Source organism: Lygodium microphyllum, chromosome 7 (assembly GCF_053477565.2).
Source record: "Lygodium microphyllum isolate KBCC chromosome 7, Lygodium_microphyllum_v1.1.10, whole genome shotgun sequence".
NCBI classification, from domain to species: domain Eukaryota; kingdom Viridiplantae; phylum Streptophyta; class Polypodiopsida; order Schizaeales; family Lygodiaceae; genus Lygodium; species Lygodium microphyllum.
Genome location: NC_141141.1, coordinates 67,377,592 through 67,521,770, shown reverse-complemented (window position 1 = coordinate 67,521,770; position 144,179 = coordinate 67,377,592). Strand labels below are relative to the sequence as shown.

At 40.5% G+C, this 144,179-nt stretch overlaps 1 protein-coding gene across 1 annotated transcript; it reads right to left on the bottom strand.

Moving 5' to 3' along the window:
* Positions 1 to 72,609: 72,609 nt before the first annotated feature.
* LOC148033549 (phosphoinositide phospholipase C 2-like) lies at positions 72,610 to 111,220 on the bottom strand. The gene is made up of 10 exons (XM_087681495.1): positions 111,140 to 111,220; positions 109,615 to 110,912; positions 109,032 to 109,228; positions 108,788 to 108,923; positions 108,334 to 108,594; positions 107,704 to 107,942; positions 107,473 to 107,590; positions 107,222 to 107,380; positions 74,277 to 74,363; positions 72,610 to 73,167 (listed from the first exon to the last, which is right to left on the bottom strand). Exons 2-10 carry the CDS (start codon positions 109,909 to 109,911, stop codon positions 72,880 to 72,882), a joined length of 1,782 nt encoding a protein of 593 aa, XP_087537621.1. The 5' UTR covers positions 109,912 to 110,912; positions 111,140 to 111,220; the 3' UTR covers positions 72,610 to 72,879.
* Between the last annotated feature and the right edge of the window lie 32,959 nt (positions 111,221 to 144,179).

Here is a 144,179-nt window from a genome sequence, read left to right as displayed (position 1 = left end):
GATTTGATTCTTGATTTTTGCACATATTTTTATGTGACTCCTCATAAGGAGTGGTTTTTGTTATTAGTCCATCTTGGTAATGATTATATATGTGATATAGTTGGTACAAGTGATATGTAGTTTGCTTTTCAAAATGGATCTACCTTTACTCTTTAGAATGTATATGATGTACCTAAGCTAGAGGTTGCTTGTTTTCTCTTGATTTTTTTAATCTTTTTTTGACTTAGTGCATAGAGATATATGTGTGCCTTTGCCTATAAAGTTTATAGAGGGGGCATCCTAGTTTGAATATGCATTGATGATGCAACTTAGAAAGTATGGACTTTCACTATGGATAGGAAAGATGAGGCTTTGTTTTTAAAAAAAATTAAACATTGCATAAAACGAGTCTTGTAAGAGACTTAAGTGTCTCAAACTTGATAATGGTGGAGAATATCTCTTTCATGAGTTCATAAATTTTTGTGAAGCATGTAGGATAAAAAGTAATAAATGCAAAACCAAGGCCCGAGATGAGTATATGTAGCAAATTAGAGATTCCATGATTGAAAACACACCCCAAGGAACCTCCAAGATGTCCAAATGCAAGGAAAATTTAAAACACTTAAAAATACCATGTGTGAACATGAGACAAGACATGCTCACATGGGCATGTTGAACTATCATTAAGAATTGAGTAGATGGTATTATGTAGTAGTCAAAACCAAGTCATCCATAGATTTACTTGTTGATTCCAATGCCCAAACCAAATATTATATTGATAAAATTGTTGAGTCCAACTCTCTTATCTCAATTAGCTCAAAGATTGTAATTCTAAATGGGAAAAAAGGAGAATGAATAAAGATAATATATGTCAATCCAACTATAGGGAAAAAAATAACTAAGAAAGAAAGCTTCCATTGCTATGGATATCCGAGCTTCAACTGGGATACAACGAATGCATATTGGCCCTTTGATGGTCCCTTTCGGGAAGATATTAGGGAAGAGACCAGCAAACATGGTTAATCCTTGATGGTTCCCCCAAGTATTAATTAAAATGGATTTGATTAATAAGCTCCTGACTTTCTTCTCATGTCTAATTTCAAGGGGAATCTGATCAAGAAACAACCCCTATCTTACATGAATTTTCTTAATGCATGCTTCAAATGCATGAAGGTGGGATATTTTGTTAGGGATTGTCTTGTTTAAAATCAAAGAAGTCTATAGAAACTAAAGAAAAAATGTTACTTGCATATGGTAGTTTTCATTAAGTAAATAGGAAAGGGAAGAAAGGAAACAATCAAGCTAATCTTAATCAAAATTCCAATAAAAAGAAGACTAATAACAATCAAGCTAATCTTAATAAAAAGGGCATTAACTTACTAATTGATTGACTAATAAGTTAATTACTTACTAATTGGTTCAATAACTATTAAGTCACTTAATTAAGGAATAAAATTAACTAATTGGTTTAATAACTATTAAGACAACTAATTAACTAATTAATTAATTGATTAATTAATCTTACTAATTAATGTAACTATTCAATCTACTAATTAACTTAACTTATCAATTAATTATATTAAATAAATAATTGGTTTAATAACTATTAAATCAATTAATTAGCAAACAAAAGTAACTATTATCTAATTAATTAACTTATTAATCAATCTTATTATTTAATCTTACTAATTAATCTAACTAATTAACTTATTAATTAATTGATTAACTAATTAGTTTAATAACTATTAAGTCAATTAATTAGAGAACAAAATTAACTATTAACTAATTAATTAATTATTAACAAAATTAACTTACTAATCAATCTATTGTGGAGTAAGTTGCCAACTCACAAGCCAAGTTAGTATAGTAACAACCTTGTAACAGAAGGCCGCTCCAAGCAATTCTTGTTAGTGTATTCTCAACAGCTTATTAAAGAGAACGCATCCTATCGGTGCATGAAGAGAGAGTTAATCCAATATACTCTACACTGGTGGAGACGGCGGGCAAGGTAGCCCTTTTCCTCATTGAGCCTCCATCTCCGCCCAGTCACTAGTTTTTGAGCTATCAACTATCACGATCATGTGCCATCCACTCTCCCCACGACACCAGCCTTCCTCTCCACAATATGAGGATGCACACTCTATGAACCCTGAGTTTTCTACACAGGTTTTTCCTCTAAAGTTAATGTTCCAAACCATTTCAAGCCTACTGGTTCAAGTTAATCACACGAACCAAAATTTGATGAGCTACCTAGCTAATACTCAGCCCATATGCAGCGCGCACAAATCCCAAATTTAGGCCCAAACCTTTCTTTGGTTTGCCTACAGAGGACATCCTCACATGGTTGGACCACCTTGGCAATGTAGTTGGTTATCACCAGTGGGACAATCAATGCACCATGAAAGCTCGTACTCTCCTTGAAGGCGTTGCTGCTATTCCATGCTACTATTCAAATTGCTCAGTTGTGAAGAGTTATTGTGTGGTGTAAAGCTTAGGGTGATAGGACATCCAAGCAAGCCTCTGATATCTTGTCCTTGATATGCCCTAAGAGTGTATAGTAAGGGAAGGGTCAGGGGATTAGAGACGGAGCCAGTCGACTAAAGCCACTAGACACACCTCACTTGAGGACCCCTAGGTGTAGTGAAATGTGAGTATACCTAAGTAATCATGGAGCTTTTTCTCTCCTTTTTTTCTTTTCTTTTCATTTGGATAAATGTATTAATGATACAAGTGATTCACACTTTAGGGATTGGCTACAGGGTGCAAGAAAGTCGAATCGAGGGTACCTTCGAAGCCAGACACAATCAGGTATCATCGTCCTTCAATCAACCTTTAGAATATAGGCCATCTTCTGATCAAGTTCCTACCCCAATGGACATAGATGTCCAAAATGCACAAATTAATAACCGCAGGTCTCTACCAGATCGAGATGCTCAAGGGCGTCCCAAATGTTTTTATTGTAACAATTATGGCCACATCAAGAAGCATTCTAGGAGATTAAGAGCAAACCAACAAATTCAGCAACCACAAAATCAGGTGGACAATGCTGCTACACTTGCTACTCTTCCGAAAAACATTTAAGCAGGTGGTTGATGGAAGGGCACTCCCCGCATTTTCAAGCTGCCACCTCTTCCAATCGCATGGTGTGTTCGACTTTAGTTCACATTGGAGCCACATCTCATGAAGCACTCCTTCCTAAACAGTTGTTTCCTCTTACTTTTGGTTGTGATTGGTTTGCTAAGACCCAAGCATGTCTGCACTTTGATACAAATCACCTGGTCCTTTCAAACACTTTGCCCATTCCATTCCTTTACACTAGCCAAGGACCCAATTTAAGGTGGTTTTAAAATATTGAAAGGGGTAAAGTTAGTGAATATTAATTTTGAAGCACTTTTGGAGTCCTTTCAAGCATTTTCATAGTCATGCTAATAAATAATACTTTGCATAAGAATCCTAAACCAACTCCATATGAGTCTTTAAAAAATTTTTAAATACCAACAACTACATGAAAACATGTAGGAGCTTGAATCACACTTTTTTAAAGTTGGAACAACGTGTTGAGAAAGAAATCTCTCAATATTTTCAATAAAGGTAATACTTCATGCTACTAACAAGAAGTTGAAACGGCACAATCCTAGTCTAATTTTGTAAATAAAACATCAAGAATTAATAATTATGAAAATTTCCTCTTTGTAAGAAAATTGACCTCATCAACAATGGAAATACTTTGTAATTTTAAGAAAACTTGTTGTCAAGTGTTTTTTTAAAAAACTGGAAACCTCTAGTCAAATTTTAGTTAGGTTTGGTTTTTGTTAGCTTAGTTGCTTGTTGTGACAGTTTGTTTTGTCATTTCGTAATTGGATTTCTTGTGTTTGTTTAGCTTAGGATTTGTTTCTGTCATTTTGTTTGATTTGTTGAGTGTGAAACTTGATAGCCTTGGTCAAGCTTGGTATTTTTTTGGACAAGTTGGAGCTGGAGTTTGTTAGTAGCTGCCGAGAACATTGTGGAACAAGGTTTGTTTTCTTACTGAGACTCTTGTACATCACGAGGACTGGGTTTACGAGCACTTCACGATGCACTTGTTGATGCACTGCACTCAGGGGTCATCTCCTGTTCTTATCAAATACTTCCATGCCATGGGTTGGATTTATGCACATTTTGCACCATCGTTGAGCACTTGCACGGCATAAGGCCTACTGTGGCTATATGTAGTAAATTTTAGTTGCACATGCACTTGAGAGAGCACATGTCATTGAGCACGCACATTTCTTGCACGCACAATATTTGGGATATTCATCACAAAGTTAGGAACCTCTGATTGAGTGGGTAAGGTGGTTGGGTGAGTCAGAGAGTCGTGAAGGACGCCGCCAATTGTGAAATGGGTTGTTCATATTTGGTCAACATCTTGAGGACCATCATTTCCAGAGCGATTGTGAGATTTTGGATGGGTGGAGCAGAGTATAACATATTTTCTTGCTGAGAGTTGAGAGGTGAGGCTAAGGATTAAAATAATCAAGGAACTATTGTTTGCATTTTGCATGGCATATGATCACATGTAGATGGGCTAGGCACAATTTCTTCAATGCATACATTATTTTTGTGTGTAGCATCAATTGATTGGTTGCATACCACGATCCAACATTGCATATTTTTTCAAATCGTGAATGATTGGGCATGAAGTTCATTTCAAAAAACCATATTCCTGCTAGGGCACACTGCACAAAAAACAGGTTCATATCCAGAGAATGTTTATTTTGAAGACTCAAGGATCAAAGGAAAATGTCATAAGTTTTACAACGTCAATGAGTATTTCTTGAAGAAAAAGAGGACATGTGTGCTGAAAGTATGTGCAATTACAAGAACAATAGGCCAAGGAAGGGAATAAGTCATCCAAATACAATTGTATCATTTGAGTGAGGAGAGAGGAGGGTCGCATGCAAGAGAAAACTCTTGTTATGCTAACTTGTGATGTCGGAGAACTTGGAAGTTGAAGCCCTGAGTGTCGACCAAAGGTTATCAAGGTACAAAATTTTCATGTTGTTGGATTTATCTTCGAGGATTGTTTTGAATGTTGTGTTGTGTTTGTGTGATGCTCTACCCACATTCGGGCTTTTAGTCGTTTTGAGCTACGAGAGGCACTATGTGTTGTTTTGTTTTCGTGTGTGGTTCTTGAGGTGTTTGTCGAAGTATTCAAATTTTTTTGTGTTGTGTTGTCCATTCGACAAAGTCAATTCCCCCAACTGGCACTCCTTAACATCTCGTTATCGGGTTGTGAGTGAGGCTTGCACTCGATCACCACTCGCATAACACAGTCTTATGTCTTCTCACATCATGTTATAGGCTAGTGTTGGTGTTAGATATACTCCCTTAGCCCTAATCAACCTCTCATTTGCCACATCCATAGTACCCTTAGTCTCTTTCTCTCTTTTTTGAACTTCCTTATTACAAGTGTATCCCTTCTTGGCCTTGCATATGTAAACGCCCCGAACAACGTAGTATGCTTAACAATTATGATATTCGCTTGTTTTCGAGATTTAATATAAAAGAGAATGAACACTTAAAGCTGAAAATGAAAATTACTCACAAAATTACAGCCATGAAAAAGTAATGGAGACAAGATTGAGGGTTGAAGATGGGCAACCCCCCCCCCCCCCCCCCCCCCGAAGGAATGTATTTCTGCTCAACCCAAGTCCCTTAGGGAAGAGCTCAGTTACAATCAACCTGAGAGTGAGAAGAAGTAATTCTCACTCTCACAAGATCATGCAAAGATGTACAAACACACATGCATTATCTATTATGCAATGATAAGAACTGATTTCTTTACAATATGAGAGAAGAAAAAGGGAAATTCAGCATTTCTCCATCGTTGATCAGCAGTACATGGATAGGGCTTGCTTCTTGTAGCTAAAATGGAAGAAAGAGCTCGAGAAGGAGGTGCTGTAATGAATTTACAGGCTGGCTGTCTTGTAAAAAAAACAGTGATAGAAGAGGGAATATGGAGGAATTTGATAATGGAGAAGTGGGGGATGATGATGGGGATGGATGGGGCCAGTTTCTGGCTATCTGTGGGTGTTGTACATGAGTTTACAGCAAAGAAAAATGATGATGAATGAAGAAAAACGAGCTCTTATTTATAGGAGAGGGGAGAGCTAGTACAAAAGGGAAAAGTGGAGTAGCACAAGACAAGTGTCCAGCCACATGTCATGAGATGTGACAAGTGGTGGGACACTTGGAAACTTGTGTGACAAGTGTCTTGACACTTGTCTCTTCTCTATGGCCTTCCTTTTTGGGTTGAATACTGTCAAGAATAGAAACAACCAAATTTAGTAAGCACAGTCAGAGTACAGAACTTACTATTTTTAGAATGACATCCCTATTTTTTAGGACTAGCATTTTTAGGCTAATTCGAGGCTCCTACATTTTAGGGACCTCCTAAAATTTAGGGATCTCCTAAAATTTAGGGACCCCCCAATATGGGTGTCATATGAAAGCTTTTTCCATGTACATCGCAAAAATGGTATCTGAATCTTCATGTGACTTTCCTATGCAAAGAAATGTGCATTTCAAGCTTTCAGCCCACACATGCACATTATACAAGCATTTCATGATCATACCATCTTGTTGATTGTAATTGTTTGTTCTGGTGGATCTAGCCCATACTTCAAGGCATCAATCCTTTCTGTGTGCGAGTCTAACCCTGATATGCGTGAGTTCTAGTCACAGGCACCCAATCGGGTCATATAGGTGGAAGTGTGAACTATCTTTTCTCTAACCCACCGTGTGGGTCCACCATAACCTGTGACCACTCATCAGTGGCCAGCTCCAATGCACTTTTCTTTATATCTAATTAGTGCAAAGGAAATAAATTTAATAAATCATTATATAGACAAATTAATGAAAAATGATACAAATTCTGTTTCTATAGAGTTGTGACAGCCCTCTGGCTTTTATTCAGCTGTCCTCAGCTGAAAAGCTTCTTGATATTGCTGTAGAATATTTGGGTAATCCTTCATGAATTTTTCATCTACCCACTGTGCATCTGTTGTGGGTAGATTCTTGAATTTTAGTAAGAATTTTCGTGTCACAAGGCCACTTCTCGTGGTTCGATCCTTGAGAAACAAAATCTTTTCAGGTTCCAAGAGTTGCTCTGTTTCTTCAACTTCTGGGGGATCTTCAGTAATGGGTTCCTTTGGTTCTGGTCCTATGTAAGGTTTTAGCAAACTTACATGAAAAGCATTGTGTATTTTCCAATGAGTAGGAAGCTCAAGTCGATAAGAAACTTCATTTATTTTCTCAATCACTTTGAAGGGTACAAAGTATCTACTGGAGAGCTTTGGAAAAGATGAATTTTGACCAGAACCTTGTTTGAGCCTGCTTTTATCAAACTTTAGCAAGACATATTGACCTTTTTCAAAAGCCAAAGGTCTTCTTCGTTTATCTGCTTGCTTCTTTTGTCGCTCTTGGGTAACTTTGATAGTGGCTCGAACTTGATCCATTGCGGTTTTTAAATCTGAAGCAAACTCATCAGCAGCAAAAATCTTATCTTTAGTGCGAATAATTGGAGGAGGAATCACTTTACCCTGTACTACTTCATTTGGAGCTTTCCCTGTGGATGAGTGCACTGTATTGTTGTAAGCAAACTCCAATAATGGAAGATATTTCTCCCATTGTGACTTATGTTCACTAACATAAGCTTTCAACATATCCAAAAGAGTGAGATTCATCACCTCTGTTTGGTCGTCAGTTTGAGGATGAAAAGCTGAGGAGAACTTTAAAGTGGTTCCCAAATTCTCAAATAAAGCACGCCAAAAGTTACTTGTGAATTTGGAGTCTCTATCTGAAATGATCTCAGAAGGCATACCATGTAATCTGAAGATATGTTGAATGAAAAGTCTTGCAGCTTGTGCGGATTTCAATGTTTTATGACATGGAATAAAATGTGATTGTTTGCTGAATCTATCAATTATGACCCAAATCATATCATGACCTTGAGGTGTTCTTGGAATACCTGAGATGAAATCCATTGTGATAGATTCCCATGGATCTTTGGGCACTGGTAGAGGTTGCAACAATCCTGGAATCTTCTGCCTATCATATTTGGATTTTTGGCATACCAGACAAGCCTCAATGAAGTTATGTGTATCTTTTCGTAATGTTGGCCAATAAAAGTAGCGCTCAATTGCACTTAGAGTGGCTGCCCTCCCTCTATGCCCTGCATAAGGGGGTTCATGACTTTCTTTAAGCACCTTTTGTCGAACAGGAAGAGTGACACAAAGGCGATTGTTCATGAGAAGGTAACCGTCTTTGATGGAATAATCTGGATGAGAACCTCCTTGTTGTAAATTTGACCAAATTGCTGCAAAATCAGTATCTTCATCATAAGTATTCTTCATCGTTTGAAAATCTTCATGATGAGCCACTGTAATAGTTGCAATGCGAGGCACTCTAGAAAGTGCATCAGCAACTACATTTTGTTTCCCTGGAGTGTACATAATTTGAAAATGAAACATAGACAAGAAATTTTCCCATCTTGCATGTTTCTCCTGCAAATGCTTTTGAGTCTTGAAATACTTCAAGCTTTGATGATCGGTTTTAATAAGGAATTCATTGCCTAAAAGATAATGTTTCCATATCTTTAAAGCATGAACCACTGCTAAGAGCTCATTTTCATAAATGTCATACATTTTCTCCACATCATTTAGACGGCGGCTTTCAAAGGCTATGGCATGGCCTTCTTGATTTAGCACTGCACCAATACAATCATCGCAAGCATCTCCTTCCACCACAAATGGTTTTACCAGATCTGGAATGATAAGAACAGGTCCAGAAGTAAGAGCTGTTTTCAGCCTTGTGAAGGTTGCATTCCCTTTTTCCTTCCATTGGAAAGAGATCTTCTTCTTTGTAAGGTCATGAAGTGGAGAAGCCATATGTGCAAAATGCTTGATGAAGCAGCGGTAATAAGAACATAAGCCAAGAAACGATCGCACCTCATGTACATCACGAAGAGGAGGCCATTCTTGGATTATCCTGATCTTTTCAGGATCCATCTGAATCCCTTCAGAAGAGATGACATGCCCATGGTAATTTATTTTATGCATGAAAAAATCACTCTTTTTACCATTTACCAAGAGTTGATTTTGTTGTAGTAATTGTAGAACAATTTCCAAGTGTTGATGATGCTCCTCTTCATTCTTGCTAAAGACAAGAATATCATCAAAGAAAGTACCGACATATTGTCGATGCTCTCTAAAGATGCGCTCCATCATTCGATTAAAGGTGGCTGGTGCATTGGTTAATCCGAAAGGAACCACCAAGAATTCATAAAGACCGTATGATGTGCGGAAAGCAGTTTTGTGTACATCTTGTGGTATTACCCTAATTTGATGATAACCACTCTTTAGATCAATGCGGCTGAAAACCTTTGAGCCTCCTAGACGATCCAAAATGTCATCAATTCTGGGAATAGGAAACCGATTCTTCACAGTGATTTTGTTGAGGGCTCGATAATCAATGCACATCCTGAATGTGCCATCTTTCTTTTGAACAAGAAGAACCGGTGAACAAAATGGTGAGCTACTTGGCCTAATTAGCCCACGGTTGAGTAGGTCTTCGACTTGCTTTCTGATTTCTTCTTGTTGAGGACAGCTCACACGGTATGGTGCTATATTAGGAGGAGAACTGGCCAGGATAATATCAATATGATGGTCTTCTGGCCTTTCTGGGGGAAGCTGATAAGGAAGATCTTTCGAAAAACAACCTTTATACTTTTCCAAGAGCTGATGTTGCTCTTGGTTTTCAGCATTCATATTATCTTTTACATCAGTGACATAAAGCAGACAACATTGAACACAATCCTTAATTGCTCTAGAGACTTGCATATGGCTTACCATAGGTATGGTGTCTCCAGAAACTCCAGCTTGGATCTCGTACTTCTTGCCTTTGTTGGTGAGTTCTACCTTCTTTTTCTAAGAGAAGATGGTTGAATCTACTCTATGATTCCAGGGCATGCCAAGAATCACATCGCAACCATCAAGGTCTCCGATACAGAAGGTATCTTCGTCACTATAGCCTTGAATTTGAAACTTGAGCTTGCCAATGTAGGGTATCACAGTCTTCACTGTGTCACCTTCATCAGCATTTAAAGCTTGGCGAACTTCTGCCGGAGTGTCCATCTCTTCATTCTTTAATCCAAGCTCTTTAGCTAATTGCAAGGAAATGATATTTTCATTTGCCCCAAGATCTATCAAGAATAGTGCTTGCTTACCTTGCAACTGTCCCCAAGCTTTTAATAATTTGCGCGTCTCTGGAGTGTGAGTTGTGTTTGCAACTACATCACTGATAGCATTGATTTTCACTGGCGACTTAGGCTTGTTGTCAGAAACCTTGCTTTGTCCTTTGTTTGGACATTGCTTCGCTATGTGGCCTGTTTGTCCACATTTAAAGCACTTCCCCGGAAAATTGCTTTGCTTGTGGGTATAGATTTGAGCGAAATTGAGGAGCATTAGGAGGTGCATAGGGCTTCATCTTCTTTTGATTTGATGGCTGCTTTTGCCACTGTTTTTGTCCTTCATTTGGGGCTGAATACTCCTCATCATCAACTACTCTCTTCTTATCATTCTTTTGGAATGATTTGTTGCCATTGTGCTCCATTTCCCATGTCTCAGCATGGTCAATGAGTTCCCTGAGACTAGAACAATGACAATGATTAAGAGCAGTACGATGTTTAAAATGCAAACCTCCTTGAAACTTCCTAAGCTTTTCCGAACTGATGATCTTCTTGAAATGTTGGACCTTCAAAAGTAGCTCCCAAAAGCTCTTGGTATAGTCACCAAGGGACTCATTTTTCCTTTGCCAAAGCCGATCCCATTCCATTTTTACATCTCTTTTGAAATGAACAGGAAGAAATTGGCTTTGTATCAGGCGAACAAAGGACCGCCATGATTTTGGGGCAGCATGATCATATTCCAACCCCGTCCACCAAGTATGGGCTAAGTCGGTTAAATGTAAAGCTGCAAACTTAATCTTTTCTTTTTCTTTATACTTGTCACGACCATACAAAATTTGAAATTGACGAATAAACTTCAGAAGAAGATCAGGATTTCGGGAACCATCATACATACTGAACTTGATCTTCTTTTCAAGTTGAGATAGTGACTTAGTCTTCTTCTTCTTCTTATGCCTTCGTCCATGCTCGGATCTTGAGGTTGAAGATGATGAAGTGCTTGATGGGGATGAAGATGGAGACGAGGGTGAAGAATGTCGACGCCTTTGACGATGATGAGGTCTTCCACGAGAAGCGTGTGACTCTTCATTACTAGAAGAGGATCCATCAGAATAGGCGCCAGATGACTTTGAAGAAGAGGATGAGCTTCGACGCGATCTCTTTCTTTGTCTTGAAGTAGAATGGGACTGCCTCTTAGAAGTAGTTGGACTTCTTGATCGGCTCCTTTCATTGGTATGGCTTTGTCTCCTTGAAGTAGATGGGCTTCTTTCCTTGAATTCTTTGGAATTCTTAACTTTTTCTAGTTTGAGAAGTTGCTCACGAATTTGCTGATTCTCCTCTCTAAGACTTTGAATGGCTTGAAGGATAGCACTCGATTGATCCATTGAGACTAAAGAAAAGAAAATATGCTCAAGCACTCAATGCAAGGGCTGGAAACAAACAAACTTATAGTTGTAAGCACTACCAATGTTGGGGGTGAGGACCAAGCCAAAGCTCTGATACCACTGTAAACGCCCCGAACAACGTAGTATGCTTAACAATTATGATATTCGCTTGTTTTCGAGATTTAATATAAAAGAGAATGAACACTTAAAGCTGAAAATGAAAATTACTCACAAAATTACGCCATGAAAAAGTAATGGAGACAAGATTGAGGGTTGAAGATGGGCAACCCCCCCCCCCCTCCCCCGAAGGAATGTATTTCTGCTCAACCCAAGTCCCTTAGGGAAGAGCTCAGTTACAATCAACCTGAGAGTGAGAAGAAGTAATTCTCACTCTCACAAGATCATGCAAAGATGTACAAACACACATGCATTATCTATTATGCAATGATAAGAACTGATTTCTTTACAATATGAGAGAAGAAAAAGGGGAATTCAGCCTTTCTCCATCGTTGATCAGCAGTACATGGATAGGGCTTGCTTCTTGTAGCTAAAATGGAAGAAATAGCTCGAGAAGGAGGTGCTGTAATGAATTTACAGGCTGGCTGTCTTGTAAAAAAAACAGTGATAGAAGAGGGAATATGGAGGAATTTGATAATGGAGAAGTGGGGGATGATGATGGGGATGGATGGGGCCAGTTTCTGGCTATCTGTGGGTGCTGTACATGAGTTTACAGCAAAGAAAAATGATGATGAATGAAGAAAAACGAGCTCTTATTTATAGGAGAGGGGAGAGCTAGTACAAAAGGGAAAAGTGGAGTAGCACAAGACAAGTGTCCAGCCACATGTCATGAGATGTGACAAGTGGTGGGACACTTGAAAACTTGTGTGACAAGTGTCTTGACACTTGTCTCTTCTCTATGGCCTTCCTTTTTGGGTTGAATACTGTCAAGAATAGAAACAACCAAATTTAGTAAGCACAGTCAGAGTACAAAACTTACTATTTTTAGAATGACATCCCTATTTTTTAGGACTAGCATTTTTAGGCTAATTCGAGGCTCCTAAATTTTAGGGACCTCCTAAAATTTAGGAATCTCCTAAAATTTAGGGACCCCCCCCAATATGGGTGTCATATGAAAGCTTTTTCCGTGTACATCACAAAAATGGTATCTGAATCTTCATGTGACTTTCCTATGCAAAGAAATGTGCATTTCAAGCTTTCAACCCACACATGCACATTATACAAGCATTTCATGATCATGCCATCTTGTTGATTGTAATTGTTTGTTCTGGTGGATCTAGCCCACACTTCAAGGCATCAATCCTTTCTGTGTGCGAGTCTAACCCTGATATGCGTGAGTTCTAGTCACAGGCGCCCAATCGGGTCATATAGGTGGAAGTGTGAACTATCTTTTCTCTAACCCACCGCGTGGGTCCACCATAACCTGTGACCACTCATCAGTGGCCAGCTCCAATGCACTTTTCTTTATATCTAATTAGTGCAAAGGAAATAAATTTAATAAATCATTATATAGACAAATTAATGAAAAATGATACAAATTCTGTTTCTATAGAGTTGTGACAGCATACCATATTTGTTGGTGTCTTGATCTGCTCTTATGTGACTTTAACCTTGCCCTATACTTGAATTATTGCATTTTTTTTATAATTCTAAATGCCTCGCATTTAATACTACTATAGGTCTCTCATCTAGACGTGTCTATAGACCATGGTACATATGCATTGTCTATGCACCCATCATGAATTCTCCATCATTTTATCCTACTCTTTAATTTTCTAGGGTTGTTTTGAATGCCATATATCACTCATTTTGCAAACCCATCCCATTTCATTGTGTGTGTTGTCCCTTTGTCTATGTTACCTAATTTCATACAAACAACTACAAGAACAAAACACAAGTCTCACTTTTGGATTTTCCAGAGACTCCATAAACTAAATATTAAACACATGTTCTTCATGTCACTCAAATTCCATGACATCTAAGGCCATTTGACTAGAACGAACAAGATCATCAATGCCATTTCCTGGACTAGCATACTTTCAACCCTTGGGTTGAGCCATGTGTTAATGTCAAAGGTTGTGGTAAGGATGCACGAATCAAGTTTTACAAAATTGTAGACATAAAGCCAAAAATCAAGAGTTAAAATTAAAGGTAGACACTATGGACTTAAGCGCATGAATTTTAGGAATCCTTGAGCAAGCATACTAATAATATAAGGAGTACAATCAGATAGTATGGTGGAATAGATGCAAAATCCTTGGAAAGGATGTATCCATAATGTTGATTGTTAGTGCTTCAAAAGATTATGCTTGTACAAAAGATACACTCACAAATAGGAAAGAAGTAGCCTTACAGCATTATGTTTTAGCTTTGCAATTGGAAGTGAAATTTTTCAAAGACTAAGAGAACTCACATGTAATGAAGGCAAGAAATTTCCCTCTCTATTCATGACACACACTACTGCGTCACAGATAAATTTGCCAGTCTGTCACTCAATCCACACGGGAGATGCTCCTCCAGTGCACATGGCGTCTCGTCGTCGCCATGCGCACTCGTCGTCGCTCCCCTGCCGCTAATGAACAGATCACCAAAGCTGTTCAAGACATGCTCCAAAAAGGTGTCATCGTCTCCTCTAGGAGTGATTGGACATCTGAACCCCACCTCGTGAGGAAGGACGATGTTAGCTATCGATTTTCGACCTCTGAACAAAATCACAATACATGACCTTTATCCTCTACCTAGGGTGGATGATCTATTAGATAGGCTAGGAAAGTCAAGATACTCACCTCTCTTGATCTTGCATCTGGCTATTTGCAAAGTCCCCTGAGCCTAGCTGATGCTCATCACAAGACACCTTGCCGTACACGTACGGGCCTCTATGAGTTCACTTGAATGCCCTTTGGTGTCTCTGATGCAGCTAGTATCTTTCAAAGAACAGCCCATTCCATTTTTTCTGACCTCATTCAGCAGGGAGTCGTCCTGGTGTATCTATCTTGATGATATTCTGATTCATACACCTGCTTGGGAACAGCATTTACAAGTTTTACATGAAGTCCTGACACGAATCAAGCACTACGATCTACAGCTTCAATTCCGAAAATGCAAGTGGGGAGCAACCAAGCTGAAGTTTCTCGGTTTCATCATCTCCATTGAAGGTATACAAATGGATCCCAGCAAGGTACTAGCTCTACAAGATTACCTGTAACCTACTAATGTCAAAAGTCTGCAAACCTTTTTAGCCATGGCTAATTTCTCCTTACGGTTCATTCCTAATATGGCAGCTATCACCTACCCGCTTCGACAACTTCTGAAAAAGGGACATAAGTTCGAATGGACATAAAATTGCCAGCAAAGTTTTGAGAAACTCAAAAAGATCATCATTCAAGCTGCAGTGCTTGCACACCCAGATTTCAACCAACCTTTTCTTTTGCAAACAGATGCCTCTAATACAGTCCTAGGTGCAATCATTCTCCAGCAAGATGAAACACAAGCTTGGCGACCAGTACGCTTCGTTAGCAGGGCTCTTATTCTAGCAGAGTCTAACCATTCCACCACAGAAAAAGAGTTACTAGTTATTGTCTGGGCTTTCACTCGGCTTCATCCATACCTTCAAGGCTCAGATGTCCGGGTTGAAACAGATCATCAGCCCCTCATACCTCTACTACAAAAGAAACACCCCCCTAGTCGGCTGCTTATATGGGTGTTGGCTTTACAGGAGTATTCGTTTGAGCTCTCCTACAGGCGCGGTGCTACTAACTACATAGCGGACTGTCTTTCAAGGGCTGAACTCCAAGCCATACAGTTCTTGCCGCCTCCGTCGGATCTGCCAGTGGCTATGCATCAAATGGCACAATGTCAGGAATACGACCCTGAAATACATTCCATAATTCACAAGCTCCGATCTCTCACTCTTTCTCCCCAGCACAAAAACTTTGTAATCATCAACAATGTGTTGTTTTACACAAATCACACACATGAACCACGAATCTATGCTCCTATAGCCCTCATGTCCCTCTATTTGACTTACTTTCACAACCATGCTCTATCAGGTTTCCACAAGGTCGTAGAAAAGATGCGCAGCTCATACTACTAGCCCCACATGCGTAGCTCAGTCTCACAGCACATCCAACAACGTCTCACATGTCAAGCAATCAAATCCCCATCCACTCAAGTAGCCCACTTAGATCCAATCACAGTCCATGAGCCTTTCGAACTGGTAGGGTGGGATATCATGGGTCCTTTCCAACTTCCGCCCAAGGCAATAGATACATTTCATTCGCAACTGATTACCTCACCCCATGGTGTATAGCAATTGCCTTGCCCAATGTCACGACATCCACAGTAGCAGCAGCTCTTTTGCAAACAGTCGTTTTCAGCCATGGCTGCCCTTTCGAGCTGTTGTTTGATCGAGGCACTCAGTTCAAGAGCGAAGCTCTAGCAGTCCTGACCAAGGCTTTGGGGATTACGCAGTTGTTCACCTCTCCCTATCATCCCTAGACTAACGGACTTACAGAAAGGATGAACCGGACTATTAAGCAGGTGTTAGCAGAGCATTTGTCGATCCCCTTCACCAAAATTGGGACGAAGTTCTCCCCTTTGCAGTCTTTGCATACAACACCTCTGTTCAAGCTTCTACCAAACTTCGAGCCTTATATGGTCGGGATCCACGGTTACCTCCAGATTTGCACACCACCCAAGTTAAAGCTGCGAAGGCAGAGGCAATCGAGTACCTCCAAGAACTTGAACCCCTCCTATGCACAGCTCTCATCACGAATAATCTCCTCCAAGCTCAGGCACGACAAAAACGTAGCTATGATGACGATCGCAAGCAAGTCAGATATGCTGAAGGCTCCAAGATCATGCTCTACTACCCCTTACGAAAACCAGGCTTGACACAGTCCTCAAACACCTCAGAACCAATACTTATCATCTCCAACGCGATTCAAATGGCGCCACCACATGTGCGCATGCGATTCGCATGAAGCCCTATTTCGCTCCCTCTAGCATGCCAGCTCACCATTGATTTCCCGCCGGGGGGGGTGTGGCATAAGTTGCCAGCTCACAAGCCAAGTCATCATAGTAACAATCTTGTAACAGAAGGCCGCTCCTCCAGGCAATTCTTGATAGTGTATTCTCAACAGCTTATTAAAGACAACGTAGCCTGCCTATGCATGAAGAAAGAGTTAATCCAATATACTCTACACTATTGATTAATTAAGTTACTAATTAACCAATAAGTTAATAACCAATTAATTAATTAATTAGTTATTAATTTCAACTAATCAATCAATATATAATTTAATTTTAAGCACTTAATTATTAATTTTAACCAATTAATTAATATATAAGTTTATTAGTAATTTCAACTAATCAATCAACATATAATTTAATTTTAAGCCCTTAATTATTAATTTTAACTAATTAATTAATATATAAGTTTATTAGTTAATAATTAATTACTTAAAATTAATAAATAATAATTAAAAACCAATTAGTAATAATCAATAACTAGTTCTTAAAATTAATAACTAATAACTAATAATTTATTATTTATTAATTAGTTATTAAATTCTTAAATTAAAATCAATTGAAATAACAATTAACAACCAATAAATATCATTAATTCAAGTATTAATTGCTAATTTTAATTTTATGTATTTATTTTATTTAAAAAATATTGAATAATCTTATCACATAGTTATTTAGTAGTTAGAACTATTTATTGCTCAACTGATTAATATTAAATTATTAATGATTACTTTTATTAGTATAAAACTTATTTAACACATATATAAATCAAATAATATTTATTAAGATGGTATCAACTAGTTCATTGATTAGTTATCTATTATATCGATCAAATTATATCAATTAAATTATTAATTATTTTTTTAATTGATGTTAGTTAGCTTGGTTATTAGTTCATGCATATCAACTAGTTTATTAATTAATTAGTTATTATAGTGATCAATTAGTATGAAGTGAATCATTAGTATATCAATATTACTTAACTTGTTTATTAATTTATATATTAGTATTAATCATTTCATATAAATCAATGTATAAGTATAGTAATACTAATTAATTAGTTAATATGATTATGCATTAATATGTTAGTTGTATGGGATTTTTTTTAAAGGGAATGAAGAGAGAATGCAAGTGCATGTGGATTAGGATAGTTGTGCCCGCCAAGAAAGGGGTCGCCAGTGCTGCCCACGTATCTTAGTTATTTGGATTTAGGATCTAGGTATGAGAGAGTGTGTGCGTGTGAGCTAGGATGGTTCATGAGAGAGAGTGCGTGTGGACTAGGATCATTTTGTCGCCAAAGAAGGGGTTGTCGGCGCTCTAATATTTGGTGTAGAAAAATATGACTAGCACCCCTCTCCCCCCCATCTCACATCTCTCTCTTCGTACAACGCATGTCTCCCAGTCTCTCTCTCTCTCTCTCTCTCTCTCTCTCTCTCTCTCTCTCTCTCTCTCTCTCTCTTATGCATTTAATGCCCCACTATCTTAAATTGGTTATATAAGGCCACACACCCCTATGACACAACGCCTCCCCCTCCCTCAAGTTGTGGAATATTTTCTTAATCTTGTAGGTACATACATACATACATACATACATACATACATACATATATGTGTATGCGCAGGCGTGTGTGTGTGTGTGTGTGTGTGTGTATAGTATGTATATATATCTCATGCCAAATACTTTATATATCTAGCACTCGCATACATACACACACACAAAAATGCCAGGAGGCATATTCCATGGTGGATTTCGTAAGACCACAGTGGATTCCGTGAGGTTTTTCGACGGATTCCATAAAACTATATTTATTTGCTAGAGCTCGTACACAAGATGGATTCCTTGTGCGAGAAGTTGATGGGGACGCCTGCCCTTTTTGGATGTCATGTTAATTTAATGTGCACGTGGGTGATTCCATGGCAGGTGATTTTATAAAATACATATTAAATTAATGGACATTTATGAGTTTAGAGTGCACTCGTATTAAATTAAGGTTAGGACATAGTTCTAACCTATTTATTTATTTTGTAGCTGAAGACTGCTAGGTACTCACTTTTGTCAGTTTAATTTTATTATTTTCTATCAATTGTGAATGTTTCAATTGATGTGTAGAGCAGGCAGCGGTGGCATTAGGAAGCACCCAGCGATGGCGTGTATTTACATTATCTAGAAAATTTATTTTTTTGATGGGTGCATGCCTTATCATTAAAGGCCTGACGTTAATATTTATTTAGGCACGTTTACTAATTGAAGCACTTGACAAACATTTATTAATTTGTATGCGCATAGGAGCTCGATTTAAATATTCCATTATTGGACATTGTATTTGGACACAACTCAATTTTTGGGATGCCCAACTGCTTTATTCTTTATTTGGACAAAAGCAAACACAAAAGCCAAAGCATGCTAATTGTAAATTGGGCTATTTTTTAGCTTGGAGATTGATAAATTTATAAATACATGCCTTGTGGAGCGCTCATACAAGGCATCGGGGGGAGATTGTACCCAATTTATCTTTTTGTCTCATGTCGTGCAAGTCTTTCTTCTTGCTTTATGAGCTTTTGTAGAGTTCTTTGTTCTTGGGGATCTTTCGGAGTTCACTACACGTGCATATAACATCCGATTTGTGCACTAATGGTATCAGAGCAAAGTTGAGGATCAAGGGCTTCCAATCGCTTACCATCTCGTGCGAAGGTGAAGCTCTTGGAATGAACAGGCTCTAGAGGCAGTCTCGTGATGAACCATCAATACTAGCATGTTCCTGGCGGTGAAGAACCCTCTATTGTGCTATTGGATCGTGAAGGACCGCTTCCAGGTGATGGAGGACCACTCGGGAAGCTCCTTCATAAAGACGTTTTTTTTCCCCCCTCTCTCTTAGACAAAAACTAAGCCTTATATCAATTGTCAAAGCTTAGGCTTTAAGCTTAAAAAGCTTAATCTCTCCAAAATTCAATCGTGAGGGCCAGCAGTATGTACTTGATGGTGCCGAATCTGACGACGACATTCTCTTGTCTTGCGCACTACCAAAAGAATTATGAAAGCTTTTTCTTTAAAAGCTTAAGGTTCTTAAGCTTTACTAAAGCTTCAAAATTTCAACTTTAAACCTTCCCATAGTGGGTGTTCACACCGAGCTAATCCCGAACCCATTTCGAACCTTCACCAAGTCTCTGTTCCTACCTGCACTTTAACAGAGTTGATTTCCAGCAAGCAAACTGACACATACAAACTATACGAAAGATGTATTCGCTTGGAAGAAGACCATCATCAATTGTCATACCTGCAAAAGAAGCAAGATCTCAAAAAAAAGTCATATTAAAAAAAAAAGCAAGGCTTGTAAACCCAAAATTTAAGCTACACTCATCCCTCTAACAAGATTTCGAGTGTGTAACGTTGTTTGAGATTTTGCAGGATGTCCGATTAAAACATTGAAGATTTTATGGGTGAAGGTGATTTACCGGAACCAACCATAGAGCAAAAATTGGACCTAATCATGATGCAACTTCAATAAGAGCGAAGAGCATCTCAAAATTTGCAAGCACAATTGGCTACACGTCAACAATCCATTGTCGATCAAGAGGGAGTGCAACTCGAATATGTTATTCGACATACGATTGACACGACACTCGAAGCATAGTCTCTTAGGAAAGAAGCCAAGATAAGTAAGAGAAATTTCAAATTCAATACTTTTAATGGGTAACATTACGGAAAATCTGTTCTTGCTTTTATCAATCAATTTGATGATTATTTCCATGAAGAAGCAGTATGCTGAAAAATATAAACTCAAATGCATCACTAACTATCTAGTAGACAGAGCATCATTATGGTGGACTGTTGTTCGCAAGAGCATTGATTGTCCTACTACTTGGGAGGCCTTTCAAAAGAAATTTTTGCAGAATTTTCTTCCACCTCAATTCCATGAAAAAGCAATCAATTAGTGGGATCTTCTGCAGCAAATAGATCGTGAATCCATTCCGCAATACACTAAGCATTTCTGGAGTGTCTTATTACAACTTTGAATGCTTCAAGTTGTTCTTGAGGCGATCCACAAGCGCTAGTATATGTTTGGTTTGATTGCTCACTTCTATGCGGAAGTGAACATGTTCAAGCCAAAGACTTTGAAGGATGCGATTTCTTTAGCGCATGATGTTGAAGATAAAATTCGTGGAAAAGAAAAGCGACCACAACAATTTTCAACTGACGGTAACTTTGGTACAAAGCAATTCTATTCTAACTTCTGAAGATTCAATCAAAATCGCTTTGTTCCTTTTTCGACGGTGGATTTCGTAAGACCACAGTGGATTCTGTAAGACCACAGTGGATTCCGTGAGGTTTTTCGACGGATTCCATAAAACTATATTTATTTGCTAGAGCTCGTACACAAGATGGATTCCTTGTGCGAGAAGTTGATGGGGACGCCTGCCCTTTTTGGGTGTCATGTTAATTTAATGTGCACCTGGGTGATTCCATGGCGCGTGATTTTACAAAATACATATTAAATTAATGGATATTTATGAGTTTAGAGTGCACTCGTATTAAATTAGGGTTAGGACATAGTTCTAACCTATTTATTTATTTTGTAGGGCTGAAGACTGCTAGGTATTCACTTTTGTCGATTTTATTTTATTATTTTCTATCAATTGTGAATGTTTCAATTGATGTGTAGAGCAGGTAGCGGTGGCGTTGGGAAGCACCCTGCGATGGCGTGTATTTACATTATCTAGAAAATTTATTTTTTTGATGGGTGCATACCTTATCATTAAAGGCGTGATGTTAATATTTATTTAGGCACGTTTATTTATTGAAGCACTTGACAAACATTTATTAATTTGTATGTGCATATGTGCTCGATTTAAATATTCCATTATTGGACATTGTGTTTGGACACAACTCGATTTTTGGGATGCCCAACTGCTTTATTCTTTATTTGGACAAAAGCAAACACAAAAGCCAAAGCATGCTAATTGTAAATTGGGCTATTTTTTAGCTTGGAGATTAATAAATTTATAAATACATGCCTTGTGGAGCGCTCATACAAGGCATCCGGGGGAGATTGTACCCAATTTATCTTTTTATCTCATGTTGTACAAGTCTTTCTTCTTGCTTTATGAGCTTTTGTAGAGTTCTTTGTTCTCGGGCACCTTTCAGAGTTCACTGCACGTACATACAACATCCGATTTGTGTACTAATGGTATCAGAGCAAAGTTGAGGATCAAGGGCTTCCAATCGCTTACCATCTCGTGCGAAGATGAAGCTCTTGGAATGAACAGGCTCTAAAGGCAGTCTCGTGACGAACCATCAATACTAGCATGTTCATGGCGGTGAAGAACCCTCTATTGTGCTATTGGATCGTGAAGGACCACTTCTAGGTGATGGAGGACCACTCGGGAAGCTCCTTCATAAAGACGTTTTTTTTTCCCTCTCTCTTAGACAAAAACTAAGTCTTATATCAATTGTCAAAGCTTAGGCTTTAAGCTTAAAAAGCTTAATCTCTCCAAAATTCAATCGTGAGGGCTAGCAGTATGTACTTGATGGTGCCGAATCTGACGACGACATTCTCTTGTCTTGCGCACTACCAAAAGAATTATGAAAGCTTTTTCTTTAAAAGCTTAAGGTTCTTAAGCTTTACTAAAGCTTCAAAATTTCAACTTTAAACCTTCCCATAGTGGGTGTTCACACCGAGCTTATCCCGAACCCATTTCGAACCTTCACCAAGTCTCTGTTCCTACCTGCACTTTAACAGAGTTGATTTCCAGCAAGCAAACTGACACACACAAACTATACGAAAGATGTATTCGCTTGGAAGAAGATCATCATCAATTGTCATACCTGCAAAAGAAGCAAGATCTCAAAAAAAAAGTCATATTAAAAAAAAAAACCAAGGCTTGTAAACCCAAAATTTAAGCTACACTCATCCCTCTAACAAGATTTCGAGTGTGTAAGGTTGTTTGAGATTTTGCAGGATGTCTGATTAAAACATTGAAGATTTTATGGGTGAAGGTGATTTACCGGAACCAACCATAGAGCAAAAATTGGACCTAATCATGATGCAACTTCAATAAGAGCGAAGAGCATCTCAAAATTTGCAAGCACAACTGGCTACACGTCAACAATCCACTGTCGATCAAGAGGGAGTGCAACCTGAATATGTTATTCGACATACGATTGACACGACACTCGAAGCATAGTCTCTTAGGAAAGAAGCCAAGATAAGTAAAAGAAATTTCAAATTCAATACTTTTAATGGGTAATATTACGGAAAATTTGTTCTTGCTTTTATCAATCAATTTGATGATTATTTCCATGAAGAGCAGTATGCTGAAAAATGTAAACTCAAATGCATCACTAACTATCTAGTAGACAGAGCATCGTTATGGTGGACTGTTGTTCGCAAGAGTATTGATTGTCCTACTACTTGGGAGGCCTTTCAAAAAAATTTTTTGTAGAATTTTCTTCCACCTCAATTCCATAAAAAAGCAATCAAATAGTGGGATCTTCTGCAACAAATAGATCGTGAATCCATTCCGCAATACACTAAGCATTTCTGGAGTGCCTTATTACAACTTTGAATGCTTCAAGTTGTTCTTAAGGCAATCCACAAGCGCAAGTATATGTCTGGTTTGCTTGCTCACTTCTATGCGGAAGTGAACATGTTCAAGCCAAAGACTTTGGAGGATGCGATTTCTTTAGCACATGATGTTGAAGATAAAATTCGTGGAAAAGAAAAGCGACCACAACAATTTTCAACTAACGGTAACTTTGGTACAAAGCAATTCTATTCTAACTTCTGAAGATTCAATCAAAATATCTTTGTTCCTTTTTCTTTTCGTAAACCCTAGACTCGACCCTCTACTTTACCATCAAACACAAATTCAAACCCTAAGCCATCTCTCCAACCAAAGGCCAACATACCCAAATTTCCAGCCGTTACCAATAACATTTCCAAAGCAAAGCCTATAGTTTACTACAAGTGCCATAAACTTGGACACTTAGCAGTGAACTGTCAATCCAAGAAGCCAGCTGTTCAAATCAACTACTTGGGAGCGACGGAAGACGAAGACCATCAAGAGATGCCAGACTTCACGGAAGATGATGATGATGATATCAGCGATGCTTCAGATATTTTACCAGGTATGCCAAATCCTCATACATTATTAACAACGAAATATTTTATGCATGGTTAAGAAAAGATTGTTTTGCATGATGATGGAAGCACACATGATTTTATTTCTACAGAGTTGGTAAAAGAATTGAATTTACCTATTGTTCCAACTCATTATCGCATAAAGGCTGCATTCTTAGGCACTAGATACAATGGTACACAAAAAGTTCATGATTTAGAAATTAAAATTCGTGATTATGTTGAGCGTAGAAATTTCTTGGTTGTGCCAAGCTAGTGATATCATTTTAGGAATGTCTCTTGGTGTCACAAATATAATCCCAACATAGATTAGTCTGCACATTCCATGAAAATTCATTCTAAGGAGATAATTTTCCATTGCTTAGTTACACACAGACTAAACGTTCATTGAGAAAAGGTAGCAAATCATATTTAGTATGGGTGAATGAAATTGAAGCTAAGAAAAATTAGATGCATCCTAGGCATGCACAATTTCTTTCACAATTTAAAGATTGTTTTATTGCTAATTTACCCCTTGGTTTACCACTTATATGTCCTGAAGACCATAAAATAGACTTAATCCTAGGTTCTCAACTACCATGTAAAACACCATATAGACACAATCAGATTGAACAGAAATAAATCTAAGCACAAGTTGAAAAACTATTAACCCGAGGACTTATTAGGCCCACTAGTTCTCCTTTTGGTGCACATGTCCTATTAGTTAAGAAGAAAAATAATACCTATAGGATGTGCATTGGCTATCATGCCCTAAACAAGATCACTGTTAAGAATAGATATCCAATCCCAAGGGTAGACGACCTCATGGATAAACTACAAGGAGCCACTATTTTTAGCAAGATAGATCTCAAATCTAGATATCATCAAGTACGATTGGCTATACCTGACATTTTTAAAACTGCATTTAGAACTCAGTTTGGTCATTATGAATTTCTTATTATGTCATTCGGTTTAATCAATGCACCAGCTACATTTAGTCGTATGATGAATCATATATTTTTGAAGTATTAGAATTGTGTAATTGTTTTCTTTTTTGATGACATATTGGTTTTCAGTAAGAATGAGAATAAGCATTATGTACATTTATCTTTGGTTTTCAAATTGTTGAAAGAGAATCAATTATATGCTAACCGTGACAACAGTGGATTTTTTCAAACCCAAATTGAATACTTAGGTCATTGTTTCTTTTAATGGTATTCAAGTTTATCCTAAAAAGATAGAAGCAATTTTGAATTGGCCAATCCTTAAAAATATGAATGAGTTACGTTCTTTCTTAGATATTGCCAGCTTTTATAAAAAATTTGTAAGAAAATTTTCATTGTTTGCATTGCCTTTAACAAAATTATTAAAGAAATGTGTTGTATATCATTGGTATGATAATCAACAAAAGTTTTATGATTTATTGAAACATGCTTTAACACATGCACCTGTCTTGCAATTACCTGATTTTAATCGACCATTCTTTCTAATTGTCATTGATGCTAGCGGATCAGGAATAGGAGCTGTCCTTATGCAAGATTCACATCCTATAGCCTATTCAAGTTGCAAACTTAAACCCTCTGAATTGAAGTATTCCACATATGATAAAGAATTGTTAGTTGTAGTTCAAGCCTTACGTTAATGGAAAAATTATCTAATGGGATCCGAATTTATGATCAAAACTGACCAACAAAGTATCAAACATCTTCTCAGTCAATCACAAATTTCTAATCGTCATATCAAATGGGATGCTTTCATTCAAAGTTTTTATCCACTTATCCAATATCAATCCATAAGACCGAATGTTGTTGCTGATGCATTAAGTAGTAGACTAAGTATCTATAATATTTTCATTTTATCTTTTGATTCTCTTATTCCTATGAAGGATACTTATGACCATGACCTCAGTTTTCAAGCTTATTGGAACAAATTAGTTACTAATAACTGGATTCCAATTAATTCTTTGTCTTATTCTGATGGATTTATGTTTAATGAGAGGATTGTGTGTCACTGTTTCATTTAGATCATTTGTGTTGCACGAAATTTATTATCCCCCATATCAAGTCCATAGAGGTATTATTTCTACTTTAAGAACATTGGTTGAAGATTTTTACTAGCCACAAATGGAATTTGATGTTTCTAACATTGTTTTTGAGTGTTTAATTTATCAAAGCGTCAAACGACACCATGGTAAGCAATATGGGTTGTTAATATCTTTACCAATTCCTGAACGACCATGGGAACATATTTCAATGGATTTTATAACTTGTTTTGCCTAATACACAAGCTAATCATGATATGATTTGGACTATAGTAGATCGATTTAGCAAACAAGCATATTTTCTACCATGCAAGAAAACATTAACTGTATCTCAAGCTACATAATTGTTTTTTAAGATTGTTTTCACTAACCATGGTTTGCCAAAAGTTATTATTTTTTATTATGATTCTAGATTTTGCAATAATTTTTGGACTACTTTGTTTGCTAATTTGGGTACTAAGATTGATTTCTCATCTGCATTCCATCCTGAAATCAATGGGCAAACAGAAGCTACTAACATTACAATTCAAGATCTCTTACGTGTTTACACAACTTCAAAACCACAAACATGAGATACACACTTGCATCTACTTCAATTTTGCATACAATAATACACCACACACAGCTACACATAAAGCACCTTTTGAAATCATTTATGGACATAGATTGCCTACACCTATTACATCATTGTCAAACAAAGCTAAAGCTGCTGATGATATTGCCAATACACACGCTTCTATTTTTGTTGAAGTTAAAGATATGATTGCGAAAGCCCAGCAATCATACACTAAACAAGCTAATAATAAAAGAAAAACCATGAGTTTCAATGTTGATGATTATGTTTGGTTACACATTGAAAAGAGAAGATTGCAAAGTGTTGAGAATCACCCTGTTGTTAAATTAGCACCTAGATTTTATGGACCTTTTAAAATAATTCACAAGATCAATGACAATGCATTTAAATTAGAACTACCCCAACATTGGAAAATACATAATACTTTTCATATCAGTTTTTTACGACCTTTTAGAGGCCAATTACTTGTCCACCCTGTCTATGAAAACCCTCCTTTGTTAAAAGAAGAAACTGAAATCCTTGAACCTGAAACTATTCTAGATACTAACTTCATGACCACTAGAACTGGCCGTAGATATTCTAGATATTTGGTTAATTTTAAAAATCATCCGGTTGAAGAGGCAGAATAGATGCATGCCCGCGACCTAAGTGCTTACCCCTCACTGCTTGCTCCACATTGAGCTAATAGCAATTGAGGACAATTGCTCTCCCACCCCGAGTGTATGATACCAGGAGGCATATTCCACGGTGGATTCCGTGGGGTTTTTCAGTGGATTCCATGAGACCACAATGGATTCCATGAGGTTTTTAGGTGGATTCTGTAAAACTATATTTATTTACTGGGACTCGTACACAAGGTTGATTCCTTATGAGAGAAGTTGACGAGGACGTCTGTCCTTTTCAAGTGTCATGTTAATTTAATGTGCACATGGGTAATTCCATGGCGGGTGATTCGGCAAAATATATATTAAATTAATGGAGGTTTATGAGTTTATAGTGCACTTGTATTAAATTAAGGTTAGGACAGAGTTTCAACCTATTTATTTATTTTGTAGCTGAAGACTGCTAGATATTCACCTTTGTCAGTTTAATTTTATTATTTTTTAACAATTGTGAATGCTTCAATTGATGTGTAGAGCAGGGAGCAATGGGGTTGGGAAGCACTAGGCAATGGCATGTATTCAAATTACCTAGAAGAATTATTATTTTTGATGGGCGCACGTCTTATCATTAAAGGCATGGCGCTAATATTTATTTAGATGTGCTTATTTATTGAAGCGCTTGACAAACATTTATTATTTTGTATGCGTATAGCCGCTCGGTTTAAATATTTCATTATTGGACATTGTATTTGGGCACATCCCTATTTTTGGGATGCCCAACGGCTTTATTCTTTATTTGAATAAAAGTAAACACAAAATCCAAAGCATGCTAATTGTAAATTGGGCTATTTTTGAGTTTGGAGATTAATAAATTTATAAATACATGCCTTGTGGAGCACTCACAAAAGGCAAGGGGGGGCGAGATTGTGCCCAATTTGTCTTGTTTTCTCATGTGGTGCAAATTTTTATTCTTGTTATATAAGCTTTTGTAGAGTTCTTTGTTCTTGGGGACCTTTCGGAGTTCACTACGCATACATACAACAATCGATTTGCGCACCACACACACACACACACACTCTCTCTCTCTCTCTCTCTCTCTCTCTCTCTCTCTCTCTTATGCACACGCTTTATATATCGCTTTATATATCCTCCTCTCTCTATCTCCCTCTCTTGTATATGACATACACCCCCACACTAAGTCTTTCAATGGCACCCATATCTGACATGCGTATTCGTACATGTGTAGATAGCTTTGAAAATAGATCTAATATCGAGCGCTACAGAAAATACTAAGGTCCGCATATATGTATCCTCCCTCTCTGCCAAACCTATTATACACTACACAAGTAGTCGGTTCTTGATGTTGAAGAAGGAGGACATTTACAATGGCAATGGCTACCATGTTCTTGCTATCATCCATGCAAATGGCCAAATACAAAGCACACCGATCCATTGTAACAATGACCATGAGGCTGTCCAGGTATATGTTCTGGATACCTTGGTCTCCCAAGACTATCTTTTCGAACAAGAAGATGGGCCTACATTGTAGCCTTCCCCCACCATAGACCTCACCCAGAGCCCTTGAAATGTTGAGAAAACAACAATCACAGTGGAAGCCTCACCACCCCCCTTGGACATTGAGAAAAACAAAACCATCCCTATCACACGATGTGGAAGAGGAGGGAATGCGACAATCCTCTTATGCTATAAGTGTGGTTGAGTACATAATATCTTTGGGGGGCCAACACCGAGTGTTTGTTGAGATATTAGCAATCACACCTAATGTAGCCTCTTTGTATGAGGAAGTTTGGGATGAAGACATGCAGGCTGCAGGAATCCCATATGCATAGAAAGGAAAAAATGTACCCATCCAACAACTATAAAGCATTATACTTGACTACCACCTTTGATAGATGAATGAATACATAATGATGCTTTTCTTTATCAATTAGTGTCAGTCTTGTACTTGTCAGTCCTACACAAGATTGTGTTTATGAGTCCAAGCTTCCATCTTGGAACCTAATTCACTTGTGTAACAATTGTGGTCTTCAGTCAATGTCATCATGAGTTTAGTCTATGCTTACAAGCCGCCATAGCCATGCTCTAGATCCCACGTATTTTAACATGGTATCAGAGCTTAGCCGAGCATAGCCAACTCTCCTTTCACTCCTCTCAGCTCCTTTCCATCCCTGCTCAACTCAATTTGAGTAATGGACCCTATCTCCAACTTCATTTGCATTCCTACTGTCAATGAAGCTTCCATGGCAGCCATAGCCAGCAACACCCTATCAGCTTGAAGCTTTCATATCTCTCTCTCTCCACATGCCAAATCTCTCGGAACTTTCTTTTGGAGAAGTGTTTCTCTACTTCCAGAGCTCCTCCTTAGTACCTCAATCATTGAGATTGGGCAACTATAGCTTTAGCATTGCCTCTTTTCAGAGTTGTTGCCATAACTATGTCTGTGGACAACACCTACCTACCTCTGTTGGAGCAGCCATATCTCATCAACCAGGCCATATCTCTTCAAGATTTCTTCTCGACAATTGTTCTTCAGATCAAGCTGCAACTTGTTGGCACAAAAATCAAGGAGATTGATGCACAGCATGCCTGGAATTTGTATTTTTCCAAATTTGGGCACAGTTTTGACAATGGCTACTTTGAAGGCTTAGATCTCTCAACTCGGGAAAAATGAGTACAAACCCTCTTAGGGAGAGTTAGACCCATTAGTCAGGGTTTTCCTTTTTAAAGAGTTTGAGTAAATTCGACCTGTGGAGCTCGTGGGAGGTCATTTACCTCACTGGTCCCTGTTTTGACAGGATAGCCATAGCCACTTACCTTCAAGCTTATTTTTCCTTCATTTTCTCTCTCCTGCCACTTAAACCAAGCCAAGGCCACTCTAATATGAAGTTTCAGCAAGTATTCAACCATCAAATTAGCAAGGAGGGGAAGCTATGAAGAGTTTTTTAAGATCATCAAGTCAAACTCAAGCAACAAACATCAAATTTCAAACTAGTATCTTTTGATACTTCACTGCCATTGCTTGTGTCTTTTGACACATACAAAGATCAACTCATTGCTGGTTATTCTCAATCAATTGAAGCTAATTTCCATCATGGGAATGACCAAAATCAAGTCTTTTATGAAGATGCTTCTCATGAAGAGTAACATTACTCTTGTTGCTCAATTCAACTACATGGATGACTTGTTATTTCGCTTGCAGGGATGGATGGATTTACTTGTTTTGAAGAGCAATCGATGAATTTATTTGAAGATTTTGAAGACAATTATGCTGCCTCTAAAACAACGATACCTTTGCTTGAGGGGGACATGGATATAAAGATTGATGCAACTATTGCAAGCAAAGTCAATGAAGAAGCAGATCAAGAGGACCAAAAGAACAAGAATAAGAAGAAGAAGCGGAAAAATCATGAAGACTTTGAAGTGACAAACAAAGTGAAGTACAAGTACAGGAAGCTAGACAAGAAGAACTGTAATGAATCGAAGATCTATGTCAAAAGAAATGCTAAAAACCGCAAGGGCCTCACGGTCCTTGATCCTATTTTTTACTGGCTTTTTTAGCCTTGTAATGTCTAGCCCAAATGTCTTTATCATAAGCTTGTAAAACTCCTCATGTAGCCTTGTACTACATCCTCTGTAAATCCCCTACTGTAGCCTCTGGATGTCCATCATGTTTGTGGTATCCACACTTAGCCTTTTCTGCGACAGCCTGTGGTGTTTTGCCATGGTTATGGTATGCCCACACTTTGCAAGTGTTACTTTCACTAAAGACTCTACACACTTTGTACTTTCTGGATGTGATTAAGGAGGGGTGTTGAGATATTAGCAATCACACCTAATGTAGCCTCTTTGTATGAGGCACTTTGGGATGAAGACATGCAAGCTGCAGAAATCCCATATGCACAGAAAGGGAAAACTGTACCCATTCAACAACTATAAAGCATTGTACTTGACTACCACTTTTGATAGATAAATGAATACATGATGATGCTTTTCTTTATCAATGGATATTTGGGAACCCCATTGATGAGACCCAAGAAAGCTTGGGGTTGGAAGAGACAAGAACAAAGGAGTTCCACTCAAGTTTGTTGCCTTATGAGAAGAATCCTAATAGAGATGTGTTTGAGATCGAGCCTCGCACTATAAAAGTCAATGGAGGGTGTGTCAATGAAAGCAATGCTCACTATTTTTGTGAGTTTGAGAGTGATAAAGAGTTGGTGAACTCTTTTCAGAGTAGTCATGATGTGAGATATGATTTGGGTAGTGATGAGAGTCAATGTGTGACTCATGTCTCAAGAATAGTATGATAAGTAATCTCCAAGACTTGAGAGACTAGAATGAGCCCATTGACATTGAGGTGGATCATGTGGGTGGAACAAATGAGCTCTCAATGTCGAAGGATGAGATAGATAGTGAGAAGGAAGATGGAGAAAAGGGTACTCTTAGTAGTGAGGGAAATCAAGAGAGAATTGAGATGCTTCCATAGATGCCCATTTTTAAGAAAGAAGCCATAATCTTTCCTCTTAATATGCTTGAACTCATCATAAGTCCAAGTCTCTTCTCCACTAGCCAAGCTTCTGTATAAATGTGTTTAAATATCTTTGATCCATTCTGAGAGAGAGAGAGAGAGAGAGAGAGAGAGAGAGAGAGAGAGAGAGAGAGAGAGAGAGAGAGAGAGAGAATATTTTGGATAGAACAGAAGATAAGATTGGATGCTGATTAGAGGTAGATTAAAAGCTAAGATTACAAGTAGATTAGGGGTTGATTAGGGTCTATCATGATTGAAATCAAAAGAAAGAGACAAGATCCAATTGGGTAAAAAAGAACACAGATATAGTGAATCAAAGAGGTGTAATTGTGTGATTTGAGCCAATCTAGAATTAGTTGCATGCTACTGGATTAATGTTGACCTGCTGCTCCCAGATATTTAGACGTTCTTGCTATTGATTAAAAAATTGTCATTGACTCCTTATCTTACTATTAATCAAATGGGTGTAATTGTGTAATGTTAAAATTGGTATATATTTTTCTTTACAGGATGCAAGTGCAGGATGTACCAAGAGAAAGAGAGATATTCACTTTCAATTGGAGGATGAATATGCACCAATGTTCAAAAGAACTGCAGAAAGGGATGATGCAATAAGATACAGGATGCAACAAGAAAGAAATGCAGGGAAAAAAAAACGTGGACCTTTGGGTTGATTGGTGCATTTATCCACCCGATCCAGTCACTCAAAGGCCACCTCAATTTGAAGGGCTTACATCATTTGTAAAGTTTGTTTGTGAAGGCAATGAAGGATTGTATGGATACACATGCAGACTTGTCACACAAGGATTAGCAAGGGTTCATCAAGCCTTGACAAATATGCAGACAAGATTACAAGGGAATATGCAGTCTTTGATGGAAAAGGATAGATTATTGGCTAAGAAGGATAGGAAGAACCAGAGCCTACAACAAGCAATGTTTGTCATTGAAGATGCTATGCAGGCTACACACGTGCAAAATATGGAGTTACAGTCTAAAGTTATGGACTTGGAGAAGAAGAATCGAAACATAAAGAGGAAGCTCACAAAAACTTTGGAGATTGGGCCTACTTTAAAAACCAAAGAAGCACATTGGTGATTAGTTAAACCAATTCACCAATTAACCAAAGGAAGTGGACAATATCATAGACAGATATATGCTCAATCTGCTGCAATGAGAAATATGTTCCCTCCTGCAGAGAATGATATGATTGCCAAAGTCCTAAGCAAGGATATGGTAAAAAATGCATTGGAAAATCGTAAATTCAGGGACATTGTAGATGGTGTCACAAGTGAACATCTTAGGGATGTGAGCAACTTGTTTACTGCTACAGATGCTCAGGGGTTATGTAACAAGGTGGGAATGATTTCTAAGTCATATAGTATGCTCTGTCAACAATTGGATACAGGATTTAAGCAAGTCTTCAAAACTAAGCGAGTAATGCCTTTGCCAAAACCATTTCACGTGAAGAAGGCTCGAAAAAAACTAAATGAGAAAGTTTTAGAACTAATTGGTGAGCCAACACATCTGGAAAATACACACATATTGAAGTATGGTTCCAAAGAAGTTGCATTTGTATTGAATGCATCCAACAACTTTGTATTGGATATATGTAGGGTTCAGATTGCTACGGTCAAGTTCTACAATATATCTATGAAAGAATGTAGAGGCAAGCTTAAGTTTGTCCTCAAACTTGATGAGAGTGAGATTATTAAGGGGCAAAAACTTGAACGTGTGAGTATAGCACTTATGAATCGAGCATTGGATCCCAACATCAATGAAAACCATCCTTTATACTTCAGTGTACAGTCAGAGAATGAAATATGGTGGCTTGCAGCATTTGAAGTACCAAAGGAGGACCATGAAGTACTTGAAGTTTTCTTTAACCTCACTAATATACCCAGTGCTATTCAACAGCAAAATAATGGAGCAATTTTATACATCTAGGGGTTTGGGGACTATAAAGTTGAATGGCATCTTGCAGATGATTTAAAAACATTGAAGTGTATGTTTGGTTTATCAAATGCAGCGAATGCAAAATTTCTATGCATATACTGCATGCAAACTAGGAAGAAAGGGAAAGATGGAAAGAAAGAATGGCTTGCCAAGGCAGGACAACAAGGTGTTCCAACACGTGATCAAAAAGTCATAAGAAATGGAATGCTAGTTCCAGTGAATCCAAACTGGCACCCTATTTTGGAAATACCACTAACAAGGGTTTACTTTTGCACATTGCATTGTTTGGTTAGAATAATTGAGAAGCTAGTATATGAATATATATGCTTTACATACAAGATGCAGCCTGTGTTAGAAGCTGATGCTACCTGCAAGAAGGTAAAACAAGTCCTCTTTGAAGTTGGACTGCACAGGGGCCAAGTAGAAATAAAAAAGGACGAGAAAAATTTAGAAAAGAGTGGAAATATCCCTTGTAAACCATGCTTTGGTGGACCCAAGGCTAGGAAGTTTATATCTCCACCTCGAGTTGAGGAAGGAAATATACTTGTAAAACAACCAGAGAAGTATGAAGCATGGAAAAAGTTGCACCTTGTTCCAGATTGGAGCAATGGGGGACGAACAAGGATTTCTAAGGCAGAAGTGTGGATACACCTAGATAGATTAGAATCTCTCTTACAAAAGTTGAGGTTTAGGGATGGTGATGCCAATACATTTAAAGAGACAGTTGCTAAATTTCATAAGTCCATAGTGGAGGCATGGACTACAAATAGTATAACACACTACATGGTCAGTATTGTCACCATTACAAAAAAAGATCATTGTTTGGAATTATTTTGTGTTTCTAATCTCTCTTCTTGTGCAGCATATACTTGAAGCACATGGTCCATACTTTGCAGATCAAGGAAGTTTGGCAGTATGGTCAACTGAAGGCATGGAACGATCTCATGGGCAAGCTCACTGTGCTTTTCAAAAGGCAACTGATCATGGAGGTGGTATCAATGATTCCAATTCTATGAGGCAATTATTACAATGGTGGTATAGGAGACTAGAGATACGATATGAGGGAAAAAAGAAGAAGTACAAAACCTCTCAAGCAGAATTTATAAGTAGGATAATATATGAAGTAAGAAAAGCAAGATATGAAAATAGCACAGCTAGACAATGCCACGTAGAATGGTTGGCAACCCAAGAGAAAGATGACAAGAAATGGAGACCTAGATAAAGATAATACTTTTGATGCATTTAGAGTCCATGAGAGAGCATAGGTACCCCGGATATGACACATCAATACTCCTATCTTTAACATGAGATGTCTTGCAAATTTTGTTTAAAATTTCGAAGGTTTGTCACTATGTTTTTCAAAGTCGATTTCAAACTATGTCTTTTAATTTTAAAGTTCATTTACACATTAGTGGAGTTTTGAGGTCTCGAAAATGCCTTTTAGGATGTGGAGAGAGAGTGCTCTAGACTAATAAAAGCAAAGCCTCTGTAACGGAACTTCTATTTTAAAAATTTTAAAAAATCATTTTACAAAAACATATAAATATAATAATATTACGAATTTGTATTTTTATTATCTATTTTTAATCTCTTATATTCATGATTATGACATCTTTTGCATTAATGGCATAGAGTCTCAGCTACTTTTATTGAATGATATATCTAGATTAATGATAATGACTGATGTAATCGAAATTCAAATTAGTGAAAAGCATGGCGCTCAGTTTTTTCCCTCCTTTCTTTTATTCCTCTATTGTTTTTCCCTCCGTTATGGTAGCCTAGTCCTCTCTCTCTCTCTCTCTCTCTCTCTCTCTCTCTCTCTCTCTCTCTCTCTCTCTCTCTCTCTCTCTCTTACCATGGATATAGAAATTCGACCTTCAATAAGGCGTCCAAGCTCCCAAATCACATCCATATCAGTGTTTAACTCATTCCAAATTGATGGAAGATGGATTCCTACTATCATTAGCAAAGGTAGTTGGATCACCATGCAACAAGCAAAACGTGGAAAAAGGCAAAGACATGAGAGCTCATTTATTTCTGCTTGAAAGGGCAGAATCCGAGATTTTAAGCTTGGAGCAAATAAGAATAGCATCAAAGAGGTACTAGTGCAACATGTGTTCATGCATAGAGAGATGTGTTTGGAACCTGGATCTTCAAAGCTTCCAATGCATAGACCAAATTGTAAGAATTTGATTCTTAAAGTTTTTCCTTTCTTAAACATGGTTTAGGTTTTTTCATTATAATATTTGTTTGTCTTGTAGATGTCTATCTCTCTAATCTTGAGGAATGGCAACTAGTGGAGTCTATTATTGGTGTTATTGATGTTATACATGGTTAAATTGGAGAAGAAATGTATAGAGGCATAAAGAAGACAAAGCTTGCAGAGAATGGAATATTCTTTTATGACCATTCTTATGTTATTCCTATGCGGCGTTGCTAATGGGGATCAATAAACCTCATTCCTTTGCCAGATTTTTCAAGCTTTGAGTGGCCTTTGCCAAGTCCAGCTACTACTAGTGAGGGCTATAGATGTAAGATATTTTCTGAGATCCAGAAAGCACTAAAATCTAATATCTCAAGTAGGCTAAGCAAAGTTACTTTGTTTATGCTATTAATATATTTATTGATTTCTTCTCTAATATGGAGATAAGAATAACAAAAACCATGCTTTCAGTGAAGAGACTAACATATGATCATATCATACAATTTGTTGATGAAGGATGGGATACAAGGACAGAAGGAAAAATTATATGTAAGATAGATCAAGACTCTATAGCTTGTAAATATATGATTGCTACTCAAAATTTTATCCTTAACTTTTACTATAGTCGATGGCATTTTGTTGGTAGTAGTCTAGTTGCTTTAGACCAGAATCTTGATGATTTCAGCAAAGATCCTATAGTGGATCTTGATATTTGGTTCAACAAGGATATTATTGCAATCTTAAAGATAAGAAAATCATGTATGCTACATCAAGTGAGGATGGATTTACAAAATGAAGACATTGAACTACCATACTTCTTTGTATTCCAACTTGACAAGAAACAAGTAAGTTTTCACATCATATTATATCTACTTAGATGTATATCAAGACCTCACTTTCTAACTAACAAACATTTGTAATTTATTTTTTGCAGATATCGAAAAGGAGAGAAAAGAATATACACTGCAAGGACATTCCAGAAAATATATATTTACTATCAATATAAAATATATGTACAAATTTTATAGCAGATGTCTATCTACCATCTCTATGAGATATACAAGGGCTGAAGGAAAAATTTCTATATATGAAGGCTTACAAGGCAATATGGCAAAGCTATTTCTTTTTTTGAGAACTATCCTTTCTAGGAGTCCTTTTGCCTTTCTTTGATGTCTTGGGTATAGAAGGTGTGGGTAAAGGTGTTGAAGTTGTGGCTTCACCTTCCGTGGTTATAGGCATTGCATCTCCTTCATTGTGTAAATCCCCACCAATCTCTGTTGTTGGTTGTATACAATTGACCATTATATACTTCAAGAGCTTTGCTCTGACGTACCAAACATGCTCAGATGCATAGCAATCCTTCGAAAACTGTCACACATTTATAGAAAAAGAGTTTTAGTTCATTATTATTCTTACAATACACTATATTTTTATCATCAATGGACTATTTGCAATGAATATCTATCTTAAAGTTTAGCATCTTTCATATTACCTTTACATGTTTATCATCATTAAGATAAACAAAGTTAACCATTCTTCTAGCGTTTGCAATCACCCTCCAGCCAAGAATGGCTATTATCCTGATGAGGACACTGCAACCACCAACACAAAGTAAAACTATGAAATTTACGGATGGTAGTTCATAGAATAAACTTATGTTTCAATTATTTTAGTCAATAACTTACCACAACTTGTCTATATTGCATTGTTTCAAGCAAATCAGATGGCATAGGGGGCCTTTTCTCTAGCTCTTCAATTAAACCTCTATATATAAAATATATTGAAATTTAGAGTACTTACAAAAAAAAGAATTGAAAATATCAAGGAGCCCTTAGATAATATAACTTATAATTTAGCATTTCCATGGCTTCCTTTCCTAGAGTTTATTAAAAAACATTGCTTATCCACACAGTCTATTGAATCAAGCTCCAATGAAAACTAAAAGCAATCATATCTCAACAAATTAGTAGGATAAAATCTCAAAAACTCTAATAGAATATTGAATCACTTACTTTTCATTATATGCAATTATAAGGAGCTCCAAAGTATCGAAGTCAATCAGATTAAACCACTGCTCAACAAAACTTGTATCAAGCTCGTTCCTCATAAAGAATGAGATAGATGGATCAAGAACCTCAATTTTTTGTTGCATATTCAAAGGAAACTCATGCATTACACACCTAGAAAAGGCATAGAAATAGTGAGTATAAACAAGAAAAATCTTATTGTTAAAAAAATATCAAAAAGTAGAAGTAATTATGGGTGGATATACCTTAGGCTAGCAAGAATAATACTGTCATTTATTTCTATTCTTTTATCCTTAAGAATCTGAACACATGCAGCATTAAAGGAGATAATCTCAGTTCTTTTGCCTAAGTCACCAAGTAAGAAACAAAACACATTGAATCCTTTTGGATTAGCTACTTCAAGAAGGGTGGCCAGCTCATTTTCAAAGGACTCTAGTTGCTCTGCTTCCCTTTCTTCAGCCCTTTGCCTCCTATACTCTCTCCATTTATCTGCCTATTCCTCTTTAGCTTTCTCCTCTTTTTCATGCTGCCTTGTATCCCTCTCATGGGTGACATCCTCAACCTTGGGACCATAATCATCTTTCTTTCTCTTAGCTGGGGGCACATTAAGGATATTAAATGTCTTCTCATCAGTGAGGGGAATTGGCTCAAGGACCTTTGAAAATCTATATCTTAGCCTCCTAAGAATTACCATGTCCTTGTCCATGAGTGTGAGCCTATGAGTATGAGCAACACAAATATAGGCATCTTGAAAAAGCTCAACTAAAAAAATCCTCTGTGGCTTCTTGTATACAATTAAGGGCTGTTCTTGTTCATCTGAAACTATCCAAACTGTATTTGTCATAAATCTCCCTGACAAGCCTTTGAAAAGACAGCTTTGGAATTGCATTGTTAAGAGCCTTTATTGCCTTCCTAATCTCCCTTAGGCACCTGACATTTTGAGAAAACTTTCTCTTTGGCTTTGACTTTCTAGAGAGCTTCTAAGGCTTTGAAGATTGATGAAACTTTGATGTTAAACCCCTAGGATCAATCTTCTCCTTCCTTGTTGTTGCCTTAGTCCTAGCCATCTACCAAAAAAAGACATGTTACTTCTTGTCCCAGTGTGTCCAGTGAAACACGAGTTTCAGATATAAGAGACCTCCTTGTAGCATATTGTTTTCGCGTTTCACCAGACAACACATAAATAGCAAAACAATCAACAAAATGAAGTAAAACAAAACATTAATATAAGGAATGCCATTACAATTACCTAAAATCTCCACACCATTAAAGCCATAGAAGTAATGTTATAAAACATTAGGGAAAGTTCTTTATAGTGCTCATAGGCTCACACTAGGAAAAAAGTTCGTTTATAGTGCTCATAGGCTCATAATTTTATAAAACATTAAGGAAAAGTATTTAAAAAAATGCATTGAATGAATGCCTGGGCATTGAGAAGGACGGATGCAAAAAACCATACCTTCTTTGGCGTTTTCCTGGGAAAAATCCGTTTAGAACCAATTTTGTCAATAGCTCTAGTGAAACGCGAATACGTTCTTCACAACCACAGCTCGAAGACCCTACTGCATGACCACGAAAATGTGCTCCATGACCATAAAAATATGAAACGAATTTGGCCGTTGTTTCCCTTTATTGGGGGATTTTTTTAATATCGATGGTACATGCATTACTTGGCGAAGTGTTAAGTAAAATATGTACGACGTATTCTCGAAAAAAGAGAGTGCGCACATCTTCTGAGAAATTTGATACAGTGTGTTAAGTGAGACACGTGCGCACGTATTCTGAGGTATTTCGTGCAAAAATATTAGAAATTTCGTCCAAATTTGCGGTCGCATTTATTTTGCTATCATTACGTAAACTTTTTCGTTGGAACTATCAACACATGTTTGACAATCAATATAAAAGCTTTTTGAAGTCATCCTCTCCAATATTGTCTTTCTTTCTCCCGAAATTTTGTTTCGATTTCCCTTCAAGGTCCTTGCTTCCTATTTGAATAGCAGTTCAACAATTTCTGATAGGTAACAAAATTTTGTTATTACAAGTATTTGAACAAAATCTCATTGATTAGTATAGAAAGAATTTTTAATAACACTTGAAAAATTACAGATGTCATGTGCTTTGTGTCTTTTAAAAGAAGCATGGCACTTCCAGAAAGGATTTTATCATAAATTTATGTGTTTTAATAGAATTAATTCATAGTTCATGTTTCTCTTCTTGTTCTACATCTTTTGACCGATGAAACGCGAAATAATGTCTCTGATTAGTGGTATGTTGCTAACTATCGCGCTTCATCGGTGAAATTTTGAAATAACTTTCGTTTTCAAGTAGTGTCCGGTGAAACGTGATTTCTTCACCGGCTTTTGCCTCTGGATACCTTGTTTTCGCGTTTCACCAATGACTTTAAAAAAAATCTCATTTTTTTATTTTTTGTCTTGAAAAACGCAATTTTGGGACATCTTTCCATGGTTCTATCGTGTTTTATTGGACATTGTTGCCATTCTTCTTTGTTTTCACAGATAAATCTTTTGTTGGTCAAGATGACAAAGAGAAAGCTATCTTTGGAAGGAATGGATGAGGAGGAGCTAATGGAAACTTCTAATGATAGGCTCTTTGATTTCTTACACACAACTGGAAATTCTTCCAAGTTTAGCTATATCAGGGAAATTTCCAATGTTCCTTTTGATTTGAAGGAGTTATTGGAGGATCTTGAAGATAAACTTAAGGAGTACATATATTTTTATGATAGACATATGCAAGGTTTAGAAGTCAATGGATTTGTTCATTATAGTGATATCATGGGAGCCACCAGTACAGCCAGGTCAACTTTGCTAGGCAAGTTCAACCTCATTGATGAGGAATTCAGGAAGAGAGAAACATGTTGACCTTTCCACAGGTATCAACACCAATGCCTTCTGATCCACAAGGATGTTGGATTTATTGTGTATCTTCAGTACATGGAAAATTCTTCTCTAGATATAGACCAACAGGGAAAGCTAGATGATATTGCAAGTATGGATAAGGAGGTCGAAGAGAAGGAGGAGATGTTCCAATAAGATATTGAGAATCAACTTGTCCAAGGTTTTGATGTAGGTTTGTTTAAGAGTACCAATATCACAATGGTACAAGAAAAGGAGATCGAGCCAAGTGCACAGGTTGATGAAGAATTTCCTCTTGCATGTGTTCCAACATTTTCCACTTATCTTATCAACAAGAAGAGATATGTGTTGCTAAATGATATTCAAAATCGTTTTGATCTTAGAGAAGATTATTGCTTAGCAATCCTTGTAGGTTGGAGCCAAAATGACATGAATTTTATAGGTTATGAAAGAGAACCACTAGCAAGTTTTGATGTTGAGGGAGAGAATTTCCAAGACAACTCTATAGCCTTACATATATGTATTAATCAGATTGTAGAATACGAAAAGGGGGGGGCTACCTACAGAAGAAGAGTTCTTGCAGGTCCAGAAGAAACTTTGTATTGATGATGTAGGGTATGAAGAGAGATTGAAGTCTCCATCAGATGAGAAACCCAAGAGTTCAATAAATCTTTATGATGATAGTCTTCTCGAAGAAGACGAACACCCTAAGGTATGAAATATAATTCGAAGTTACTCATTAAGTTTATGTTAGACTTTATTATGCATGATAGATAAATATCTTATATCTTATACTGTTGTGGTTTGTTGTGTAGATTGAGATTGAAGATCTGGACAACTTTCTTGGAAGGGCCAAGGGCTCTAGGCCAATGAAGCTTGGGAAAAATCAAAGCCTTGACCATTATATTGGAAACTTAAACAATCAAACAATTGTAATATATCATAGTAGATTGTCAAGCTCTCCAAGTCTACCAATGATGGCTTTGAGAGCTATCTCAAAGGTAATTGGATCTCAAGTTTTCAGCAGAGGTTTGGACAAGATCATTTTAGTGGAGAAGGAAGAAGCCATAAGAGTTTTTGCCTTCATGCATGGATACAGTGGATCTAGAGCTGGATATTTTGGAGTTCTTGGCTCCTATTTGCTCTCTTATGTAGGAGATAGTAAGAATTTGAAGCTTCTTCCAGGCTATCGAAAATAGGAGTTTTTGAAATACAGAGGTCTTATTGAGTGGGATGAAACAAAAGATTCCTCTAGAGGCCCTGTCGAGCTACCTGAAACCAAGGACTCCTCTGAAGGCCCTGTTGAGGTGCCTGAAACTAAGGACTCCTCTGGAGGCCTTGTCGAGGTGCCTGAAACTAAGGACTCTTCTGCAACACAATCAGACTAGAAGATGCCAAAGATCAAGGGTTTCTTAAAACCCATATTTTCCCAACTCTTTGTTTGGTTTGTAACCATTTTGTAAAACTTTGCTTTGTGCAAGAATTTAAATATCTATATTTTCTTTGTTGGGTAACAATTTGTATAGTCCTTGCTAAAGATGATGTATTGCTTGATGTGGTTGTATCTTTAAGCTTGAATGTATGCTAGATTTGTCGATAGAACCATTGAAATACCTCTAATAAACTGTTGGCTTTGTGTCTTCCACCTCCATATCTTGTGTGTCTGAAATATTTTGTTCTTGCTTGATAATGTGATTTTTCCATACCTTGGGTTGACCAGATAGATAGAGATCCATATTGTTTAATAAAGTATGGAGCATGGTTGTATAAAATATGCTGCATAGTCAAATAAAGAAAGTTATTAAAAAACATTATATGAGTTCGACAATGAAGAAACAGACATATACAAACTTCTTACCATATAGTGAGTAAAGTGTTGATCACCCCAAGCTTCTGTCATCGCCTTTTTGAAAAGGTTTAATTGGTTTTTAAAGTCTTTGAGATCATCATCATTCCATTCAGTCTTATCACAATAAAAAAACACTTTGTCTAGTGTTTCCCAAACTTTCGCTTTTCTATTCCGAGCTTGTCCATTATCAGTGTGATCCTTAATTGCATTATGTAGGGATTTTCACTGATTAAATTTAATAGTTGAGCCACCATTTCTCGAGTTTATCTTGCCAAGTCTCCTATGAAAGCTTAGAAATATTCTAGCGTTCACTCCACCAATAGATGGTTTTTTTGAGACACAATTACCATCCTTAGACTTCTGAAGATCTGGTTCAATAACAACATTGCCACCATGCAAACCAATTGCAGAGAGAACTTTTTCAACCTTTGTTATAGCATCTGTTCTAGTTGATAATGGCTTCAACTTCCATGCAAATCCTATATAGAGATAAACAAGATTTTCAATTATCCTGCAAAGTGCATGAAGTGTACAAATATGGGCATTCGCTAAAGGAATGTCCAAGACTGGTTTAAACTGTGGATCCTTATTGTGCCTAGAGGGAGCTCTATTCCAATTGCTTGAGTTTAACTCTATAATTGGCGACATGTAGTATAAGCAAGGAGATCTCGAGTTGGCTCCCTTTGATACATTATACATACATTTGAGTGTCTTTAGGTCACCATCTATGTGCCACTCAATCCTATAGTTCCCAAATCCTTCAACAAATAGCTCTTCTCCTGCTTATTGCCTTTGAATAACAAGTATTGATGTTTGATGAAAGACCCAATATAATATATCAAAATTCTCAGTATCTACCTCAAATGCTCCTAGCCACTAGATGTTATATTCAGATTAAACACTAAATGGTGTTGAGTGATTGCAATGACCTGACAAAAGTGCTCTATTCATCAAGGTGATAGAGATTCTCTCCAATTTTTTACATTTCAAAATCTCACTTTCATCAAGTTTAATCACAAATCTAGCTACTCCCTGTGCCTCTGCTATTGACAAGTCATAAAATTTGATCATTAAGCATTGTAGGGTGGGCAAGTCAAGGAAAATATTGTTAAATTCATTGAATATAACCTCCTTTTTCTTGCCCTTGAAGGTAGCCTTGATATGAAAAGGCTCACCTAGAATCCCCATCACTTTGTTATTAACTCTCTATCTGATAGTCCTAACCACAAATGGCTTCGGAAGTATGCAATTGCATACCTATCCTTGCTTCATATTTGATTGTAAAAACTGGAAAAGTTGCATATAAGCATCTCGACTGATACCAATACTATCCAGTGTCTTCTGTACTAACTCAGAATCCAAAGAATGATCCTTTACAAATGACTCCAAGCATTGTTTCTTTACCTTTTTAAATTTCTTCTTCTCCAAAATATCCTTTGAAACTACTGAAGGAAGAAGATGATAATAAAACTGAGCTGCTTTTAAAGAATCTCTTTCACTTGCATTTGGTTGTAGAAGAGATCTAAGCAAAATTAACATCACAAATCAATGCAAGTAATTTAAATAAAGCCATATTTAAGAGTTTTCAAGTGAAAACAAATTTACCTTGCTGCTTGGATTCTTTCACCACAGCCTCCTCCTCCTCGTTTGAGATTCTCAATATTTTTAAGAGCTTTTTGTCGATTTTTAAGGCCTAATAAAGTTTGCTTTCGTTGAAAAGCTTTGATACGCTTTTCCAATGAATGAATTTTTTGTTGACAATCCTCTAGCTTCTGCAACAACTCTATATTGTGTTTCATCAAAAGATGATTCTCTAGTCCAAGGATATCCTTTTCTACAACAAGGTTAAGTGTATAACCTAAAAAATCCATTGTAGCCATCACCAATAAACCTCATTAATGATGAGCTATTATAGAAAGGAGGAGTGCTATTTCTGCTAGGATCTTTGGGATATAGCTTTCCATCTAACCAAATATCAATATTCTTCTTTCCTTCAAACCTCAGTATATATTTCATAGACTCTGTAACCGTGATAGATTTTGTTCTCTTTCTTATTGGTTCATACTCACTATCCAACTCAATATGAAGATGATAGAGAGGTCTTTTATGAGAGCTACAGAGATCATTGGATGATTGATCCATAGCTGAGTTACAGAGATCATTGGGTGATTGATCCATAGCTAAGGATATGATTAGAAGCAAGAACGAAAACAAAGAAGAGACTACTAAGGAGAAAAAAAAAAGAAGAGAGAAACGATGGAGGGAGGCAATCGAGTATCCACCAAAATTCAAATTGAACATTACTTTTCACTTTAATGAGGAGAGGTAAGATCTTCATTATGACAACCTTTGCCAACTTTATGGCGACCTAGATTTCTAGTTTTGATGTGACCACGAGAATATCACGACAATGACTTATTAACAAATTTTGATATTTTAACTTACCAAAATATAAACCTTTTAAAAATTCTATAAAATGATTTTATTTCTTAAATTGTATTCTCTCTCTAGGATCTCTTACAGGGCATTTTCGAGACATCAAAACTCCCCTAATGCTACATTAAGTTTAAAAGTTTCGTACTTAAGTCAAGTCTCTCCTTTCATTTTTTCCCATTACTCTTCACTCTACCCTCCACCTTTCTATCCTTCATTATCACAACCATGGCACGTTCCAAGCTTTCTATCCAGAAGGCACCTACAAGAGCAAGAGCTTAACACTCTTCTAAATCTAGTGAGTGTACTGTGAGTGACAAAGGTCCCTTGGTGGCCGACAATGATGGCCCTACTGCAGCTACTAATGGTGGCACTACTATGTCCAACAATGGTGGCCCTAGTGTGGTCAATAATGATGGTTTGCCATTGTCCAAAAATGGCGGTCCACGTGCTCCAATTGCTCCACCTCCCACTACTGCTCCAGCTGGTAATACATGTCCTTCAACACATAAGAAACGAAGATGGAGACTAGGCACAGCTGCGCTACGTGAGATAATGAAATTCTAAAAGAGTGCCAACTTGATTATTCCTAAGGCACCATTCTCTAGGTTGGTGCGAGAAATACTGCAAGATCTGCAGTTAGGGCAATATCACAAGTTCTTTTCAAGGAACCAGGCAAGGAATGTGGAGCGATGGTCAAGCCAAGCCTTGCTTGCTCTCCAAGAAGCAGCTAAAAGTTACTTGATTGATCTAATGGGTGATTCTCAAGTTTTAGCCATTCATGCCCGACATATCACTATTAAGCCCATAGATATGGTTCTTGTTCGTAGGATCCGCAACAACAAGGATGCATTTAATCTTAATGTCAATAATATGCTTTGAGAAGCTACCTTGTAATTGGATCTATGTTTTTAGCTTAGGTTTGGTTGTAGATTGTAAGGAGCTTAGTTTTGGTTTATCTTTCCAATAGAACTTCAAGTATTTGATAGTAGTGGTCTACAAAATGGAGCTAAATTTTGCCTAGCTCTAGTTGTACTTTGTGTAATACACTATCTACCGTGTATTTCATGGTTTCGTAATGCCAAATCTAATATTTGTTATTCTATTTTGCCATGATTTGCATTGTGCATATTTCCAAGTTTCTAATTTTGAAAGTAGTTTTGTTAAGGATAAGTTCAATGTGCAATCATCCACATATCAGTGATCAATTGTACATGGGCCGATGCACTATATCTTTACTGTATTTAGCAATTTGGCAATACTATATCCGATATGCGATATTCCATTTGATCCATGACTTATTTTTTGTGAATTTTTAAGTTTCTAATATTTCTCGTAGTTTGGTTGACAACACATTTAGTAGGCAATTGCATACACTCGGTGCGGTGGTAAGTTTTTCTATTATCAGTGAGGTATAATCCAGTTAATGCATTTTCAAAAAATGATTGAACTGTCAATTTTATAAATCGAAATCTGGTGAAACTTAACCCATATGCCGGACATCATAAAAACTCATGGATATTTAAAAATTGGCCCCATCAAAAGTCTCTAGGACACCAGACCCCAGCCTCTGGACAGATGTCCTAGAGACTTCTGATGAGGCTTTTTTTTTTGTAGTTGATGTACCCTAGAGGAGTCCACATGTAAAATTTCATGTCAATCGAATCACTCGTTATATTTTTCCAAAGCCTGGATACATTAATTCAGATTTAAGGGTTTTTTGAAAGTTCTACTATAAGTTTAAAGTTTCACCTCATTTTACGCATTTCACTTTTGAGTTTTGGGTTTTCTCTCCTAGAAGACATGGCATGCACCAAGCAAGCGGCCCAGAGACATCCCCCTACAAATCCTATGCAGAGGCCACCTTCCCCAGCTCCACCACCACCATGCCAGCATCGCAAGCGTCGATGGAAGCCAAGCACAGTGGCTCTTCGTGAGATCCGCCATTACCAAAAGATCACGCACCTCCTGATACCAAAGGCTCCATTCCTGAAGCTAGTGCATGAGATTATGGATGGCATACTCATTAAGAACAGTAGGAGGCATTTCCCAAATGGAACACGCTTGCAACAACCCGATTGTTGGACTGCCCAAGCCCTCCTTGCACTACAAGAAGCTGCCAAAGTTTACATCATCGACTTGTTCGGAGACTCGGTCTATGCAGCAGTACATGCAAGGAGAGTCACCGTCACTGATAGGGATTTGCGGATAGTGAGGTTCTTTCGGCGATGGAAGGATAGTCCTCACGAAGATCAACAACAATAGGGGTGTACCACCAAAACATATAGGGAATGTAGCTTTCAAAGAGATTTTATAAAACCCTAGTTGTAATGGATCCCATGTAAAATGTTATGAATATGAATACAATTTTTTTGGCGCGTCTTATTTTTGTTTATTCACTTGTTATTTGTTTTATTTATGTCTTTGAGTTATCATTACATGCGTTCGAACGAATACATATTGAGCACTACATATTAAATTTAGGGTATGAATCATTGTTGCGTAGTAATATTCAAGTTAAAAACAATAATAAACGACGCATATGACAAACTACATTGCACGCAAATCCAACAAATATCGATTTTCATTACTTCAAGAGAAGATTACAAATTACATTACATTGATGATGAGATATCATTCAGCGCTAAGTACATCTACTCTCTCCTAGGCTTCTTTAAGCAAGACTCCCCATGGAAGCTATTCTTGATCATAGGCAACAACACATTTTGCCCTAGTAGTTCCTGCCTAATGACATTGGGGTCTTCAACACCAGCAACCATGCCACGGGCCACCATGGAAAAAAGTAACCCAGACCTAGTACTAGAGAATAAGTAGAGGCGCTTCGAACGTTGAAGCAATACTACTTTCTCCAAGCTAGAGTTCGTTGGGATGTGTTGGGGGTAAAGGCACCTCCGCCTAGCTGCCCGTGTATTACTACACTAACAGTCACCGCCACTGCACACTGCAGGTGGCGAGTGCCCATCATCGTCACTTTATTCTTTATTCTTTTAGTGACAGTTTGAATAAAGGAAGGCCCAGTCACACATTATGACTGTTGGAGTTTCCATTTCTTGTCTCTCTCTTTCTTGCTCTTGCTCTCCCACCATAGCTCTTGAGTGCAAGCTTCGATCCTTCTCACCTTTCAATTGGTACCAGAGCACGGCTTCCCGACTCTTGAGCTTGGCTCATGGCATTCTCAGTTTCCCATCGACTCCCCATTCGCATCGGGTCTCCTTCCCGACAACCATAGCTCATTCTCTTGAGCTCTCATCACTCCCTGGCTTCCCGAGCTTCTTCCCGACCTATTGAGGCACTATCAGGGCATTGATATTGAGGTATTGCTTCATTATTTCAGAGATTTATCTCAGTCCACAAGTCTAGGTAAATAGGGTTTTCACAAGTTATGGGCAGCCATAGCTCACACCTCTTGGAGCTTTCTTCACCTGGATCTTCCTTCCAGCCTATCAAGGCTTGCTGAGGCTTGATGTAGGCCTTCTTTTGCCCCCATTTGTGTCCCCTTTGGGCCCCATTGTTGACACGTGGGACAATAGACCCCCCCCCCCCCCGCCAGCTCACTTTTTTTTTTCGCCTGTTTTAAAATCTAGCCCAAAAATTACTCTTTTTGTCATATCTCGGGCATTTGGAACCCGATTTAGGCAAGGTAAGAGTCTAAGTTAGGGTTTTGGCATGCTACAGGCACGATGGTGATGTCAGATTTGCCAAATCTTGATGACAAAATATTCTACAATAAATTTCAGGTTTGAGACAGTATGTATTTGTATGTCTATGGCTTATGTGATGCTTCTACTGATGTTTATTAATACCGGATCACTTGTAGATGTTATGCCTCTTATGTGAGATGCATTTGGAGCTGATTTAGCTCAGCCATTGACTGTTTTGAATGATCCGAGATTTGTCCAAAATAGGGCAGACACCTGTTACTTCAATTTTATGCTTACAGGTCTTGGCATTTGATGCCCGATTATGCCCGATTGGTGCCTATACATACGGGAATGTATGCCTATGGTTTGCCTATGGATTTGAGCTTGGATTGAGCACTGATTTGCTCAGTTTACAAAGGTTATATGCTGCTGGAAACTTCAGGGCTGAAGCTATTTATGCTACAGTTGGGTTGTGCATATTGGTCACAGGGTGCTCCCAGCTACTGGGTATGATATCATGATGTATTTGGACTATGCCACATGCCTTGTTTTTGCTCTGGAATGCTTTTGAGCTAATATTAGAGCTCGATTTGGGTTTGACTGTCACTTCTTTGTAGCTAACATTTCTTCTATGATATGGTTTATGCCTAGGCTACCCAGTACGGGTTATGATATCTTGGTGAATGCTTTATGCTTTGGCTGTGGATGGCAGTTGTTTAAGCTCGTCTCAACATTAATTTGAGCATTCCCTTGAGCAGTTGGACATTGACTTGGATTTTTCCATTACGACTTGGCTTTTTCCATTATGACCTTGGATGCTATTGAGGCATTGTCTTGGTTACCTGTCTTTGGTACTTTAACTTGGTTTGCTTGAGTTGTTGAGCTCGTTTATCTGCCTTTTGAGCCAGTGGGAGCATCTTGTATGCTTGACTGACATTGAGCAGGAGGTTTATGCTATTTGAGCATTTTGCAGATACTTGAGACTTTGGGATCTCTTACACTTACATGTTGCATGGTTCATGCACTAATATCTTGGAGTTGCTTTTGACCTGAGCTTGGGCTTTGCACTCTTGTGAGCATACACCTACTGGTGTCATGTCTTGCCAGTGTTATGTATACTTTGCCCTACTATCCAGGGGGTATGCCTACTCACTGATGGATGTTTTGGTGACATGTTTGGGTGTTTGCTCAGGATCTTGATGACTATTTGGTGTTGATTTATGCACGTTTATGGCTGTTCATGTCTTGGTTGTCATTTCTTGACTTGGTGCAGTGATTTGGTCAGCAATTGCTTCTCACAGTACCCTGATGTCATTTATTACAGCAAGCATATAACTCCGGACTGACATGGATTTTTCATGCTGAAATATTTTGAAATGATGTACTTTCAGTAGTACTTGGTGGGCAACAGCTTTGGTTATACTTTTCTCTCCATTTTCTCTCAATTTTGGTGATTTTTTTGTCATTTTCTACAGTAAACAGCAAGCGGTTTTGAACTGTCTATAGTCTTCTAGCCTACATTACAGCGAGTTCGTCCACTGATCATGCTATTTTCAACATCACTAAGCTTGATGGTACGAATTACTCTTATTGGAAGAGCCAGATTTGGCAGGTGTTGGTGCAGAAATCGTAGATCAAACCATTGAGGTTGAGCAAGCATCCACCTGCAAGTATGCCAGATGAGGAATGGATTGAGCTTGATGAGTTATGCAAGTCCACTATTGTATTATCTCTCACAAAACAAGTTCATTACAATATATTTGAGAAAGAACAGAGTGCATGGTAGTTGTGGGATAAAATCAAGAATCTCTATGACAAGAAAAGTCCAGCGAGTCAAATGTATTGGTTGAAGCAGCTTATGGATCTGCGCATGAAGGAGAATGTGACTATGTCTGCTCACTTGAGCCAGTTCCATGCTATACTCAAGAACTTGACTTTGCAGGACATCACTTTTGCAGAGGATGTCACTCCTCTTTTCTTGCTTGGTACTTTTAATAAGTCATGGGATGTATTCCGCACTGCATTATGTGCCTGTACTACTACCTTGAAATTATATGATGTTGAGAGTGCTCTTCTGCAGGAAGAGGTTAACCATAATAATTTAGATGCCTCTTGTGTGTCGCATGCTATGACAATTAGAGGCATGAATGATGAATATGGAAAGCATGGCAGTGACAGTGGCCGTGGACAGGATTCTCAGAAATCTCGCTCCAAGTCTTTGGGAAGTCACGCAGCAAATCCCGTGGTAGGAATGCATATGTTACTTGTCACCATTGTGGAAAAAAGTGCCATATTAGGCCACAATGCCATGAACTGCGCAATGAAAGGCACAAAGATAAGGGGAAAGACAAAGTGCATGATAAGTATTCTGATTGTAGCATAGTGCCTGCAAAGTCTAGTGTTAAAATTAAAGAGATCAATGTTATCCAGCCTGAGGATGTTGTTGATGATGATTATATCCTTGCAGCTTCTTCTAGTGCTTCACAGATGACAAAGATACACTCTATGTATACACAGTGTTGGCTCTTGGACTCAGGTATGTCCTTTCATATGACACCTTGCCGAGAGTGGTTTCATTCATATCGTACTGTTTCAGGTTTTGTGCGCTTGGGTGATGACAGCTCTCTTGATATTGTGGGCATTGGTGATGTTAGGTTGCAGTTTCCTTCTGGCAGCAGTTTTGTTATGCAGGATGTACGTCATGTACCTGCTTTGACACACAGTCTCCTATCAGCTGGACAGCTTGATGCAGGTTATCATGTATCTTTTGGAGACCCTGCATGGAACATCACTCGTGGCAGACTTGTGATTGCGAGAGGTGCCAAGGATGGCAGCCTCTATCCCTTGATTGTATCCACTTCTTCCCTTGATCATGTTTTGTCTGTGAGTTCTATCCCCCATGTATCTCTTTGGCATGTCAGTTTGGGCCATATGTCTTTGAAGGGAATGAAATTGCTTTCTATTTTGCAGTACTTACCGCCCCTTGATTATGCATGTTTTGGTTCATGTGAGCATTGTCTTTATGGCAGGCAGATTAGGTCTATGCATAAGAAGTCTGGTAGGCCACGCATGAGTGAGCCCTTGGCATTGGTACATTCGGATGTCTGTGGGCCCATGCCTTGTCAGTCTATGGGTAGTGCAAAGTATTTTGTTATTTTCATAGATGATTTTTCATGGAAAGTTTGGGCTTATCCCGTTAAGCTGAAATCCAATGTCTTGGCTGTGTTTCAGAGATGGCTTGCATTGGTTGAGAACCAGTCTGTGTATAGGCTAAAATGCCTAAGAATAGATAATGGGAGTGAGTATATCTTGCGTGCTTTTGAGCAGTTATGTGATGAGAGGGGTATTAAGCGTCAGTTGACCGCCCCCTACACCCCCCCCAGAATGGTTTGGCTAAGCAGATGAATAGAACCATCCAGGAGTGTGTACGCAGTATGCTTAACCATGCAAGCCTACCACAGAGCTTTTGGACTGAGGCAGTTAGTATAGCTGTGCATATCATAAACAGATCACCTTCTAGTGGTTTGGATTTCCAGGTTGCAGAGGAGATATGGACTGGAAAACCTCCCTCTTATGCGCATCTCCGTGTCTTTGGATGTGAGGCATTTTGCCATGTGCCCAGGGACAACAGAAGTAAGCTGGATCCCAAGAGTGTCAAATGCATTTTCCTTGGTTATGGGGATGCAGGCAAGATGAGTTACCATCTCTGGGATCCGCAGGGGCGAAAAGTCATCCACAGTCATGATGTAGTCTTCCATGAGGACAAGATGCATCGGCAGCCTGAGAGAGTTGTTGAGATTCGCAGGGTCATATTTCAGGAGGAGCCGAGAGCTCCCGCACAGCCAGTTGGACAGCCTATAGCTGCAGTAGATACTCATGGTCAAGGTGTTGGACAAGCAGCTGGGCAGGCAACAGATCCTGCCATGAGACGGTCTACTAGAGACAGACGTCCACCTAATGGGATTTAGCCCTCGATGCATTATGTCTTGGTTACAGATGCAGGAGAGCCTTTCACTTATGATGAGGCTATGTGCAGGGGTGACAGTCACTCCTGGGAAAGGGCTATGCAGTCTAAGATAGACTCCTTGCATAAGAATGACACTTGGGATTTGGTTTCCTTGCCTACGGGCAAGAAGGCTTTGCCATGCAAGTGGGTGTACAAGCTGAAAAGTACCCCTAGACACCCCAAGCTGGCATACAAGGCTAGATTGGTAGCAAAGGGTTTTAAGAAGGAGCATGGTGTGGACTTTGATGAGGCCCAGTTGAAAGGTGAGAAGGATCAAAGCTTGCACTCAAGAGCTATGGCGGGAGAGCAAGAGAAAGAAAGAGAGAGACAAGAAATGGGGACTCCTCTACTTGTCACAGAGGGAGTACATTTATAAAGTCCTTGAGCGCTTCCGCATGCAGGACGTAAAGCCTATTGCATGTCCATTGCCTTCTTATGTGAAGGTATCACAGGCTGATTGTCCGTAGACAGATATGCCTTTGGCAGAGATGGCCAAGATTCCCTATGCATCCGCAGTGGGCAGTCTTATGTATGCCATGATCGCCACGCGTCCAGATATTGCCTTTACAGTTGGTGTTGTGGCACGCTATATGGCAACACCTGGCAAGAAGCATTGGGATGCCGTGAAGGGTATCATGAGACACCTAAAGGGCACTGCAGATATGTGCATATGCTATGGCAGCCAAGCTACAAGAGTCGTGGGGTACACTAACTCTGATTATGCAAGACATGCAGATAGTAGGAAGTCCACTTCCGGCTATGTATTCACCTATGCTGAAGGTGTTGTTTCTTGGATGTCCAGGGTGCAAAAATGCACGGCCCTTTCTACTACAGAGGCCGAGTATGTTGCAGCCATTGAGGCTTGCAAGGAGGCCATTTGGTTGGGTCATTTGGTTGCTGGCCTTGGTATTGATGCTATCCCTACACTGCATTCTGATTCTATGAGTGCTATTTAGTTAGACAAGAATCGGGTCTTCCATGTAAAGATGAAACACATTGAGGTGAGGTATTACTTCATATGTGGGGTCGTTGAGGACAAGTCTGTTGATCTTGTCAAGATCTCGACTGACCAAAATCCTGCAGATCTACTCACGAAAAGCCTCTCTACAGAGCGCTTTGCCTTTCTCAGGAGGTTGATGGGCGTGGGATGAGAAGACGTCTTTCCTCAACCTGTTGTACATGTGTACGTATTGTACTGTCTTTCTTCTTTTTTCTTTTCACTCCTCACTAGGGTAGATTCACCTTTAAGTGGAAGGTTGTTGGGGTTAAAGGCGCCTCCGCCTAGCCGCCCGTGTATTACTACACTGATAGTCAATGCCACTGCACACTGCAGGTGGCGGGCGCCCGTCACCATCACTTTATTCTTTATTCTTTTAGTGACAGTTTGAATAAAGGAAGGCCCGGTCACACATTGTGACTGTTGGAGTTCCCATTTCTTGTCTCTCTCTTTCTTTCTCTTGCTCTCTCGCCATAGCTCTCGAGTGCAAGCTTGATCATTCTCACATTTCAGGATGGTCTTAAAGGGCCCAGCCTTTGTTAATGCCCTCAACTTCAAAAAGTTCTCAGAAAAAGCCGAAGAGCATATTTTATGGAATACAAAAATGTCACTCACAAGCTAGCCGATATACTCCTTCAATGCCCAGTCTTGCACCCTTCCTTGGCTACCAGATCGGCCACCTTATCTAGATGAAAATTCATCTATATAGACAATGTCCTGCATCACACAAGTTTAGTGTCAGACTCACTGTGTCAAACTCACTATGCATGGAGTGTGGTAAAGATATATACATCGGATTTGCGTCAAATTTACCAATAGGGCCCCTAGGGCATCGGGAGTGTGCACATCAAATTTTGCCCAAATCGAGCCCCCAGAGCTGCCCTAGTTGGAGGCTCATGTCTGGGCGCCTAAATCTACCCTAGGGGGTATGCACATCAAATTTTACTCGGATTCGAGCCCCCAGAGCTGCTTGGCCGGAGGCTCGCATCTAGGGCCCGAATCCCAATAAAATTTGATGTGCATACTCTCAATGCCCTAGAGACCCTACTGGTAAATTTTGACGCAAATTCGATAACATTAATTCGATAACATTACCTTCTCTGCATCATCTATCTATTGTTGTAATGTAGCATCCAGGTCTGCTCCTGCAACTAGGCCACCCTCATCTCTCTCTTGGGAAGGTACTACATAGTCGAGTCGAGGTCCAAAAATGCTTTCTTGCAACCGCTTGAACTCCTCATGTGAGATCTCATACTGTGGCACCGCATTTTCAATCTGCTCTTGGATGCTCACAATGGCAGAAATGTCATCGACACTCGTGCCATCATATCGAGCCACCTCATCAACATGTGTTGGCGCATCTTGTATATCAAAATCTATAAAATCATCAGGTGCATCGTGCACCATGATACAATATAGCTCTTCTTCCCTTAGCTCCAAAATTTCTAGTACATCCTGCATAAATAAATATTCCACCCCCTCGATGATGATAGCATGGAGAGAAGCGAGGGGTGGCTCATCACTTGTCGGCATCTCAACAAGGCAAGGAGGTGGGTGCACAATGGCTAAGCTTTGTGCTACCTCTACTCTCGAATCGAGTGTGATCTCTTCAAGCTCCCTCTCAAAATACTCTAACTGTGGCCGAGAGGGTGTGTCGATGTCTTCCTCACTGTCCTCTTGCACCTCAGTGCACAAAACATATATAGCAAATGCTACATCGCGCTCGATGAGATCCATCGTGGCATGGTCCTGGGATGAGGTGGGCACTGCTCTAGCACGTAGATACTGCCCCACATGCATGAGGGCTCGATTTATTACCTTTACATGGCTTGATCCATCACGTAAACTATATAGGAAATCTATGGGGACCCATCTAAGAATAGAGTTCGGAATAGAGCAGGTGAGAGGGTTTTCCGCATCACAAAACGATGCCAGTATACTAGAGTTAGGGTCTACGACGGAAAGTGAGCTCTCTAGACTCAAGGTCACACAAAATCTAGGGTATATATGGTCTCCTATGTGTGCGTAGCATGTGGAGCTAATCCATGCGGCGAAGGTGGGAGTAGTAGCCATGGCACACAAAGAGAGAAGGGAGGAGAGCACAAGTGTAGGAAAGTAGAGAATGAAAGTGAAAATGAGTTTGGAGTTATAGCTTTTATGTATCCAGGGTTTTAAATAAAGGTTCTTTTTTAACACTAAAGTTTCAAATTAAAAATCTTACCTTAGTTTCTTTATTTCAATACTTTAAAGTAATCGTTAAAAGTAGTCATACAGACAAATGCTTCGTTCTACATTATTATATCCTCGAATATACTTGGATCTCTGAGTATATGCAAGTCCAACTACAGAAAATATAGAAAAATTTTAAGAAAAGAAATATGAAAGACCTTCAAAATCCCTTGGATCCAATTTAATATTTAATTTTAAGAAATAAGTAGAAGAGATGAGCTATAATATATCATTATGCAAAGACAATATTGCATAGGTTATAAAACTCCAACCTGCAATTTAATTATAATTTTAACCAACACGATTGACTAAGTACAGTATGTATTATCGCACGCTTGGATCATAGTAAACTAAGATTATCTAAATTGAAAGTACTCAGAAGTTTAAAAAAAGTTTATAAGCATCCTGTATATAAAAAAATTTACAAGGATTCCACTATCTCAAGGATATGTGGAGAAGCACATTGTTTACATGTCATGGATTGCTCACTACGAATCCTAACCTTTCTATTATCTAACTTGAAATAGAAGTTGTAGAGGGGCTCATTGGACATTAATTGGATTTATTGTCTCAGAAAAGAAATGGGCCAATGGCTCTCTGTACTGACCGCAAAAGGATTATGACCATTCCACAAGATAACCACATCTATGAGAGCTGTATGTGTCTCATCTCGGGTATCTTGATCCAAGCTAATCCACTCCCCTCGCAAAAGGCGCCATCTTCTATATCAAAAGCGAATGCACAAAGCTTGTCTAGCAATGAAATACATGTAATAAAAACAAAAATAATGGTAAGTAAATGTGAATAACACAACAATTCATCTAAGCAAGACCTATGTCAATCAAATCAAGGCATTCAGAGTAGTTTAAAAGATTTACCTGAATGTGATCAGATTGGTTGACCCTGCATTCAATTGTCATCTCATCAAAATGTGTTCTTTTGACTTGCCAAGACTCACCCAATAGTTGACTCATCCATCCCTTGGATGGACACTTGCATTGATAAGTAATCATTGTTTTCTTCAGAACATCACATGAACCAAACAAATGTGCAAACAATGAGAATGGAATAAACCAAATAAGATGCACATCTTTGGAGCCTATGTTAGGTTTCATAGCACTATTGATGTCATATTTTATCTTAGACTTACATGCTCCTGACAACTCCAAGCTACCAATTAACCATTCACTACTAGATAGTGGCGGCAATGGGACATGCTGCAATCTCTGGATTTCTACTACATACAATGAATTATAAAAAAAGATATTTTGAGTTGCAAGTTGACTTGTAGAGTTATTATCATAGATCAAAGAACCTATGTCTTCATGCCAAACATGTATCTTGCTGCTCAAACATTCCACATTCTGCCATGCATGCAAAGTTGATGGATATAGAGCTGTCAGTAAAACAAGATTGAATTCTTAGAACACTGCAAAGATTTTTAAAAACAACTCTGATGCAAAAGAATAAACAATGATAAAATTTAAAACCTTAATGTTTTGTTTATAATTTTCCATGTAGTTCTTGTCATGTACAGAGATTTGTTTGTGCGTATAAACATGTTGGATCAACACTTCTGTTACTGTACTTGTTCCATTGAACACTTTTTTGAACTCTAAAATTCTATCTTTCCAATGTTTGCTAGGGTTTGCAACATCCTTACACCTGACCTTGAAACTCCCTCGAGTACTTGGGTGCATCAAAATCCAATCAAACTTATAGTACTTATCACAAATCCAATTACCGACACTATCTTTCCTATTGAAGACCTCCACTGCAAGTATGTTACTGATGTTTTTCCTCCATGAAGACATCTATAGTAACCAAATACAAAAGTTACCTATCAACGTGTGTATAATTTGCAAATGTTCTCTCCAAATGAAATGAAATTTAAATGGAGCAATTTAAAAAAAACATTGTACATGCAATTCTTTTCACAAAGAAGCCCAAAGATGTTGAACAAGAAGTTGACTTATAACAAGACCATTGTTCCTTCACTAACAAATTCCTAAAGTATAAAAACAAAAGAAATATCGAGTCAAAGCATACATATAACTTACATAGGCTTTGTCCAAATGAGTTGAAACTTAACCATGGAGCAACAGAAAAAAGTGGCAATATACTTGTGGCTCTCTTTGTAAAGAAGCCCAAAGATGTTGAAGAAGTTGAGTTTTTAAAAAATCATTGTTCTCCACCCTCAAAGACTCTAGGAGTTTTTTAAAAAAGGAGAACTCAGTATGCATATAGCTTGCATACATTTTGTCCAAACGAGATAATATTTTACCATGGAGCAGTAAAAAAAACAAGACAACATACATGTAACTTTGTTTACAAAGAAACTGTAAGATGTTGAAGAAGAGCATTTATGCATCTTCTCTAAGTGATATTTATCTTTTAGCCTTTTCCTACTATGCAGCATTTTATCTTGACTTTATCTTCCTTTCTCCTTAGGCAAGGAGTCGTATATCATTGATGTAAGTTTCACATAATCTCTCCCATGCATGTACCATCTATGTGCATCTGCGAACCTTAAACAATATTATCTTAGGTAAATATTAATCAAAGACTTTTTTATGCTTAATACTTTAAGATATTATATGCTCCTTATGCTATGTATAAACTTGTCGCATAGCAACTAGATGCAACTAACTTCCCTTGATACATGCAGTTCAAAAACTCCATCTTTCAAATGTTTGCGATGAATTTATCCTTTTCAATAATTCCTTCTCGTGCGGCTTAGTATGAGTCTAATGTATCTCATGCATGAATCAAAGCAAGCATTCATCAATTTGGAAGTACATTATTTACAACTGGTACTATAGTTGGATGGGCAATGATGTCCTCGCTCGAGGCTTTCGTTTTGGCGTTGCCATCCGCGTGTGAAAATTTTCACTTAGGGGCCGTTCTCAATCTTCTTCTCCTTTATATGTGGTTTGCATAAGACTTCAACGCCTTCAATTCTATTAGCGAGGGCCAAGTGGGGAGAGAATTAAGCTGTAGTGGAGGATGATTCTGTGGGAAATATAAGTACATGTGGCCACCCTCTAAGGAGGGGAAGAGAAGGAGATATTTCAAGGAGTCTCTCTCTCTTCCCCACCCTCTCTCTCTCTCTCTCTCTCTCTCTCTCTCTCTCTCTCTCTCTCTCTCTCTCTCTCTCTCTCTCTCTCTCTCTCTCTCTCTCTCTCTCTCTCTCCTTCTTCTTAACACCATATTGGGGAATATGGAAATTTCCCATAGGTTTGAGACACGCGATCAAATCTTTGGATTTGTCATAACTTGAACACTATAATTCCAAATTGAGTGCTCTATAGCTCAATAGATTCTATTTTTCAAGTGCTTTCCAATGATAGGTCACATCATATGGTTTTGAGAAAATTATGGGCATGTTATCCGGGTGCCATCTTTTTAGTATTCAAAATTTTTCTTCTTCTTCTTCTTCTTCTTCTTTGTCTCCTCTCTTCTTCTTCTTCTTCTTCTTCTCTCTCCTCTCACCTCTCTTTCTTCAGTGTGCCTAGGCATCAAGGTCTCTCCCTTTGCTTACGATTTGGGGGGGGAGGGGGGGGGAGGGGGGGTGATGGGGGCCCTTCCCTCCACCTGGGCAGCAAATGTGGCTGCTGCCATGCAGTCTTCTCATGGGGTGGGGGGAAAGAGATAGTTGGGGGCGGGGGGGGAGGTGGCACACATGTGCCTCTCCTCCCCATTAACATCATCATCTGTATTGTCCTCCTCTTCATCATCATCATCGGCCACTTCTCCCTCGTCGATGTCGTCCTTTTCCTCTCCCCCCTGCCACCTCTTGTTGGTGACGACAGGGGAAAAATTTTAAAAAAAATTCAACTATTCTTAATTTCTAAAGGGGGGGTTTCTATACGAAGGGGAAAGAATATTACAACATCAATATGTTTGGTACGTGCATGAAACATGGCATTCTTAGCTAGGCATGCAGTGCTCTGGCTATTACATCTAAGTACAAGTCTTTTGGTAGGCAACCCAAAATCCTTGGCCAAACGACCAAGCCAAACCACTTCTTTTGAAGCTTCAATGGCTGAAATATATTCAACCTCAGTGGTAGAGAGTGCTACTATTTTTTGCAATCTAGAGCACCAAGAAACTACCCTACCCATCAAGGTAAAGATATACCCACTAGTAGACTTGCGAGTATCCAAGTCACCTGCCATGTCTGCATTACAATACCCCTACAGATCCAATGTACCCTTGCCATAGCAAATACGTTTTCTTTGTGTGCCCTTAAGGTATCATATGATGCATTTCACTCATTCCCAATGTCCTTTGCCATGATTTGACATGAACTTGCTTACAACTCCCACTGCATAAGCAATGTCAGGTCTAGTAGCAACCATATCATACATGAGTGAACCACAAGCTAAAGCATAAGGAACACCCTTTATAGTATTGACTACCTTATCATCTTTTGGGCAATCTGCTTTGCTAAGCTTAAGATAGGGTGGAAAAGGTACACCAAGAGGCTTAGTATCAACCATAGAAAAATGATCAAGTACTTTACTGATGTACTTTTCTTGTGAGAGAAATAAGAGTTGTTGCTCTCTATCTTGTGTTATACCCATGCCCAAAATATGTTCAACTGCACCCAAATCCTTCATAGAAAAGATTGAATTCAGTTACCTTTTCAATGCATTAATCTAGCTTTTATGCTTACCACCAATAAGCATATCGTCCACATAAAGCACAAGTATAATAAGGCTTCCATCATCAGCCTTCTTAATATATAAGCAGTGATCTGCACTACTCCTTTTAAAACCATGTGAGAGCATGAAGGCATTAAACTTTTTATACCATTGTCTAGGAGCCTGTTTCAAACCATACAAGCTTCTCTTAAGCTTACATACCAAAGCTCTTTTGCATGTATAACAAAGCATTTGGGTTGTTTCATGTATAGATCTTCTTCCAAATCACCATGTAGAAATGCGATTCTAACATCCATCTGATCAAGTTCAAGATCCATAGATGCTACAATGGCAAATAACACTCGAAAAGTGATCATTTTGACAATAGGAGAAAACACTTCCTGAAAATCAATGCCCTCCTTTTGTGTATAGCCCTTAGCCACAAGTCTGCATTTGTATTTGGGTTTGCCATCCACACATTTGATTTTATAGACCCATTTGTTAGGAATGGCTTTTCTATCCTTGGGCAATGTAACCAAATCCCAAGTGTCATTCTGATACAATGACTTCATTTCTTCCTGCATAGCTAGCTCCCGCTTCTTCTTTAACTCACATGATAAGGCCTCTCAGCATCTCTATTAGCATTGATATTTGCATTGCTAAAAGCGTCGCTATTTGTGTCACTAATAGAATTAGCGACGCTTTTAGCGACCCCGCTTTTTTGCGTCGCAAATGGCCATCGCTATTGCCCCATTCCCTTGTAGTGTTCCAGGGGGGTCAGCCTCATAAACATATAAGTCTATCATGCAGGTTCACCAAACAAGATTTTTTGAAATCCTAATTTAATACATTTTTAAGACATAAATAAGGGTATCATTTATTGAGAATATTCATAGATTGAATAAGAAAAGAACCTCTTTATTTATATGATAAATTTATAGGTGATGGGATTTTTAATTTGGTGTTTGAATACATGTGATAGTGATGGTCTATTTATACTAAAACCTTAAGCACCTAACTTAATCTCCTGCAAAGTCATGATTCAAAGTTTGTGCTTTCTAACTAGCACACACATCACACACTTCCTCTATTCCATGAGGCTAGATTCATTTTACTAGAAGCTCGATTCATTCTAGTCATCAATTCTTTCAAAAATCTCTTCTCCTCCCTCAATAACAACATAATAGTTTCTATCAACCATTGGAAATATAGCTAGCTTCTTGATGGAAACCTTTGGCTTGGGTTTATAAGCGTTACCTTTCTCTTTGCGTATCCTTGGTGTCAAGTTTTTCCTTATCACCTAGCTTGATGTCTTTTGGCAATCGCCTACTTTTAGACTCCTTAGGTTGCTACTTACTTGATGCTTCTGGTGAATCTTTCTCATTTCACTTATTTGCCCTTTTGTGTTGCCAATTCTTCATTAGGGGAAATATGGACTCAAAAAGGAGCCTTTAGCTTAGGAGCTAATGACTTTCCTAATTGCAAAACATTTGAGATGGACCCATAGCTCGGATGGTTCACTATATGTACACCCTCTATATCATGTGTGTTTAAGGCCTATTTATAAATACTCTAATGTACCAAATTTTCCTTGAATAAAACACACTCATTTTTATTCAATCTATAAATTACCCTTTTATATGGCAATCTTTTGTATATGAAAAATGTATAAAAGTGGTTATTAAAAATCTCTTATGTTGAATCAACGTGATACACACATATATTTATGAGTGAATCCCCTTAAGACCAATAGGAGAGGATTGATGTGCACATTTTATACACTACATTTTTTTCTTGGGGCTACCACTTATAGGCTTGTCTCTCTATGTCCCTTTTATCCCTCCCCACATTTAACACCCCCATGTTAGGTGGGTCTCATTGTGTGTCCAAAAAGGAAGCCCACAATTTGAAAAGTTCCTCCCTCTCTAGAAATGTATTTTCTCCCCCCAGAACCTCTTGTTATATCATTTATAGTCAAGAGAAGAATTTTTTCGTATCTTTCTACAAGAAATACTTCTAGTTTCGTCATTCTCTTACCTCCCTTCATAAATTTTCTCATATAATTCCTTCGTCTATGCTAATATAGCTATAGCCACACAATCACCAATATCTTCTACATAGGCACTAGCTTCTCTCTTTCTTCCATCTCCATTTCCACCATTATTTTGAAGTATATCATAAGAATCTTGGATTTTTCAACTCGAACTATTTTCCAACCCTATATTTCCTTTATACACTGTGATCACACACACATTGTGACTATTGGAGTTTCCACATATGGTGTGTTTCTCTCTTGCTCTCTTGTTCCATCCGCCATAGATCTTGCTTTGCTCTTTCTTCCACTTTTGTGCTTTCACTCAAGCTCTACCTTTCAATTGGTATCAAAGACAAGCATTTGAGGAGCTTTTTCATCCTTTTCTTCAGCTTGGATTCAAAGCTTTAGCTCAAAATTTCATGGCAATCAGTGTTTGTTTCTCTCAGAGGTATGCATTGAGCCTTCCCTTCTCCCAACTTGCTCCCCTGACTTATTGAGGAGCTTCCAAGGCTTAAGTGAGTCTCATTGAGTTCTTATTGACATGAGGACTAGCCATTCTATCCATTTTAAGTGGATACAAAGCATGCTATAAAAGTTGTGGACAACTATGTTAGCTTGACAACATTGTCATATTTTGGCCATAACTTTGGTATACGGTACCAGATTTAGACCTTCTATAGCTAGAAACAAAGAGTGCAATGAGAGCTACAAAATTTGAACACTCATTGAGTTGATTTTTCATAGTTTTTATTTCTATTTTTCACACAAAACAAAATATTTTTGATCTAGACAGTAAATAGTAAATTCTATAAAGCATGTTTGATGCTTCAAGGATGCTATTTTGGTGCATGGATGATATGGTTATCCTTTTGGTATACTATTTGGATTATTTAGAGCTTGATTAGCTTGTTTTTCTAAGGTTCTATTGCTCTCATAATAGTTTGGACAACGAGCATACAATAGTGATCTTTATGATTTAAATGTCTATTGTGTCTACATGGTATTTCAAGTACACTACATGTTTATGATGATATCTAGCATTGATGTATGAGCCCAAATATGGTTATGACATGCTTTGACGCTTGGATTTGAGCTAAATTTAATGTACTTAAGATTTGGTCGATTACTTTGAGCTTTTATGTGTACACACTTACAAATATTGAAGCTTCATTTGGCACTTATGCTACAAATGTATTTGTGATGCACATGGGCTTCTCGGATGCTCTAATATATGTCTTGATATTTCTTTGCTCATCCTGCATTCCAAACTCACTTCTAGTGGGAAATGCTTATACTTGCCTAATCGAGCTTGGTTCTTTGAGACAATGAAGCTATTGGTTTATGTATACGCTCTCTTATATGCTATTGGACATAGTTACCTATGCTTATGGGTTGATTTAATTACATATGCTTTGGACACCGATACTTACCTCTCTTAGTATTTCGCCAGTGGTGTATATGCTTATGGAATGTATGGCTTAGACAATTTGTGTTTGGAATAATATTTGGTACCGATGGTCTATACTTAGTCATTGCTAGTTTTATTCTTTACATCCTAGTTGCTACTCGAATATCCCTAGCAATGGAAGCTTGCTTTCTTGGCTATTTGTCCATAGTTGGATTGATATATATAGCTATCCTTATTTCAACACTGCTGTAATTACAATTTTTTAACATTGTCTTAAAGAGCAAGCATTGTACTTTGGTAATCTATTACTTGTAGTTGGTGGATAGCTCTATACTTTTGTATTCTCTCCTGTTTTGCCTTTGTTTTTGGCTAACTTTTAGAAACTTATTTGCAATCTTTTATAGTAGCATGTTCCCTTAGATTTTAGATTGGTATACTCCCATTGTAGCTAATTCTTCAAATGATAGTGTTATTTTTAATATTGAAAAGCTTGATAGCACAAACGTCGCCTATTGGAAGACATAAATATGAAAGGTACTAGTTCAAAAGAAGTAGGCTAGGCCTTTGAAAACCAAGATTATAAAGCCTAAAGGCATTGATCAAGATGTTTGGGATGAGTTGGATAAGCTATGTAAATCCACTATTATGATGTCATGATTTAAACGTGTCTATTTCAATGTTGTGGCACTTGAGGGCAATGCTTGGCAGTTACAAAAAAAGATATGTAAGCTTTATGCCAGGCAAAGCCCTACTTCACAAATGTATTGGTTGAAATAGCTCATGGACCTTTGCATGAAGGAAGGGACTAGTTTGTTTGCACATTTGAATGTATCTCATTTGATTTTCAATCAGTTGACATTGCAGAGCATTGAGTTTAAGAATAATCTTCCTTCCTTGATCTTGCATGTGATACTTCATGAGTCATGGGACATTTTCTATGCAGGCATGTATGCTAATATACCTAAAAATGGTTTGAAATTCCAAGATGTTAAGGATGCCCTACTCATAGAGGAGATAAACAGAAAGAATGTGAATTTTTCTAGTACTTCTCATGCATTGAATATTAGGAATAGACATGATGGTAAGAATTGTAATGATCGTCGCGATAAAGACTGACAGATGTCTTGATCTCATAGACAATCTTGCAATAAGTTCCTGGTTGTAAGGCCTCTGTTACATGATATTATTGTGGAAAACAAGGTCATATTAAGCCACATTGCCATAAGATACATGATGATAAGCACAAGGAGAAATGTGAGGGTAAAGTGCAAGATAAGTCTGATAATTATAGCATTGTCCTAGTAAGTACAGCATATTGAGGAGATGGATCTTGAGTCTAATGATGATTACATCTTGACAGCTTCTTCTCTTAATGCTAATTAGTTGGCTGATGCCTTGTCTACTTTTTCTTAGTGTTGGTTGCTTGATTCAAGGGGCTTCTTTTCATGTTACCCCGCATAAGGATTGGTTTCATTTCTATCGCATCATGATAGGTTCTTTGAGACTAGGAAATGACTTGGCATTGGATATTATTAGCATTGGTGATATTAGACTGTAGTTTGCTTCAAGCAGTACTTTTGTTTTGCATGATGTATGACATGTTCCACTATCTTTGACCCAAAGCCTTCTTTCTATTGGTGGATACTTAGATGATACATTGTATCATGTATCTTTTGGTGATTTCATGTGGAAGATTACCCATGGGAATCTTGTCTTTGCTCAAGGTACCAAGGATGGTAGTATCTATCCATCCCTTATATCTGGATCTATTGACCATGTTTTGGCTATGGTTGGTATACCACATGTATCTTTATGGCATCATCGCATTGGTCACATGTCCTTGAGAGGAATGAAATTGCTTTCTCATTTACAATATCTTTCACCCTTGACTATGAATGTCTTAATTCATGTGATCATTGTCATTATGACTAGCAGACACACAATTCTCATAAGAAGTGTGGAATTACATGCATGGGTGAGCCTCTAGCTCTTGTTTATTATGATGTGTGTGGTCTCATGCACTGTCAATCACTAGGTGGTGCAAAGTACTTTGTGGCTTTCATTGATGATTATTCACGTAAGGTTTGGGCATATCCCATAAAGTAGAAATCTAATATATTGGCTCTTTCAGCATTAGCTTATTATTGTTGAAAACCAGTTTGGGTATAGATTGAAATACTAAGGTCAAATAATGGGGTTCAATATGTCTCTAAATAATCTGAGCAGATTTACAATGAGCAAGGTATTAAGCATCAATTGATTGCCCCTTACAACCCACCCTAGAATGGTGTTACAAAGCGCATGAATAGGATGATTCAAGAGAGAGTACATATGGCTGAGGCAATCACTACTGCCATACACTTGATTAAAAAATCTCCATGCACTGCTATTGGTTGTCAGGTTGCAGAGGAGATATGGTTTGGAAAACCTCTGTTATATGCTCATTTGTTCGGTTTTTGGATGTGAGGCTTTTTCTCATGTTCCCAAAGACAAACGCAATAAGCTAGATTCTAAATCAGTGAAATGCATATTTCTTGGTTATGGGGATGCAAGTGAGATGGACTATCACCTATGGAATCATAGGCTAAGAAGGTCATCTGTAGCCATGATGTTATTTTCCATGAGGAGAAGATGCATAAGCAACCTGAGCCGATAGTTAATGTATGAAAAGTGGTGTTTCGGGAGGAGCCTCCTATTATCATACAACTAGCTAGACATCCTACAACTAATGTTCCAATGGCCGATGATTATGATGTTGGACACAATATATAGGCCCCAAAACTTGCGGTCTACTAGAGATAGGCATCAATATGATCTATTTGCACCCTCCATAGACTATGTTATGGTAACCAATGCTAGTGAGCCTCTTATCTATGATGAGGCCATGCATAGAGATGATAATCACTCTTGGGAGAGGCCATATAGTTAGAGTATGACTCATTGCAAACAAAACATATGTGGGATTTGGTTTCTTTACCTAGTGAAAAGCATGCTTTGCCATACAAGTGGATATACAAGTTAAAGAGTACCCCTCGATATCCGAAGCCAACACATAAGGATAGATTGGTTGCAAAGGGTTTTAAGTAGGAGCATGGTGTTGACTTTGATAAGATCTTCTCTCTTGTGATCAAGCTAACTACTCTACGCTTAGTACTAGATTTGGTTACACATTTAGATCTAGAGCTTTATCAAATGGATGTAAAGATGGCTTTCTTACATGGGGACAAGCATTATAAGATTTATATGCAACTGCATAAGGACTTCCAAGAAAAGGGCAAGGAATACATAGTGTGCAAGTTGAGAAAGAGTCTTTATGGTCTTAAGTAGGCACCTAGGGAATGGTATCATAAATTTGATGCATTTATACGGTCACAGACTTACTCCCACAATGATATGGATCCTTGTCTCTATAGAAGAAGGCTCATGATAGCAACCTTATCATCTTGGTACTTTATGTGAATGATATGTTGATTGTTGGAGAGCTCATGATGAGCTAGATACCCTGAAAAGTCAACTCAAGAAGAGCTTTGAGATCAAGGACATGGGACAAGCCTCACATATTTTTGGCATGCACATCACATGCAATTGCTCTAAGGAACTCCTTTACTTGTCACAAAAGGAGTATATTCAAAAGGTCCTTAAACAATTTCATATGTAGAATATTAAGCCTATTGGTTGTCCTTTAAATTCTCATGTGAAGGTCAGTTAGGATAATCGTCCCCATTCAAATGAGCAAAAGGCCAAGATGGCCAAAATCCCTTATGCATCTGTAGTGGGCGATGTACGACATATGTACGATATGTAGATAGTAGGAAGTCCATCTCTAGGTATGTCCTCACTTTTACTAGAGATGTTGTTTCTTGGATGTCCAAGGGGCAGAACTATTCTGCTACAACGAGGTACGTTGCAACCATTGAGGCTTGCAAGGAGGCCCTATAGTTAGGTTATCTAGTAACATACCTAGGTATTACTATTACTTCTACACTGCATTCAGATTCTATAAGTGCTATTCAATTGGCCAAGAATCTGGTTTTCCATGTAAAGACAAAGTACATTCAGGTGCGCTATCACTTTATTAGGGAGGTGATAGAGGATAAGTCTATTGAGCTTATCAAGATCTTGATTGACGAGAATCCTACAAAATTTCCTACTAAAAGTCTCTTAGCAAAACGTTTTGCCTTCCTTAGGAAGATTATGTACGTAGGATGAGATGATGTCTATTCCTCATCCTATTATACTTTATGTACATTTGTAATTTGTCACTTTTTCTTATCCTCTCCTCACTAGAGGCACATTCTCCTTAAGTGGGAGGTTGTTGGGAGTAAAGACACATGTGCCTATACTACCCTATATTTACTTCAAACACCATGATTGCACATCCATACACTACAGGTGGTGGGGCCCCATTACTATCACTTTATTCTTTATTCTTTCAGTGACTATTGAATAAGTGAAGGCTAGTCACACACACCTATTGCGACTATTGGAGTTCCAACATACAATGTTTCTCTCTCTTGCTCTCTTGCTCCATCAGCATAGCTCTTGCTTCCGCTTGTGTGCTTCCACTTAAGCTCTACCTTTCAATTGAGTCACCAAAATACATTGTGTGTATCCTAACCATCTTGTCTAGCTAGAGGCATGTTGCTTTGAACTTAATTTTAGTGGACCCATCTCTACTTAGAACACTCAAGGTATTCCCATATGAATACATCAAGCTTTAATACATCGAATCATTCATTGACATGCATGCCCATTTTTTAGACCCACAAGAATCAATCTCAAAGACCTAGGCCATCATTTTTAAGCACCAATTATACCCATTAAGAAAGCTAGGAGTCTAACACCATTGAAAACTAAGACATTTGTGCACAAGGCTGTCATTGCACTATTAGAATTTGAGTACCCCAAGTTAGTTACACGCTACAAGAAATCCAATTTATGATCCTACTCAAGAGGATTTGAGTCCTTACAAGCCCATAACCTTGCTTGCCTAGAGAATCACAACATTGACCTTGTTAAAATACCCAAGGTATTCCCCCTTGAATACCTTGAGGCTACATTTTGGACCCTAAAAGCATTGATTCAATGCATTTTACTTGGGGGGTATATCCATTTAAGTGACAAACATAACCTAGCCTAAGTAGAGCCATTACCCCTTGAGCTTAACCCAAGAGAAGACTTGAACAAAGAACCCATTACACATTAAGGTGAATACTTCACATATAAAAAATAAGATATTTTCCTATCTTTCAGCATCAAGATGTATACTTCAAGTTAAAAAATAAGATATTTTTCGGCTTTGGAGCATAAAGGCCTTTCGTTTGTGAAGTTTCTCAACTATTAAGATGTCAACACAAGTTGACACTCCCATACTTAGATGACCATTTTTGCACTCATATCATTGATGTGGTTGGTACATGCATCAGCATATCATTCCAATGATACTTTACAGTGAGTCCACCTACCCAAGTTATGGAATATCTATCTAGTCATCTTTCTAGTTAGCATGGTATTATGTATGTTATACTCTCTCTTATTCTTAGTGGACTATTATAGTAAAGAAGAGAAAGACTAGTGTTTCCAGTTTCCTATCTTGTGTGCATTCTATATGTGTTGTGTGTTTTGCGTCTTGCAAGAGATCTTAAGTCCTATCTTTCCCCATCTTTTCATCAACCAAAAACACTTCATAGGCTACCTTGGAGGCCATAGACCCAAGTCCATCTAGAACCAACCCTCTCTCTCAACCATCAATCCATACCCTCAAGGAATTGAGGAATACCTTGAGCCTACATGGTGTGAGCTCTTGAAATCCAATGACCCCAACATCAAGCACCTTGTGTACTTGACTTGCATGGCAAAAGAGTGTAGAACCTTGTAGCCATTATTTGCTTCATAATTGATACCGAAAAGAGAAAGTATGCTAAAGTATGAAAAGCTCACATCATCGCTCTACTTAGGCGTAAACAATGCTTTTAGTTTAGCAAAATCTAAGATTAACATCACAATGGTAATAATATTCAAAAATGCACGTCTAAGGTCATAGATTTGGCTTATGGATGTACTTATGAGAGTACACAACACATGTACTTGAATGTGGAAGAGTCTCCTTCAATCAAGGCAATCAAGGAGTAAATGTTTGTTTGCTACCTTTGCTAGAAGAAATTTTATCTCTAATCCAACCATTAACTTTTGAAGCAGTAAAAAGATGAAATGTTTAACCTCTTTGTGTGTTATAACTTCACTATGGGGATCTTCTAGATTTGATCTCTTTTATATAGCCACCAAATTGGCTTACTACGTACCTACAAAAATTTGGATTGCACCTACCTACCTGGAAAAGTGGACTAATTAAATTTGAAATGAAGAGATTAGAATTGTAATTATTTAAGTCTTAGAGATACTAATCTCAAAGATAAACCCATTGCGTGGCTTGTTCCTAGTGTTCTACTTATCACTGGACTTTCCCTTACATTAGATCACCCTCAAATTGTGAGCGCACTACTTGAACTCTTAGTACCTACATTGTTTTTCTTGTTTACCTCTTTTATTACCAAATTGCTTTGCACATTCACACTCATCAAACCATTAGTAGGTCTAGAGTTACTTATGGAAATCTCAAAAATATCCCAACTCTCAAGCAGAGTGGCAATTAAAAACATGGCTTTCATTGAATCATGAAAGTTAAATCATTTGTGCCATCGAGTGACTAAAAATGGTATTAAACTTATAGAGATCATTGGACAAGGAAGTCCTCTCCTCTAGGTGAGATCAATGAGTTTCTTCAACCAATACACGTGTGAAGCAACGCTCTTTTTCATATAAGACACAAAGGTGCTTCCATACACCAAATGCACCACCTTCTATGTCCTCAACATTGAAATACAAGGATTTAGAGAGTGCCGACATAATGATAGAGCATACAAGCTCATCCATCTCATCCCAAGCATCATGTTCCATATCCTCAAGCTTTACACCTCATGATTTGATTGGCTAGATTTGCCACTTTTGAACCAATACATTGTAATCTACTTTCTAACTTGAAAAGTATTCATCAAGGTTTTCAATACTAAACAATGCATTCTCTAGAGCCAAAGAGGAAACCATAGTCACTACAATACACAAATCACCAAACAACCATTATATGATCAACCACAAGTATAAAGAGACATGTACACTTGTAACCAGAGTGCCACCCCAAATGCAACCAACGGCTAATGCAACATCAAAATAGCCCAAAAATGATGCCAAATTGGTTTTCAAGAACTATCCAATGCGTAGGAATTTTTGCAATTTTTCTAAATATCTCAACTATCTTACATGCATAAACTACCCCCGAAATAATTGCATGTGAACAACCTATTGTGTGTAGTACAATCAATTTGAAATCTACCATATAAACACAATACACCTAAAACAATTCAACAAAATAACCAATTGAGGTCTTCAAATTATGAAAGCATTTCAAACAACTAGTTCCAACAATAACCGGTTCGCGTACCTGTGGTGTAAAAACATCCTTTTGAAGTGGTTCAAATTGATCTAGTTCCAAGAGATTGCAATGTGCAAGCAACTTCACAAATAGCCAATTTCCCAAAGTCCAATTTGGACTGGTTTTGGTCGTGAATGAATTCAATGGCAAAGAGCAATGTGAAAAAGGCTAAATGAATTTAAAGTTGAGCCTTAAGATTGTAACAAAGGCTTATTAGCCTTATGAACAATGGGAGGAGGGCACCATCAGCATGACATGAAGATAGACAAGTTGTGAGTATATTCTCGACGGCGTCGTTTCAAGCGAGTGCATGATTGGGTCCTGCTCGATGTGATTATAAGGCTTCAAGGCCTATTAAACAAGTCGCTGCAATTTGAGAGTCAATCGCTTAACCTTCCCTCCCTCCCTCCCACAGTGACATCTCCACCCTATACTTGAGCACATCCCCTACTTAGTCGAGCGAGCAAGCCCCCTACTTATAAGCACAAGCTGACCCACCCCTCGCTCACAAAGAACGAGCTGCCCTTGAGCCACCGTTTTACACGTTGCAACAACAGCAATCCAACATATGCCTGTAACCATGGAAACTCAAGCAAGGGTAGACAGAGGTGATCCTGCATGTTCCCCCATTTCAAGTATCCTCCGTCAGGCAGAGATGATGCCGGCTGCTTAACAGAACTCCCTCATGTGGCCAAGCTGAGAGAGAGAGAGTTGCATACAGAGAGAATGTGTAAGCTATGCCCTAACGGACCCCTGCTAACATAGTCCACTCAAACCCATTTCTTCCATGACTATTCACCTGGAGCTATGAAATATTTAAAACCTGTATAATCTACACTTCGATAAAACAGGACAAACAGTTTTTCAGCACCGGGGACCCTACTAAAACTTGTTTGACTAGCGGTGCCACATGATGCATCCAATGTAAACTTGGTCGCAGAGCAGGGACGATTCTGCATTCTCGCTTGGACTCGTTGTTGTCATAGCTTCTCTGAAAAATATGATCCTGTTCACTGGTTGGTATGATTCATGTACAGAGGTAGAAAGCCGAAAGACTCATTACATGAGCTGCCAATTACCGACGGGGATGCCTGTGTAGTTCTTTGTCACAGCATAGAATACAGCACTTCACATCAAACAAATTTTGACCATTCTCACATGACCAGATGTATTTCACCACTTCCAGAAGAGAAGATTCTCAGGAGACCGCCATCCTAATAGAAAATTGGATGTATATGCATGCATGAACAGACAAGAGAAATTATCTTTTTCGAATTATGTACATATTGGTTCAGAAAACATATTTTCATTATATAGGTGGTGGGCACTCCTCATTACATAGTAAACAGTGCTTTAGACAATATCTGAGATTCGATGCTACTCTACAGTACTCCAAGTGACTAAAGAAATCGCCGAGGATTGCTTTCTTTTTTGGATTTTCTTTGGATATAGGTGCAGATGTGTAAAGGGTAAGTTTTCAAGATGTTGCAAGAAATCAAGCATCGCTTCCCAGTTAACATGGCTTGATTAGAACATTAACGTGAAAAAGAAGAGTCTCAAATAGTGAAATGCAGTAGAAGCTTAACATGGGTTAGCTCATCTCCTTTCTCATCACACAAGGGTAGCACCCGAAAGCCAGGTTTGAGTTCACTAACAGGCAAGCATGTCTGGCCAGCAAAGTCATCACGTCCAGTATTATCCTCATGGACTTCCACCCTAAGGACTGCAAGCTCTGGGACTGTTAGCCCGAACTCAAACTCATCGTCCCATGCAGGTGTCCAGCTATTATCCACAGTTGCCGTCTTCTTCATTATTGTATCAGCCTTCACCCCTGCAATGCCCACCTGCAGAAATCATACAACCAACCGTCATTTTTAGGAATCTCCATCTAGTTGCAGTCATCAGGACAGTTGTGATAAACAACCATCCAGAAATGCACAGTGTGTAAAATCTCTTTTTCCAGCACACATCTATACCTTTGTGACCCTCATTAGCAAATAAAATATGTGCATGATACTTTGCATGTATTTTGTTATATAGCTTTCTGCATCGAGTTCAGTGAAGTCATGGACTGATTATGACTACCCGCATAAGAAACGATAGAAAGTGTATGCAATTGGGTTAATTGATTTACAAAATTATGAAATCAAAACACTTTTGTTGGTTTGTCGATATTTTATGCTGGAGAACCAACCTCAGAATTGCAAACATTTGAAAACTAAAACGATACCATTGAGCATCATGGATGAACTTTCATCATCATTCGATTATTTCTCCTATTTGGAGGTAGTAAAAAACCACCAAGATAGGATGATGGGTCCCAATTGAGCTAAGCAAGAGGCATCTAACGAGTAGTTTCAACAAAAAGTCTTAATTCAGTGAACTTTCCTACAGATAATGACATTGGGCCTGTGTGCTAGGTATTTGGGTGCATATGATCACAAGTATTTAGACCCTCTCTTATAAACAGCCATAAGGTTTTATGAAGCTGCTCTAAATTATATCTCTGTTTTGAGCAACTTCTTTTCATCAAAGTTGCCAGGTAAGGAATATGACTCCTTGTCTTGCTTAATGCCCCCTGCATAGCATGCCAACAGACCTAGAACAAATAGCTTACCTATATGCTACTCATGATTTCTGACACATCTAAGCATGCCACTAAAGACATAATAGCTGTTATTGGTGTACATGCTCCTTTATGACTGCATTTTAATTTAGGTTAAGTCTCTTTATTGTTTTCTTGGCTATTTAGCAAACATCCAGGTACGATATCATTCCAAAAGGCATTCAATGTCCAAAGACTCTTCCAACCTAAAAATACTCCCATCCTAGCCCAATTTCTCTGCATCATAGTTTTAATGTCAAAAATTTAAATCTGCTTGTGTCATCAAGCACGCATGATAAACTCATAAACAAATATCAAATAAATATGAAGCATGAAGCTCGTTCTCACCCTTGTATAGAAATCAGGTGCTGAAAAAGTATCAAACTTTCTTTTCCCAAATTGTTCAAGCCATCCGCGCCCCATATATACTTTAACCTGTTCCATAAAAACCGTGTTTAGGATTCATCCAAACCCAAACTACAAGAGTTACACTTCAAATTTGAGTTTGCAATACAAAATTTTTGAGATTTCTGATCAGGATAGAAGAAAATATGGGTTCGCTTTATTCTATAGCTGTTAATAGTCCTAAAAGGTCTTATAAGAATGATCCAGATGATGAATCAAATCTAACAAAGATACAATGGGGGTGCCTGGTCTTCATGTCTCTGGGAGTAGGGCTGAGGTGTGAATCACAGAACCTGGTGTTAACAGAGTGACTTGAGATGACTATATTGTCTTGGCAGATCACGCAGTAGCACCACGAAGGAATCTGCATTGTGGAGGGAGCAAAAGATAGTCCTTCAAGCAAGGGGATGTTGGAGGAGATGCCGAAAGAAGATGGACAGACGACCCACATAGCTCTAGATGATGACAAGGATGACCTCCAAGGGCAATTGTAAACGCCCCATAAAACATAGTAATGCTCAACAATTATCATATTCGCTTATTTTCAGGTCCTTAAGTCTTGACATTTCAAGAAAGATTGAATACTTGAAGCTGAAGATGATATATGATCCTATGAAATTGAAATAATGGCAGAATGTGCAGTGTTCTCAGAAACACAAGAACACGATGATGATGCACTGAATCATGCTATGAGAAGAAAAGCTAATACAACAAAGCCAAATCTCAAAAGATAACTGTACTGTCCTGTTTGAATCAGCAAGCGACAGCACCTGTGGGAAATCTGCACAGTGAATGGAGCGAAACGCAGTCCTCCGGGCAATAGGCTATCGAAGTAATCACTGGAAGGTGAAAGACAATGGTCAAGAGAGAGAACTGCAATCCTTTGATACCATCAAACATGAGAAAGATGATCACCAGTTGTCAAGGGAGCGAACCACAATCCTCATATGCCGAGGAGATGCCTTGGATGAAAACACAAATGCCAAAGATGTGTGAGTTGCCAAATGCAAATGCTAACAGCCCAAATTTTAACAGCCTAGATGCTGACACTACAAGTGTGGATGTTGACGCCAAATGGAAGGAGTGATGGCAGGCTCCAAACACAACCACCAGTAGTCTGTGTGATGACACCCGTGGCCAAAGAACCCCCGGATCTGCCAAATGCAGCAGCCAAGATAACACTAGGGGTCCAAGAGTGGGAGGGGTGGTGCCTCATGATGGAGATCCTCCAAGAGTGCAAACACAAGCCTATAGCCTAACGCCAGGGTATGGATGTTGTCGCCAAGTAGCGATTTTATGGGAATCTAGATTGTGGGTCGTGGGCTTCAGCACACTCTCATTCTCTCTCTTTACTCTCCTCCATACCTGGCTATCATTTTCCAACATTTGGTATCAGAGCAGGTTTTACGCACGGATTCAGTTCAGCCACTGTCAAACAGTGCTGCCCCACCTAAGGCCTTGTTGCTGTCAGCCAGCTCTCTGCCTGAGGAAGAGAAGGACGAGCTGCTGTTGTTTTCAGCCTGTGCATAGCCCTATGTGCAGTCCTACACGCAGTCTCATATGCAGCCAGCACACAGCCCAATGAGCTACTATTTTGGAGGAGCTACTACTATTTCCAGATCTGCCCCTTATTTTCTCACATCTACCCGCAAAATTCTCAGCCCTACCTGTGATTTTCTGCAAACCCTAAAAAGTGCAAAAACCCTAATTTTCATATTTGGGATATTTTCGAAATTTTTGCAATTTCCCATCCATTTTAACCATCTCTTTCTGTATCTCAGCTCATGCCGCCTAAAATTTGGGACTTTTGTCAATTTTCACCCTCGGAATTCAAATTGACAAACAATTCGAAGAAATTTAGGGTTTTTTGTCCCAAAGGCTTCGACACACATCACAGGCAGATTCCAAATGTTATTTGCTGTTGGCACACACCTTGGTAACATTACTGCAGAAATTCAAGTTGTAAGGTACAAATTTCTTCAATTCCTTTGAAATTTTAGGAATCACTTTGGGGCTTTTGACCAACACACATTCCAAGGTAGCAAACAAGCGATACAACAACATTTAATTACTGTCATAGTCAGATTGAGCAAAAATTCTAGGAAAATTCAATAAATTTTGCTAAGAATCGGCATTAAGTTGCAGTAATTTGTACTTTTGAGGATACACATTACGAGCCAAGGGTGGTACAACAATGCATTGTTGTTATTTCTTGGCTGATTCTGATTTGGATCAAATAGGGCACACTTTGGCATTTGTGTGACAATTTAATACTTGTTGCATAATTCTGAGGGGATTTTTGGTACTCTGAGGAGTACAATCTATACTTCAACAGAAGTATTTGGCTGCAGATTTTTATCCACTACTGACAGCATGGCACGTCAAGGGACTAATGATCAGAGCAACATCCTTGGTGTCCTCACTCAGGAGGACAAACTTGATGGATCAAACTACCCATTGTGAAGTTTTATGGTCCGCAACCTTCTTGTAGCGGAGGACTTGTGGGACTATGTTACAAGTGATTTGCAGCGACCAACTCAGCGTAACGCTAGAGGATAGACTGCTGGTGCTATTGTCCCTCCTCCCCCTATTACTAAGGAATAGAGGAGGTGGGTCTCAAAAGATACAAATGCACTTTCTTTGATTGCCCTCTCAGTGAAAATATTGATGATTCCACACATCCAGTCTTGTAAGACCTCAAAATCAGCATGGGATATACTTGAGTGTATATTTGCATTAGGTAACAAGGCCAGAATATCTTATCTCCGTAGAGAGTTGGCCAATGTGAACATGGATGAGGGTGATAGCAGACAGATCACCTTACTCACATACAGGATTTGTGTGAGTAGCTGCTCAATGTGGATAAAATCATTCAAGATGCTGAATTGGTAAACATTATACTGAACTCTCTTTCAGAGTCGTATCTTGGTTTCCATACCTCTTTGATGTTGTCTTTGAGGGGGTGCAACAGCCTGTTACATTTGTGGAGTTAGAAGGCCTCATGTTGCAAGAGGAACACACTCGAAAGAATGTTGCATTGCGTTCAGGGGATTTGGCTATACTTTCCAAGTTCAAATACAAAGGAAAAGTCAAGCAAAGTGCAAAAAATCAGCAAAAGGGTGATACTTGAAAGCCATCAAATAAGATTGTCCAAGATAGAGAAATGTCTAAAAAGAAGGGGAAATGTCATTATTGCAAGAAGCCAAATCACTATATTGATGAATGCCGTAAGAGACTAGCCAAAGAGAAGAAAAAGGACTCCGGTTTGGCTATCCAAGAGACATAAGCAGGTAAATCTACTAATGGTGATGTTTCAACCAACTTTGTGGAGGAGAACTATGCATTTTTGACTTGCAGTTACGATTCTTCAATGGCTGTTTCAGCATTTAATGCTGCTTAAATGCAACAAACATGATATTTTGATAGTGGAGCTTCAAAGCACGTCACTTCTAGAAAGTGTTTGTTTTCCTCTTTGCATTTAACCCTTGCTAAGAAGCATGTTACATGTGCAAATAGCAATAGTTATGATGTTTGTGGTGTTGGAACAATCACTATTATTGCTACAAATGGTTCTAACTTCATGCATGTAGATGTCTTGTTTGTGCCTAGCATTACAAAGAACTTGTTGTCTATCTTTGCTTTCAACAAGCATGGCTTTCATGTCATCTTTGAGGATGACAAATGCATTGTCAAAGGTAGAGAGATGGATTATGCACTCACACTATTTAGGACCCTCTATAAGGGTTTGTTTTTGTTGGGTCCCTATGATGCACAGTCTCATGATGCTTGGCAGCCACTACTCTATCACCCACTATGCAGAATGCGGAGCTATGGCATGCCCACTATGGACATGTGAATTTTAGGAGCTTGATGACCCTTTAGAGATGCCATATGGCACATGCATTGCCTCTAGTGGAGACTCCACATTCTCATGCATGTGAGGGATGTATTTTGGGCAAGATGCACACATTTGCCTTCAAAAAGGATGTTGTAGTGCATCCTGTCCAAAAATTGCAGCTTATCCACTCTGATTTTTGTGGTCCCATGAGAACACATGCACTTGGAGGTCATCTTTACTTTGTTACATTTATTAACAACTAGTCTCGGTATACATAGGTGTATGGGCTGAAAGTAAAATCTGATGTATTTATACATTTTAAACATCTTGTTGCAAAGCTTGAGGCTGAAACTAGCTTGAAAGTATAGACACTTTGCACGGATAGAGGGGTAAGTACATCTCTCATGCTTTTGAGACGTATTTGCTTGATCATGGCATTACGCATCAAGCCATTGTTAGAATGACTCCTCAGCAGAATGGTGGTGTTAAAAGGAATAATCACACTCTTATGGAGATGACTTGTTATATGCTCAAAAGCAAGGGGATGCCTTATAAATTTTTGTTAGAAGGCCTTCAGTGTGCAAATCATGTGTTGAATCATGCACCCACTAAGGCACTAAAGACGACCATCCCATTTGAAGCTTGGCATGGCAAGAAACCCAAGATTAACTACTTTCGGGTGTTTGGTTGCATAGCCTATACACATGTTCCGAAAGAGCTTCATAGGATGCTTGATGACAAGGCTGTAAAATGCATATTTACTAGCTACAATTCAAAAAGCAAAGCCTATCGCTTGTACGACCCACTCACAAAGAAAGTTTTTGTCAATAGGTATGTCATAATTTGCTAGAAATGCTTCATTTTCACATGATCTGTTTCAAATACCAGCCACCCCTGACATTGATGATGTCTTTGAGGGTCTCTTGCCACTTTCTTTAGGGTCCGTGCCTGTGGTAAATGGCCGGACAGACATAATACAGCAAGTTGTTGTTGCACCATATGCGCCTCAACAACAGGGTATTGATGATGGTTCGCCACATGCAATGGAAGATGCAATACAACATGAAAGGGCTGCTGTAAATGCAGCAAAAACAATCCCGAGATGGCTGTTACGAACTCTCCAGGAAAGTAAAATGGATACTCCTTTAGCTCAAGCCACTAGAAGGGCTGCTAGACATGCAGCACATGATGCAAGGGGAACCCATTTGGCTGATTTTACGGAAGTAGATGATTGTGATGAGCATGTATTTATGAGCTCATTGTTGGATGATGATGAGCCTACTTTCTTGGACAAAGCTCAATAAAATGTACATTGGATGCATGCCATGCACGATGAGTTAGACTCTATTGTCACTAACTCTACATGGGATCTTGTGGATTTACCACTTGGCAAGAAAGCCATTGGCACAAAATGGGTTTTTAAACTCAAATACAAGCTAATGGTACCATTGACAAGTACAAAGCACGATTGGTAGCAACAAAAGGCTATGCACAGAAGAAGGGCATAGATTATGAAGAGACTTTTGCTCCTACATCCCATATCAGTATGATCATTGATGAGATATGTAATTGCTATGGCTGCAAATTATGGTTAGAAGGTATATCACTTGGACATTAAGACAACATTCTTGAATGGGGATTTACATGAGAACGTTTATATGTCACAACCTCTAGGGTTTGTGGTCAAGGGAAAAGAGCACATGTTATAAAAGCTAAACAAAGCTCTTTATGGTCTCAAACAAGCTCCTCGTGCATGGCACTCTAAAATTGATGCATATTTGGCTAGCAAGGGGTTCAAAACAGTCCAACTGCTCTCACTCTATACGTTAAAAATGAAAAGGGGGGGGGGGAGAGGGGGACTTCTTGAATATCATTCTTTATGTAGATGACATACTGTTCATTGGACCTTCACAAGTAAAAATTGCAAATTTCAAGGCTGAATTGAAACATGCATTTGCTATGTCACATATGGGCTATCTACACTATTATTTGGGGATTTAGTTCACACAAAATAAACATGCTATTATCATGTCACAATCACAGTATGTGGATAAGCTGTGACATAGGTTTAACATGCAAGATTACAAACCTATATACACTCCTATGGAGTCAGGCTGCCAATTATGGTGTTGGATGTGTTTTGGGATAAATTGACCATGGAAACTTAACAATTGAGTGCAAAGTTCTCACAATTTCCTTGCATGGAAACACTTTCATTTAGTGGTAGGTCATGGGAGATCCAACGAGTGGGGGCGAATTTCCGTACGACCACGGATGCCAGGTAATAATTGCCAACCCTAGTCCGCATGTGCCAAGTCCTTTCTTCTTGGTATCAGGTAAAAAGGAGGGCTTTCGGGATGCATGTTTGATACATAAGACGTGGGCCATCTGCTCTTCTTTTTAACAAAAGAAAAGTCACGATATCCTCTACCATGTATATAAATATAAATAAATAAATAAATATGAGAGGGAGAGAGAGAGAGAGAGAGAGAGAGAGAGAGAGAGAGCTCTCGTGGTGTCCTTGTCCTTACCAACTCAACCGATGTATCGTTTTGAACCAACAAACACATCGCAAAAAATAAAAAGGTTGAGGCTTTGGGTCCGAATGGTAGTTACAACCACCTTTCTCGTTGATAGTGTCATTCAACAAGGAACGCGTCCAAGAGATAGGAAAAGGTTTCCCATGGAATATTTGGATCACCATATTCTATGAAAAGTAGCTTTGTTGTTTAGAACAAAGGGAGGTGCTTGCTTAAATGTGTGGTGAATCCTACGGGAATGAGAGAGATGGAGATGGGAATGAGAGAGAGAGAGATGGCGAGATGGAGGACTAAGGCAGTGAACTATTTTGCAAGACCTAGGAATGCACACACACTAGTGAGCAACCCACCCCCCACCACCACTCCATTGCCCCCCCCCACACACACACACACACTCTAGTGAGCAACCCACCCCCCACCACCACCTCAATGCCCGCACACCCCCCCCCCCCCCAAAAAAGAGACAAGAATATTATTTACAGTGAGGAGCCTTGCCTTGTTGTTGTAGTAGACGATATCCTTTATGCTTTGCTTGTAATTGGCCAAGGAAAGGGAGGCGATGCATATGTAGATTTTTGGTTGAGGGGTAGCATGATGATCCAAATAATAGCTTACAAGATGAAGTGGATGAGTACTAATCGAGGATAATGGAGTGGTCACAATATGATGAGTGGATAGAATACAAGTGTATCAAGAGGAGTAATAGAAGAGAGATACAAGATGGTTTACTTATGAGAGGCTTTCTCACGATTTTGAACCGAAGTGCTCCTTAAATCAGAGGTATAGTGATGAATGGTGTTACGGAAAGGGTTTCAAGTGCAATCTTGCATACATCCATCATCCCACTAGCTACCTAGCTCAGCCATGGCTCTGATACCATGTTGAGAAACACGAATCTAGTGCTAGATAGGCTATGGTGGACACAAGTCAAACACACGATACAATGTCAGAATGAGAAATTGTAACTCAAGTGAATTAGGTTCTAAGATAGATTAGCTTGGACTCATAAGCACAGTCTTGATGACTCAAACTGAGAGTACCATACAATTAAAATGAGTGTCAAGTACATGCCTTTATAGCTTTTTGGATAGTACCACTTTTCTTTTCTATGCTTATGGGATTTAGGACCTCTCTTTCTAGAGCATACGTCTTTGTCTCTCTCTCATACAAAGCCTCTTATGGCCAGCCTCTTTTAGACATACATCCAGCCTCTACGGGCGTACATGCAAGCATCATTTGCTATTCTCAACAGGCGGGGTACTGACCGCTATAATCCAAGAGGCTTTGGGAGAGGTGGAAGGTGAAGAGAAAGTAGGGGAGACACTTGAAAAATCACCACCCCAGGAGCAAGAGCAATTGAGTGAAAGGATAGTGAGTGAGGGCAGAGAACCGAAGATGCCATCTAGCCAAGGAGAGCCTAGGAAGCCAAAGAAGACTCCTTAAAAGCAGCAGCAAGAAACCAAGGAGAAAATGACCAAGGAAGAAAAGGCCAAATTGCAAAGAGTGCAGGCGGAGTCAAGGAGGTCTCAAGAAGAGAGGAGGAAAGCAGAAGCAGAGGCAAAAAAGCTGCACATGAAGGAAAAGGAAGATTTGCCTCAAGCCATCCATATATCGGTGGAGTAGCCTTCCAGGGGAAGGAGTTAGCTGTTATGAGTCCACTAAGGGAAGAAGGCCCAAGTGACAACACCAAAGTACCAGAAATCAAACCACCACCAATGGCAAAAGGCAAAGGCAAAGGTCTGTTGTTTCCAATCCTGCCTGCTCTTATGCCCCAACCCATAACTACCACAACCACCCAACGCATCACTAGCATAATGGATGCAAGCAACCTCATGGCTTGGGTGCAATACCTAGTGAATAAGGTGCAAAAAATAGCCCCGGATTTGAGTGGAGGAGCTTCGACAACTGAAACAAAGAGACCGACAACTGCAAATGCTAAATCTAAGCAAGACCCCAAGAAGCGAAGGATAGAGGCATCGACAATGGCCATACCTACAGCACCACCACCGTCCATGGGCTACGACAAGTACGTCAAAGAGCTTCTTGCACAACTGGATAGAGCAAAGGCGGAGAAGAAGACAACTAGCTGAATTGGAGGCCGAACGAGAAGCATTGGCAGCCTTTCAGTTGGAAAGGACTCGCCAAGTAGCAAGATACCAAAAGGAAATCTACAAGCTGAAGGACGAGCGCAAAGCCAAGGAAAATGAAGAAGACAATTGGCAAGGAAGGCTCGCAGAATAACGACAAGAACTGATAGGCTTGCAAAGGGAATACAAGCTCATCCTTGTGCAACATGAAGAATTGAGAGAGCAATTGAAGAGAAAAGAAGAGGCAACAGACAAACTTAAAGCAAAGGACACAGAAAAAGCTCAAAAAGAGGAAGAACATTGAAGAGACATGGAGATAATGGAGCATAGGCTGGTAATGGAGCTCAAAGAGCAATAGAAAGGGAAATTGAGCACTTGGGAAAGAAGAAAGAAAAAAACAATCCAAAGATGGAAAGAGCTGGAGCGCAGGATGGTGGCCTTAGCACAAAGGCAAAATAAAAGCCTAGAGAAAATGAAGTGAAAAGTAAAGGAATGGGCAGCCAAAAGCGAGGGCAAACTGAAAGAATTGGCAAGCCATCTAGCCCATGCTGAAGGCAACAGAGTGTTAGTAGAGAGCAAGGCAGAGGCCCTAAAGACGAGCATTAAAGCCCAGCAATGTGCCTTCCTCAGTATTATTTTAGATGTCACACATCCAAAAGAGGAGGAGGCCGTTGAAACCTTAAAGAAGAAGCTGGAGACTACCCACAGAGCCATAAGGCATGGCTTGTATGTCAGGCGCATAAAGCAGAAACCAGCCTAAGCCAAAGAGAGCAAAGGAAGTACCTGCTAAGGGCAAGACTAACAATTCAAGAGATGAAATTGTAGGGCATACGAAACAACAGGGACCACAAGAGCCAGTAAGAGGAGAACAGCAGATACCACTTCCTGAAGTAGGATAGGGCTTCGAGGTGGGGCAATGAGACGAAGAACAAGTTCCCTGACCGCCCTCTCCAAGAGCAAAAGCTCAGTAGGAAGAGCCACCAGAGGATACAACTACGAAAAGAAAAGTAGAAGGGCCACCAGAGGATACAACTACGAAAAGAAAACTAGAAGTTAGGAAAGAGGAAAAAGATATTGGAGCAAGCATACGAAAGGCTAAGGGCACAACCCCTAGCAATCCCGGAAGCTCCCATCCCACAAAAAGAAGAATGCTTTCCTGTCAACTGGAACATGGAACTCGCAGTGTGGGAACAATGGGAAAACAAGTGCAAGCCCTTCAAATTTACTTTCCGATACCCACCCACACTAAGCCGAGTATTATCCCCTAAAGTGGTGGAGGAGGTGATAAGCATGGACAAAAGGCTTGGAGATCGGTGAAGCACGGAAAGAGAGAAGATTCCAACATTGTGGGAGATAGAGACACTGGACTATTGGGAAGACAAAGTTATGGAGGTGCCCAAGACCGTTATGGGAAAACAAAGTTATGGGGGACAGAGGCACTGGACCATTGGGAAGACAAAGTTATTGGAAAAACAAAGTTATGGGGATACGAGTCATAGCCAAAGTGGAGGTTAAGAATTTGGGATGGGAACATGGATGCATGGATGTCATTTTGTAGCACCCTACCCTACGAGAGAAATGACCCAGCATACATGCCGTATCTAAGAAGGGTAGAGGTGGACTTTAACTCCGACATCCATGGTCGTTACGATTTCCCTAAAATCTACAATGTAAACATTCTCCGAAAACAACCTAGGACCCTTTATCTCCCATTTCCTCAGTGAATTCTCTTCTTGCCCCAATCTTGCTTTCATTACAACATGTAACTACCTTAGGCTACTTAGAGTGTTACTTAAGCAAGAATCTACCGCTCATGAATAACACCTACCGCCCCTATTTTTTGACTTGAACGCCGGCATAAATAGTTGTGTGATGACCAGGCTCACGATGAGAGCCACCCTCCTTCCATCCTTTTGCATGGCCCTACTAGAGGACATGAACGACAGCCGATTTACTAGCTATAGTCATCCATTTTCGTCAACAATCCTTTTGAATGTACGTATGAATCTAAAGGACTATATGCACACTAGGAACTTCCTCAGTAAGTCCCTTAAGCCCCCAGCCTCTTCCTCTCGCGACTAAGAACACTAGGATTTGCTCCTCGTGTACATTCAAAAAAAAACAAAACAAAAAGTGAAAAAGAAAAGAAAAAGGAAGCAAGAAAAACAAAAAGAGAAAGAAAAACCCAATTCCACTAGCACGGACACAATGCACTACATGAGGTAGGCACACCCCCCAAGTAGTGCACTCTCTTTTCTTTTTCAAGTGAATCCGACAACCCGCACCTAACCACCGACATTGGAGGCCCCCATCACCCACTCAATATACCCTCGGTCTCCACAACCTCAATCATTTAGACATGCTTCTCTTCCATGTCCAATCCCCACAAAAGCCCCATCATCGACTCACATGACTGCCAGTCATGTTTAGAAAAAAGAGGAATGGGTGCCCAAAGGGATAAGGTCATGTATAAAAGCAAAAAAGTGAATTAAGAAGCTCATTCTTAGTGTGTGGCAAAAGTGCCTCTCTTCTTCTTCTTGAGTCTTCTTGCTTGCTTGTGCTTGTACTTGAGAGAGGAAGTATGTGAGTGTGAGGGAGTGAGTGTGTGAGAGTGAGGGACTACGGTGGAGAAGTTATCCATCTTCTCCTCTCTTCTTCTCTTCTCTTGTCTCGCGTGTGTGACTATGGAGCATGGAGCTTGAAGGTAGAGAATTGAGTTTGCTTGAGCTTGCATCTTGGATTGTGGAGCTACCGGTGCACTTGAGAGAGATGCTTACTCAATCGAGCATTGAGGTAAGCTGACTACACTCGTAAGCTTGAGAGCACATATGGCTATGTGAGAGGTAGACATTAGCATTCATCTTGAAACACTTAAGCAATAAGCGGTCTGTGGATCTTGGCGATCGAGCAAAAGCTCCCACAGTCAAGTTAGAGCTAGATCTATCTTAGACCTATCTTATACCTTCCATTCTTTTTCTTTCAGTTCAACAAGTACACTCTACTATTTTGCTTCAACACACTCTCATTGTCTCTCTTTTCTCTCCTCCATAACTGCTGTCATTTTTCAATACTCCAGTATGGATATGGAAAACAGTGGAGTGGAGAGAGAAGAGGGATGAAAAATAGCTGAAGTGAGTGAAGAATAAATGAAGTGGCAGTCTGTTTAAGCATGAGCTGTCTAGGGTGGCGCACCACTATGTGGACGCCCACTGACCAAATGACCAAAATGTGGACATCAACCCTTTCTAGGGCTCTTAGTGCGAAACCCTAACTAAAGTGTGTAAACTGAAGAAGTGATTTCTCAACAACATGATCTGGTAGTAAATCTACAGTCAGTCACCCTAGGAGACTAAGAAGCACCCTCCATCTTCAAGTGCATCTACAAGTATTACAGGTAATAACAAAGGGAAGAAAAAAGTGTCAGATGGCAATGATACATCTACTAGTCATTCAATTCTTGATGGAGACTCTAGTGGATCAGAGAGTTTGGATGAGAACATTAAGTATTCCTTTAGTTAGGACACCACTTGTACAAAGAGCATATGGTACTGTAAAGGCTCCATTAAGTGATCCAATGACACAAGTCTAGCAAGGCGAGATACCATGTTACAAAATTTGGTTTTGAGGGTTATGCAACTCACCATTATGCTCATATGGTGACGATGGTTGAGAATATTGAGCCCACTTCTTTTGAGGAGACCATGAATCATGCTCATTGGGATGTAACGATGAATGAGAAGATGGTTGCATTAGAGGCCAACAAGACTTGGCTTCTAGAACCATTGCCCAAGTGCAAGAAAGCTATTGGTTGTAAGTGGGTCTATAAAATAAAGCATAATACAAATGATTCTATTAGCAAGTATATGGCCAACTTGGTTGCAAAAGGCCATGCACAAACATATGTCATAGACTATGAACAAGCATTCAATCCCGTTGCCAAGATGGCAACTATCAGATGTGTGATTGCTTTGGCAACAACTAAAGTTTGGAGTTTGTAATATATACGGAACAACCAACACATTATGAGGATTTAGAGCATCTAACATATGTATGCAGGTTTAAAAAGGTGCTCTGTGGGCTAAAGCAAGCACCTAAAGCATAGTCTGACAAGATCATAGAGTATCTTGTCAACACTAGCTTTTATGTTTCTAATGTAAATCACTCACCTTTTATGAGAAAAGGTGATGCAAGTTTGGTCATCATAGTCATCTATATGAATGATTTGATTATCACAAGTGATGGTGACAATGGGATTACTAATATCAAAGGTCTTTAATGGCAGCTAAGATGAAGAATGTAGGTAAGCTAAGATACTTTATTGATATTTAGGTGATCAAATATGTTGATGGTATATGGCTGTCCCAAAGACAGTATGGCTTGGATATATTGTCCAAGTATGGTATGACAACATGTAAGCCTCTTTCAGTACCACTGGAGCAAAATGTAAAGTTGAGTGTTGATGTTGGGGATGAGATAGAAGATTCTACTATGTTCAAATTCTGGAAAGATAGTTGAGCTTGTGAATTAGTCTATACATGTACCTAGGAAGCCTCATTTAGATACAATCAGACGTATATTGAGGTACACAAAGCCCACCTTGCATTATGGTCTTTTCTATGAGACAAGTAAGGATATACAAGTGTTTGGGTATACATGCAAATTGGGCTTATAGTATATTTGATAGAATCTACAAGTGAATTCATGTTTTCTCTTGGTAGTGCAACAGTCACTTGTAGTAAAAAGCAATCTACAATTGCTTTATCGTGTATAAAGGCTAAGTATAGAGGTAACGCTATTGCAATATGTGAGGTGGTGTGGCTCTAAAAGTTATAGGGTAATTTTAATATGCAAGGAGATGGTCTAGTTGTCATTCATTGTGATAATATGAGCAATATACGGTTGGCTAGTAACTCTCTGTTCCGTGCTAGGACAAAACACATTGAGGTGCATTATCATTCTGTGAGAGAGCAGGTACTTGCAAGTAAGATCAACTTGATGTATGTCAATACACACGATCATGTAGCTGACATTTTCACAAAGACATTGGGTGTAAAGACGCTTCAAAATCTAAAGCTTTCAAAGCTTATGTGCTATTGAAGATATGTAGTTGAGCTTGAGGGGGAATATTGAGATGGAAAACTCAACATGTATAAACATTGATAATGGACCACCTAAATAGATGGAGCCGGACATCTACAATTAGCGCATCAGTAGTCATTATGATCCTCACATGGCCATTGACTCATCACTTATTGTATTTGGTTAGTACACCAATCTAGAACTAGTATACTTATAGCATCAGTCAATTAGTGTAGTCAATTATGCACTGTTTGACTTAGTAGGCCACTTTTGTTTATGTTGTATTTTATCTATATTTTGTGCACATTGTATTGTGTGAGAAAAAATAAAGAAAAACCAATAAGAAAACATTTTGGTCTCTCTCTCTCTCTCTTTTTATGTTCTTGAGTGAGCTTCTCCTTACATATATAATGTATTCACTACAATAGCTCGAGCAAGTCCCCTTACCACGCGATTCATGACATATCACATGAACTCAATGAGTGGGTTGAGATGCAAGGTAAGTGAGCAAAAGGAGAAGTAGGTTTCACAAGTGGATATACCACATTCAACCATATCCTCATACTCTGCCATTATCGAGGAAAATCATGCCCAAGACAAGAGGATCTACTACTGCTTTGTGAATTTCCGCAGAGCATTTAATACCGTGCCTTGTACACACCATGTAGAGACTACAAGATATTGAAGTACCAAAGGATATACAAAGTGTCATTTATACACTATATGAGACTGTGAGACAAGCCATGTGCGGGTACTTGGGGGGCTATCATTCATGTAGAGACTACAAGATATTAAAGTACCAAAGGGTATATAATGAGGCATTTATGCACTATCTAAGACAATGAGACCAGCCATGTGTGTGTACTTAGGGGACTATCAGAGAGGATTGACAATACCATAGGAGTGAAACAAGGATGCCCACTTATTGATGGTGTTTGGATTATATATAGAGGAGGTGTTTGATTGTATTGATCAAGGAGGAGGAGCAAGAGCCAACCTAGCAAGGGTGCTGACATTGATATCATTGTATGCAAATGACATTGTTCTCATTTCAAATTCACGAGAGAGATTGCAACACCACCTAGATGCTTTGTGTACCTTTTGTAGGGGACAGAGACCTCACAATGAAACTTAGGAAGATTAAAACCATAGACTTCGACACTTCAACAATATAGATGTCTAGATCCATGTGAGGATACTTAGTGAAGCATGTGAGAAAATATGTTTATTTACGAGTCTACGTCCTCTAGCTAGCAATTTCATTGAGGAGCAATGGATGCCCATTTGGCACATGGTTCTAAAACACTAGGGGTACTTGAGAGTCACTTTACTCACATATAAGTATAGGAGCCTTGCACTAAACTATGGTTGTTTGACACCTTAGTAACACCTATGCTATTATATGGAGCAAAGGTATGGAGCAAAGGTATGGAGCAACAACTCGTACTAAAGGAGCTTTAGTTCAACTATTAATCAAACCAGAGCAAAGACAAATTATTAATATGACAACCAGGATAGCTTGGAAAGGCCATTGATCATGATGATAGCACATACGATTAGAAGTCAGCCCTCCACCCCACATCCCATTGTCATAGCAAAGCTAGAGGCACTGTCTATAGTCGCCAAGACACTCTTCAATGCAATCACTTTTTTGCACTTCCCCACCAAAGATACTCCAAATTGGCACTAAGTTCATCTAGATAGCTAATATCAGATAGTGAGAAGGATTGTTGGTTTTCACAAATGACTGTTTGGATGAGGCTACTATTAGAGATATGGTCATCTGGTCATCCCCTAGACAGCCAGCAGTCAGATCAGCCTGCGCAGTCACCAAATCAGCAGCCATGTCAGCAGTGCTACATCAGCAGCAGTCTGACAGGCGATTTGACAGGCACTTGGCCAGTTCTGGTGCAGTCGGCCAGATTTGGCAGGCCAACTCCTATTTTTTCTGCTTATTTTTTCTGCTAAAGATTGCAGATTTCAAGCAGACGGGAGCACTCTTCTGATCGCAGATTCAAGCTCTGTTTGGGGCAGAGATCATGCTGGCTGCTGCAGGCTTCAAGGTATACAATAGCATTGTTGAGCTAAAATATGCATTACTTGCTGATTAGCCTCTTAAACAGCCCCAAAACACACTAAAAATGCTCTTTTAGAGTAAAACCCTAAAATGGGGAGCGGTTCGAGAGAGTTTAGTGGAAACCCTAATTTTTGGGGCGCTCTTCCACATCTATAAATAGACAGGCTGCCCCCATTCAGCCATGATCCTTGTTTGTAGGTTACACCAGCCCACACACCCTCTGCTGCTGTTGGCGCCCAGTTTCCAGCCTACTGCCCACCTCCATCTGCTGTCCAGCCATCATCGACTGCAGCCACATTATCTTCAGTCTGTCCATTGTTGTAGGCGATAGGTCTCAGCTGCTGGTGACTGCTCTAGACTATCCCAAACTGCTGTTCAGCCTGCTGTCCATCATCTCCAGGGTCAGCCAGCCTGCGTTTTCACCATTGCAGGCCCTGACACTGACATTGTTTCAGCGTGCTGTTTACAACAGACTGTGCACAATTTCCAGCCTCCGATCGGTGGTACACTGCTGCATTTACCAGTTTCCAACCTCCAAACTGCTGCGTTTTGGTGACCAGCGTGCTGCCATTCACTATTCAGCACTCCTACACTCCGACTGGTGGTCACAGACTTGGGATCCGTCTTCAGTGGACGTCACACTCTGATATTGCTCTGCCCTTGAGCACACTATACACTCTTACAGTCATTTACAGCATTCATTCACTTCAAAGTTGTGTTCTCTCTCTCCCTTCTTCTATTCGTGTTTGAGTTTTGAGTTTTGCGTTTAGGGTTTGAGTTTTGCCCTCTGTGTCTGTGTCTGTCTCTTTGTGTTTCTGTCATGGTCGTACACTCTGTGTCCCCTCAGTGCAAACCCTAGCAATTTCCTTCACATGGTATCAGAGCCGGTGCTCTTGTAAAGAGTATCTTGCGGATATTATGGAGAGCTAGTCTTTATGCAAGACACACAATACGACTGGTAACCGAATCACAATACGCCAGACACCTTCTTCTCCAGTTCCTATGATGTCTTATCAGGCTTCTCCATCATTGGAGGCCCTGAGATGACATTATGGACTCGGTGAGGAGGACCACACTCCACCTTCACCAAATTTCACTCACATGACAGAGGAGGACTTTGAGGAGTGCTATCGCAACAAGTATGGTGATGTTTACACCCCTCCTACCAGTTTTGCTACCACATCCGGACCGGTTGGTGAGGCTGGCCACCTCTCCGATCACGGAGGACATACGGCATTCGGAACGTCTAGTGATCCATCTTCATCATCTCAACCAAGTCCAATGTCAGGTTTGTACAATTCTTTTGTTTTGCATGAATCAAAACCCTTTCCTGTTTCTTCTTTTGAGGTACAGGATCCGAATGGCTTTGCATATGTGAACTTCAATAGAGGGGGCTCACGAAGCAGACGAAATTCAAGTACATCTAGAGCTTTTGTTTCATTTGAGCATATCACACACACTTTTCACTTCGCTCCCATCCCACCCTCTTCTATATCACACCTCTCATCATCTTTCCAAAACCTTGGATTACACTCCACATCTGCATCACACACCCTAGGGATTGGATCTTCCATCTCCGCTCCTAGCACCTTTTCCTTCTCCACCCCATTCTCTACCTCTTTGCACCATGGTACTTCATTAGGGGGAATGCCACCCTTTAACACAGTGTCTCTCACCTTTCAGCACATAAGCACACCCATAACTCCTGGGACGACTGTGATGGGCATCCCCCTCACTATCCCCAGCTTCACATCTCCCATGACCACTCATACGCAGGGGTTTCCATCCTCTGCTTCTGGTGCGTCTTCACACTCTCCTTGGGTTACATCTACGCAAGGATTCCCATCTTTTGCTCACCGTGTTCACGTCCCACCTCCTTGGGTTTCTCATATGGCTACCATGCCCATGCCTAGTCAACCCATCCCTACCTATGGATCCACCTTGCACATTACACGCATGCCTGGTGGGCACTTTGGGGCCCATTCCCAAGTATACTCCACTCCCCCATCCTACCCACACTACACTTTTTCACACTACCCATCTCCGAGCACTACCACTCCTATTGCAACGGCCAAGAATGCATTCACGGATAAGACACGTTTTAACGGGTCAAATTTCACCACTTGATCTAATTTCATGCAACAAGTGCTCGAGTCTCAGGGTCTTTGGGACCTCGTCATTGGTCTAGAGCCTATGCCAGACCCTCGACTAGCTCACCCTGATTACATCCATCAATGGAGAGCCCGCAATGCCAGAGCTACTGTCCAGCCATCATCAACTGCAGCCACATTATCTTCAGCCTGTCCATTACTGTAGGCGACAGATATCAGCTGCTGGCGACTGCTCCAGACTGTCCTAGACTGCTGTTTAGCGTGCTGTCCATCATCTCCAGGGTCAGTCAGCCTACGTTTTCACCATTGCAGGCAAGCGGAAGACCACCAATCATCACCCTCCAAAGAAAGACCTTATATTTGAAGGGTGTCTTGTTCAACTAGCCCTCCATCACAGTTACCCTCCACCATGACCGGGATTTACGCAATCCCCATAGAGTATTAGCTTTAGTAACTAGCCATTGATGATCTTTAATCAGAAGATGATACACCTGGTTAGCTGAAGCCTTTTCTTAATTCAACCGGCTTGCAAAGTCCCAGTCCTACCAGGGACGATCCGAAGCAAGGGCAGGAAAGGGTTGTCTGCTCTGGAGCACCATCAAAACCTGTTCCCATAAATGCCTATATCCACGAGGGATCCTAAAAAGCTGCCTAGCTGTACGAAACGATATCAACACATTGCGACTCGCAAGGGTGGCATCCGCGACTGAAGTTAAGCCCAAGCGTGCCATGCGGTTGAATTTTGGTCAAAGCTCATGTTTACCTTCTCACGAAAGTAACCGCGAGACTGCCAACAATTCCAATTGAAAAGAATTAGTAGCTAAGCGATCCTCCGCTGGATGCCACTGAGCCTTCCGGAGGACCAGTCTCCAAGAACATACCAAATGGGCAAGCAAAGATGAAAAAGAACTGGAGAACCGAGAATCGGCATTAAAAACATGCCACCAAGAACTCCGGATTTGGGTATTACCATGCAGAAGCCCGTGATCCTCAAGAAAATAACGGGCTATAATGACCCATGGATGATGATCCGAGTACATGGCGCGGAAAAGAGACCAACAGAGTGCCAGCATATGAGTTTGGGCATCTAAAATAGCCCCTCCACCCATGCGTTTGGGGGTGCACGCATGCGACCAAGAAATCCAGGAAATGCCTGCATGCAAGGAATCCTTCTTCCATAACATGAAACGAATAGACTGAGTAAGAGCATTCAGTGTAGTAGTAGTCCAGGGCAGCAATGGCAAGAAATATGTGAGCATTGGCAACACAATTGTCTGGGCTACTTTGAGGCGAACATAGAAGGGCCAGGCCTGAGACTTCCCATACAGAAACTTAGCTGCCAGTTTCTGTGAAATCCACTATAGTAGCTGCTTTGGGGAAACATCAATACCCAAAGGGTACCCAAGATGCCTAACAATGGAACCACGGGGAACAACCATTCCCTGCCAGTCCAATGACTGCAAATCCGACTCCGTGCAGCTGAGAATGGCTGATTTCAAAGCATTGATGCGAAGAACGGAAGCCTGACCAAAGAGAGCCCAAACATCTAATGCTTTGCGAAGGTTATCCTTGTCCACACGTAGAATCATAAAGCTGTCATCAGCCAAGGATTGACTAATGAAGTGCTGTCCAGAAGAAAGCGACAATCCAGCCAACTGAGTAGAAGCTGCCATATGAGATAACATCGAAAGAACTGGATGAGTCACAAGGGCAAAGAAGAGAGGACTCAAAGGGCACCACTGTTTGACAGAGCGCGCAAGGAAAGATGGCTCGGTAACGCCTCCATTCAGCATGACTCGCGAAGACGCCGCAGCACTGATGGTGTAGATCAGACGATACATCCGAGCACCAAAGCCCATAGTAGACATAAGTTCTGCGATGAAAGACCAGTCCAGAAAATCAAAAGCCTTTTCCAGGTCCAATTGAATCAGTACGACCTCCTGATTAGAATGCCTTGCATAATCAATCGCCAGTTGCACATTTAATACATTGTGCAGAATGTTTCGGCCCTTAATGAAACAATATTGGAGAGGATGCACAATGGCAGGAAGATGCTTATGGAGCCGATTCGCCATTACTTTGGAAAAGATTTTATACATAGAACCCATCAAAGAAATTGGGCGCCAATGTTTCAACATAGACGGCGAAGGAACTTTTGGAAGCAGTTTAATAAGTCCTTTCCATGAGGAAGGCATGATCCCTATTTCCCACAACTGTTGAAACAAAGCCGTCAATGGTTTCGTCAGTTAGGTAGCAAAAACCTCAAAGAACTCATTGGTGAGACCATCCCAGCCAGGACGTTTATCCTTGGGCAAGTGTAACAAAACATCCATAACCTCCGCCTCACAAATATCTGTTTCCATAGTAGCTTGCATGTCCTGCAGAACCTGATTGCAGACCAGATCATAAAAAACTGAACGGGCATGAGTAATTTGGCCTGAAGGTGGAGAAGTGGAACCAAGAAGGTCGAGGAAATAATTCCTACACATATTCACAATAGTCTGCAGATCAAGGACCATTTGACCTTCTGCATCCTGGAGTCTAGTCATATTCTCTCGAGCAGGAGAGGCATGGAGAGCTCGAAAGAACTTATGAGTCTGACAAGCACTATCTTGCAATGTCTCCGTTAGATGTTGCAATTTGGCGTGCTGATAAAATTTCAACTGAAACTCTTTAATAAGATCAGCCACACGCATTGCCAGTGACAACAGAAATACATCATCTGGAGTGTCCACCAGCAGAGAACGAACCAAAGCCAACAGCCAGCAGGTCCTCCGCTGCTTGTTGACGCCGCCAACAAAGAGAGGCATGATACTGCCGAGCAACCCGCTGCACATTAGAGAGCAATCGTTCAAACGAAGCAGTGCCCTGAGAGGAGAAGTCCAATAAGAATCTATCAATCAATTGCTGCATATAGCCCTAAAAGATTGCATACTTCAAATAAGACGAGTTGAAACGCAAAGGGAGTCTATCCAGAAATTGCTTAAAAGATGCAATGGGTTGTGCAAGCAGCTCAAGCTGTAGAGGGAAATGGTCCGACAAGGCATATTGCTGCAACACTTTCATTTCGAGCATCTCAGGAAGGAAATCATCATTCTGCATGATGTATATGCAGTCCAACCGCGACCATGTTGTTGCATACTGGGCAGAATGGAAAGTAAGCCCTGTAGAAGAAGGGTGTAGCCAAGACCAGAGATCTTGCTTAAGAACGGCAAGAACCAACTCATGCCACATACGACTTTCCGGCATGTCCATTACCGAATGCTCTGATGTGGACTGAGAAGAATCAACACACGTATTGAAATCCCCCATCAAAAAACCCCATCTGCCAAGTGACAAGGAAGTCTGCAAAGTATGCCAAAGCTCCCGGCGAGATAAAGGATCATTCGGAGCATAGAAGCCAAGTAACCATAAGATCTCGCCTTCGAATAAAATTTCAATCACCACAAAGCGGCCATGTACATCATTTTTAATAAGAACAGGCTGATATTTTTCATGTACAATCATGAGCACACCAGAATAATGCATGGCATGTGTCCCTGTATAGAACAAACGAAAGCCATGGCAATCCACAACTTTTCCTACTTCACCGTGACTCTTGAGCTCAACAACACACAAGACATCCCACTGATTCTCATGCAATACAGTCTACATGGCATGTTGCTTGTGGCGAGAACAAATTTCTCGCACATTCCACGTGGCTATTTTCATGTGTATTCAAAAGAAAATCAGGTACGAGGCATAGCTTGCCTCGATTTGATCTTTTCTGCGAGAATGTCCAAGACTCCCTCATCCCAAAAATCAGCTAACACGGCAAAAGAGTTCTGACGACCAGATTTGGAGGTAGACGGCATATCCGCTGTCTTGGGAATGGAACGGGGATAACGACGATCCCATGGGGTAATGACGTTACCTCTAGTATCAAAAGCCAGCTTAGCAGGTGGACCCTTTGGACCATCCGAATACACTCTCCTAGTGGGCTGTAACGGGGAGCAGATGAAACCATAGCAGGAGCAGAGTGCTCTGAAGACAACATTTCTTTCCTGCGCATATAAGTACGCATGGAATCTGATGAGGCAGTAGGCACAGTATCCACCATGCCAGCAACAAGCCTGTTGCCTTTTTTTGCGCGTACATCGACCCAGTCATTGCCACAGGAATCCAAACCCGAAACCTGTTGTTTACCTTTATCCAAAACTTTAGGTGGCTGGGTGGCATCCTGCGACGGAGCATCACACACCATATCTTCCATGGGCAACGCAACATACTCAGCATCTGAAGTGTGGTGCTTCTCTCGGCATTCGGCCATAAAATGCCCCAATTTTCCACACGAAAAGCAATGTCCTGCAAAGTTGCCCCATTTCAAACGAAAGTGTAAAGGATGCATGCCAGAGCAATTAAGACGTAACCAAGCAAGCCTTTTCCTAGCAGTGTCCCATAACATACACAAACGGTTACGATTCATGGCCCTTAGGCTTGGGGGGACCAGAACAATGCCCACATCGGCCATGGCATTCTTTAACAGTGGCCAATACATAGCCGGACAGTTTTCCACTTCAACCCACACAGAGCATTCACGTTGCAGCAAGCGCTGAAAATCTGTCATTGGGCGCCATGGCACAACATGGACCAAACGGCAATCAAAGAACAATGGCAGTTTAGACAGGAGAGCAGCACGGTGCATCTCAGATTTCAACACCACCTCAAAAAAGCCTCGGGGCCCAACAAAAATCTCTTCAACACATTCCCCTTGTAGCAGACTGTGCAGCCAATGGCGAATACGGGGAAGCTATGGGATCCTACTAGTGAAGAAGAGTATCACAGCGCGTTCATAAAACACTGAAATGGAGCGCAAGACATTTTTCGAGTCCACAGTGGCTTCCAGAACATCTTCAGTTGCAGAGTCAGAAAAAACTTCCTGATTATGTCGAACATAATCGCCAAGCAGAGTGTTGGCAAACTCCAACAAATGCTCCCAATCAACATCCTGAGAGTCCACAGAATCAGAAGCAACCTGAGCATAGGAACGATCCTGCTGATCGACTGTCTCTTCCGAAGTATGCTTGGTGCGTTTGCCCGCAAGCTGGAAGTCAGGACCATGGGGCATCTCCTCGGTGCACGGAACCTGAGTGAAATGGCACTTGGGACCTTGTGCCTTGACTTGCTCGTAGAAGGGTGATTGGTATCAAGTGGGTCTTCAAGAGCAAATATCACAATGATGGTACGCTAGATAAGGACAAGGCATGGCTCGTAGCAAAGGGTTTCGTCTAGCGGCTAGGGGTGGATTTCCATGACACCTTTGCACCTACAACTCGAATGGCTACTATTAGAGCTATTCTTGCCTTAACCAGCCATAGGTGATGGCCGATTTATCAGCTTGACGTAAAGTCTGCTTTCCTCAATGGTGATTTGAAGGAGGAAATCTATGTTGAGCAGCTTCCTTGCTTTTCCTCATCATATGGACAAGTGTATAGGTTAAAGAAGGCCCTCTATGGCTTCAAAACATGTGCTTGGAATGAGAAGATAGACTCGTTCCTCCAACAAAGATTGGGATATCAGTGCTCCATGGTTGATCCACAACTTTATGTCCACATTTCAAAGGGAACACATGCCTTATTTGTGCTCTATGTGGATGATTTGATTTCAACAAGTGATCATGTATAGATGGTCAAGACAACCAAAGTGGCACTTTACAAGCAATTCGAGATGACGGATATGGGACTTCTCCATTTCTTTCTTAGGGCATCAGATCTATCTGACTCTATTGGGGATCTTCACCTCTCAGCAGTGGCATATGCAGGAGCTCTTAACTACGTTTGAGATGAATAGATGCAAGTCTCTATCAACTCCCATGGATCCGAACTAAAAGGCCACAGCCCATGTTGATTCTCCTTTGGCGGATGCTACCTGTTACAAGTAGCTTATTGGGTCCCTAATTTGGCTTCTCAACACTCCTCTTGAATTGCATTATGCTGTTGGCAGTTTGTTGGCCTAAAGAGGTACATTGGCACGCTACTTCCAACTGAGGTGGAGTATCGAGCAGTGTCTTCTACCACATGCGAGACAGTGTGGCTTCGGAGGTGGTTGAAGGAGCTTGGCTGTCCGCCAACCGGTCCTACTACACTTCATTGTGACAATGAAAGTTGCATTGCCTTGGCCCAAAACCTCGTGTTTCATGCCAAGACGAAGCATATTGAGATCCAGTACCATTTCCTCCCGGAGAAGCTTTTGGATGAGCCTATCAATGTGGTTTACTGCAAGATAGAGGACAACTTAGAAGATTTGCTTATGAAGCCACTTTCCTAGGTTTTACTTCATTAGCATTCTAGATCCCTCAGTCTCCTACCATGTCCAAGATCTGAGAGGGGGTGTTAGAGATATGGTCATCTAGTCATCTCTTGGATAGGCAGTAGTCGGATCAGCCTGCACAGTCACCACACCAGCAGCCACATCAGCAGCAGTCAGACAGGCAATCAGCCAGTTCTGGTGCACTGCACCAGATTTGGCAGTTGGCTGCTATTTTTGGTGCCTTCTTTCTGCTATACATAAAAGATTTCCAGCACACTTTGGCATTCTTCTGATCACAGATTCAAGCTCTGTTCAGGGCAGAGATTGTGCTGGCTGCTGCAAACTTCGAGGTGTACAATAGGGTGACATCATCGAGTTGGAGATACGCAGACATATGAATTGTTCCCGTGTACATATCTATATTCCTTATTCAGCATTCTTCATATCACATCTGTGTTCTTCTATCTCTTTCTCTCTCTCTCTCCTCTTTGTGTTCACTCTATCTCTCAGTCTCGGTCATACACTTCCGCACTGCTGCACTCTGACAGTTACATGGCTTAGATATTGACTGCCTCCCACCTTTTGACTACAATCTTGATTGCCCTACACTCTCTCTCGGTGATCAGAGCTTATATGATCACTCTCTCATAAGTTCTGCCAAAGTCACTTCTCGCACCTCTCTAATGATGAATTCACTATTTGGCCACTGTACATAGATTGGCAAATATCCCAACAGAGGATAGGATTCGCCAGCTCTACAACCAAGAGCCTAAGATGTACAAGGACTACATATACAGATGCAGAGTATACTATGGCATATGGGGATGATACACTTTCATGATGGCTGAGGACCTCTTTGTTGTGTAACCTTGTTATAGAGTACGAAGATTAGAGATGCCTAGGTCTCTTTCCCTTGGAGCACCAGAGGCACTGTGCAGCACTATTGTAGTCTGTGAAAAAGGAGGCCAGCTCACCCAAAGGGACCTACACAAAGAGCAATGATAGCCTTTTTCCATAGACCAAACCATAGGGCTTACGGACACTATTAGACCAATAGAGATAGAGCCACACTGCCAAACACCCCCCATTCAACATTGCCAAGTCACACTTGTCAGAGCCATTCCACTCCCTCCAACATGACAACCAGAATAACAACCAATGAGACCACACCAAATAATCAAAACCATCATTACAAGACACCAAAGTCTCATCACTAGCAAGCTCAACACCCGTCATGTCACAAGCTCCCCCCGCGCTCCATCTGATCATGCCCGCCCCCAGATCACCGACTGTTTCCCCCCCCCCCCCCCCCCCCGTCCGCCCAGGCGCGACTGTCCCCTCCGCCGGGCCGTCCCCCCCCCCCCCCCACCCCGACAGTTTGCTGCACCCCCCCCGGCCACCCTCTGCTCCAGACCCCCCCGGAGCGCTGCCTCCGTTCACAATCTCGGCTCTGTCCACGGTGTACCACACCCCCCCCCCCCCCCGCCAAAAACAGCAGCTTTCTCCCCCCCCTCGCCATTGATCCCCCCACCCTCCACTTGTTCCCTCTATCTGCAGCAACTTTCCCCCCTCACGTAGCACCACGACGTGATTGGTAGTTCTCTCAAAAGGGACGCACAATGGAAACCTCTGGTCAGATGCCGGCGCACTTAGCAAGTGCCCCCCAATCAAACACCTTGCGCATCGTCCTCTCTGAGGAGCAAATCTTAGCCGTCCGAGCTAAGGAGCTGGAGCTAAAGGAAACAGCAATTTATGGTCAGATAGTAGGACATTCCCCAGCCAGGGCCCAACTTTGGGACTGGCTTCACTCCACGCTACGCATCGGCACAGCGCAGATCGTGGAGGTGGTCTTAATGGGCCAAGGGATCTTCATGGTCTAGCTCAATTCGGCAGATGCAGCTCGCGAGTTACTTGCCAGTTCACCATATGCGTCCACGAAGGGGGTCATATACATGGTCCCTTGGTACAGTGGCTTTACTGTGGAGGCATTTGCGTTTGCACTCCACAACAGGTTTCTTCGGCACCCGGTCACCCTTCTTTTCCCTGGCCTGGCAATAGAGTATCACCAGTTGGTGGAAGACTTTGGACGGTTCTTCGGCACTGTCCTTCCCGCGTCTTTCGCGGATGCAGTGATAGCAGCAGGAGTCCCAAAGGTATGGGTGGTGGTGAAAGAGATCAAGAATATCCCACAGCTCCTAGAGATTAAGGCACACAGGCACTCCTTTAGGCAGTAGGTCATTGTGACTGGGCAACTAGGGCAGTGCCTGCAGTGCCACGACTTTGGGCATCAAGCAGCAATTTGTATGCATTTGCCTGCATTTTGGAGCCAATTTGTATGCATTTTACAGCTTCACACGGGTCCAGAGACGACAGAGAGGGAGACGGCAAGGGGAGGCGCAGCCAGTTCCTCAAACCCAGCCTCGACAGTAGGGAGCAAGTGGGTGAACGATGCCCCCTCGGCAGAGCACTCCACAGCCCCCCTTGCCCGTCCCACCCGACAGGACCGCAGCCCCCCACGTCCACCACCCGCGCCACAGACTACCTCGCCTAAGATCCCACAGTCCCCACGCCCACCCCACATCCCATGCCCCCCCCCCCCCCCAACTGACCCTAGCCCACAACCCCCCCTTTCCAAGGCCACCAGTCCCCCCCTCCACACCCGCCATGCACCTCCATCCATCCCACCATCCCTCGATCCTCTTCCCCCCCACCACCTCCCCTACCGAGCACCCCCCTTGACACAGATAGAGGAGGAGTTGAAGAGTCAGGTGGCGGATCACATCTCCCAGTGGATGGGAGATGAAGGATTAGCACAACAGTGGCTTGGTTGCATGATGGACATTAACTAGTGGGCTGGTGCCGAGGTCCCACACTTGATCATTATCTTTCAAGCCCCTCCATAGTGGAGAGCTCCAAGGGATGTGATCGAGTGGCCCTTGGCACAAGCGGCCCGTCTTTACCAATGTACAGAGTCATGACTCTCAACATGGCTGATAGATGCATTGATAGTACCACCCAGAGCATCTATCACCCCTATGGTCCGGCCAAGGGCCACCATGAGGGACTGGAGTTCGCCGTCCAGACCGCGGCAAAGCGTACTTGCATACTTCATAGTTTCTCCTCCTCATCAGCAGCCTCCACACCGAACAGATGCCTGTTCAGTCAGTCACAGGTTTCCCCATGTGCTTACACCTTGCATCCTGGAATGTGAATAGTCTCCACTACAATGGGGCACGTGGTTCCACGAAGTTGATTGTTCGGCAGGAGCTGCATCCTGCCCTTGCCAGACGGATCGACATCTTGCTTCTACAAGAGCACAAGTTCACCCCCACCCAAGCCCAATGGATAGGGAAGGTACCTCCAAGCAGCTCGCACATTTACTAGGAGCACGTCGTAGGTGCCCACGGCAAGAGTGGAGACGTATGCACCTCTATTGGCCGAAGCGATAGTAGTAGGGAGGGTTCTATGGATCAGATTGGATATTGGGGACTCGTACCTTGGAGTCCTCAATGTCTATGCCCCTACGGAGGTTAGGGTACACAGTCGGTTCTAGGTAGAGATCGTGGATGGACTCCCAAAGGTGGACTCCTGGATCGTTGAAGGAGACTTCAAAAACCTGGAGGCTTTGGAGGACCAGCAAGGCAGAGGCAGAAACTACCAGGGCATGGCTGGGGAGGAGCAAGAGGCATGGGAGGTCTTTTTGCTGGCAGTCGGAGCGCAGGATGCCTGGAGAGACTCTACCTTTCACAGGAGGGAAGGGTCGTTGGACTTCTCTTAGGGATACAAGTGGCTAGGTGGAATCCTGCTGGAGTGGTTGGACAGGTTTTATGTGGGAGAGTGGGGAGGCTCTCGTGGAGGCCAGATTGAGCAGTTGGCAGGCACCACGTTGTCCGATCATTGCCCAATTCTCCTGATACTTGATCCCTCAGCATCCGCCCTAGACACACGATCATGTCAGATCCCTGACTCGATCTATAGGAGGGAGGAGGTGACGAGACAGATAGAGCAGATTTGGACCAGAGAGTGGGACAGGAGGGACTGAATAGCAGAGGAGGTTGCAGAGGTCCTAGCCGAGTCGAGCAGAATCTGCCAACAGGTAGCCATACAAGCCAGACAGTAGAGCTGGGAGAAGGAGAGAGCACTCCAGCAGGACCTTGCAGCCACGCAAAGATTATTACAGGAGGCACCAAGGATCCCACCCTCCACGCACAGGAGGTGCATGCACGAGCAGCCATTGCTAGCATAGAGGACAGGCGTTCGGAGTTCTCTTTCCGAATCTCGGCAGCCTTCTAGGCACAGAAGGGGGACACGATGTGCAGGGAGTTCTTCCAGGTGTACCAGCCTCACACCACAGGAGAGCAAATACGCAACCTTCGCGATCAATATGGGAGGACTCGTTCTAGCCCAGACGAGGTGATGGAGATTGCCACCGACTATTACACGTGCCTTTTATAGCAGGAGAGCTTCAACTAGAGGAAAGAGATGTAGACTGCAGGTCTCGAATCACATCTCGTCCCTCGTCACAGAGGAGATGGGACGCTCCCTCCTAGCCCCCTTCACAGAGAAGAAATTAGAGGAGGTTTTCCATATACAGGATAGGCACAAGTGCTCAAGAGAGGATGGCCTCTCTAAGGCCTTCTTCACTACCTACTGGGAAGTGGTGAAGAACCCCCTACTAATGGCCTTCCAAGAGATTTTCACTTCAGGACAGATGCTAGGAAGTCTCTTGGCAGGCCTTATCAGTCTTCTCCCCAAAGGGGGAAACCGGTTGGAGCTTTCCCAGTGGAGACCGATCATCTTATTGTCAGTGGCCTATAAGGCACTGGCAAATATGATTGGTAGGCAACTACGCCCTGTGCTTCCAGACATCATCCATGACACACAGACAAGCTTTATCCAGGATAGGAGCATCCTAGACAATGTACTTACCTTCTTTGAGGCGACAGAGTGGGCTCAGCACAGTGGGCAGAGACTCGCCGTACTACTCTTGGATTTCGAGACAGCTTATGACAGGGTGGACTGGGATTTCCTAGAGGGCACCATGGTGAGGTTGGGATTCCCCCAGGTCTGGATTCGCAAGGTCTCTGCCCTTTACAGATCAGCCACCAGCAAGGTTCTCATAGGTAGAAGGCGAGGGGAGGAGTTTTGGCTGGAGAGATCGGTTCGACAAGGCTGCTCCCTAGCCCCATACCTATTTCTACTCTTTGCAAAGGCAGTGTCTCACTTCCTCACGTCATGTGTAAGCCGACTACGCGGCCTTCGACTTCCAGTGAGAGAGGAGACTGAGTTGTTAGACTCAAGAGTATGCAGATGATACAGCACTCTACATAGAGGACGATGAGTTGATGCTGGAGAAAGTGAGGCTAGCTCTTGACGTGTTCTGTTCTGCAACGAGAGTGAAAATCAACTAGTGAAAGTCGGTTGGTTTCCTCATAGACCTGGACTCTAGCACGGAATGGGGCGTCCACCTGGGATTTAGATGGGTGAGCACAAGATAAACCGTCCGGTACCTAGGGTTCCAGGTGGGACTCGACATCACTCCTACCCAGCAGTTTCTTCCTGTCCTTGATTCTATTTGGAGGAAACTGACCTACTAGAGCACGGCTCGCCTCTTACTAGCCGGTCGAGCCCTGGTGGTTAACCATGTCCTCCTAGTGATGGCCTGGTACATCGCCTCGTGTTGGTGCTTCTCCTCATCATACATAGTGCAGCTTCACCACTTAGTGCAAAACTTCCTTTGGTTAGGGTCAGATGGGTCTAGGGATTCCAAGGCCAAGGTGGTGTGGGCGACCATCATACGGCATCGGTCAAGAGGGAGGACTTGGAATCATAGACCCAAAGCATAAGAGTATGGCCCTCTTGGGCAAGCTAGTTGTCTGTGGCCTCACACCAGGCGGGCAGACCTAGAAGGTCTTATTGCAGGAGGGCCTTCAAGACTGTAGACCGAGGCTTGGCGGTGAGTGGAGGCCATCCCTAAGATGGATCTTCATGTCAGTCCAGATCACCCCCCCCCCCCCCAGATCACCTTTCCTGCGCAGCTTACTCCGCGTGTAGCAAGGCCTCCGTAAGGCCCTAATCCAGAGCCCCCCAGGCTACCAAGAGGAGATAGACCGTCAGTCAGTGATCTAGAACCCCTAGGTCAAAGATCGGGAAGGGGCTTAGATCGGCGAGCGCCCCCACATCCAGTGGGCTGGTCGGGAGGCCGGCCCGACTCACATCATCAGGACATGGCAGAAGGTGTACAGGATGGCGAACGAGGAGGCGCTGCACTGAGTATCAGGTTGCCAGAGAGGAGTGGAGTTGAGGAGAAGGGAGATAGATGCAGCAATACCTCTAGAGTGGCTTGCTCCCCCCATATACGAGAGCCGATAGAGCCCGGGGAGGTATGGGCAGCTAGGTTTTCACCAGCAGGAATCCCCCTACAAGTGGCAAGTAGAGTGGGCAGCGCCCCGCAAGGGACCTTCTTCGCCGTTCAAGAGGGGGGGCGTCTGGCCCTTGACAGAGGGTAGCAAGATGAGGGGATAGCTGCCCTTTCGTGGAGGAGGATTCGGGTGGTGGGCTTCAGGGGAAGACATGGCAACTAGACCCCTATGTTTTCTGGAAGGAGCTCAGGGAGTGGCGCCTTTGGATCTGGGAAGGCAGACCACTTGATGAGCTGGAGTGGGATCTAGGAGAGTGGCTATGGCCTGCCAGTGCAATCGCCAAGAAGCCACCCAAGTTCCTAGAGTACACTGCCAGGATTGGCAGACACGTACTGATGCAAGAGGATATGGATTGTGCGCCGTCACGTAGCACGCACTGGGCAGAGCACAGCATCACGGAGCCTTTCCGACGGACCTTCTCGTGCCACCTATGGGATAGCTGGAGGCCGAGGAGGGTGTCATATTTCTTATGGCTGGTGGCATATGGAGGCTTGGCCGTGGGAAGTTGGCTTGTCTAGATGCAGGAGGGAGGTTGTAAGCGTTGCACACAGCAACCTCTGGAAACCCCAAAGCACTGCCTTTGGTTATGTGAGGAGGCGCAGCTTGTGTGGAGAGGAGCATGCCGCATCCTTCACCGTATAGCACCCAGCCTTGGATGTATCTCATGGGGAGCTTTTTGTTGGTAGACAGTCAACCAAGGCTATCACCTTTTGTATGAGGCCAGGATGTAGAACACGATATTCATTATAGAGGCAGGGTCGTGCGCAGTGGTCAGTTTGGAGGCTCTACCCATCCGTGAGGTACTAGAGCCCACAGCAGACCGTTGGAAGGTATAGGAGATCATAGGGAGTCTTACTGGATGGCATATCTAGAAGGCGCGATGTCAAGAGGCTTTCAACGGAGAGAGACTTTCAGTACAGGCGACCTTAGTAGAGCTCTGGACCTCCATCATCCACTCCCTCCGCGGCCGATGGGATCAGGTGCAGGGCGAGTCTAGGGCTCATCAGGAGCTCCGTTGTCAATTCATGCACACATGGGGCAGCCAGGACCTGTTTTTCGTGATGCAGGCGGGCAGCCCCAGTTGGCGATACACCCCCCCTCCCCCCCCCCCCCAATGGCTTCTTGCCCCCATCCCCCCCAGACTGCCTTGAGAGGCTTGTATACATGATGTATTTGTGACTTTGCATCAGCTCCAGCTAGTCTGTTGAGCATGAGCAATCCATTGTAATCAGTTTTTTTGAGTAATATAATCAGCCACATTCTACTTGCAAAAAAAAAGTCTCGTCACTAAGCATCAATCAAGTGGTTAGGGACTGCATCATAGCTGACATCATGCACAAATCTTGAGATTTGCTACAGCCCCTAGACATTCCACACATACAGCTCCAGCTGTACCTTGCAGCTTCCTAGTCTCCACCACATTTTCTTAGATAGTAGTGTCAAATTAGGACTCCTCTTTCATTCTATCAATGAGACGACATTAGGCATACTTGGACTCTAGCATTACCTCATTGTACACCTGTTTTCAGCAGTCTCATAGGCCGCTTATTTACTGTTCTCTACTTTCTTGATGAGATGATATTACACATGGATGTACTGTGGGATAGTCTCATAGGTCTCATTGTCCTTATGTAGACAGCATCTAGCCAGCTTGTGAAAGCCTTGTGCTTGTATGTCAAATGTTATCTCACAATTTCTTTTGATCACTAGATGTTCGCATCAAAGTATTCTTCACCCCTTGGCCATGTAGGCACGGACTGGCTCTTGGTATTCAACACTTTGCATTTCTGCAATTCATATTTCATTATTTCAACAATCATATATTTGCACTTTGCTCCTGTCTTCTAGACTTTGGGATTTTTATCTCCTGAAGTTTCATCTTGGGAGTAAATGCCCAAAGCTGGATTCAGGAAGCAATACTCCATTCAAATACCCGAAAAAAAAGAGGAATTTGAAGACTGGAGGAAAGTAAGGTATTCAAACCCTCAGTGGACAGCAGTATTTTCCATGCAACACATGCTATATCTTAAGGTACTTGGTCACTTAACCTCAGAGCCCTTAAGTTTCCCTGCAGGAAAGCTTAACGCTGTAAACAATTTAAGATGTGTATCATCACAAGCTAGCCTTATGTCTGTAATGTTTCTGAATCCTCTACTTGACACATATTGCCTAACAATGTTTCCTCAGGTGTGCAGCTAAAGATAGAACAGGTAGCTGAAGTCAGAATACAACATATCCCTTTCAATTCAAGGGTGACAATTTCCCCATTATTGAAACTCATGGTGTACATGGTCAACAAAAGAACTGAGAGTCTTCTGCCAAGAGAGATTTAAAACTTGATATTCAATAGCTGACGTTATATATGACAATCAAATAAGAAAACAGGAACACATGCATGAGAATCAGTGGCTGAGCATGTTCTACCTTCACCACTATCAAAGCATACCTTGATCTTTTGCTTTACTGGTATCGGAGTTGCCGGGTCAAAAACGCTCAAACAGGGTCCAGAACTGTGGGGAAGAAGAAAACTGGGTTTTTTCACATAACCACAACCACCATTCGCCTTAAAAAATCCCTGGGCGACCCATAGATGCCTCCCATAACCCTGAGTCAAAGTGCAACCATGTACTTACTTTACATCTGGTTTTAATGATCTACTTATCAAAAACATCCATGACAGGTGGTGAAAACGTGAACCTGCATGTTTATAGCCACCATTTGAGCTCCATGTGACCAAGCCTGGACTGGATTATAGTTTGAGGAATCAATGCGCAATCCATAAGGGTAAATCCTTAGAAAATTTCTATGGGTGAATCTACACAACAGCATCACAAATGCAGATCACTCAAAAATAGATAAGCATCCCCTTTGAGGAAAAAAAACTGAACTTGTATGAGAACACAAAAACACTGATGCAAATAGACATACTCGATAACAGCAGAAGGATTCGACTCCACAATCTTTGTGAGTTGAGGTTCGCTCAAACTAACTCGTTTTGCATACTCCTCTATTTTCAAGGCGTCTAGCAACGATTTTCCTTTTGGTTTCCCTGCATGAATGGTGATGATTTTCTTATACTCTGGGGCAACCAGCTTCCCATCACGCATTTCAGGAGGTTTACTTTCATCATCAGAATCTTCCTCTTCATGACCTTCTTCAGTGGGATCCTAAAAGACATGTAAAAGTCTTTTGTGTAGCATTGTCAATCACCAAAAACTTTAAACAATTTTCACCAATAGGATATATTGTATTTGCCTGCTTCATGGTTTTGAGATGAAGAATCTTTCCCAACCTCAGAAGCTGATTGGTGAACACTCTTAGACGTTTTGATAGATTGTGCATAAAAGTTGTAGTTCTGGTAAGTGCTGAAACCTGGTTCTTACTTTATTAGCCACATTTAACTAATGTTGCTTGTCTTGCAAGTCTTATGAATATGTTGCTTGTCTTGCAAGTCTTATGAATAGTCTTATGACACCTAATGTGGTTTGATAGTCCAGACTATGATGCTGATCCAATTCAAATTTTACATGGAGCAAGAAAACTTCATCAAACATGTACCTCACTGGCTGCACCACGATCATCTCTAAAATCTGAAATTTCTTCCCCCCAAGCCGACTGCTTTTGCACCTTTGTTTCCTCAGCTGCGACTTTCACCTCAACATTTTTTGGAACCTTTGAATTTTTGGCCCCAAGAAACTCTTTGGGTGGTTTTGTTGAGATAAGGATCTGCCCTTTCAAGTCTTCTGGTGATGGAAACTCTTTCAGTCCATCTGGGTGTTGTGGGAGGTAGAGAGAAGATCCAAAACCATCTGCAATCGTCTGTGTAATCAATGTAATAATTGAGCCTTACAAGACATGAATGCAGAATCCTGAATCCTAGTAGCTTGGCATCAAAATATTATTAAACTTGAAACAACATCTGTCTACAGCAGCCAGAAACAGGCATAGCATCTTCTCTACTTCAAGTGGCACAGACAATATAGAATCATAGAGGGCGCAGAGTGCTACATACCTTGGCGGCTTTTGCTTGTAATCCTGGAGGCAAATGATCTTCGAGGGTAACAACCACAGGATACTGAGATTTAACAAAAGCATTCTCCTTTATTGCACTTATACACTTCTTTAATTCTACTGGGGAAGTAAGTGTCCTGAGCAATCACGATTCACAACAGAACAGTAATGATATTCTCTCACATGTCTTGATAGCTCAACCCTGAGAACAAAAGAATTAAAGCAAACCAGCTATTTTATAATACCTTCCATGATAAACGGCAACATCATCCTCATCTGAATTAGGCCACAGGTCCAATTCTACTACACGCACTCCTCGACAGAGTGCTTCTGCAATAGGCTTCTCACTGCAGCTGCTGCTAAGTTGATTGCCTGTCAGGTAAGAGTTGTGGCCTGTGAATATGAAATAATGGGACAGTGGCTGAGTCATTTCGTGGTGTATCTGGAATAGAGTGCAAAACCACGTTAGACAAAGCGTCCATACTGCAAAAGGCAATGATCTATGTTTGATATATAATGCAAAATTAAACCCATGAAGGAATGTCGTTCAGAGTCTGCTTTAACCAGATATTCTGGGAGACAAAAGGTGCCAAATGATGTGATATACTTGAAGCAAACAAGGAAATTAGAAACCGATCATAGTAAAGGATTGAGACCGCTCTAATGCAGTCAACATGCAGTAGATGATTGCTTCACCGTGTGGGGAAAAACAGATCGCTTACATAAGTGTTGAGGGCATCGTCATATGGGGAAGAAAAGACCACTTACACGCATGTTGATGGCACACAACTGATGGCATCGTCATATGGGGAAGAAAAGACCACTTACATGTGTGTTGATGGCGCCGTTGTGTGCAGCATTGAAGAGATACTCTATGAAGTCCTGCTCGGTAAACTGCACTTTTCCTGGATTTTGAAGCTGGGACTCCATCAACATCTTTGCCTGGGCCTCAGAGATATGGCGCTCGTATTGAGCAGTTGTAAGAAACTTGTGAAAATGTGCTACGTCCATCACCCCATTGACAGAATACTTGGAGAACTCCATATGGATATCACTGCGCTGAGGTGTGTCATCCATCGTAGCAGATTTGGATTTCAGACAGCTCAACAAAGAGGAGCGTGGCATTGATGAAGACACAGCAGAGGAGGGGCGATCTAAGCTTGAAATGAATTTGCAAATGCCTCTGTTCTACAAGAACACAAATGCCTCTGGATGCTGTCCTTCGATAAATAGAAGAGCCCCTGTTGCTTCAAGCGGCGAGCAGGCACAAACTCCGATCCTTAGATGAATATGTAAGGCATGAAGGTTGCGTCTCATGAGAGATGGAACAGGGGGCGAGCGCCAATGTGTGACTATTCTGTGTTCAGTTATCTTCGCATCAGGGATCAAGAAGAGGACGATGAGGGTGATGGTGGTGTGGTAGTGGCATTTTGCTACGACGGAAGGGAAAGAAATGAAGAGGGCACCACCGACAGGGGGACCTGTCGGTGTGCCAAGTCATCAGAGCAGGGGTGGATAGACATGATTTGGGTGGTAAAGTTGGCCCAGCGAGTTGAAAGTGTGGGAAAGGTATGGGCTTTGAGAAGGAAGAGAGAGAGCATGACGATTACCATAGACAAGTCGCGGGATGCCCTGCGCGCGCCTTGTGGAGCTTCTCTTTTCTTGACACATGGCTTACGAGTGGGAGCCGTTCTCGTGAGGGGCCTGGGAACAGTTTCCAGAAACGATACTGGGTTTCCAAAAAATATATTTAGGCCAGATGAAAATTTCACTTTCCCTTTATCTCACTACAGCCACTGACGTATCTCCGCCTGCTATCTGTAGAACAATGAACTCTCTCTCTCTCTCTCTCAAATGGTGCAGGTGTAGGAATACCAGTCTACAGATGTCAGCAGATGCAGCTCCTACAAGCTCCACTGCATCTCCAAGTACATACATGCTAGAGTGGCCTCCCTATTTTGCTTTGCTGCAGATAAAATTATCCTGCAGGCTAGGTGCAAATCTTGCTCTGCACTGAACGATTTATCCTGCACACTGGTACCTGCTTGCAAGCACAGAATCCACTATTGTGCCTTGCTCTATCTTGCATACGGTAAGTCCGTTGAAGTGAGTCACAATGTTGTCACCTGTAGAAACCAAGCATATGAGCAATGCACTACTCGCACTCCAGCAATTCTGAAGGAATTCAAGACTCGTTACTGTGCAGAAGCAATGCATAGCAAGAAGTTGCATTAATGGTGAAACAGTTAGAAAGACATGCAAGTGCACTACAATTGATTGTGATACCCATCCTAGCAAACATGTTACGGCTATTCCAATGATTTCTGCAATCTGCTTTGCTATTTCCAGATACCTAGTGGAGAGAAATGTGTGATAGGTCGGGTTGTAATGTACCAAAAATGGAAAGCAGACAGTTTCTCTGCGAATGCACAAAGAAAATGAAATAACTCCCACGTACATACGTACGTACCTTTATGCCATGCGGGCTTGCAGTTATCTTGCAAATTGCGGCAGCGGGATAGCGTTTGCGCAGCGCGCAAGGAACGCTAGTTATACATTAATGCACCTAAGAGTGCAATCACTTGCAGAAATCGAGCATTAGAGTTGTACACTATTTGCCATGGAGCAATACCAAAGGAATAAGATATGCTTGCTGCACAAAGCCAATGCAAAGTTCGAACCTACATCAATGATGGGACATTGAAAAAGAAGTCAAGTGTAATGCAATTAAATCTGAAACCCCTTCTAGCACATATGTATCACATATTTCAAATATTATTGCTGTCTACAATGCTATTGCTAGCATAAATGGAAAAGAGAAGTGTGGAGTATGTCGAGTTTCAATGTACAAGCAATGGATACTTACAATTTCTATGCAAATGCTGAAACAAATTGAAATGACTCCCAGACATGTTCCTTTCTCCCCCATGCAAAGTTGCGATTATAATACAAATGCACTTGTTGCAAGTGGCCCATCTATGACTGTAATGTGTTCATCTAACTACAAAGCTTTTGCAAGCAAGCATGTCAACATCTTGTAATCCAGGATTATTCTTGCCATGCATCAATCATGACATTAAAAACGTGTTGTCCATTGAAATATATACTTTAGGAGTTCCAAAAATCAAACCTATGTGGCATGTTCTACAATGTGCATGCACATTGAAACTATGAAAATGGTTTGGTGGTCCTACGATAACTGTTTCCTTCTCCACTGAATTCATTCAACTACTACTATAATCTGCATCAAAGAACTTTGTCTGTTCTAATACATTGCCAATGACAAAAAACAAGAACTGTGCAAGAAAAATGAATACATGTTTTACATGACTGTATGCATGTGTGAACACTCTACTTTGTCTCTTGCATTAGATTTTTTGCATGGGACTGCCACTTCGTTGCAGCAAAACTAAGACATTTCATTAGCAATTTAAACATTCGAATCAAGCTATTGTCTACTTTTTACTATGTTGAGAGAGATGTGCTTGCATAACATGACAATGTCACTAGGACTTGCAAAGTGAACATCGAAGACAGGCTATCATGCAACTAGTTTTATGCTTCCTATAGGCACCTACAAAACACAACAATGTCACCACAATTTGCAATGTAAAGGATGGAGAGATGCTAATAAATAGTTATTTATGAGATGATTACAAGTACCTGCAAAACATGAAAAGTCAACAAAACCCGCAATTTATGTGATTGGGTGGGACTTTCTATCAAACTTCTCCTGAAGAATCGAGATTCAAGATATCCCTTCTAATTTTTGCAAACTTCACACAATATGGATGGCATATCTCCTATAGTTTTAGCTCCTTTGTAGTGAGCATGATTGTAATAAACATGTATTGGAAAAACACAATGTCAATCCACAATGATAATGATGTAGAAGAGATTGATGCAATGGTCATTGATGGCACTCCATCAAAACAATCATTCTCTTTTAATTACATGGATTGCAATCCTATATATGCCAACATTTTTCTAATCATCAAGGCACTACAAGGTGTAGTCATGCAAAGGCATGCAAAATTTCCACTCTCATATTTCTATGCCAACCCAAGCTCACTTGAATGGTGGAACTTTTATGTTCATGCTACGTGAGGGGATGATGCATGTTTCTACGAGGTATTCCATTTCCCAATCTCCTTGTTCTTGCATCTCATAGACCTAATGTATGATGACCTAAAGCAAGGAGATATTCTGCACCCTTTCAGAACTATTTGTGGGAGAATTATTTCAATAAAGAAAACGATTGCAATATTTGTGCTTTGCCTTGCTAGTGGGATACGCTACATAGGGATTGGAGAACATTTGTTGGAAAGTCCATTGTATCCAAGGTTGTGCACAAATTTGTGGACACTATTTTGAAGCATAGGTCTTGCTTTGTGCATTGGTTGTGAGGAGGGTCAAATTTGGCTTCATGATTTTCAAGGGCTTGCCCAATTGTTGTTGTGCAATGATGTCACTCATTTTAACATGGACAAGCCTAGGGGTGTCAGTGCATTGAATCGGTTTGACAAGAATAAGAACTACTCTATGTTTGTCCAATGTGTTGTTGACATGGACTATCGCTTCTTGGATGTCTATGCAAGATGGTCAGGTGCCACCCATGATAGTCACATCTTATGAAACTCTGGATTCTATGCTCGTGCCTTGAGCACACAATATCTTGTAGATCTGCACTTTATGGAAGGTGATTTTTTCATTAGGGAATATATAATTGGGGACGAAGGATATGCTTTACATGACTAGTTAATGACATTGTATCAATTGTCACGATCAAATTTGGAAAGAGAATACAACTATGGTATTGCTTCCACGAGAAGTGTAGTGGAGTGAGCATTTGGTCGACTAAAACAACGATGGAGATATTTAAATGTGAAAATTTCTATACCATCACCAAAGTTTCTAACCAAGTGCATAGTGACATGTTGTGATCTAAACAATATCTGATGAGGAAATGATAGATCACACATATAGTAACTTTACACACCAAGTGCTTGTGGTTCAGGCAATCACAAGAGGAATGAGTACCAAAATCCAAAGGGATTTCCTTGCTCGCTATGTTTTGCAAAGAAATGCGCAGTTATTTACTATGTGCTTGTCTCAATGTTTTGTTTGACCCAAACTTTTAGGTTCCCTTGACTCCCTAGAATTGTATGTTGGAAGACTAGCAAAAATCAATCAATTTCATTTTATTTTCTTACCTTATAACTTTGACTCTATTGAAATTTTCAAAAATAGTTCTATTAAGTCAACACTAGCAATTGAAAATAGAGCATCAGAATGATATTAAATTTCTAGAGAGGAACATTTTGGCTTGTAAAAGCACTACTAATTGTTTGGCATTCAATATAGAAACCGAATGGAGACTACTAGCTCTCGTATGACATCATTAGCCTCCTACTGCTCATTCTCACAATGAGCATGATCATTCTCGCAATAAACATTGTCATTCTCAATTTGGTGGTCAAGGAACCCCCTTTGTAGTGCGAGGTTTGCATCAAGAGCCTCTCGCTCCTGTGCAGTTCAACTCTCCTCAATCCACGCTAAGTGCTCCATTAGCTACTTTGTTGTGTCATCCAAGTCTCTTCCCAAGGTGTTTCTATTGGGTTTTCAATGCTTATGCGCCCCCCCACCCCCTAGTTGTGGAATCTTTGGGTGGTGGTTGATCCTCAACATCATCCCCACCTCCTTCAACTCCCATAGATGGCCCATTTTCTATGCCTTGCATCACAACACCCTATCCTATTGTGGCTAGAATTGAAATTAATGATATTCAAACATGCCATCAAATGTATAATATTATGTGCACAACAGTCACCTTTCTTAAATTTGTACAAGTCATAATCAAGAAGCACAACTTGAAAACACATATCTTGCACCTACTGTGTTTGATGAAGTGTCCACAACATCATCACCAAGATCAACAACATGTTGCCCCTTGTACGATTGTCAATGGTGCCATATATGATTTGATAAAAAGAAATCGGCAGCTTCCTTGACTTTCTCTCCCGAGAAGTCATGCGCTAGTAGGATGGATGACCTGATGGAATGTGCTTTTCATAATCATATATTGTCTTCCATTCCCTATGCACCTAGTTCCATCTTGTCTTACATTTCTTGCCGGTTCTACGAATACTACATTTCATGCACTGTCTGGCAATGAAGTTCCATCTACGAGCAATCCTTCAAAGTTTAGTTGTTTTGTAGCATTCCATTCTCAATCTTATCATTGAGATCTAGCTTTTTCCTAAGCAAGACCAAAGTTTTCCTAGCACCCCATGGCTCATTGTTGGAGTCATGGGATTCATCCAGGGGAACCCTGACTTGTGCTACTTGCTCCATTGCATGGTGGAATGTATTATTGAGCAACCTGTGTTGAGGGCATTGGTGTGCAAATCGGATGTCGTATGCATATGTAACTAGTGCCGGAGGTCCCCAAGAACAAAGAACTCTACTTTTTGCTTAAAAACCAAGAGAGAAGACTTACAAAACATGAAACAAGAAGACCAATTGGGTACAATCTCCCCCCATGCCTTGTGTGAGTGCTCCACAAAGCATATATTTAATATATTATTCATCTCCAAGCTCAAAAATAGCTCAAAATTACAATTAGCACGCTTTAGCTTTTGTGTTTGTTTTTGTCCAAATAAAGAATAAAGCGGTTGGGCACCCCAAGAGTCGGGTTGTGCCCAAATACAATGTCCAATAATGAATATTTAAATCGTGTGCCCATGCGCATTGATGCCATGCCTAAGACGCGTGCCCATCAAAAATGATAATTTCTTCTAAATAACTTGAATACACGTTATCGTCCAGTGCTTTCCAGCGCCACGGCCACCTGCTCTACACAGCAACAATTGAAGCATTCACAATTGTTAGAAAATAATAAAATTAAATCAACAAAAGTGAATACCTAGCAGTCTTCAGCTACAAAATAAATAAATAGGTTGGAACTCTTTCTTAACCTTAATTTAATATGAGTACGCACTCTAAACTCATAAACGTCCATTATTTTAAATATGTATTTTGTAGAATCACTCGCTATGGAATCACCCACTTGTACAATAAATTAATGAGACGCCCGAAAAGGACAGGCGTCCCCATCGACTTTTCGCATAAGGAATCTACCTTGTGTACGAGCCCCAGCAAATGAATATAATTTTACAGAATCCACCACAAAACTTCATAGAATCCACCGTGGAATATGCCTCTTGGCATCATACCCTCGGGGTGGGATAGCAATTGTCCTCGATTACTATTAGCTCGATGTGGAGCGAGCAGTGAGGGGTAATCACTTAGGTCATGAGCATATCCATTGGACCTCTTCAACAGGATGATTTTTAAATTTCACCAAATATCTAGAATATCTATGGCTAGTTCTAGTGGTCATAAAGTCGGTATCTAGAATAGTCTCAGGTTCAAGGATTTCAGTTTCTTCTTCTAACAAAGGAGGATTTTCATAAACAGGGTGGACAAGTAATTGGCCTTTGAAAGGTCGTAACAAACTAATATGAAAAGTATTGTGGATTTTCCAGTGTTGGGATAGTTCTAATTTAAAGGCATTGTCATTGATTTTGTGAAGGATTTTGAAAGGTCCATAAAATCTAGGAGCTAACTTTACAATAGGGTGTTTCTCAACACTTTGTAGTCTTCGCTTTTCAATTCGTAACCAGACATAACCATCAATTGTGAAATTCATAGCTTTTCTTTTCTTGTTTGCTTGTTTAGTGTATGATCGATGGGCTTTTGCAATCATATCTTTAACTTCAAGAAAAAGAGTAGCATGCATGTGGGCAATATCATCAGCAGCTTTAACTTTGTTTGACAATGAAGTAAGAGGTGTAGGCAATCTATATCCATAAATGATTTCAAAAGGTGCTTTTTGTGTAGCTGTATGTGGTGTGTTATTGTATGCGAACTGAAGTAAATGTAAGTGTGTATCCCAGGTTTGCGGTTTTGAAATTGTGTATGCATGTAAAAGATCCAAGATTGTGGTCTTTGTAGCTTCTGTTTGTCCATTTGTTTCGGGATGAAATGCATATGAAAAATCAATCTTTGTTCCTAAGTTAGCAAATAAAGTAGTCCAAAATTTATTGCAAAATCTAGAATCACAATAAAAAATAATACTTGTGACCAATGTTGGAAGGATCACGAAGACTTGGCTGATTTGTTGCCCTATCAGCGAGCCCTTCACTTTCAGGAGGCAATGGGAAAATCTATTCATTTATGGATTGCTTTGCTAGATACAACCAAATGGCTATAGCAGAGGAAGATAAGTTGAAAACATCATTTATTACTATCTTTGGTACCTTTGTGTATCATGCTATAGCCTTTTTAGGTTATGCATTGCATGTGGTTCTTGGCAATGAACAACTAATAAGCTTTTAGTGACATCTCCCCAAAGGAGTCAAAAGTTTTTATTGATGATCTGGGGGCAACCACCATAAAAGGTCCCCAAGAACAAAAAACTCTACTTTTTGCTCAAAAACCAAGAGAAAAGACTTACACAACATGAAACAAGAAGACCAATTGGGTACAATCTCCCCCCATGCCTTGTGTGAGCGCTCCACAGATAGTTAAATCGTGCACCCATGCACATACAGAATAATAAATATATGTCAAGAGCTTTAATAAATAAGTGCATCAAAATAAATATTGTCGCCACGCCTAAGATGTGCACCCATAAAAAATGATAATTTCTTCTAAATAACTTGAATACACGCTATCGCCCAGGGCTTCCCAATGCCACCGCTACCTGCTCTACACATCAATTGAAGCATTTACAATTATTAGAAAATAATAAAATTTAACCGATAAAAGTGAATACCTAGCAGTCTTCAGCTACAAAATAAATAAATAGGTTGGAACTCTATCCTAACCTTGATTTAATACGAGTGCGCACTCTAAACTCATAAGCGTCCATTAATTTAAATATGTATTTTACGGAATCACCCGCTATGGAATCACCCACTTGCACAATAAATTAACAAGACACCCAAAAAGGACAAGCGTGCCCATCGACTTTTCGCGCAAAGGAATCCACCTTGTGTACGAGCCCCGACAAATGAATATAATTTTACGGAATCCACCGCAAAACCTCACAGAATCCACCGTGGAATATGCCTCCTGGCATCAAGCATAGAAGTCCCCTTTGAAATTGGATTTTGAACTTGGTCTAAGGGAATGCATTGATCTGCCTCTATGCCCCCCTTTGAAGGAACTCCTGGAGTGCATGGAGGGGAATGTAAAGGAACTAAGAAGAAGATCCCCAAATGCCTAGTAGCAGGTCTATGGATGGTAGGAAAGCCTTTCATGGTGTTTCTCTGTACATGTGGAAGAGGTATCGCACTTGGATGGGAGACAAAGTGTTGGAACACACCCCAGCTAAGCATATGTCTTTCTCAATGATGCATTAGGGGGCATATGGACTCAAAAAGGGCCTCGTAAGAAATTGATAAAAAATCCTTAATCTTACTAGATTGGCCTGATTAACTACGAATTAGATAAGCTACGACAATGGCAAATTGAAATAGAAGCTTAAACAGTCATATGGACAGTCATAAAGCATGCCATGCCACTAGTCTTATATTACACAATGTAAATAAATTGAATTCTCATAGAAATTAGCCATCAGCTTCAGATTGTCACGGTTGCTACTCTCTTTAATGATCATCATTGCATGCCTTTTTGTCCCCTACCCCCCCTACATTCATAGGCTCCACCCACTTTTTGTAGTGGATCCCACAAAGGAGGGGACCTCCCTTTCTTTTAACCCTAATAACTAGCCCTTTTTGTCCTCTTCCAAAAGTGCCACATCAGCAACTCGAATTTATTTTTGCCTCAAAAAATGACTTTTATAAAATTTTCACTTAAATTAAGTTTCTTTTTCTTAAGAGGTACCTAATCATATTGCAAGTTGAAACACTCATTTTCTAAATACTTTTTTGCATTAAAGGCCCTCTACATCAACTCGTCCTCCAAGAAAAGAGACCACCACTCTTTCAAAAGTGCCACATCAGCAACTTAGGAACCCATATTTTTTTAATCCCAAAAATGACTTTTTGAAAATTTTCACCAAAAAAAGTTTCTTTTTCTCAAAAGGCACCCAATCATATTGCAACCTGAGTCACTCATTTTCTATACACCTTTTTGCATTAAAGGCCCTCAAAATCAACCCATATTTTTTTTATATGCACATATGTGATACTTGGAATCCTGCAGAGGTAGTTACATACCTACTTTATGCTCCACTACTCCTAATTGCCACATCAACAAGGCAAACTAATTTTAATCCCAAAAATTGATTTTTTCCCTCCCTTCTCAAAACATGGCCTTTTCTATCTGTAGTGGTGTCTAACCATATTATACATGCATCAAAGCATTTTTAATGCTCTTTTTTGCCCTCTAGCCATTCCAAATCAATATTATCCCATGAAAACTTAATCTACTCCATTTTCTCTCTTGCTCTAATGGAACCAATTAGGGACATAAGCAATCGTAAGAGAGAGATGGATTTGCATATTCGTGTAGATGAAGGAGTATGTTATTTCAAAGTCCCCTTATAGCAAGCATGGGCTAGATGCAATAATTGCTTCTCAATATCTCTTAGAGGGAAAGAAAAATATTGATCTTTGGATAGATGGCTCCTTGTATCTTAATGATCCTAGCACTATGCTAAATCCACCTCTCAATTCCACTTCTTTGTTGCTTACATTTATCGAGGATGGTAAAAATGGTCTATTAGGTTATTACAAATGCTTAGATGAAAATATTCATATGTATCAATATTATCAATTAGCATTATATAGTACTCATCAATCTTTGTTGCCATCCCAAGATTCTTTAAATGTGTTGCAAAAAGCCCTACAAGATCAACAAATCAAAGTATAGAAGCTTGAAGAAGAATTAAAGTGATATAAAGACGAGGGACAAGATATAGCAATAGATACATAAAGAAATTCAACCTTGGAGGAGGAGAATGCTTCATTAAAATTGCTCTTGGAGTAAATGGAGAAGGATAAGAACATTGCAGAAGCAAAGTTGCAAAGGTGCAAGCAAACTCCCATGGGCCATAAGGAAAGAAACCATCGATTACTTCCAATGCTATCACTATCCTTGAATGTGGAGCGTGAAAAAGATGTGTACAAGCATTAAAGTTCGTTATTTTCTATTGGAGGACAATTTGAATCTACTTTATTCCCTAAACATATCTATTTTTTGTTCGAAACTTTTTGATAATGTTGGAGGCCAAGGTGAGAGTTAGTAAATGGAGCTTCTAAAGGTATTCTTAAAACACAAGCATCTAATTAGTATTTTGAGAGACCCTTGATATCGAGCCCTCTAGCTTGCTACTTTGAATGAGGTTTTTATAGATGTTTTTACTAGTTTATCTGTAGAAGAAGTTCAAATAGCATGTGATACAACCAAGGTTAGTCAACAAGACTGTGAGGTGATATATGGTATGACAGTAACTGCATTGACTCATGGCAAAATAAAGCACATGATTTTGCCTCGTCCATTTTGGGTGAGAGCCATAAGACAAGCACAAAATATATCCGTTGTTGATTCAATTGGAAATGATTTTTTTATCACTAACAAAATGGAAATGGAGGGAGGTAAAGCTAGAATGATTTCTTATGGGGACTAAAGCTAATATTTTTGTTAAACTAGTTAAGTTCCAATGTGCCATGGCTTGTTTCTACAAGGTGCAATGCTTGGAAGGTATTGACTTGTCCTAATCTAACATTATGAATTCAATATAGTACACTTGTTTCTCCTAAGTTTGTACCAACTATGATTGCCAAGTTTTGTTTCAACCTTGGAGTTTGTTATCAAGCTTGGTGAATGCCAAATCATAAAGGGACGTAAATTGGAGAGGGTGGGCCTTACATTGGTGAATTACACCATGGCCTATACAAAAGATATCATGCTTGTCCAATCATTTAGTGTGTAGTTAGAAAAGGAAATTTGGTGGCTAGTAGTAGTCGAAGTGCCCAAGGAGACCCATAACATTCTCTCTTGGATCTTTTAATGCACTCCATATTTGAATATAATTTCCAATCAAACAAGTGGGGCTTGGAAGGAATCGGATAATTCAACATTAATTGGCACTTGGGTAATAATCTTAAGACTCTAAAGTGTATGTTCGATTGTGACACTAAGGAATTGGTATCCTTGCCTTATCCATTTTACATGAAAGCAAATATTTCTCCTAAGACAATAGATAATGTTGGGAGGAATACTGGCCTACAATAGAAAGGCACCACCAAATAGGTCACATCTTGACGATATATATATTGAAAAGCCATATTTCCAATTAACATTGAGAATGTCCATTTTTGCACTTTGCATTGCCTCATGCGCATATTTGACAAGTTATTGAAGTTGCATATCAATTATATATACACAATGAAGCCTTCCTCCCGATGTGAAGTATCTATTGAGAAAGTCTAGAAGCTATTAAATTTATTAGGTGTACATGGAAGCAAGGTAAAGATTAATAAGGATCAGAAAACATCAGGTCTAACTTATGATATAACACAAAAAATATCAATGAGTGAAATGAAGGCGAAGAGATTCCTAAGTAATATGATTGGTAAGCCATCAAAGTTAAATCAAGAAATGTGGAAAGATTTATGCAAATGTATTACATATTTGGAAAGAGACCCTAGTCTTAAGAATGGTTGAGGCAAAAGTTTGGCATTCTTTTGATAAGCTAGTGTATATAATGCTAAAACCATCAATAGATCGTTCCACTCAAGTTGAATTTCATGCAGTGCTTGATAATTTTACAAAGCTATTTGTCGATGCTCAGGGAGAAACCAACATCCCTCACTACATGGTATACCTTTAATTCTACTACTTGCATGTTCTTTAATATTTGGATACGTTGATGCTCCAAATCTAATATCAATGCTTCATACCTTTGAAGCACATTTTATATACTCATGGATCATATTTTTTGGAGAAATATGGATCTTTGAAAATGTGGAGCACCGAAGGTATGAAAAAGTCTCATTACCGAGCTCATGGTGCATATTTCAAGAACACTTGTCATGGAGATGGTCGCGTCACAAAAAGCTATCTTGTAGAAATGTTCAATTGTTATTATAGATGCACTTTTAGTTGCTCCATCAGATTAGAGAATGCTAAGGCTACCGCATTAGCTAAATCTCTTAGGTAACAAATCCACATGCATAATAAGGAAAAGTGGCAAAACACATCTGCTGTGAAGACACATGCAGCATGATGCATGACAAAGCAAAGGGAAGGGTCAAAATGGGCACATATATAAACCCACATGTGAACTCCCCTTAAACCCTAATACTAGGTTTCATAGAAATAGAGCTCCTTTAGTTTATTTCCTATTTCATGCTTCTATTGTTGTCTTCTCTTCTTCTCTTCTAATCCACCTCATGACCTGTACCAAGCAAACTGCGCAATGATGTCCACTACACATGCCAAGGCCAAGGATCCCCAATTTCACCCAATAGGATGACTCTAATAGTAGTTTGACTTGGTCATCCCTGTGTTCATTGTCCCCCCCCCCCCCCCCCCCCCCCCAAATCCATCCAAAGGCTTGAAGACCCTTCCTCAATCATCCTTGGAGTCTTTGAAAAGAGCTCATGAGCAAGAAGATTCTTCTAAAGAGGAAGAATCGAGCGAGGATGTGGAAGCTAACAACAATGAGCCAAAGGATAATGAGGGTGACGCCTCTATGGATGAGAAAGGTGGAAAGAATGATGATGAGGGAAACATTGACGACAACATCAATAGGCCCAAAAAAGCATAGATTTGTCAGAGGCTAGTGAAGATGCAATCGAGGGGCATTCAATAGGTGATAAGGGCCCCATGCAATACCCCAAGCTAAAAACAAAGTGAACTGAACATCCTTCTCCTCTGGTACCCCTCTTCCTTGCTCCAAAACTATCCTTACGCTTTGCTGAGCAACCCCACTTGAGCATCCCAAGCCCAACAAGCACAAGGACGGCAACCATGGTGAGATCTAGCGAGATGAGTCCTAGGGCAAAGGCTAAAGCAGAGGAAGAAATATCACCTAGCGGCTCTTAGGGAGATATGCAAGAACCAAAAGAGCACGAACCTACTAATTAGAAAAGTGCCATTTGCATGATTAGTGAAGGAATTCCTTCACTGTTATGGATATTAATTTCATATACAAGGGGTTGCAAAGTGTAGACTATCCTCAAAGATGTAGAAGCGTACCTTGTTGCCCTTTTTGAGGATACATATCTCAACACAATTCATGCCAAGTGAGTGACATCATGCAGAGAGACATGCAGTTAGCTAGATGAATAAGAGGGGAGAGAGATTAAAGCTACCAAGGGCCTATATTTTTTGTAACACACTGCAATGTAATGTACTTTATAAACTTCGACGTGTAATGAAAAACCTTTGTTTTTTATTGTGCCTTGAATGTCTCATATTGTATTTGTCCATGACAATGTAATGATTAAATTGGCAACGTCTATTGAGAACTTGACAATTACATAGAACAAAAAATTAATTATCGAGACAATAGTCTAGTTAATCTTTTTGCATTGCTGAATGATAAGTTAACATGTGTCATATAAGTGATGAAGTATGTGAAAATTTTAAAAAATTTATCGATAAAAAATGTATGGTTCTACATGCCAATCGACTTGTTTTGGACCAAAATGATAAAAAGTGACATAAAAATTTTGATTCAAGTTGTCCAAGAAGCCCTATACACTATAATATTGTCGTCCTATCCATTCACACACCATATCATCTAGGGCTTCTTGGATAGCTTAAATCAAAATTTTGATGTCATTTTTTATTGCTTGGGCCAAAACTAAGCCGATTGGCCTATCGAACCACAAATTTTTTTTTGATAAAATTTTACTTATATTTTTGTGTATTTATCGTACTCTAAAATTATGCACACTAGTATCATGTAACATTAGTTCGTAAAATCCTTCAACCTTATCACAGTTGAATGCTAAAAAATAGACAATATGCTTGAGAGATAGATTGCAATAAAAATATATTTATATTATAGTGCAAAGTACAAAGGGCTTGTCCTTTATAACACTATGCTTAGAATCCTAGAGCTTAGTACAAGTTTCAGGCCATCTTCAAGTGCTTGATTTTCTCATGGGCCTGCTTCTGTCTCTTCTTAGCCCACTAACAACAACCCTACCTCGATGCTCTCTTGCATGGTGGCCCAATTGGCTCCTATGGCTTTGCCAATCCCTACATTCCACATATTGTGTGTCAAGGGGAAGGTGGGATGAAATGTGCTATAAACCGATGTTGAGCAGCAGGAAAACACACAATAGAATAACCAAAGTACTACGATTAATAATCTTCCTTCACATGGTTCATTATTGCATTCATGCATTTGGGAAAGAAGCCAAGTTCCCTCCATTAATGCATGACCGGTTTTCTAAATCCTTTACAATGATATCATGAAACACCAAACTGGTCATGAATAGCATTTCCAATGTAAGAATCATGCACAATCACCATGTTTGGCCTCCCACCAAGATAGAAAACCTAGATGATGGTACTTTGGCAGGGGCTATCTACAATCGAGAGGACCCATATTGGAGATGAGACTTTTATATTTGAAGAAGATACTTGTTATTCCATATGAAATTATTTGATTGGACTACCTCACTGACACAATTAAAGGTTTGCTCCCTCCTTGACATCAGAATTCTCAATAGTTTTTTACATTGCAAGTAGCAAAGCAGACGCATGATTATGCACTATTGCTCTAAAAATCTAAATTATGAAATTTGACTTTCATTTGAAAATTTCCAACTACACATGTATGAAAAACTAAGAAACTATTAGTGGAATGCTCAGATATACCTATTAATTTTTTTGTAGCACACTTCAGTGTGTGTAGAGAGGAAGGGAGGAGCTTTGAGATGGGGGGTCATTGCACGGTGGGGGGGGGGGGGGGGGGAGAAGCAAGGCAAATGCCATAGGCTCTTTGTGTGGAAGATGCTAAGGATTCCTACATGCATGGTGAAGTATATGAGAAGAAAGAGAGACAATTCAAAACATGGTTTTGAGCCATAATGTAGAGGATGTACATGTTAGTCTCAAAATGGTTGGATGTTCATGTTACAAGGCACCAAGAGGAAGGCGAGATATAAGTGAAGAGATGAATACTTGAGGTAGAGCATGTCTACATGCATGGTGATGTGCATGAGAAATTTACAATCAACACAACAAATCACATGGATTCCAATTGTTGACCTTAGCACAAGAAGAAAGTGAAAAAAGTGGAAAAGCGCAAGTTGGGTCACCTAAAACTTCTTAGTAGAAGGTTCTTAAGACAAGACCCTACTTCGCAAGAATGCCACCTCCCGCCACTCTTTTTTTATCTCAACACTGGTCAAGATATCTATGCAATAAGCTAGGTCAATGATGCGCCCTCTTACCATCCTCTTTGTAGGGGCCCAAAAAAAAACACAAGAAGAGCAACCAAACGAACTCGCTCCATGTAGACCACAAGCACTGCACCTAGGGGTCCTCAAGTTAGCAACATCTAGTGGCTTCCATCAACCGGCTCCATCTCTACCCTCGTAGCCCATTTTGCTTCCCCACATCATGCTCAGGGCACATCAAGGATAGGACATACCTAAGGGGGTCACCCTCGCCTACAGCTAGACCTGCCTCCCTAAGCCACATTCACTGCACTACCCTTTTGCACGAATTGGGTCCTCAAGTGTGGGACAACACCCAAGCTTGCCGACCCAACTCCTAGTTCCACTAGCATGAGAACAAGGCATCACACGATTAGATAGATATACCCCCAGGAAGTGCACCTTCTTTTCTTTACAGGTAACTCCACACAATGCAAACAACTGACTTCAGAGGCCCCATCACCATCGACACACACGGCCGCCTATCAACTCACCGAATCTTCCACAGTATAAACCCACAAGTGCCATGGGACTGGCACTCGTCTAAGAGAGGGGTAATGTTACAAGACATGCCACGTATAAGAATCACGCAACCAAGAGGAAGCAGAGAAAGTCTGAGGAAGCCCAACTCAAAAGTGAATGAAGAAGATCATTCTGCCCAGGCAGCAGAAAAAGTGGAGGAGAAGGTAAGCTCAAAAAAAACATGGGAGACCACTAAATATTCTAGCAAGGTGCTCTCAAGGATGAAGGAAAGCACTGAAGATTCTAGCAAGGTGCTCTCAAGGACAAAGGAGAGCATCGAATATTCCAGCAAGGTGCTCAGAAAAAACGTAGAAAAGCACCAAATCTTCTAGCATGGCTCTCTTAAGGATGAGGAAGAACCTTCGAGGGCTCTTGCAAGGAAAGTGTGGGATGCAATGTAATTCATTTTATAAGAGTTCCAGGCTCCCTATTGTGCAAGTTGTAAGGTCTAAACAGATGTGGGTGAAGGGATAATGCAACTAGAAGGGAATGGAGAAAGAGGACCTTGTCAAGTTGCTTGGTCATGTGAAAAAGGGGATGGGTGCCCAAGGGATTTAGGGTTTTGTATATAAACTCAAAAAGTGAATGAGAAGCTCATTCTTTGGTGTGTGGCAAAAGTGATCTCTTCTTATTCCCTTCTTCTCTCCTTTTTGCTTGCTTGTGTGTGCTTGAGAGAGGGAGTGTGAGAGTGTGAGGGAGTGAGTGTGTGAGGGTGAGGGATCAAGGAGAAGAAGCTCTCCATCATCTCCTCTCTTCTTGTGCCTTCTCTAAAATCTTGAGCTCTTGATGAAGACCAACGCTACTCATGTATGTTGAGGCCCTTGAGGTTGGGCACCATGCACGTCCTCCCAAATTATTGGCAGCGTGATTCCAATCCCAAAAATCTAGATTGCTGGGATGAGATTTGAGATGAGGGTATTGACCTATAGAGGTGTTATAAAGCAAATTACAAATGATTGGTCCATATGAAGCCTTCAAGGAGTTTTCTATACCTAGAGCTTCTTGTGGTGTGGATACGACATCACAACATATTGAGGTGGGATATTGTATCTTCATGGCACCCCCTCCCATGTAGGGGAGAAATATTGCTTATATCCCTTCTTGCCCTTTGTCTTTGTTTCCTAGAGATTGATGTGGTTGATTTGACAATGTATTCACTTGCTTGCATGTAGTGACAAGAGAGGGGAATGAGGTGGAATGGGAAAGTTTCCATTGAATGACCAATTCCACAATTTTGACTCCCCCCCCCCCTCTCTCTCTCTCTCTCTCTCTCTCTCTCTCTCTCTCTCTCTCTCTCTCTCTCTCTCTCTCTCTCTCTCTCTCTCTCTCTCTCTATCCTTTCTAGAAGATATGTGGTGCGCTGATAATGGTTTCTCACACTTATTTTTGGTCACTTACATGTCTAGCATATGAACTGGTACTTTACATTGTGTCATTCATTTCCTTACCCTTGACAACTCACATAAATTACCAAATAACTCATCCCATAGGCACACATTGAAATCTTGTAAGATTGAATAACCTATTTGTTTTTACACTTTAAATATGCAATTTCATGACATCCGGCCCCTTTAAACCTACACATCCTTCGCCATGTGCCACTTACTCTTTTGCAAGTTCAAGGTCTTCATCATTTGTCATAAGCTTCGAATCATCATCTTCTTCAATATCCTACTCTACCTCCTCATCTTCAAGCTCCGGCTCTTCATATTCCTCTGATTCTCTTCTTTTGAATATCTTGATTATTTTACCTGCAATTATGTCTACAAAAGACACTCGATTATATAATTCTGTAATCCTCTCATCATATTGGAATAAGCCTTGCTATTTTGTACTCTTTTCTACCTTGCAAATATACTACCTAGAAGCTCTATTCATTTCTTCAATTCTTTGCAATTTCATGGATTGTTGGGAATCTTTTAAAACCCAAAGTAAGAGTATCTTCACCTCCAGAAATAGGCAAGAGATTTATCCTCTCAATACCATGGTAGTCCTACATTACACTAGTACTTATTGAAAACATGACTCCTGAAACGCTTTAGTATTGGAGGCAATGGATAATCCCTCAATGTATAATTTTTCCTTATATGATTGACACAAACTGTCATAAACTGCATTGCTCTTCTGTTATCTTTGCTCTTGATTTTTCCATAGCTTCATCTAAAACTTTCGTATCCATCCATGTTGCAATAATAAATGGTTACCCTAAGATCACTAGGTATGATGAGGAATCCTAGACAAATAAATGGTGATCATCATGTATATCTCCTATGGTAACCTTCACATTTGGATAGGCAACATAGAGGTCTCCTATGCAATTGTTGATTGCCTACATCCTCTATCTATGGTTGACATCTACATGCCATCTGCCATATTCATAGATACTCCTTACCATGACATTTATATCTAAACCATGGTCTATCAACACAACACATGGAGTTTCTAGCTCTCCAACCTTCACTGTAGTCTCTGTGGTAGTACAGCCTGATGGTTCCTACAATAATCATTCTTGGGTATCACCCCTAGATCCACTTTATTCTTTGTATAGTGAATAGGTTGTACATCTCTTGTATTATTACTGAATCCACTAAATCCACCTCATTCTCTATATAGTGCATCAATTATACATCTCTTGTATTACTAATATATATCATAGTCTCCTCTGCAACAATATTCACTTTAGTACAGTCTACAATAAGCTCTTATGCTTCTTCACATGCAACCTCTACATCTAAACCTCTTTCTTCTTCAATTTGTATCATAATCTGAGTTGACTCACCCACAAATTGTCTTCTTTTTACAATGTCTACAATTTCTTCATGAAACTCTCTTTTTTATATTCCAAAGATTTCACCTACTATAAACTCAACTTTGCTGTTTAGAATCCTCTCTTGAAAAACCTTTTTACGACTTGTGGCCATCTCTATCTCAAAGAATAGCTTGTATCCCGGTTGCTTTCTCTTTGGCTTTTCCTGTTTCTTTTTCTTTTGCTATTTCTTCTTCTGTATATCGTCCATGTTTTGATTTGTACTAGGTCTAGTAGGAAGTGCAAACTACTCAAGCTCTATCCTACCACCCCCTCTAGTGATCCTCTTCGAGATCCTTGGGTTTCTATCATCTCTTTTTCTCTTATATTTCACTATTTCATTTTTGTTATTTTGATTTATCAAATAAGCATAAATAGAACAGAAATAGGGGAATCCCACCTAATCTTCTCTCTAGTACTTTGACTTGCATCATTTAGCTTTGCCTTTGGCACTTTATCCTTATCTACTATGTGCATGGCATGGGTCCATAACTTTTTTTTATTACTTGCATTGAAAACTAGAGATCTCTCTATTTGTAGCCCATAACTAGCAATATCTATAATTTTATATACAACCTCCACTATAAGATCTCTTCAACAATCTTTTGTATACCTCTCTTTCCGAAGTTTGTAGAAAGAAGCATACTCGTTTCATTTGCATGAATCTTTCTATCCTTCCAAAATATCAAATTCTTTCTTAAAGCATCTCTATATGACTCATGGTCTTTATAGTCATGATGTGTACTATCGCACGATATGGAATGGTGGACAAGACCTTCCCTAGCTAAAGACTTCAAATAAAAAATGTTCCTTGACTCTTCAAGATTAGCAAGCTTGATTTGTAAATCCCACATATTTTTAATAAGTTCATCCATGGCATTGTCTTTTAAAGAATCTAGAGAAGGCATGGGAGACAAGTGCCTAATCATTGGCTTTGACATTTTTGTTGACTAACTAGGCATAGGCCTAGGCATGGCCAACAGCTCTCTTCTTCTTTGTCTCTTCACTAATTTTGATATAGCATCCGGCATACTTTTCCATTTAGTTTTTATGCCTTGCTTTATAGTATCATCCTATGATAGCCTCTCTAGCTCTAGCTACAATAGAGGGTCCATAGCCTATAAAAATAAAAGAATTTTCTTTATAACCAAAGATAATTGCTCAGCACTTTCAAATTGATCAAATTTCATCTTGAACTCTCTTTGTAGCTCTGGAGCAGAGAGGCCCTTTGCTAGTTTATGAAAAGTCTACTTGGTTACTCTATCTGCATCCTCTATGAAATACTCATCTTGTAGGGCTCTCTTGAAACTAGCCCATATATTTCCATAATCTATGTAGACGGCTCTTGATTTGATAAGTAACAATCCTAGTAAAATATATTGACATATCATCTACTAGTACATTGGCGAGCTCTAGCTTCTCTACATAGAAGTAAAGAAACTTGGAAATATTTCTATCGTCAAACATCTTCATCTTTGCAATCACTTCTTGAAAAGCCCTGATAACAACCTTTTCATGTTCAATCAATTCATAAGTCTTCAAGAAATCTTTGATATCTATTGTCATGACAACAACTTCACCTTCAACTAGTTCTCCCACGTTGTAGACTTTGAGGTAGGCCTTTTAGTTGGGGCTTGGAAATCTCTAGGCTTAAATCCACTAATGAAAAAGGGAAAGAGAAGACAAATGGAAGAAAGAAATACTAGGATAAGAACATTTGAATATGCTATAGTATATAAGAACAAATAAACGCAACAAGAGAGTGTATTACTCTTGGAACTTTCTACAATTGCAATAAATCTCTTCAAGTTGAATACACCATGACTAAGTTGATAGCTGAGAAACAATCTCTAAGATGATAGTTCAACATCATTCTTTTAGCTTGAAAGAAAATTACCATAACAAACACATAGGAAACACTTGGAAATACTATAAAATACCCTTGCCAAAATAGCCCGAATTTACATAAAACAACCACTTCAACCCTCATTCTTTGGTAAAGACCTATGAGATCTCTTCAATTACAATTACACAAAGGCTTTCAGGTCTCGCCTATAGTAGTAGGTGTATATATATATATATATATATATATTCAAATTTGTCCAAAAAATAACCTCTAGGCTAAAGGCCCCCATATAGAGATAGAATCACTTGTCTTTTACTTTAGTCCTCTCAATCATAGCAATAAAACACTTGTTTATTTATCCAGGCTTGTAATAATGGCTCAAATCTATATTTATAATAATTCATAGCAATTCAGACTTGCTTTTTATTGTTTCATTTCATGCCTTTTTCCTTCCAAACTCTTGCTATTTACTATTCTTGTATTTGTTCTTTTCTATGCTTGGTTGCAACTCGTTTTGACCATAACTTTTGCACATGAATTGAGAATATAGTCATCAGGGTACACAAATTAAAGCCAATGGACCTGTTTGATAAGGGAATGTGAACATAATTGTGAAGATCCCTTTAGAATAGCCAAAAATTCCCATTTTTTGGCAGATGCGTGACTTTTTGATATTTTTTAGCTTGCAAGACTTGTACCACTTGAAACAAGTCCTGGAACACTGATTATGGTCTTTGACACTTAATTTTGGTAAATTATAAGTCTACTGTATGAATTGGTAGTTTATATTGTGTCATTCATTTGATAGGTCACTTAAATCAAGGCATACGCTAAAATCCAATAACATTAAATAACATGCTTGCTTTCACACTTGAGATATGTAGTGCCACAATAGCGTGTGGTGTAATAGTGGGCGATTGCAAAGGTAGAGATTTTTCTCTCTCTTTCTATCTATGTTGCTGCAAAGGCTCTTTCTCTCGCTCTCTCTCTCTCTCTCTCTCTCTCTCTCCTCGTGTGGCATTATATCAGTAGGTGGTTGTAGAAGTGGTGACAAGAGATTGTAGTGGTGGTAGTGATGTGTGGTTCTAGAGAATGGTGGTGTGTTAGTGACCGAGGTGGCAACAGGAGTAGCAACAACATGGACAAAAGGACAGTGTCATATGCATCAGTAGTGATAGACATTCATAACAATAGCATTGACACAAACAACAATAGCCACAATGGGTGGCAACGGTCGATGGGCAGCAGTGGTAGAGGCTAATGGATGGTGGTAGCACAATGCAACCTTCTCTCTCTCCCTCTCCCTCCCCCCACACCATTGGGTCATTGAGTAGAGGCAGCTGATGTTGGAATAGCAAATGGCAATGCAAATGACAAGAGTGGTGGCATGGATGCTGTGGGTCACAATAGCACATACATGCATACATATAAACATACATGTGTGTTTGTGTGTGTGCGCGCGCACGTGTGCATGCGTGCGCATAATTTTCATATGTATAACATTTGTTGAAAAAAAGAGGGAGACAAATTTTGAGAACATTATATTCCTATCATTTAGAATTTGAGAGAGAAGAAGAAGAAGAAGAAGAAGAAGGGGGAGGCAGGGAAAGAGAAAGAGATGGAGGAGGAGGAGGAGGAGGAGGAGGAGGAGGAGGAGGAATAGACAGAGAGAAAGAAGAATGAAAGAGAGAGTGATACAACTGAGAGAGTAATATAGCCTTACATGTCAAGATCTCTCTCTCTCTCTCTCTCTGTCTCTCTCTGTCTCTCTCTCTCTCTCTCTATCTCTAGTATGACACATGCAAGGACACACACATAATCTCTTTGAGCTCACATAAAGGAATGTAGGGTAGGCTTAGTTGGCAGCCGGCAATGGAAGTAGTGGTATGAGAGAGAGAGAGAGAGAGAGAGAGAGAGAGAGAGAGAGAGAGAGAGAGAGAGAGAGAGAGAGAGAGAGAGAGAGAGAGAGAGAGAGAGAGAGAGAGAGAGAGAGAGAGAGAGAGAGAGAGAGAGAGAGAGAGAGAGAGAGAGAGAGAGAGAGAGAGAGAGAGAGAGAGAGAGAGGAGTCAAAATATAATGTGTGGTGAGAAACTAAGTGAAGCAAAGTTCCCATATGAAGTTGTGCATGATGGCATTTCTTGTGTGCAAAGCATACAAAAATTGTTTGCATATTATAAACCTCATCCCAATGAGGAATTGTTTGATAACAAGGGCATAGTTTTCAACTTTTCTGTGTGAAAATTAGAATGAGATAGTAATAGGGTAAGGGGGCTAGTACCATGATGGCCCCTTGTAGTGTTCAAGCTCCCAGCTAGATTTTGAGCACATGTCGGCTAGTGAAAGGAAAAATTTCCAATGGCTTGATTGGAAGAGACCAAGTGCTTTTTCTATGTACAAATCATCATGTGTCTTGTTCCTTTACTAGCCTAGGTGTGCCTTGCTTTAGTGGGCATTTTCTCATGAATTGAAATCTGTTAGCAAGCTTTGATCTTCATGCAAAGGCATATTTAGCATCTCTAATTCTTTATTGAGAGTCACCAAATGATAGGCAAAGGGCGTGCAAGCTGAATTTTTGCACCCGTTGACCTGATTGCTAAGATCGAAGGTGGGGAACTTGCAAGCCACTATATTGGCTTGCTTATCCTAATTGTGTAGGTTTAAGATTAGAGTTTATGTACAAAGGTCCTCATAAAAGATATCACTATTCATGACCAAATCGGGTGATTTCTTGCAAACTATTTCCAAGAGTCTCTGTTAAAAATCGAAAACCCTCTCTGGCCACATGGGGGGGTTAGTTTTTCATGAAAACCACCAAAGCTTTTGAAAGCATGTGTCCCACCATTTTTGAATGAGAAAATCTTCACCATTTTGGGAGGTCTCACGTGAGAAGGGAGGAAAATAGGACCTTCTAACTATCTTTGTCTTTCACACAGCTCCCACTCTGTGGATGCTAGTGGAGGCATCACTTTTGGTGCTACACTTCTCCGACTCATTCTCAGACTATATAGAAGGCAAGCCAAGGATGTAGAACATCTACATCCTCACCTCACTTTTTTTGCTGTGTAGAGCTAAGAAATTGTGCGGCTTCATCTGTTGAAGACCCACCCTTGGTAGCTATGGAGAGGAGAAGTGGGCAAACTTGTAGAAAACTATTCGAATCTAGCCTCCATTGATCATATGCAGTAACAGAATGTTGGTGTAATGGGAGCTCCCGCTCGACGGCCAAGACCCACTGATTGCTTATTCCTTCCAGCCTTTCAAGCGAGCACTAATGGCTACCTCTCACATAGCCAATGTGCTATTCCTCCTCTATGAGTGTAGTGAGCTTATCTTGATGCCCAATTGAGTTGTTTCCTCTCTTCCAAGCAGTCCGATAGCTCCATGATTTGTGATGCAAGCTCCAACATCCTCAAGCCTCTTCCTCCAAGCTCTATCATCCATAGCCACGTTTGAGATGAGAGAAGAGAAGAGAAGAGAAGAAGAAGAGAGGAGATGGTGGAGGGCTTTGCCTCCAAGATCCCTCACTCACTCACACTCCCTCCCTCAAGCACTCACAAGCAAGCAAGAGAAGAGAAGGAGACAAGAAGAAGAGTCCACTTTGCCACACACCAAAGAATGAGCTTCTCATTCACTTTTTGAGTTTATATACAAAGCCCTCATTCTTTTGGGCGCCCATCCCCTTTTTTACATGACCGGCACCATCACGGCAAGGTCCTCTTTTCCCATTCCCTTCTAGTTACCCTTTCTCTTTACCCATACCCTTCTACTCTTTACAATTTGCATAAGAGAGAGCCTGGCACTCTTTTACAAAATTTTGGTGATGCCTTTGCATTTTAAAAATGCACTTCGGCCTTTGACTTAGCTTTTGAGGCCGCCCTTGCACTTTTGGCCATTTCCCTTCTTGCTTCTTTCGTTGTGTCCGATTTTCGTCTGGGCCACCTCTTTTAGGTAACCCAACTTGCACTTTTCCACTTTTTTTGCTTTCTTCTTGTGCTGAGGTTAACATTGCCCCCTCCTAGTTTAGTGCCAGTCCCCATGGCACTGATGTGTAGTGGTTGGAAGGTGGAATGGACGTAGCCACTTTTTTTTAAGTTTGTATACAAGCCTTTGTGGGGGATGGTGTGGGTGGATTTGTCTTTGAAATTCAATATCGTGTTGGACGGATCCTTGCTTGGAGAATGGCGGGTGGACGGATCTATGCTTGAAATTCACGATGGTGTTGGATGGATCTATCTTCTTGCCCTCCGTGGTTGCCTTCTCATGCACTACTCCAAATGAGCTTCTTCATTCACTTTTTGATTAGGGCTATCTCGGTTTACCTCTACTCTGCCTATGGTGACATTGCCACATAAGATGACCCCTTTCCTTAGGTAGGTGCTAGTTCCTGGTAGTTCTAAGACACTTGCGATTTTGAGTTGATGAAGATTCGATGATTTAAAAGGGTAGACGTGTGAGTTGATGATAATGGGGTCTCAGGGGAATTGTTCTTGGGAAGAAACGGATCACCTAATTAAGGTGGTGGATGCCGAAAGCGCATTGCATGGATGATGGGGCCTCCGAGGTTAGGGGTTGGAGCCTTTTTTTGTACCTGCTGAAAAGAAAAGAATGTGCACTACATGGGGATGTGCCTACTTTGCTATGTGGTGCATTGTTCCTGTATGATTGGAACTGGGAGTTGGGTCTGAGTGTTGTCCCTCACTTGAGATCCTAGTTTGTGCATAAGGGAGGTGCGGTGCATGTAACTTAGAGTGACAGGTCTAACCATAGGTGAGTGTTACCTCCCTAGGCATGTCCTGCCCTTGATATGCCCTAAGCATGAAGTGGGGGATCAAAGTGAGGCTAGGGGGTTTGGGATGGAGTCGGCCGTGACCAAAGTCATCGGATGTACCTAACTTAAGAACCCCTAGGTGCGTGGCTGTGGCCTATGTGGGATAACTACTTGTTGTGATTCCTTCATCCTTGATTTCTTTTTTGTCTTTCATTTTCTTTTCTTTTCTTTTCTTTCTTTCTTTTTTTGACCTTCACCTTTGAGGGGTAGTAGAAAATGGAGGATCTATTCCTCGGGCTCTTGAGTGTGAGATGGGGAGGTAGGGGACTTCAATGATTTACTAAGTAAGTTCCTACTTAGCATGTACCCTTTAGGGCCTATCTTGACATGGACGGGAGTGGTGGTAAAAAATGGATGGCTATAGTTGGTAAAATGGCTGTCGTTCATGTTCGCAAGAGGAGGGCCATGCAAAATGACAAGAGCAAAGCAACACGTAGCATGCGCATCCATCTATTCTCGTATTAATGTCAAAAAAGAGCTGTGAGAGATGGTACTCTATTGGTGCAGAGGGTTGCCTGAGGAGGGTCCTAAGTAATCTAATGTAGTTACATGTTTTTACAAAGGTGGGGTTTGGGCAAGAGGAGAATTCCATCAAGAAATGAGCCATGGAGTCCTATAGATCTTGTTCTGAGAAGGCGGGTGCTTTCTCAAGCTTTGTGGCATTGATGTTGTAGATCTTCGGGAAGTCATATCGACCATGGATGCCAGGGTCAAAATCTACTCCTACCCTTGGAGGATATGGTAGATAGGTTGGATCATTTTATTCAAAGGGCAGGGAGCCGCAAAATGACATCCATGCATCCACATTGCCATTCTAGGCTCTTCTCCTCCACTTTGGTTGGGATTCATAGCCTTTCACTATGTGGGGTATCTCCTCAACCTTGTTTTTCAAGTAATCTAGAGATCCCATTCCCCAAGCTGTTGGATTCTTCTCTCTTTCAGCAAGCCATCAATCACCAAGCCTTCTTCCCATGGCGATTACTTCTGTTACCGCTTCCGTGGATACTAGTTTGCTTAGGACTGTTGGGTATCGAAAGGTGAAAAAAAGGGTTGGCGGTGATTGAACCATTGCTCCCAAACTGATAGCTTCGTGTTCCAATTCATGGGTGAGGAGTCCCTCTTCAGTGGGATGGGAGGCTTTGGGACTGCAGGCGATTGTGATTTTGCCCTTTTGCATGCTTGGTCAAGCATTCTAGCCCTCTTCTTTCTAGCTTCTGCTTTCCTTTCTGCTGTGGCATCTTGCTCTTGAGGGGGTTTTGGTTGTGGTGAGGGAGGTGGTGGAATCCACTCTCATCTCATTGTGCCCTGTCATGGCTTGACCCTGCTACTGATTCCTATGGTTGTTCTTCTTGGAGTCCCAATGTGTCAACCTCCTATGATATCAAGCCCACTCTCAATAGATGCTCTCACTCATATTGCCAAGTTAGATTGAGGCTTATGTCCTGGATTTGGGAGCACAACCCTTGTTTATCGCCTTGCAAGCTATTTCTAGTTTTCTTTTAAGTGCCTCAACTACCTCCTCCTCTTTAGAGAGCGTGATGTCTAAGATTGTGCTAAGGAAGGCATGTTGTTGGGCTTCTAGACTGGCCTAATTGGCACTTGCCCTGCCTTTTGCTAGTATTTTGCTTCCTTCCGCAAGGGCCAAGTGACTTGCTAGGTCCTTCACTTTCTTCTTGCTCTTGGCCTCCCATTTCTTTGCCTTCTTTTTCATCTCTTCCAAGCCCTCACTTTGCCTTTGTGACAATGCCACTATCGTCAGCTCTTTCCTTTTCCATTTTAATGCAATTTCTTCTTTTTCTTGCTTATTCCTCTCTTTCCCTTTGCACTCCACACTCTGATTCTACCCTCTCTCTTTGTCTCTAGTACGGTGAGCTCTTCCATCTCCTCTTGGAGTTTTCCCATCTGCGTTTTGAGCTTTGTCTGCTGTAGAACCAGGAGCTTGTACTCCCTTTTCATTTCGAATAGCTTCTGGTTCTCTTCTAGTCTTTTTAACCACTGTTTCTCCTCACCTTCCTTGGCCCTTAGTTCTACTTTTAGTGCCTGGATTTCTTTTTGTTGCATGGCCACTTGGCATGTTTTTTCTAGTTGGAAGGCGGCTAACATTTCTCTTTTAGTTTCCAGCTTTGTCATTGCAGCTATCTTCTCCTCTTTTGCTCTTTCCAATTGAGCGTAAAGCTCCTAGATATGCTTGTCCTGATTAGCGGGGTGCGGCCCCGTGGTAGTGGTATCCTCGATTCTTTGTCGCTTAGGCCCCTGTTGAGATTCGGGCTGTCGGTCTTTTTATTCTTATCATAGGAGTCCCTACACTAGAGTTGGGCATTGGGGTATGTGCTTTATCGACCAAGAACTGCACCCACGCCATGAGGTTATTGGTGTCAATTGTGATTGGGGTGCCTGGCATTGTTGCGATGGTTGGGCTGGCCATCAAGATGGTGGGTGGGATTGAGTGGAGTGTAGCCTTGCCTTTTCCCTCTAGAACGGGTGGAGGCAAGTCTTGAGGTGCTTGGCCAGTGGTTCCCGACCTGTCCTACCTTGACAGGCTCATTGTTGCCAACTCCTCATACCTGCACTGCTGCTCAATGGACATGTGCACAGCTTGTGCTAAGTCCTCTTCTTCTTTTCTTCTCAAGTCTTCATCTTCTTCTTTCGCCTTGTTTTGTTATCTTCCTCTGCCCTTTTCAAATCTTCTGTTATTTTCTGCAATTTAGCCTTCTCTTTGTTTCTTCTCTCTTCTTTGGCTTTCTTGTAAATTTTTGTGCTTTTATTAGCTCTTCCTTCTCCTTTGTTGTCATTCTCTCTTCCTTCCTCTCTTGTGTTGTCTTTTTCTTGGGCATTTTTGGTTTTCTTTTTTGGGCTGGGCCTTCTAGTGCTCCCTCCTCATCACTAACTGTTCTTTCACTTGATTGTTCTCGTTCTTGTCAGGGAGGTGACCTTCCAAGCATTTCATCAGCTCCTTCTTCCACATTCTGCATCTCGTTCACTGCTTCGTGGATGAAGGCGATCAAGATTCCCCCATATCCAATGAACGAGGCTTTGGAAGATGGTTTCTTCCTCTTTGCTCCCTTTGATGCCGAGGATTTCCTGCCTATCGGCTTGCTACCTAGGGCTAGTGCCTTAGTAGATTGATCAATAGTATTCCGCACATAGCTGTTCCAGTCTATTTCATCTAGTGCACAAGTTGCTAAGCTTTGCAACAGTATGGGCACACTGATTCTGTGTATAAGGGAGTTGTATCGTTGGCTGGAGAAGAGGGAATGGATGACTTTCGTTTGCATTCGGATTTCTAGGTCGGGGATGTCCTGATTATGGCGTATGTTCAATATGGTGTATACATCCCTCTTTTGTCTCGTTTCCACCTTGGGTTCTAGACCCAGTGCCTTCTCCACCAAGGTCTTACTAAGCTGAATTTGAATTTGCTTCGCTCCTTCTCCCCTCCCCACAGTCACCATCCCACATTCCCTATCAGGGTTGTAGGTCCTCAAGAAGTCCACACACTTGGAGTGGTTGGGTTCTTGTTCGAACTTTTTGATGTAGTTAGCCAGGTTGCATTGTTTTAGGACCCTTTTGGCAGCCACCACCTTTGCGATGTTATGGATGCTTCAGAACTTCAGCTAGTTGTAAGTATGATTTTCGAGGAAGAGGTCATACATTGCTCTTTCCTCGTTCGTGAATGGAAGACGGTGGGCACAATCCTATTGTGTTGCCATCTTCAATTCTTGCCACACAACCATGGTTCACCATTAGTGTTTTTAAGACACTTCCTTACTGGAAGATAAACAAGAGTTGATCGTGCTTTTATGGAAAGAGGACATACTTAAGTATAAATAGGGAATTTTCCTTCGAGTAGTTCTTATCCGTTTCCCAAAATTTTACGACATTCTTCCTTAATGAAGAGTTGATTTTCATCTATTTTGGCATTGATTGAGGCTTTAGTTGTTCCTTGCATGTTCATTTCCCCTTACATGTCTGACTTCACCTCTTAATTTCGCCTGTTGATTTCACCTTACTTCTGTTCCACCTTTCCCCTTCCTTGCTGGTGAATGAGAAGAATCCTTCCTAGGATCTAGAGGTTGAAAGGTCAAGGGCCATCGGTGCTTGTGTTTAGGGACTTTTATTTTTGCATGAGCCAAGCATAGAACTTGGGATTGTATTCTAATTGAGCAAAGTGGTCCATGTCGAAAGGACAAATGCGATTTTGAGTGATGTATGTGAGAACATCTGTGAGAAAGTCACCGGAGTTCACACGATTGGCGATGTGTAACTCCTCAGTTAGAATTCGATCTAGATATAGGTGGGCCAAGAGGTGTTCTTCTAGAGGTTGGTTACGGATGGTGGTCAACACCCTATAGGAGGTTGGAGATATGTAAGCGGGGTCGTACTCTAAGGTTTTGATAGAATGTCTTTGTTCCACATTGGTCATGATTTGATAACCCTCAAATTCCCATTGAAGGCGGAGAGCATACCATTTCTGCAAGAAGGAAGAGTCATTGTCAACAAGTTGCTTCAATTCTTCGATCCCCTTATTGGTGGTGTATACAATGTGCTTGTCGTATGATGTGATGAGGCATCGTTTCTGTGCTTGCTCGCGGGAAATCTTGGTGGCGATTGACTCCTCAGCTAGGTTGGCAGCCTTAACGAATATGAATTTGGATTCTTCCCATGAGCAAGGTAGCATACCCACCTCTATTGCTAAAGTCTCTTCCAAAATGTCTAAGTCCAAGCAGTCATAGCTTTTAGCAAGTGATCGAAAAGTGGCATCTAAGCATCTAAGGCAAGCAACAAAGTCATCCCCTGTGTTCTCAACGAAGTTCACAGCTAAGATTAAAATTGATCTCTACTCATAAGAGGGTCTAAGGCCTGTAGGTAGCTGGGGTTTGACTGAACAAGATAGTTGAGTAGGTGATTGTTGCAACTTGGATTGCTTTTGAGGTTGTGAGTTGGCCTCTTGTTCAATAGGCTGAGTTAGGGCTCCTAATGTTGCTTTCGAGGTTTGCGGGGCACTAGTAGACCCAGATTGAGATAGTTTGTGAGTAGTGGCTTGCGGTTATTGCCTATAGATTGTTTTAGATTTTGTGGGCCTAGACTTTGGGGATTCTATGGATTCAGCAACCTGGGTCTCTTATGGACTGGGTGCTTGATTTGTCTTTATGTCTCGTTTGGTCAGGCTTGAGGGCGGCGCTTGAGTAGGACATTTGGCCATTTTGGATTTAGGTACCTAGATCCAGGTGTTACCCTCATAGTAGCCTTACGCTTGCAATAAGGCCTTAGGAACCCATCATGGCTTGACTGTGCGTCGATGTGTATGGTTTCGTCTTGGCCTCCTAGGTTTTGAGTGTGGGTTCTTAGATTTGTGGGGTCGGGGATGTGTGCTCTTAGGTGGCAGGTTTTGATGTTTAGGCATTTATTGAAGCCTTGGGTTGTAGGCCTCATCTTTGGCTCTAGTGATTCACTCGTCTTGGGGTTTGGTAGGTGGTGACAAGTCACAACCCCCCTCCTTAGACTTACGGTGGACTTCTCTACCAGTGGCTTTGTAGACTTTGAAGGAGTCACGCAATCCTTATTGAAAGCGGTGACTATATGCATGTTGCATATGGTGAGGTGAATGCGCTGGGACTCGTAAAATCGACATTGCAATGAGCTTGCTTTTTAAATGTAAGTGCTAACAGTAAGTCCATACCTACATCTTTAGTGTTTGGCAGCACATAAAAGATCATTGGTATGCTCTCAAAAACTCGATAGAGATTGCTATTTTGCACTTTTTCAAGAGTGCATATGATCGGCCCTTGAATGGGATGAGTTTCGCCTTAGTGGGCTGTAACTGCAGTTTGCCAATGTGAGTCCAATGATTGTGAGTTAAGACATTAAAGTCTACTTCCTCATTGATCAATGTAGTGAATGTGTGTGTTCGCTTGGTAGTGATCATTATGCTTAGATAGGCTAGCTCTACTACTTCCTCATCCTCATCATCAATCTCTGTTATAGTGGCCACTCGCATGTTGACAGGGGACCCTAGCATCAGCGGAGGCTCATGTAATGGATGTGTGGAGGGTAGTACTTCTTGATGCGACTGCCATTGAAGAAGCCTATGCTCTCTCCTTTCACAGTTTTGAGTTCCACATTATCCGTTCTGCTAATGGCGTGGATCTTAAAAGGTCCTAGCCCTCTAAATTTCATCATCTTTTATTTATGACCCTTGACAGAGTACAAGGGCACTAAGTCTCCATATTCGAAATCTCACTTCTTGACATGCTTGTCAAACCAGCTTTTGCGTCTTGCCTTCTTACATATTAGTCCATGGGTGGCTAGAAGTTGAGTTTCTAATAGGCATTCTAGCTCAACTAGGCGCTATGTCCATGCCTCCTTTTCATCCCATCTCTCTTGATGAGCGATTCTGAGGCTAGGAATGAAGAACTCTACAGGTAGAATTGCTTTAGTACTGTAGGTTAACCTAAAGGGAGTTTGTCCCATAGCCGTTTTATAGGCTGTGCGATAGGCCCATAAGGCTACCATGAGTTTGTTATCCCAGTTGCTGCGCGAAGTAGAGACTACCTTGGTCAGGATGTTTACTAGTATCTTATTCGTAAAATCAGCCTGGCCATTATCCTGAGGATAGTATGGTGAGGATTTCTAATGGATGCTTAGAAAGGTGGATTAGAGATGAGGGATCACTTCATTGATGAAGTGCGTGTCTTGATTGCTAACGAGTTTGATGGGACAACGAAATCTTGAGAATACATGTTCCCAAAGGAACTTGGTAGTGGTCCTAGTATCATTCTTTCTTGTAGCTCATACTTTCATCCACTTCGTGAGGTAGTCTATGGCAACAATGATGTATTTCACTTGTGAGTATTGTGCTGCAAGACTGATTAGCCCAATGAAGTCGATTCCCCATTTCCCGAATGGTTGCCTTGCAATGATTGGACTCAACTCCATTTTGTCCTTGCGAATTGGTACCTTGGTCCTTTGGCACTCATCACAGTGCTTAATGAATCGTGTTGCATCTTGGAAAAGAGTAGGCCACCATAGCTGAGATTGCAACACCTTGCAGGCTGTTGTGTCTCCATTGAAATGCTCTCTCGCTATTCTGTCGTGTGCTTCTACTAGCGCGTTGTGCATTTCATGCTCACACACACATTTTCCCAGCAATCTGTCTTGCCCTAACCGATAGAATTGACATGCTATCAACTAATATGGTTGGATTTTGAGAATGAGATACCTAAGTTGGGCTTTTTCTATTGCTCATTCAAGGAGTTTGTGCTCAAGCACTTGGACTACGTCATCTGCCCAACATGGCATCAAATCAACTTTAAACAAACCTTTTGCATTGGATAGGCTAAATAGATGGGCATCAAGTAGTTCGTCTATACACAATGCCTTGTCCAGCGGCTTCTCTCGTGGGGATACAAGACATATAGTCGGCCATATAATGCTGCTTTCCTTTGCACATGACCATGGAGAAGGTGAATTCTAAAAATAGAAGTAACCATCGAGCTATGTGTCCTATAGTGCATGGTTTATTTACAAGGTAGAGCAGGGCTTGGTGGTCAATAAAAAAGGTAAAAGGCGTAGCCAAAAGATAATGCCAAAACTTCTTTACAGCAAACACCATGGCTAAACCTTCTCTCTTCATTGTTGAATAATTCATTTTCATATATGTGAGTTGTTTGTTAGTAAAGCTCACAGGATAGTCTAAGTTTTGTTTACCAAGCAGCACAACACTGCTCCTACAGTGAACTTAGAAGCGTCAATGTGAACATGAAAAGTGATTGTCCAATCTGGAGCTCATAGAATTGGTGCAGTGGTTAGGGCCTTTTTCAATTGCTCATACACATATTTCCATTCCTTGATCCACTCGAATATGATGAGTAACTTATATAGAGGTCTAACAATCAATGCATAGTTCAACACAAACCGCCGATAATACCCTATATGGCCTAGGAAGCACTGAACTCCCTTGTAATCAATTGGTGGTGGAAGGTCGATGATAATCTTGACTTTTGAGAAGTCAATGGCAATGCCATTCTTTGACACCACTTGCCCTAGGATGCACCCATGCTTCACCCAGAACTGGCACTTTAAGGGATTCAATGAGAGATGATATAATCAACACCATTTAGAGACAACTCGAAATTTGTCTACAGGCTCCTTTCAAGTGGAGTGAACACAAAAATTGTCGACAAAAACTTCTAACTCCTTCCTAAGAATATCCTTGAATATACCACACATGAGCATCTAGAAGGTAGCGTTGGTATGTTAGTCAACCCGAAGGGCATGACTATGTAGGAAAAGACTCTCCACTTAGTGGCAAAGGCGGTCTTGTGTCTATCGTTAGGGTGTACTTGCACCTAGTTGTACCCCGAAAAACCATCTAGGAAGTTGTAGGCCTCTTTACCAGCTACTCTTTCAAGCATGTGCTTGGTACACGACAATGGATAATTATCTCTCTTCATAGTAGCATTTACCTTCGTGTAGTTGATGCACATTCTGATCTTCCTATTCTTCTTTAGTACGATGACTATGGGTGAGACCTAGTATGTGTACTTAATCTCGTAGATAAATCTTACTCTCATTAGCTTATCATTTTCTTCCTTGATAGCCTAGACGTGCTTTGGGATTCATGGGATATGATCGATGCCTTTGACCGGCATTGCAATGAGTGTCATGGGTATATTGTGAGTCACTACACTCAGATCTACCCCTTTGAATTCCTCCAAGGACCAAACAAAGACGTCTATATACTCTTGCAAGAGAGCAATAAGACTTACTTCCTCTCCCTTGGTCAGGTCATTGGCTATAAAGACAGGTTGGGGTGTCTCCCCCTCCCTGGCTAAATTGGCCTCCTTGACCTTGGTGGGTTCTTCTATTGGTTTGCTTGCTTGCCCCCTGGTGTTTGGCTCTGAGCAAGATCACTACCCTATCGCCTTTCTTGAACTTGGTGAATCTCCTTGGTAGGTCCTG

Bases quoted from the DNA above. Each gene is read 5' to 3' on its own strand.
- LOC148033549 (XM_087681495.1), bottom strand. From the start codon at position 109,911: ATGCCACGCTCCTCTTTGTTGAGCTGTCTGAAATCCAAATCTGCTACG. The intron at 108,595-108,787 runs GTATGTAGCACT...TTGATTACACAG, and splicing joins TACAAGCAAAAGCCGCCAAG to ACGATTGCAGATGGTTTTGG. The intron at 74,364-107,221 runs GTATGCTTTGAT...TTTATGGAACAG, and splicing joins CAGTAAAGCAAAAGATCAAG to GTTAAAGTATATATGGGGCG.